The following is a 144179-nucleotide window of genomic DNA, read 5'->3' on the forward strand; positions in this document are numbered from 1 at the left end:
ATTAATTCAACCATCAATAAGAAGTTTACCAAAGAGGTTGGGCACAAGAGTAAATATAAAAGAGGATGGTTTGATCATGCTTGCTCTATTGCCCGGAGGGATCTTAAAGTGGCTTTAGCAGTTAAACCAAGAGATAAGGATCTGGTGATCCAACTTAGGCAGGATTAAAATTTGATCCTTAAACGCAGAAAAACTGAATTACAGCAGGAAGCGTGGGGCAACCTTACACAAGCAGCAGATATGAAGAACTGTACTCTGTTTTGGTCTACGGTAAATAGCCCATTCCTAAAAGATGAAAGGGTACCAGAACTCACATCAAATGTGAGTATGGAATCTTGCATCCAACATTTTTCCATTATTTTTGACTCGAGTAATAGACCGGTTTCCAATGGAGAAGGGTGGCCGATCATAGCCTTGAATATCTCTATAGATGAGGTTATGGTTAGCATAAGAGCCAGTAAGGGAGGGAAGGCCCAGGGACCTGATGGCATGCCCATAGACGTGTATAAGACCGCTCCGGAGATTTGGGGCCCATTGTTGGCTAAAACCTTCAATGCAGCTATTTGCTGTAAAATACCGTCTACCTGGGAAGAATCAATAATCGTCCCTATTTATAAGAAAGGTGACCGAGGTGACGCCAAAAATTATCGACCAATATCCTTACTGGACTCATCTGTCAAAATTATGAGTCGGGTCCTTTTAGTAAGACTAGAGGAATGGGCTGAAACTAATGAGATCTTAACTAACTGCCAGTATGGATTCAGAAAAGGACGTGGCACCATTGAACAGTGTCTGAATCTAGAGCTCCTGGTAGGGAAATATACACAGGCCAAAAAAGGGTCGCTTTATTTATGTTTTGCTGATCTAAGCAGCGCTTTTGATTTGGTAGACCATGCTATATTATGGACCAAACTGTTAGAAATGGGGGCTCCTGAAGGTATAATATATTTCCTAGCCCGCCGGTACGAAAAGCTCAGCACCAGTGTTCGATATGGATCTAATGGGGAATGTACGACCAAGTTCAGGATCGGGAGGGGAATTAGACAGGGGTGTGTTTTAGCACCCCTGCTTTTTACCCTCTTTATAAACGAGGTAGATTCTGTCCTGCAGACAGTCACGGCGGATGCCCCTAGAGTTAACAATTTAAATATCCCTGTGTTACTCTATGCGGATGACGCCGTGCTACTGTCCAGGACTCCCCCGGGTCTTCAACGTTTGATGGACTGCTTTGTGCAGTTCATCAAAAATAGGAAACTGGTGATTAATAAATCAAAAACATATGTGATGGAGTGTGGGCGCGGACGAGCTAAAACGAAAAGCAAATCCCATTATATTATTGATGGTGAACCGGTCCAAACAGTTGAAAATTTCTGTTATTTGGGAATTACTTTTTCAAAAAACGGTAGCTGGGATACTGAACACAAAGTTGTTAAAACAAAGATGATTAGGAGTGCTAATGGGGTCTTTGTTTTTGCCAAGAAGTTGGGGAGTAGACGAATTAAAGACATGCTAAAAATGTATCAAGCCAGATGTCTTTCTGCAGCCCTTTATGGGGCTGGTGTTTGGGGTGTGTCATCAGCGGGGAGCCTTCAGGTGGAGGAGAACAATTTCCTGAAAAGACTCCTATGTTTACCCAAATCTACCTCCAACACCTTGGTCCATAAGGAACTGGGGATTCAAACACTAGGTGATATGATCATGTTAAGACCCCTATTTTTATGGCGCTCTATCTGGCTGAGTGACGGCACCTCATTGAACAGAGTTATTATTGAGGATTGCCTCTCCTTAGATCAGCATTTAAAGATCCCTTGGATTAAATACATTATAGAATGTTCCCAAAAGGTTTTTAGGCTTAATGTGATCAATGATCCATACAGTATCTTGGATATCTCCAAATTAAATATGAAAATAACTTTTCTGAACTATTGCAATGAAAGGCAATTTTTGAAGGATTCTAAATTATCTACATGTATACTGTACAATAGCATGAATGATTTTACCGGATTTCATCCGTATTTGTCTTATGTAACTAGAATTTCGCATCAGTTTGTACTAACCAGAATGAGGATGGGAACAGTACATTATCTTGTTGCGTGTCCTAATATTAAATTGCGCCCTAATGGACCCTGTGCATGTGATAATAAAACGGAACAGAGCACGAAGCACTTTCTTTTATCATGCGAACTGTATAGTGAATTACGGAAACTCTTCCTAAAGCCGATGTTGAAAAGATTTGGAGTGAGAACAATTGTGGACTCTATGAAACTGCTTTTTAATTTACACCACCCGGACATTTGCTTTTTTACTGCTACATTTTTGCTTAAAGCAATTAGCGCCAGGAAAAGTATGTGTTTTTAACCTTTTTAAATATTTATTCCACCCCCCTCAGGATAATATATGTATTATGTATTTTCTTTTAATGAAATGTTTGTTTTTGCAACTGTATGTGCTTTTATGGACATGTTTTTTAATGTTCCGAATAAAGCTTTATGAAATGAAATGAAATGAGTCCTCTGGGCACATCTTGTTTATGTGCCCTGAGTATAAAGTCCCCAGACGCATCTGGTTGATACCGATCTGCATTCAGCTTAATTTCCATACTGGCTGTGAGGCATTGAGGATCCTTAAAACTGATACTACCCAGTCTGTGGTCATTGCAGTGGCAACATTTTTACATTGGTCATGGAGAATCCGCTCTAGAAAAATACTCTCAAGTTGAATATTTTAGCCATCTGATGTATATACAATCTATCAATCAACTTTTTAAAGGAAAATATCTGTTTTTTCTCTTAAACTTTTTTAACTTTATATGTACGATATTAGTGAATGTATGATGAATTGTATGTGACTGTATTTAAATTATTTTTTTAATATGTGGGACGGATAGTAGTTCGCCCCAAAACCCTGCTGATCTCTCCTCCTATGTCGGAGTTGTAACTAAATTATTGTACAAGCCTGATTCTGTTCCCCATATTTTAATCATGTTTGTATTGTTTTTATTGCTGTCTTTTATGACTAATAATCGAAATAAAGACTTTTGATTGACTGTGTGGAGTAAATCAAGGTAGAATCCACAATTTGGTCATGTAATAAACACCTGGGCGTCACTATTAAATATAGCCATCTGTGGAAGGTATCTGTGCTTGCTATTGATTGGCAACTGGAAATTGGGGATAGATTTGTAACTGGATTAAACTCTTAAAATGAGGACATGGTGTTTCCTACAAATAGAGAAGCACAATTAGGCAGAAGACAATTCCCAGTGATGTATTCACATTAATACATTGTGTCAAATGTAATTTATTACACATTCACATTAGTGGCTGCTAGATTGATTACTAAGCATTGGAGAAGTCCAGAGGCCCATCTTTGATGTAAAATGGAAAAGCCAAATAAAAATTAGTAATAAACTTGAAAAGGATTTATTTTGTTAGGAATAGTGTGTCCACTAGATTAGTAGATAATTTGATGACATTTGGGGAACTTGGAACTGAATTTAGCTGGTATTTGGCATGGAACAGTATATAGAGGTGGGTTTTTAAAACTCTTCTTGAAACATTTTGTAATAGTATTAATTAATGTTTGATTTTTCTACGTATGCTCGAATGGATACACTTCTGTGTGAATGCAACGCTCTCAACTAAAATAAAGTTAAAAATAATGTTTAAGTAATAACTCAAATAGCAATAGTGTACTGCTAGAGGAAAGTGGATGATTAGCTGAAAAAGAGAATTGATCAGATCTTCCATACCTTTAAGTTTTTACAATTACTACATAAATATATAATAAACAGTTTTGCCCCCGCCAAGCCCACAAAATAAGCTATATTTATCACTCTTGGCTGGCCTTCAGCAGATGCTGAGAAGCACTGTTTATTCTTTCGGTGCAGCATGGAGCACAGACTTGGAAGTCAACAAGCCGCGTGTGCATACTTGCCAGGTGGCTACATGCCATCAGTGATATGTTAAGCAAATCCTGAATAGCTAACCAACAATACATTCCATTCTAGAACCTGTGCAAGTGATTAAATCCCATCATGCAGGGAACTGTTGCTTAAAATGCCAGTCCTGGCTGAATGAGTCACACATGTCATGGGAACATTTGGGTGCTACATGTTCCCTAAAAGTTGCACCATCGTGAAATGCCTCACAGTGGTGTCAAGCAATGAAATGGCATTTACTTTCCAGTGCAAAGGGTATTTTGAACTGGAAAGGTGCCTTTATTCAGTGCAAAAATCTGTTTATGCTGCTTTGCATCATTATGCATCTAGGGGGCGCTACTGGGCATTACAGTGCAAACTCTCAGAATTTTGGACACAAATCTTTTTCTACCAAGATAGCCAACCAGGCTGTGCATCACAATGTAATGCCTTCTTGGTGCAGACATTAACAAGGAGTTTGAAGTTTGAAGTTTTATTAATTTAGGACAGTTACTTAAAACCATTGCTATAAAAACAGCATTAGCACATATTTAAAAAATCAGCAGTAACACATTTGTCATGTTTAAGATAAAAGAAAGAAAACAGAAAAACACAGCTGAGAAACAGCTCACTGAGCTTAGTGACCATTGTGCTTCTAAGAAAAACAGTCTTGTAGTTGCCGATATAAACATTTTGCAAAGCAAAACCAGAATTAAAGATAATAAAAACGGAAAGTGCTAAACCACGGGGAAAAAAAAGTCTGTGATGAGGTTTTGAGGGGGAAGACGTGGGAGAGCGGGGGCCGAAGAAGGTGACAGAAGATTGTCCAAGAGTCTCACAAATTTTCCCGACCTTGCAAGCACTTGGATGTCAGTGGATTAACAAGGAGAAATGTTTTAATATCTCAAAAAATGTATGCAGTGCATGTGTGCTGAAGTCTTCATCACACATCCAGTGCATGGAATGGTTCTGGTTCTGTTTCTCTAGACATAGAAAGTTGTTCTCAAGGATGTTCTTCAAGCACAAATCCTGTGCTAGACAGCACACGCTGACTTCCATGAGGCAGTGCATCATGCAAGGCAGCCTTTGAGAGTGCCATTGCAGGTAAAGACAGCAGCAGCAGCAGGCTATCTTAATAAATAGGGCTCTGCTTTGTGTGTTCCCCTTGCAAAACGCAGCACAGTGTATTTGGTTGGTGCACTGTGTTGCATTAAAGATGAGCAATTCGCCTCCAGGAGTCTTGTGTTTCTAACGTAGACCTGGATTGAACTTGCAGAATTTCACTCGTAATTCTGTGGAGTTACATAAAACCTCTGCAAGATTCTGCAGAGTTTCGTCAAGGGGTGCAAAATGCATATGGCACTTTGACACTAGCGCTGGAAGCGCGTTTTGTGCTTTCAGCACTAATGGCACCAAACAGTGCACAAGAGTGCATGGCCATTTAAATTGATTTTTCTGATGCTCGTGTAGAAAATCTACTCTGAAAGCCGCCCTATGACCGACGACCGTAACTGCCCATGACCACCCGTGGTTGAAAATCTGTCTGGAAGTCTTCCACCTAACCAGAGTTTCACACTAGGAGATGCCAAATCTCACTAGCACTCTGCAGCCTGCATTCTGCAGCTTCACATTGATCCCGTTGCAATTGCATTGCTCGAACAGGAAAAAAACAGGCAATAAAGTATCCTGAGGTCAACCACCTTATAGCTATGGCACAGAGCAGATAGGCATCATTTATGACAATGTGTTAGGTAGCTATGCAGAATCAAAACAGTAATAATGTCAAAATAACAAACAATAGGGTGTGGGGCCAAGACCAAGATGGTGTAGGACACACATCTTGGAGCTCCTGCCACTGATCTCCAGTCTGGCCTAGAATCCTGAATTGCTGCAGCTCTCCTGTGGTGCCCCCTTGCTTGGGAGTGCCTCCTAGACCCGCTGTGGAGTGCTGCTAGAGAGAAGAAACAGAGGAACAGCTGCTGGACCAACTGAGTTGCCAGCCAGATCCCCTGCAATATGGTGGAGGGCTGTTAACCCATGTTGAGGGAGAAGGAATGGGAAGAGCCCGACGAGGCTGTGAGGTACCAGTGGAGTGGGTGCTGTCCCATCCAACCCTAACCCTAAGAGCCCTAGCCTTGCCGCCTCAACCTTGCCGCCTCTATCTTGCCGCCTCTACCTTGCCGCCTCTACCTTGCCTTGGGTGTAGGAGAGGGTGCAGCTGAGAGCAAAAGGTGGCCCAACAAGGAGGAAAACAGGCAGCAGGACACCAGCCTTCATCAAGGAAGCTGATGGTGACAGCTGCCCAATTTGGGCCTACTGGGTGGACTCTGTACCGGCCGGTGAAGTGATCTAACTCCGGTGGAACACCCTGACCTGGTGCGCACCACTAAAGGGAGTGTAGAGATGGGCTGGCTGTGGGGTGAGCGGAGCGGCAATCATAATCCCTTCTGTGAGCTCAGAGGCCCATTAACCTATGGTGCAGGAGAACAGGTTTGAGTCCCATCCTGGCTGTGGATTTGTGGATGGGGAGGGCTGCCTGCTCACTCTTCCTCTCCCCCACAGATTGAGCAGATTTTTCTTCCCTTAGTTTCGGGTGGAGGTGGGGGCAGAGAGGAAGGTGTGGAAAGGTCCAACAAGGCGGGCACCAACAGCTGAACGCTGGACCTTATCAGGGGGCTGGCAGGGCCCACTATCTGGATGGGCCCTGCACAGGCTGATGGGCCCCTCACATACAGATGAGAGCAGAGAGGCCCACTTAGGAGATCCTGGGTCTGGAGAGTCAGGCGGCCCAGTCCACCAAGGGGGAGGAGTAATGTGGAGCTGTCTCCAGTGTGGCATGCTTGATTTCTGCCCCCACATGTCTCAACAAGATTTATGGCAGTGGCAAGCCGTACTGAGGAACAGATCCAAATGACTGAGCCTGAAAAAGGTCAAACATAAGCCAGACTGGGCCCCCTGGTGAAAGTCATCCTCAGCATGGAGAAATGGAAGCTGAGGTCCATGTAAGATGCTCTGGCAAAACAAGCAGACTATCTGTGAAAGATCCTGGGAGCCATTTGATACTTAAAATACTCCATAGAATCTAAGATAGCAGCCTGGCACTGGATCTGAGGCTTCTTAGAATGGATCACAGAAAGTTTGCTTCCTGGGCCAGGTGAATCCAGGTATTGGGGAAGTGATGGCCCAACTCTGAGATCTGGCCTCCATGATGGCGACGCTCAAAGAGCATGTGGAGCGTGTGGAGGGCTGCTCCCGCCATAATAACTCCAGGGTGACTAGTGTGTCTGAGAGGATTGAGGGGCAATCAGTGGAGCTCTAAATAGAGCAAAGGCTCATTGAGAATACAGAATGGTACTCCCTTGACCGGGTTTTCAGTTGTGAGGGTGCATCCTGTCACCGGCACACACCGGCGCCAGGAGGTGGATGGTTGCAAGGCTGTTGAATTTTAGGGCTCTGGATAGGACCTTACAGATGAAATGGTATCACGGTCCCTGTACAATACAAGGTAACAAGGTCCTCCTCTTTCCCAATTTAAAGTTTCAGATTCATTGGAGAAGAAGCTCATTTCTAGAAGTGAAGGTAAATCTATGACAACAAGGACTATATTATGCACTACTCTACTCTGCCAAACTTCAGTTGATTAGGGACAATTCCATGCATTCCTTTAAAACACCAGAAGATGTCTGGAGATGGGGTCAGCAGAAAGGGGTGGCTGAGGAGGGGGAGAAAGAGGCAAAGGAAAAAGTAGGCCAAATAATGTTAGAGGCGGGAAATACCACCCCATGGTGGGGGGACAGGGAAATGATTTACTGGCACCTGAACTGGACAAGTTGCATAAGACAACCCACAATCACTTGGAGAAATGTGCTCGGGCATTGGGACTGACAGCTGTTTCTAGACTGACATTGTCTGCTTCTTATTTTCAGGATCCCACAAGACTTTCTCAAGGGTAGACTAACTATTCATCCTGGCAGGGCTGGCCCTACTGATTGAAGGGGCAGAGTAGCTACCTAGCAAGGGGAATCTCTGATTACTCCCCACTACTGATTACTTAAGGGGACACTAACAACAAGAATGCTGCCACTGGTGACTAAATGCCTGGGAACTGCAAAATTCATCCATGGGTGATCCAGGTCTGTTCTGACACAACAGTGTATTATGAAGAAAATAAAGATTCAGTAGACTCACCTGTGGTGGTACGGGAAGCCTATACCGTAGTCCTAGGAGACCGCCTTCAACCATTGAAAGCACGCAAAAAAAGCGACAGGAATGACTGACTACTAGAACTGGTGTGGCAGGTGCTGCTCCTAGAGTGACAAATGGCACTGCATCTGGAGGAGGTGGCTAGACAACTCGTGGAGGCAACAAGAACAGAGTATCAGGATGCAGCAGAGGGGGCAGCCTGCTGCCATTACCCCCCAGTGCAAAAACAACAGTTGATGGACAGAATGCAGAATAATGTCATACATTCACCCCAGTACAGAGATCCGGGCCTAAATCCATAATTTTTTTGCTCACCATACCATTCCAGTTTGAACCCAGTCATATGCAAATCAGTCTTGCCCCTGTGCCTAATGGGAACTGTCCAGCCCGAACTGCCAAGCCAGGTCCTCCCTGGACTGGAACCAAGCATCCTAGGACCACTTTCGGGGTTTCGCCCCTCTTCAGCCAGGATAGCTTGATTCCAGTGGCATGGAGAGCACTGGACCCACGTCTGGGTTTGCTGTACCACTTTTCGCCCTAAGTGGGATGGGTATGCCCCGACGTGGGTTCCTTGCTCACCCTTTTGACTGGGGGAGAATGTTTGCATTATCAGCATTCCATCCATTATTTGTTTGCTGTAACACATTACCTCCCAGTGCATAAGAGGCTCTATGATTTGAAGAGAAAGCTAAGCACCTGCTTGTGTGGCGGAGACACAGGGAAGAAGAGGCTAGACGGATGGGAGAGATAATCACCGGGGCTAGAGACAAAATAATCAAAGTGGAGGGGGTAGCCTGTGAAATTACCTAGTACTAAACTTTCCCAAACTTCTGGAACTCCTTCCTGAAGTTCCTCTTGTGGGTTTAAAGTTCCAAAACACCAATCCAAGGGTCTAAGAGCTCTGTGATGGTCCTTGGGATGTTGGGACTACATTCCCCACAATGCACCCTACCAAATCCTTAAAAGTTCATTGGGCGCACTCCAGATGGGTTCTTCTTGGTGGAGATAAAGCAGGTGTATCTCTTAGAACCTCTTGCTGACAGGGAGCCTACGCATTCCACATTTGAAGCAAGGTAATGTCTTAGAATTGCAGTTCAAAGTGTGCAGCAGGTGCAGTCATCCAGAGTACAATCCTTTGGGTGCAGGCCAGGGCTCCAGCAAGGCATTTCTTCTTCTGTAGTGCTAGTCAGGGAACTCTTGTAGCTCTTTTGTACTTGTTGCTTTCAGGGGGTCTATCCTTAATCCTTTTTAAGCAAGGCAAAGTCCTTAGGGCTGTAGTTCCAAAGTGTGCAGCAGGTGCAGCCCTTATGAGTGCAGTCCTCTTGGTGTGCAGACATGGGGTTCCAAGAAGGCAGTCTTTCTTCTCTGCTTATTCCAGACAGGGATATGAGTTGCAAGGCAGCTCTTTCATTTGTATCCAGTGTACCGGGGTGACAAGCAGGGGGCTCTTTGACCAGGCATGTCCACTTCATCCAAAGTGTGGCATATTCTTGAACCAGAAAGCACTATTCTTTTAAAATCCAAAATGGAAACACTCTCTCTCCTGGAGGTTAAGATCTGGCTAAGTCATCCCACTGGTGTGTCTATGTTTCTCTAAAACTCCCCTTCCAGCCTCTCTGTTAATCTAATTACAGGGGCTCCTGTCTGGCTGGGGGTGCAGGATATGGGGTGTTCCTGTGCTGCCCTAAACTGCCATTACCTCTTAGACAACCATTTTGGCTACTCCACCCCATCCTGCTTTTTGCTATGTAGCTTGCAGTTCTCCTCCCACATGAAATCCTTTCTCTCTAGTCAGGCCACTTTAAGACAGCTTGGCTCATCCTGTCAGATGCTGACCCATCGGAACAGAGCTGCTGCAAGACTGGATTTTGGCTTCCAGAAAGAAAAGGTCTATAACGTCTTTTCTGTGATAGTTATAATACATATAATATTGGCAAGTTGTTGGATATAGTCCAGGCATCAATTGGATACTTTAAAGTATATTTTAAGCACCTTTCTTTCAATAGACATGGAGAAGGCATTCAATTTGATTTACTGGCCTTATATCTTTGCAGTGCTAAGTCATTTTTGGTCTTGGCCCTCATTTCAACAGCTGGGTGACCCTCCTTTATACAACATCTACTGCGGCGGTTCAGGTGGATGGGGTGATATTATTTTACCCTTCCGTTTGGGGTGGGGGTCCAGGCAGAGATGTCCACTTTTTCCTCTCTTGTTTGCCCTTTGCATGGAACTCCTAACTTGCTGGGTCAGGGCAATGGGAATTGGTGTTGACTCGGAGCACTGGTTGTGCCAACCACACAAGTAGCCTTTCAAACCTGTCTCAGGCTTGCCATTGCAGGGCCTGTGTGTACAGCAGATTGCCACTTTGATTTGGCATGTAAGACCACTTTACAAGCCTTAAACTCCCCTTTTATTATACATAAGTCACCCCTAAGGTAGGCCCTAGATAGCCCTACTGCAGGGTGATGTGCAATTAAAAGGCAGTAAATGTACATCTGGTGTGAGGCCTACTTATCTCATTGACTAGCATTAGGGATTCCATCAAACACTGTTTATGCTGCAATCCCTGATCAGAAAGGAGTAGCTTAATCATGTTTCATATCTTTGGAATGGTGGTGATAAATCCTCTTTAATGGTGACAGTGGATTTGACATAACCATTTTAGAAATGTCACTTTTAATATAACGGTGGGACTGCTGTAAGTATTCCCAAAATGCACACGACCTTTAGCACGGGAAAACGCGGGTTACTTTTTTCACTTTCTGCACTTTATGCACAGGCACCACATAAGCACGCCACCATGAATCTTTGAAAACGCTGAAATACACAATTTGTGTCACTAAAATACATGTAATATATAAATGACACCATTACAAAACTCAAATGTTTTTGATGATAATCAGAATGCATGATAATGAAAACAACATATGTTTAGTTTGCTTTACAAACGTATTCTGTCATATGGCATGTAACAAACTTGAATGCTATGATCTGTTCTTGCAGCGATGCTCCCTGAAGAAGGGCCTTCAGCCCGAAATGTATAGGGGCACAAAGGGCAATGATTTAACATCAATACATATAAATATGAATCTGTGAAATACGAAATGAAAGAAATTTCAGAGTAACAAGAATGGAATAAAACAAATAGTGTTGACAAAAACCTTATTCGAAAACTTTATTTGGAGTCCTATATAATAGGAACATTGGTGTGCCCATTGGGATGCGACCAATTTAGATTGGAAACACTGTACACAACTTTTAGAAAGTGGACATTTGTCTGCTCTTAACTAACTCTGTGTGCCTTCACCATGTCTCCAATAAGCGTGTGGGCTGGGTGACAGCTACATTCTGTACATTCCCTTTAGACAGCCAAAAAAACAGGAAAGGCTGGGTGTGACAGAGGGCTCATCAATATTCATCCACATTCTGAGGCAGTAAGGGTGATATGCAGCTCACACTTAGATTTGAATAGGATGAGTTCTTTCCTCACACAAAGGGCTGATTACCCCTCACAGATAGCCCTGCACACAGGACTGGGTTGAAATGGATCCTTGTGCACTTCACAGGGCTACTTTGAAATCACCCTCTACATCTAAGGCACTTTAGGGCTGAAGTTCCAGTGCTCTGACCCAATGGATTTAGTTGACTACCGAACCTGGGAAAGTCTGGAATAAAGGCAGCTGTGCGGTAACGATTGGCACTTTGCTGTGACTGACTGTTCTCAGACACTGCTTCTTTGCTTTGCTGAGCTGCCCTGCTGCCTGATGAATTCTGCCTTGTTGGGAACAAGTACTGGGCCATCTCATTTGAACCCAGAGAGACTCCAAAGGTTTGCTGCCTTGCCTCATATATTCAGAAGTCTCTGGGACACAAAAGATGTCCTACAATCCTGCTGTGCTGCAGGACTCTGACATCTGTGAGTCCTACCCTTGCCTGAGGTGCCCCCCTAAATTTCTCGGGGATTCTGCAGCTTTTTCTACATCAACACAGCAGCAGCTTTGCTCTGAAAAGAACCAATGCATCGCCGTTTGACGCCAGTGCAGCAACTGCTTGAAGACAGCAGTTCCACATCCGATGCACCTCAATGATGATGGACAGTGAGGCTCAACTATGACTCCATGCCTGCATCATACAGGAGTTCATTGATGAAGCTTCCATCAAATGGCGTGGATCGGCACCAACCCTTGGGTCCATCCACAGAGAGATGACACGGTGCCTCCTTGCCTCCTCACCTCGAGTCATTGACCTTGACGCTTTGCTCCATACAAGGTACTTTCTGCACGGGTCATGTGTGTGTCCTGTAGCCAGTCTGCCATTGATCGTAGACGGCCTGAACTTTAGATTTGCACAGTTCCCACGCGCCTAAAGTAACCTTTTGACCCCGGTAACTTCTAAGCAATGTTTTCACTTTTGATCTTTAGAAATTCATATCACGACGTCTACTAATTAGATGTTTATCATTTTGGTCTTGTTTTGCTCAGATATATATTCTATTTTTTATAAACCTGTCTGGATTTTTTTTGTGGTGTTTTCATTTAATTAATCTAATATACGTGTTTCTTAAATTAAGCCTGTTTGCTGTCTGCCAAGCTACCAGTGGGTGAGCACAAGTTATTTTAGGATGTGTATCTGATTTACCCTGACTAGAGTGGCGGTCCCTGCTTGGACAGGGTGGAAGCCTCTGCCCACTAGAGACCCCATTTCTAACATTCATGATCAGCAGTGAGGATAGGACTTGTGATTGTGTAATACCTTATAGTAAATCAGTGTTCACTACAACTCTATATCTATGACCAATTCAATTTTCCATGATTGGCCTTTTTGTTTTTTCTGCTAAATGTTGTCTCTCTTCGGAGAAGCTGCACTTCCACCTGCAGGAATGGAGTTGAGCTGGCCAGGTTGGAATGCTACACTGTGCAGCAGCTGAAAGATTTCTGCAAGGACTTCCAAGTTTCTAAAAGGGGTTTCACCAGGAAGGTGCAGCTAAATAAATCTTTGAGGGCATGGCAGAGACCCAGGATGCATGGGTTTAACATCCCAGAGGTTGAAGCAGGAGATACCTAAGGAGGAGGGTGACTTGAATCTGGAGTCTGAAGTGGCTCTGGAACTGCCTGTGGAAGGGGCCAACACCTTGCCTGGGGCAGTAGTGGTTACAAGAGGAGGAGGCAGAATCTCCTCAAAGAGCCTGTCACCAGAGTAGCTAGCAGACAAGAGGAGGGAGGAAAGAAAACTAAAGTTAGAGCTTGCCAAGTTGGAGCTGGTTCTTGAAGAAAGGAGATTCGCCACGGAGAAGAAGAAACTTACCCAAGTGCTCATTCTCCTCTTGATCCAGAAGTGTTCTAACAGTCTGAGGTTTTAGGTTCAATACTTATCCCCTGTTGGCCTTTGAAGTAGGCATTCTACAAAGGATTGTCTTTTGTAGAGCATAGGTTCTTGCTCTACCTGGTCATGTCTCCAGACACACTCCAAGGGGGGTGGAGAAAGCATTGTAAGAGGCCAGGCACAGCCCTATTCTGGTGTCAGTGACAACTCTTCCCACCACCCTAGGTCAGGAAGGCCCGTCAGCCTGCTGATGAGCAATCAGGATATGTAGGACACAGCTCAACTTCCTTTGTATGACTGTCTAGAGTCTACAGTCTAAGCCAGGCATTGATTCCACAGGTAGGCAGAGGCACAGGATGGTTAAACAAGAAAATGCCTACTTTCTAAAAGTGGCATTTTCAAACAAACAATTTAAAAACCACCGTCACTAAAAGATGTGTTTTTAAATTCTGAAGTCAGAGAGCCCAAACTCCAAATCTCCAGCTGTTCCCAATTGACACCTATAAAATGTTTCAAGGCTGCTCCAATGATAGCCTAAGGGGGAGCTAGTCCTTGCAATAGTGAAAAACAAAATTGGCAATATTTTACCATCAGGACATGTAAAACACACCAGTACATGCTCCACCTTTCACATACACTGCACCCTGCCCACGGGGGTACCTTGGGCCTACCTTAGGGATGCATTACATGTAGTAAAAGGTAAGGTTTGGGCCTGGCAAGTGAATGCAATTGTTAGGTTGACATAGCAATTTAAAACTGTACTCACAGACACTGCAATGCCAGGCCTGAGACAAGTTTACAGGGCTACTTATGTGGGCGGCACAACAAGTGCTGCAGGGCCACTAGTAGCATTTGATTTATAGACCCTGGACACACACAGTGCACTTTACAGTAAGTCAACTATGACAATCATGGATAACCAATCAGAATAACAATGTAGGCAGGGAGAACTTGCACTTTAGCACTTATCAGCTGTGGTAAAGTGCCCAGAGTAAATTAAACAGCAAAAACGAAGTCCAGCATAACATCAAAACAGACAGGAGGTAGAAGCAGAAAGGCAGGGGAAACCACAACAAGGATTCCAGGTCTAACACACTATCTGGATACAGGTGGAGCTCAATGCTCATGTTGAGATGTTGGGATTACCTTATTTGATCTGTGTCACAAAAAGGTCATGGCTGTTCCAGAAGGGAGTCAAAAAGGGCTAAAGCCTGGAACCATGGCTCCGCCAGTTGCTAAAAAGCAGAAAGGCAGAGGGCATGGGAAATCAAAACCCAGTGAGGTGATGGGCTCCTGTGGGGGCCACCCCAGAGGCCACTGAGAAGGACATTTCTTCCCTGGGTGACCTGCCTACACCTTCTGATTTGCATGTAAAAGGAGAACCCATTAAGGAGGAGTTCTGAAGGACATAGAACACAGTGCCCAACACTTGAGGGCATGAAGAATCATGCCAAAGCCCAAGCAGCAGATTATGTCTCTGAGAGCTATCACATTTACTGGGAGGACAGCCTCCTTACAGTGAGCCTAAGGGTCCTGTGCACTGGACAACAAGTAGGCCTATTGGTCCTACAATGCTACAAGGCTTTCCGACTGGAGATGGCTTATGAGATTCCCCTGGCAGGACACTTCGGTCAAGACATGATCTTTGCAAGGCTTGTCCCCTGCTTTGTTTAGTCTAAAATCAGGACTGCCTCAGATGCGTTCTGTAGGACCCGTGTGACCTGCCAGGCCAGTGGGAAGACAGGACAGAGGCTGAAAACCCCCCTTAATCCCTTACCCGTCATTGACACCCCCTTTGAGAAGGTGGGAATCAACATTGTTAGGTCCATGGATCCCCAGACTGCTTCAGGTAACAGGTTTATCTTGGTGAATCATGCCACCTGGTACCCAGAGAAAATTAATCAATACAGGGTTCTGGCCTAAAATCAGCAAGGCTAGGCCAACTTAATAATAAAAACACAGAAATGACAATGCTGATACCACTAATACAATCAACTCTACCAATCACTCGTGCAACTCATAGTGATTGAAAATATTTTTTCTGATTATTTTTAAATTGATTTCTTTTTATTTAGTATTTTAAATCTACTATTTGGAATCTTTTTTCCTTTGATATACAATTAGTCAATTTCAAACAAGACCTAACAACATTATTTACATTATACACATAATTATATCCATATATATTTGTACAAAGCAATCAAGCTACAAGCCCACTTTCCCACAAAAAATCAAAAAGAGGTTATGATAGAAAGGAATCAAAAAGGGGAGAATGAGAAGATTTTGAAAAAAAAATAGAGGGGAGGGATAGATGAAATCCCAACAATTGATGGCAAAAATAGTATGAGCTTCACGTTTAACCACTGAAATCCTTTTGATTTAAATATTCTTTTAAATAAACCTGACACCCTTATTTTAATAATACATACATTTGCCAAACACAAACAGGTCTACGCGTTTTAAACCCTACAAATTATTAAAGGGGTTCTCCTCAGGACCATGGGAAAAGAGCTGTGAAAATAAAACAAAAGTGCGTGTGTTACTTACATATATCATTCAATCCTACTCACACACCTCATCTAGCTTCAGAATGAAAGTGCCTCAGGTATTTCTGTAAGCGCCCATCATACTCAAGGTCTTATGCAGACGCTGTCCTTTGACCTAATAGTTCTGCCAAACACAAGAAGACAGGAAAAACCACACTTAGGTGGGGAAATTACCTTAACGGCGGTCAAAAAAACATTAGAGGCGGTCAAATAAACATATTGATAGGAGACACTTACTTATAACTTCAGTCGGCGGGTGCCACCATCAATCTAGATGGATGTATGACAGTACGACGCGTACCGTCACAACGCGTGCTTTAACAACGCGTCCCTTACAACGCAAGTCGTTACCACGACTTGCGTTGGGGGCGCGGATTGAGAATAGTATAATTTACTATTCCAACACCAGTCCCCGTGGACACTAGGTAAGGTGTTGGAATAGTAAATATACTATTCTTAATCCTCTAGCGCCCTCCAGCGCAAGTCGTGGTTACGACTTGCATTGTAATGGACGCGTTGTTAAAGCCTTGCGGAGTAAAATCCGCGTGGTAAAGGATGTTTCCCATCTAGATCCTCTGCACCGTACGTGTAAACAATTCTATTGAAACTACGGGAACAAAGTAATGCGTGTGTATTTTAAATGCTAGTTCAACCACAGACTATCCGTTAACTCAAAAAGAAGTATTCAAACATACCTTTCCAAACTTTTTGCGCACATTTTCTAACGGGGCATTGAAACGCCCGCAAGCCAGTACCACGATATCTAACAGCAAACAGAGAGCGGGTATTTTAGGAGGAAATCAATGTGCAGTCAGTCCCGCAACCCTTCTCCAGCCTCAACACACAACGGCGGGTTCAAAGTACCTCAGTTTTCATGGCTTTCACCATCCAGCAATTGTCTTCCGCACGAAGATCTACTCCACACTGCATTCGAGTGTTTATTTATTTAATCACACAGCTTGACGTACAGTGTCTGACGTCATCGCGACAAAGGGGTCAGAACCAACTTTATTGAGACTTTTTTCGGAAAAACACTCAAAACTTCACATCGCAACAAAGTGAATTTATTAAAAGGGGATTTATTTGCCACTACTAGTTGATTTTTTCACAGTAATATACTCCACACTGTTCTCGAGTATTTGTCGCGGCTCAATGTACGGCATGTAATATCATCTAAGGTAGCCTTCTCTTCAATACGGTTTAAAAATTGTTGCAACTTCACATTCAAAACACACGGGGAACTTAGCCAGAGGACTTGGCTGACCATGCACGAAGAATAGGAGTGCCACTGACAATTAACACCAGGCCATAGACCCCGACGTAGAACCAGTAAAAACTGAGGGGCATATTACCAACAACTAGCGATAATTATCGCTATGTTGGCTTAGCGGCAATATTTTTATCGCCGAGCTGCGGCGATTTTTATCGCTTAGGAACCTTGCTATTATCAAGGTTTATCTCCTAAGCGATAAAAATCGGCCGAAATGCATGAATATCGCTGAAAAGTCAGCGATATATTGATGCATTACCGAGCTAATGCTCTTAGCCATGTTATCCACCTCCCATTGGATAACATGGCTAAGAACTGCTCAGGGGCAGGTGCTAGCTTTTGGAGATATTCGCGCTTAGCGCGAATATCTCCAAAAGCTGGTAATAGGAGATAGCGATGTTAGTGCCTGTTTCCAGTCGCTAACATCTTGGCACGCCCACTTCGCATGTCATTAGTGATACATTTCACTGACATGCAAAGCGGGGCCCAAGATGGTCGCTATCTCCTACTAGCTGTCGCTAACTGGTGTTAGCGACAGCTAGGTAATAGGGAGATAATTTTATCTCCGCTTTCTTGGCTTTTAAAGCCAAAAAAGCGGAGATAAACCCCTTGATAATATGCCCCTGAGTCCTTAATTTTAAGGGGAGATTTTTAAAGATTATAAATTTCAGATAATTCATTTAATCCATCCACTGAGGTGTTGAATTTGACAATAAGCACTGCCTCACGTTGTGATAGGACTCTTTCAAAATCACTGCCTTGTGGGTTATTTTCGATTTTAGACAATATAGTCCATTTCAGATCTTTGATGGCATGGTTTTTAGTAGCCCAATGATTTACTAGAGGGGCATTGATAACTGCTCTATGAATTCTCGACAATTGTTGTGTGTTGTGTTGTAGTGCCTCTTGGGTGGTTTTACCAATGTGAAGTTTTGAACATGGACATAGAATACCATAAACCACATTTTTACTCTTACAATTGGTGAATAAATCATGTTTCTATCTCAAGCCATTATACTCAAAAAGGGATCCTTCGATGGTCTGTGAACAACACGTGCATGTTCCACATTTGTGGTGGCCAGTAATGGGAGGTAGATTCAGTTGTGATCTAAGTGTCTGCTTAGTAGTCAGCTGTTGAACTGCTGCACGTATAATCTGGTTTCCTACACTCCTGTCTTTTTTGAGGGCAAACAAAGGTTAGCTCCAAGTCGTATGTGACCCTTCCTGAACATAAACAATCTATAAATAAAGGATGTTTTGCAATTTTATGTGTGCTGCATTACGCAACACACATAGAAGTTACAAAACACCATTTAAAGATTTTTTATGTGCAGTAAGGGACACCTTCCTGCACATAAACAATCTTCCCCTCAACGCAGCCACCCTTGCACTATGGTGCCAGGGTGCCTGCATTGGCGCTAGGCTGGTAAATTTCACGCCAGCTCAGGGGGGAAACGCAGGACTGCACCATATTGTTGTAAATATGGTGTAGTCCTGCATTTCAGAAGTGGCGGAGTGCGGCGTTAAGCCAAGGAGGCTATTGCTGCGTTCCACCACTTCGTAGTAAATATGCCCCTCAGTGTGGTCCATTGGGAAAAGTGGTTGCAGAGCATCAGTGGTGGTTTTTTGCGCGGTATAAGAGGCATGGACTTCGAGGTTTTTTTGGAGTGCTGGAGCATTTTTATCAAATTCATTAGGGTCAAAGCCTTAGTGAATGTGCTGACATTAAGAGCTGTAAATATGCATTAGAGAGAGCTCTACAGCCAGTGCTAAAACCACTGAATTATCTTTCTAACCATGATGGGTTTTGAAAAGAGTAGAGTAGAGGACACCAATTATGGAACTTTTGGGAGTAGTGTAATAGCTGCTAAATCCTTGCCATAGGACTTTGGGAAGTTTAGCGAGGCCAAGACCATTTTACCCAGAAGTACTTATTGTAAAGTGGAGTAGATGTGCTGGGATTCACAATGGCGCAAATTAGTTGCACAGAAATCTCTCCAATAGGTGCTCAACCTGCTGAGCTAATTTATAAAAATGCAATATAATGACATTTTTTTATGCTGTAGCGAATTGTTGAAATAACTACAACTACATAACAAAAAAAGTCATTTTTATCCTTCAGATTGTTGACGTGCACCCTGTAATATCATGATATCAAGTCACAGGGTGTGATTGATCGTAGATTGTAAAATGCATACCGTAAACTACTGTGCAAAGAATGAGTTGCAATCGTGTCCGAATATGTGTCGGATATTGAACTCTTACTCTGACACCACGTTCAAATGAGGTGAAATGTGTCCATCTCTTGCTGCACACCAATGCAACACATCTGACGGTTAACAGTTACTAACAGAGACACATTGTGAAACTCGCCCACATTCTTAGACAGGCCTCTGAAAACATAACTTTGGTCACAAACAAGTTTGCAGAAGTGGAAACTGGTTTAGCTCACTGTGATGATCGTGGCACTCGCTCAAATAATCATCTTTTGTTTAGATAAAGTCACCACATAAAAGGCGCCATCTTAGCAAGGAAGCTAATTAAGGAGTTGGACTTGACATAAAACTGATTTGGAAGCACGAGTGATGCTGTGGAAAGATAAATATAGGAAACAGGGAAACAGGGTGCTTCGTGGGATCGCTGGAGAGATCAAAGGTGCCTTGAATGGGAGTGTATATAGAACCGAAGGCCCAACTCAGACATTAGTGCAGGCATCATTTATGATTTGACGGTTCAGCACCACCGCCATAAACTGGCAGGCCCACCAAACCTGTGGCTCCCCCAAACCCTACAGTCAGGGAAACCTTAGGTTTCCTCCGTGGTTATTTTGTAAAAAAAAAAAGATAAGTGCTGGGACTCTCGTCAGGAGGCAGCTTGCACCAGCCCATTTCTGCTGTTAGTACCGCCTGAAACAGAACCAACTACTAGCCATGAAAATGGAGAGAGGATGTGGCATAATGAGCAGAGCTGCAGACTTCGAAGCTAGTGAACCAGGTTCTAGTCTTGGCATTGACTCAGCATTCTGTGATTCTGGGCAAATCACCGTGCCTACCATAAATGAATGTGTCCTTAACTGGTGGTCATGAAAAGCACTGGTTTCGATAATTAAGTGCCGGTACTGAGCTCCAGAAACCACCAGATCAAACTAAGCACTGGGGTTTCCTGATGATGGAGCTTCAGCTCTCTCTGCCATCCGAAACCCGTGACCCAGCAGTTCATGCACCACTGAGTCCCTGCAGATGTTGATCTACGCCGAAAGAGCAATTCAATTATCACAGATTTTTCTTTCCGGGACCACCATGCAAGGCATGCAAAGGAGGGAAAATGGTAAAATGTCTGAGGCACACATAAAAATAGCCCTAAATGCCAAAGGTATTTTTTTTGTTGTTTTTTAGTAATAAAAACATGATTACTGAAAAGCAACAGAGAGTGCTGAGCTGTCCAAAAAATGTTGTCTCAATCTACATTCAAGTGAATCTGCCAAAACAGCGGTTGCAGATTCACCACAGATATGGAGAGCATAACCTCTGGGGGTCTGGTAGAATGGCAATTCACCCGCTGTACAGTAAATGATCAATGTTACATCACTGAAGCCATAGGGATTCTGAAAAATACAAGCGTCACACAAAGAATTAGTGTGGCAAATGCATTCAGCAGGAGTGGAGTAAGGATGTAGGATGAAGCTGGTGATGCATTTTGGAGCACACTGCAGCAAACATTTTACTACAGCATAGTGTGGTAGGACACTGCCCTTAACAGACTGCGCATTTTGCATTGGAATGGGCACTAAGGGCCTTATTTATGAAGGCCTTGCGCGGCCGGTGCGTCACTTTTTCCCATTTTAAAAGTCGCGCACCGGCGGCGCACGGCCTTCATAAATAAGGCCCTAAATTTGCACACACATACAGTTTTACTGAAAAAGCTATATAAAACTATATAGCTTCTAATGATAATGTGTGGGAATGGTTCCAGCGAATATTTCATTTGTACATCACGGAGTGTATTGACTTGTTTTCATCCTAATAAACTCTTTGTTTCCTTCACACTCTAGAATTACATTGAAATTGTGCTTCATTTGGGCTTTCCTCGCTGTTGATATATTTTAAATAATTTTTACAGTTCATTTTCAGGTATTTCATGTTTGTTGTGTATTAGAAACAAAATCCACCCTTTAGCCTTTTCTTTCTCGCTCCCTGCTCTGCACCCCATCATGATGGTCACATAGTTTACTTTACAAAATGCTTCCACTTTGCAGAGAAGGAAAAGTAAACACTAATCTCCATGTTAGAAGGATATGCAGCAGTGTGAAATATGACACAGCCTGACACTTGACCTGTCTTTGAAGTTCACCAAATTGGCCAGGATAGCATTTTTTTTAAAGGCATGTTTTTTGCTCATTTACCTTCTGAACTTCAGCATGGTTATTCTGGGTGTGGTGCTGCACTCCAAGCACCCCTAAGTCCAGCGCCTATTCCCTTAGGCCATTCTTCTCCCTCTATGAAGGGATTTGCAGCAGTTAATTAAAAGGTAAGAATGGTGCACTTGAGGTTGAGGTCAGATGAGTTCACCTGGTGGCAGAGCTAGTCCTACCGCTTTAGCTGCCCTAGGCAAAAAAAACTAGATCATCCCAATCCATCTCACCCCACACACATAATTCAGCACCACTAGCTAGGAACTTTAGTAACAAAACATTTGTCTGTATAAATACATATTTCATGGCGTTATTCATAAATGTATGTGTGCATGGATGTATGTGTGCCTGTACAGCACGCAAAAAACTGCACAGCAACAGAGCTTCGTATTTGCATATTAGCCAAATATTCACATTTATGCACTTGCTTGTCTTGTCACTGCAGATCAGTGAATACCTGAAACAATACATGGCGAATTTATAAACAATTATTACACAGTAACAAATAAGGAGCACAAGTAAACCTCCCGTGCAAAGATAAAACACAAACCACGGGCGGAAGAAATTGGTTTCACAAGTTTATGCACTTATATTATGATGGGTTAAATTTCATTTGAAGCTCGTCAGATGCACATTTAAAGATACACGTGTGACATTGTATGTTAGATTTGTGATCATCCCATGCTAAGCAGCCTTCTGAATTCCGGAGTGCTATGTAAATGTAGCAATGCAACACATATACACTCAATAAACAGAAATGTGTAAATAACATTAAGTCATTATCATCGATTGTAAACTATTTTTGAAAGAAGAGATTATTGATGTTAGAAATAATTAAAATTACAAATATTTTAAATATTTAAATACACACTGAGCAATTCAAATTTGCTCTTTATATTTCATTTTTTAAAGAGATAGGGCCATATGTATCATTGAAATTCGCATTCGCAAAGGCCGAAATTCGCAGAATTTCGGCCTTTGCGAATGCGAATTCCCAATACGGTATGTATAAAGCAAATGTGGTTCAAAGTAAGGAATCGCATAATTTGCGATTCCTTATTTTGCGATTGCATTTAAGGAATCGCAAAATTTTTGATTCCTTAAATGCAATGTATGATACAAAAAAATATTGCTAATTGTCCCTAAGGAATCGCAAATTACCACCAACTTCAAGTTGGTGGTAAGTTGCGAATTCTTTAAAAAAGCATTTTTTTAAAAACAAAAGGTGCCATGTGACGCTCATACATGCCCTTAGGGCATGTATGTGCGCCATATGCGCACACATGTCATTTTCAGGGGTGCACCCTGCACCCTTGAAAATATTCTCAATTTGCGATAAGCTAATTGCTAATCGCACATTTCCCCTTCATTCCTATGGGCCTCCTGGCCCATAGAAATGAATGGGAAATGATTCCTTAATTGCGATTAGCAATTTGCTAATTGCAATTAAGGAATATTAAGAAATCGCTAAAAAGAAGCTGATTTCTACATACATACCATTTTTCGATTTCTAAATAGCGATTCCTTAAAAATCGCTATTTAGGAATCGCAAAACGGAATGTTGATACATATGGCCCATAATGTTTTGTGTTAATGCCGACTTAAGGAAAGGGGTGGCTGCCGAAAACAACCATATATGTGTTTCAATAGAAGCCTTTAACCATGCACAAAACCCCTCTTAACACCCTTGCAGGTTCTGTCAGAAGAAAACAACTTGACAATTGCACATCCAGGTTGAGATGAAAGAGTTTCTTGGAGCCTGCAGCCGAAAGCATAAGTCTGGGTGTGGAAGGTTAAAGGCCTGATTACACCTCGTAGTTCTGAAGTAACATTTTTAATTACGGCAAAGTGAACTTCGGTGTCCCTTAAAATGTTTGATCGCTACCAATGTGGAACACTTTAACACCCATGCATACATATGGAACTTGCGTTTTTTACTAAAACCTAGACTTCAAGCTATTTCTTTAGAAGTCTGAAGACCGTGGCACACAAACATAATACATACGCGTTCTAAAATAAAAGTAGAATGCTTGTGAATCTTTTGTACATAACCTTTTCCAAGTTTGCAACAATTTCTAGCCATTTTAGTAAAAAAATATTTTTCTGTGTGTATGAAAGTGCCCTGTTTGGATGGTCATCCCCCACTTTTTGCTCTAAAGCTGATGGTTATTAATCTGGTAGTCCACCGGATTCTGCTGCCCAGACCGGAGTCCTGTGGTCTATTCCAAAAACTGTTATGTTCGACTTGGTATTTCCAAATTTGCAAAGAATTTACCCCTTTATAAGTCCCTAGTACATGGTATCAGGCATACCCAGGACATAGGTGGAAAAGGGGTCCCCAGGGCTGCAGAATGTTTTTTTCCACCTTGAGTGACCTCAGTAAACTACAGACAGCAACTGCTTAAACTCAACTGTGCCCTCACCATGTGTGGCATAGGCAATACACTATTCTTAATATATGCCAGTCATCCCTAAGGAAGGCCTCCTCAGCCCAGGTAGCAGGGTGCATTATATTTTATAGGTGAGAACAGATAATTGCAAGCCTATATATCCCTATAATGGTGTTCCCCATTGGAACTACTATAAGTGTTAGCAATCCATAGGGTAACATGGGCTGCCACCCAGGCATTCTAGAGGTTGGCAGCTACATTATGCTACCGCCAAAATATGTCATGTTTGGTAACAAACAACATGCCTTCTTACCCAACACAAATCTTGTGCCCTGGGTGATGTGGCATGCACCTAGGTGGCTACCTTAGTGGTTGCCCACCTGTTTTCCCCAGCTTGTCCAAGTCACTGGCTGGCAAGCTCACAGTTCTTGCGTTGGCTGTTGCCAAGAAAGGATTCTGTTCTCCTGCCAGGCAGCTTGATCACTCTCAGGAGTAAAAAAAAAAGGCTTGGGCAGGAAGGAGGTCACACCTCCCTCCTCTCAAGCAGGCTAGTGAAATGCCACATCAAGATGGGGAGCTTCAAAGGCTGCACAGCCTCTGATATGAATCAGGGCCGACCCCAGAGGAGGAACCAGCTCTCCCCCTGCCCCAGGCACATTTGCAGCCAGACAAGCGGGAAATTCATTAGTCGAGGAGGTGTACTCCCCCAGAAATCTAGCAATAATTCCAGGGTGAGCAGCCTGGTATGTACACTTAAATTTGATTTTTGCCATCTTTAGAAGTGTGAGAATAGGTAGTCGGTGAGTGGAATCCAGAGTAGGTCACGTTTGATGGCAAGGGAGATAGGGGAAACATAATTGGTGTCAAGTCTGTGATTAAAATAAATAGCGTTCCACCATGCAGAATATGTAAGCTTTGAGGAATCTTTCCAGTTGGAAGTAATCAAATGGAAGGCTACTGCAATAAAGAGATCCAATAACTTATAGTGAAATGGGGATTTAGGCAAGTCTGGAGAGAGGGAACCTAGGAGGACGGTGGAAGGGGAAAAGGGGAGATGGAGCTGAAAAATAGTGGAGATACGCGACCAAATTGCATGCCAAAAGGAAGTTACGTTAGGACAATGAAATAACATATGGGATAGGTCAGCAGAGGGAAAGGAGCAGGACCAACAGGCCGGAGAGAGATCAGAAGAGAAGGAGGCTAATTTAGACGGAGAAAACAATAATCTCTGATAAACATATATAAAGGGTTTGAGTGGTGTTGGCAGCACGAGAGGTTTTGTGAATTTTAATCCAAATTTTATCCCATAAAGAAGCGGGCCACGTGACTGATAAATCCCGTTCCCAGGCCAGTTCAGTGCGTGATTTAGTGCGTTCAGAAGGTGTTATCAGTGGATTCCACTCACCGACTACCTCTCCTCCCCTCCCTCTCCCCTCTCAGTCGCCACTGTTCCTATTAACTCATTTGATGAAGTTCGTAAACCACCTTGAGAATTTGATGTTGTCTTTTTACCTATCATCTTATTGTTTTACTATTTTATTCATTCAACTGTAAATTTTTGAATCAGTACCTTTTCGCATTCAATGTAATTTGTGCATATACTAATCTACTCCATTTTCTTCTTATTGCCCCCTTTTCTTTTTCTTTTTCTTTTTTACGCCCTCCTTCTTTTTTTCATGAACGAGAGTGTATTGTTTATTGAATCCACTTTTTATTCTTTGGCATTCTCACTGACCATTTTCTCCTGTTTGCTCTGATTTCTTATTGCATTTCCACATTTTGTACTTTCTGCTGGTTTCAATAAACTTGAACTTGAAAAAAAAAAAAAAAAAAAGAAGTGTGAGAATAGAGGGTGCTGGGTAGTAAAGGTGGCGCACACCTGGTGTGGCCACCTCAGGAACAGATTAGCTGCAGGTAGTATCTGCCTATTGGCTACTAGCTCTCACACCACTAACTCCCCTAAATTCAGAATTTAGGGGCCCCCTGTCACCAGAGCATCCGTTCTGAACAACCTTCAACAAAGAGGACAGAAGATCAGCCCCTTACCAGCAACAAGACTTGCCCAAAGCAAAAGAGGAATACCCAGCAACTGTGGCAGTGTTCTTGGAACTGCCTTATCAAGAATTATCCTTTCTCCCATCTCTCAGATCCCCTAGACAGAGGGACCCCGGTGGAAGCCTGAAGCACCCTCAGACTCCCCTAAATTAGTGCCATTAGTCCCCTGCAAACTGCAGGTAAAACAAGTCTCCAGATTTGAAGAGTCGTTGGCCATCAGGCCCTCTGAGGGATCATCAAATCCAGAAAGTCTAGTGCACTGAAGGAACTGTAGCCCTGCCTCCTGCAAAGTAACATGCAACTGCAGTGTTGCCCTGGACCACCAGACCTCAATGTTACTTTCCTCTCCACTTACAATAGCCCAGGTTTCTTGGTTACCTGTCCGAAAACCGACCCCTTTATCGACACAGCATTAAGAAGTAACTACAGTTGATCTTCAACTGACTAAAAGCAGCTCTTACGCAGCTCCAATTCAGTGCCAGGCCAACTCTGTACCCAGACCCCTTGGTCCAGGCAAAATTGAACTAACTGTCATGGGTTGGTCTTGGGACTCACATCACCTTTACCCTACCCATTTAATAACTGTGTCTTTATTTTCCTCACCTTGACAAAACCCTGGTGACAGGAAACAAACCGTGGTCACTGCGCAGCGATTTTGAAACGCTGATAAACAATCACTGGCTGACGCCATTGCCGGCGTGCACCAAGGCCACGCCCCCTTTTAGGCCCCACCCAGCTTAAAAAGGCGCTGAATACGAGCGTGCTTTAGATTCATTACTCCTGAGGCGGAAGCCGGGAGCGGTACTTTGTGTGTTTTTTAAACATTTGAGTGTCACCATTTAATAACTGTGTCTTTATCTTCCTCACCTTGACAAAACCCTGGTGACAGGAAACAAACCGTGGTCACTGCGCAGCGATTTTGAAACGCTGATAAACAATCACTGGCTGACGCCATTGCCGGCGTGCACCAAGGCCACGCCCCCTTTTAGGCCACCCACCCCCCGCCCAGCTTAAAAAGGCGCTGAATACGAGCGCGCTTTAGATTCATTACTCCTGAGGCGGAAGCCGGGAGCGGTACTTTGTGTGTTTTTTAAACATTTGAGTGTCAACATTTAATAACTGTGTCTTTATTTTCCTCACCTTGATAAAACCCTGGTGACAGGAAACAAACCGTTGTCACTGCGCAGCGATTTTGAAACGCTGATAAACAATCACTGGCTGACGCCATTGCCGGCGTGCACCAGGGCCACGCCCCCTTTTAGGCCACGCCCCCCCGCCCAGCTTAAAAAGGCGCTGAATACGAGCGCGCTTTAGATTCATTACTCCTGAGGCGGAAGCCGGGAGCGGTAATTTGTGTGTTTTTTAAACATTTGAGTGTCACCATTTAATAACTGTGTCTTTATTTTCCTCACCTTGACAAAACCCTGGTGACAGGAAACAAACCGTGGTCACTGCGCAGCGATTTTGAAACGCTGATAAACAATCACTGGCTGACGCCATTGCCGGCGTGCACCAAGGCCACGCCCCCCTTTTAGGCCACGCCCCCGCCTCCTCCTCCTGCATAAAAATGTGCCACTGGCGGAAGCGCCTAAGGCAAGCCCGTCTGCGCCCGTCCGCGACAAGGACGGGCTGGGGGCTGCCCCTTATGCTCAAAAATTTAACCCAGGTCAGACTTCCAGAGAAGACTTATTGTCATTGAACCTCAGTTGCATGCAATGTCATAATGCCATAAATGTAGACAAATGGCTAGGACCCATTAGTTGTTTTGCCTGTAAACAAACTCTACAACCCCATTTAAAACAGTCTTCGAAAATCCAATACAAGGTCATTAATGGCGGGCTAATTAATGCCCGCTCCATGTGTAAGAACGCACTACACATGTATGACTTAATCTCAGAGTCCAAGCTGGACTGCCTCTTGGTCATGGAAACGTGGCTTAAAGACTGGTCCAGCCCAAATATTGTACGCGCACTGCCACACGGTTATAGGATACAGAGACTAGATAGACCTATACAAAGAGGGGGGGGGAATAGCTATTATACATCGAGAGACTCTCAAATGTAACATTTCGGAACTACCCGACATCAAAGGAGCCGAATGTCTAGCATTCAACCTACAGGCCCATGACTCCTTTATGTTCTCCGGAGCATTAATATATCACCCACCAGGACAAGCGAGCCACTTCCTGGAAACTATGGGTGAAGTTCTTACCAGCCCGACGTTAAAGGCTGCTAATTTCACCTTACTGGGGGACTAAACCTGCACCTTGACAGCGCTAGTGACCCAAATGTGTTGTGTTTTAAAGACATTATTCATGTGTTGGGACTGACAATACTGACAACAGATCCTACACATACAGCTGGCCATGTGCTGGATTGTATTTGTTCCAATCTCAATACTAATAAGGTTTCCACCCCTTTGCCCCTGACCTGGACAGACCACAAATTTATTGCATTCAACCTCAAAACTGAAGTAACTAAGGTCGTAAAACCAGATATAATGAGAAACGAGAAACCGATCCCATGCTGGGCAAAGATTATTGATCACCCAGATCTACCGAATTGGGTAAAAGAGAACAAACCATCGATACATGGAGAAGTTGTCACTGACAATCTTAGCTATGAGAGATGGATGAGATCTATAGGGGAGAAACTGACTTCGGGGGGAACCAGAAAATTAAAATCTAAACAAGGGAAAATCTCAGCCCCTTGGTTCACCAGCGAATTAAAAGATACACTGCAAACAGTTCGAAGATTGGAACGAAAATGGCGTAGGCACTATAACAACGACGACCAGGAAATTTTTAAAACAACTAGACGAAAATATCATGCATTAATCAAACGTACTAAAATAAACTATTTTTCAAATCAGATAGAAGCTTCACAGAACAATCAAAAGGAAATTTTCCGAATTGTTAAAAGTTTTCGAAATCCTAAATTCCTATCCCAGGAAATTCCACCTTCACAGATCTTTTGTAACGAGATTGCAAATTATTTTGAACAAAAAATTATCAATCTTACCAAAGATTTTCCCTTAACCCCTTTAAATAACGAAAACACTGTACGAGAAAATAACCTCGGGTCAATCAGCTGGAACACCTTTGCTATGATTGATCTTGCAGACTCCTCACAAATCATCTCAAAAATTAAATCTGGTTCGCCACTTGACCCCTGCCCCCCTTCATTGATCCACGCAATTAAAGACGAGGTAAATCCCGTGATCAACGCCATTATTAATGCATCACTCCAATCCGGAAATATTCCCATTACCTGGAAGACTGCAATAGTAAAACCACTGCAAAAAAAGACCTTACATGATCCCTCTGTCCTATCAAATCTGCGGCCCATCTCACAACTGCCCGCTATATGCAAATGTGAGGAAACCCTTGTTAATAAACAGCTCTCAACATTCCTGGAAGCAAATAATATCTTACATCCAAATCAGGCAGGGTTCCGAGCAAACCACTCTACAGAATCAGCACTTCTGTCAACAACAGAAACCATAAAAGCTGCACTAGATCAAGGTAGGAGGGCAGTTTTAATCCTACTTGATCTATCTGCAGCATTTGACACGGTGTCCCATGCCATGCTATTACATCGCCTTGCTGGGGCTGGCATAGGGGGCACCGTGTTCAAATGGTTTAAAAACTTTCTGTTGCATAGAAAACAGATAACTATGCTTGGACAGTTCCATTCGGAGGAGAAGGAGATTGGTTCAGGGGTGCCACAGGGCTCAAGCCTGAGCCCTACTCTGTTTAATCTTTACATGGCGCCCCTGATCAACCTCATTGCTTCCTATGATGTAAGCACTATAGCATACGCAGACGACACTCAATTGGTCCTGGTTCTGGACGATAATACAGATAAAGCAGAACAGGTTCTGAAAGAGTGTCTGACTGCTACTTTCAATTGGATGCATAATAACCACCTTAAATGTAACTCTGCTAAAACAGAGATTTTTCCATTTGGGAAAAACAACCTCTTCTCCCCACACACCTGCTGGCCATCTGATGCGGTAGCCCCACCAAACACCATCAGTGCAACTCGAAACCTGGGAATAAAATTTGACGAGATGCTCTCTTTTAAGCAACAATCTAGAGAAGTGGCAGGCTTTTGTTTTAATATCATAAAAGGTCTCTGAATTTTTTTTGACTTCCTGCCTTTATCAGCCCGCCGCACAGTAGCAATTGCTTTAGTTACATCAAGAATTGACTACTGTAACAGTCTGTATGCAGGGGTGGCAAAATCCACCCTGCACAAATTACAGATGGTACAGAATTCGGTGGCGCGTCTGGTTCTAAGGTGGCCTAGTAAATCATCAGCATCGGCCGCCTTAGACACGTTGCACTGGCTTCCTATTCAGAATCGCATATTGTTTAAAATCCTTGTGATCACTTTTAGAGCTTTTCACAAGCGTGGTCCAAAATATCTGTCCAACAAATTTCACAGATACCACCCCACCAGAGAACTCAGGTCAGCTACTGCCAATTTGATGACTGTCCCTAAGTTCAGACTCGCCACCAAGGGAGGAAAATCATTGGCAGTCTTAGGAGCGAAAGCCTGGAACACACTCCCTGCTCATCTTCGCTCAATTACATCAGAGCAGATCTTTAAAAAATCCCTAAAAACATGGATCTACGGATTAGCCGAATCAGTGTGCAAATCACTTGTCTGATTATATAAAATGTTTCAAAACCGGTCAAAACCTGCCAATTCACTAGTAATGAAATCGCAGCGCCAAGATGCTCCTTGGAGCGACAGCGCGCTTTACAAATACCTCAACATCAACATCAACAAGGGTACAATGCAACTCAACCTGAAAGTGACCGATTGCCATTAGTGGATTTTCCGATTGACCCCAAAGTTATATTTTCACTGTATTATTTTGCATAGATTTTCTATTACTTCTAAAATCTATAAATTTTGGTTGTATGTATGCAATCCCATTTGTTTTGGAGTTCAAATTAAGATAAAAATAGACTTTATTTTTATAAATTGGTGTCGGATTTCTTTTGAGTCATGTCAATTTCTTATCGTCCATGTTGGTACTCTGAAATACTTAACACATGTTCCTCAAGTAACGTAGAATATTAGGGAAAGAGCACTATATTTCCCACTAAGACACATATAGGGCCTGATTACAAGTGGGTTTGTGTATTCCAACCTGTGTGTAAACCTCGATTTGCGCACAGATCCGAATTAATAGTTGGTAGATATTTAATGTACCCAATATTTAGAGAATGTGTTAAATACCTTGACCTTCTTTAAATTTCATCAGGTCAAACCTGCCAAAATTTAGCAGAAGAGATGTACATGGTATTTGCTTTTCTATGTAGATTCTGGTATGATAAATACCGAAGATGGCATGTTTGTTCACAAAAACTAACAGTAAACACTATTTGTCTCACCAGATAAATAATTTTCCATGGGGTATTGTTAGTTATAAGGTGCGATACATAGACCTTCACTCGTAATCAGGCCCATTGTGTCTCGGTGTGCCAGTGTGATTATGGGATGCAGAATGATGGGAGTGTATGTAATGATGAATGGGTTATTGATGAATGTGGGCTGGGGGAAGCCTGGCAGGTAGTGTGGGGTCCTGAAAACCATGACTGTAATTAGCACAAAGAATGTAAACCTCCTACCAATATGGCTCATGTCTCCGCTTTCCAACTACCTCGGTTCTGCTTCAAGATTTTTTAGACCCTGTGTGGCAATGCTGGAGGCCTCAGGAAGATGGATGTAGCTGTCACTGAGAAAGAAGGAATGTCCTAAGCCAGGTATGGTCCAGAGCCCTTTAACATACATTCTATGCCTGCCCAACCTTCAGTTTCACTGTAAAGCATCATCAGTGCTCACTGCTGGGAAAAGGTTGTCTTTGAGGATGGTGGACAGAGGACAGAAGACTGCTGGAAATTTGAGTTTTGACAGAGAACATGAGAACCAACAAGTTGTGTGTTTACAGAACTATGAGAGTAGCACACAGCAATAGAGAGGTGTCTGGGAGAAGGCTTTTTTTATTTTCTTATTCCAGTTGTGGAGGTAGGTGCACTTGGGCAGCATGAATAGTTAGAGACTGCTTATTTCCTTTGCCCTTAAGAGACAGGTAAGCATGGTTTCCGTTGAGCCTTTGACTGCTCATCAACTCTTAGGTTCTTGGTACAGTTTGCTGTGCTGGTACATTGTTTGCTAGCATTGTTGTGTAAAGCTGTCTAAGTAGGAAGCAGGAGCAAGCGTGAAATGCTTTGTTCACTACAGTCAACTTTGGTGGTGTGTCTTTGGCACAAATAAGATGTTAAAAATGTGAATTAGGTGCCCTGTATGTGTCCCTGGGCACCTTGAGCCTGTGAAGCTGCAGGTGTTATGTGCATGGCTGCTATGTAGAGACAATGTGCCATGGGAGGAAAGATCAAAACACCTTTCAGCCAATGTAGTCCAGAAATTAAAAACAAAGTGATTGATGGAATGCTTGAATTAATCTCAATCACTGGCGTTATCTCAGGTCGTATCCCAATCCATTGCTATTTGCCCACCATGCAATCTCAGTTTGGACCCAGCCATAAGCAAATCATTCTTTACCTGGTTCTAAACGAAACAGTCCAGCCCAAACTTCCAGGTCTTCCCTGTACCAGAACACAAGCAACTGAGGACTGATTTCACTCTTACTTGGGCTCATCAGCCCCGTATAGCTTGGTTGCAGTGGCACAATGAGAACAGGACCCAAATCTGGGTATATCCATCACACTTAAGGCCTTAAAATCAGAGTGATGGATGGAATTCACAAGGCTTGTGCTCGGCTGGACTGCATTAAAGTATGCACAAAAGTGAAGTATAGAATGTTTCACTTTATCTCATCAAATGCCAGTTACTCAGGGCTGCATCATAATCCATAATTTTTTGCCCACCAGTAATAATGGACTGAAATGCAGCCCGCCTAATTACCAGTGGCTGAGATTAATTCAAGCATTCTGTCCTGCTCTCTCCATCTCATGTGACACAGCACAGCATTTTTGGCTGCTGCGCTGCATTGCCTGAGAATTTGATAAATAGTAGTCCCGGTTGGGAAATTTTATCCACTTGTGTAACTGGCATAAATTGATCATTCTGCATTACTTTTGTAACATGCAGTTCCAGCCAATTCCACCAATCGCTGGATGGCAAAATGTTGCTCCTGTTCGAACAATGCAATAACAATAGGGACCACGCAAGGCTGCAGCATGCGAACTGGCAAGTGCAAGTGATTTGTTGTCCCCTAGCATGAATTCCAGTCGCTAGGAAGCCTTCCAGCGCCATTTTCTAGCTCGGGCTGTCCTGAGTGGTCACGTTCAGAGGGCTATTTCTCAAGAAGAGTTTCTAGTTGTGAATTAGCAAAATCAACTAAAATTGGATTTTTCAGTAACTATTCTACCTGAAGCAGTTTTTTTTGTGAAACTCAGCTTTTTTAGTTTACATTTGTTTTCAACAGGAAGGAAGGTACACAGAGATTCCAACTCCCTCCTACTGTCCAGAAGGCTCATTTCAATGCTTTGTCCATTTCTTGGTCACTTTACATTTGAATTTTGGGTCTGCAATCCCTGCTGCATATACCCTTGGATTACAAGGATTCTTTGTGAGGAACCAAGTAAGTTAAAGAACTTTGGATGCATTTATTGTTTGATGGAGGGCTAGCACCAGTATTGTTTTAGCTTTTTAATTTTTTCTTCAGTTTTTAAATTTGATTGTGGGTGGCACCGAGTTGCAGTAGGGACCTACTTTGTATTAACCTTTTTAGTTCTTTCTAAAGGGAAAAGTTTTACATAGGTTTGGGAGGGCTGGGGCTTGGTTTTAAACATTTTAAGCAATTTCCCTCTATTTTCTAGTGTGTTGTTTGGTGATTTTGCACATTTGTTTTTCTCGTTTTACTGTGGGGCATAGTCTGGCTACAGGCCATGGCCATCCAGACATTTCTATGTATGGGTATGTATTAAATAACTGTTTCTGTGGTATATATTGTTTTTCAAAAACATTTATTTATTTTGATTAAATGGAAAATGTGTGTTTTTTTATTTTACTTTTTTTGCAAAGTGTTAAAGTATTTTGGTGGGGTATTTTTTTTACTTGTGATGTTTGTGCTTGGTGAATTTTTAGGATTGCTAAATTAATGGTAGTGTTTTTCATCTTTGTTTACCATGCATCCTTTCTTTACTGACCAAGTGGCATTGTTTTTGCATGGCCAGTGTGTGTGTGTTTGCCATAGGCCATCATTTTGTCTTTGTTCTCCATGCCATGCAGCAGGATGGCCGTGTCATGTAGCCGGAGTGCTTTTTGCCATAGACCTGCATGTGTTCTTTCTGTTGTCCATGGCTCCTTGCTTGTTCTTTGAACATGTGTCCTGCAGACATTTTTGCATAGTCAGTTTGTATCTGCCATAGGCCTGCAAGTGTTCTCTTTGTTGTCCATGCCTTCTTGCTCATTGATTGAACATGTGGCTGGTCGCCATTTTTTAGTCAGTGTGCTTTTGCCATAGGCCTGCACGTTTTCTTTGTTGTTCATATATAGGCCCTTGATAGCCATGTGCCAGGGCGACCATTTTGTGCTGCCAGCATGCTTTTCTTTTACCTTAGGCCTGCATGTGTCCTTTGTTGCCCATGCCTTCACTCTTGGCTATGTTCAAGGGTGGCCATTTTCTATAGCCAGTGTGCTTTGATTTTGCTATCGGCCTGCATGTGTTCTGTGTTGTCCTTGTCTTTGCCCTTGGTTTCCATGTACCAAGGTGGCCATTTTGTGTAGTCAGTGTGCTTTGCTTTTGCCACAGGCCTGCATATGTTCTTTGTTGTCCATGCCTTTACTCTTGTTGGCCATGTGCCAGGTTGGCCATTTGTGGAGCAAGTGTGTTCCTTTTCTTCCACTTCACAAAGCCCGTTTCTAGGGACAGTGATAGAAGTGCCTATGCCATTTTGCTTGTTGCTATTTTTTTCTTTTTTTCCTGATATGAGTTTAATATGCTTGAGGATGATTGCGGTATGTATTTACAGTGTTTTGTATGCATTATTTAAATTTTCCCCCGAATCTTCTTGCCGCCCTTAGGATTTCCCATAGTCCCTAGGGAGAAACCAGCAATCATTTTTTTTAATTATTTCATTTTAATCTGCACCCCCTGTTTGCCATTGGAGCATACCAGGAATATTGTTTTAAGGACCATTCCATTTTCCTCTGCAATTCCTGACTTCCATAGGTACACACCAGCAATATTTGTTTCAGGGATTATTTCATTTTTCCCTGTGCACACTACCTGTCATAGGTGTATCATAAGTGCACACCACTAATACTTTTTTTTTTAATAATGATTCCATTATGCCCTGCAATGCTTTGCCTGCCATAGGTGTCTGAAGTTGCACACCAGCAATAGTTTTTTAAGGATTATTAAATGTTCCCCTGCACCCACTGACTGCCAAAGTCATCTCGTCATAAGCCTTACAGGCACAGAAAGTAAACTTTTCGATCTGTTAATGAAATATTATGTTATGGTTTGAAATGGATACATGATTGTTAATTATTTGTGATGTGACCTCACTAAATTATTTTGTCTGTAGATTCAAACAGCAAGTGCTACGTTTAACAGAATGTTTTTCTTGCTCCTGTGTTTTTAGGTGGATAATAAGAGACATCACACACAATACTGTCTGACAGAAGGCCAGTATTGACAAAATCTGAGTCCTCCTCTGCTTCCACTTGTGCAGCTGCCAGAGCTAAACCAAAAACTTGATGATGGCCCCAACAAAGGGTGTCCCTGCCAAGAAAGTGGCCTGTGAGGAGGAGAAGAACGAGGATATTGCTACCACCAGTGTGCCGCTCTCCACCTTTTTCAGGAACTTGTATTACCTGTTGTACCCTCCACTGGGCTGCAAAAGGCTGGGAGCAGTGCTCCTGCATCTTCAACTGCTCCACCCAGACCTAAAGCTCATGCCTCTCAGTGATGCAGAAAAGAAGTGGGGTTGGAAGCGCACACCAATTAAAGGTACTCAAAAGGTAATCAGATATTGATAACAAATAAACAATCTTAACACAATTGGTGCAGCAGTGTAACCCTCACTGTCTAACAGGGGTCAATAGACAAAAGTGGAAAAATGCTACCACGACGGTCGCAACACTGCGCACTATCCACAAATGGTCACAAAGTGACCCTCTAGGTCATTGAATACAATTTAACAACCCTATATCAAAAATGAATCACACGAATAGCAAATATACTTGTAAATTTAAATCTTTACAGGTAATTGTTGAAATCCCCAAAACATGTTTTTACATTGATATCATTTTTTTGTTGCATTCACATAGAAATCAAAAGCATGAATTCCTTATACATGTATAATGAGAACATTTACAAAGAGACAGATAATCAATTGTTTACGAAAACATTTTTTAAATGTGGGCTCAAAAAGGAATTCATGCTTTTGATTTCTATGTGAATGCAACTAAAAAATGATATCAATGTAAAAAAATGTTTTGGGGATTTCAACAATTACCTGTAAAGATTTACATTTACAAGTATATTTGCTATTCGTGTGATTCATTTTTGATATAGGGTTGTTAAATTGTATTCAATGACCTAGAGGGTCACTTTGTGACCATTTGTGGATAGTGCGCAGTGTTGCGACCGTCTTGGTAGCATTTTTCCACTCTCAGTGATGCAGACCAGGGGCGTCACTAGTGGGGTGCGGGGGGGTGCGGACCGCACCGGGTGACACCATCACAAATCGTAGTAAAACTGAAAGGTGAAGATGAGATCCATGCATAGTTATTGTCGATGTGTGTGATAGTAAATATGTGCAAAGAGGAATATGCGCGCATCACATGACAGACAATTGAAAACATAATTAGAACATAGTGCGATTGCCACAGTGAACATGCATCAGTGTTGAAGCAAGAGGATCTAGCCCAGTTGCGGTCGGGCCTCTGTGACTGTGACTGGCAGACGGACTGCCTGAGACGTGCAGCAGTGAGCTGTAAACAGTAAACACTTCGGTGTTTTTGAAATACAGCCAGCCTGAGGTCGTCTGGCTGACAAAATAATGAAAGTGCGCAATATGACAAATTCAAAATTCGCCGACCGTAGCATTCAGGAATACTGAGTTAGTTCCTAAGAAGGAAAAAAAACGGGACACCTGCACTTTTTTCCTAATTAACACTGGTGCTGGGCAGAAATGGTTGGAACTGAGAGTCCATGGAGGAACAAAGCTATAAATTCAACAACCCAAATAGAAACAAAGTTGGTGCGGAGATGTCTTTATATAACTTAATTCTGTGTCCCAAATGGAACACAACCACTTCCTCCGCATAAGGACTTTGCAGATTGTCTTGTAGGTTTAACTAGCGCTTCAGCTGGAATTCAGGCCAATTAATATATTGGATCATGTGTGGGTGGTGGGGGCAGAAGTTATGTGCTGTAGTAAACTTCTATCTCTGAGGAGGTCCATCATGGGGTAAGTCGTGAGGGGGCCACACCATGAGTTACTGCACTGGGTGACACCAACCCTAGTGACGCCACTGATGCAGACACTGCACTCATGGTGATGAGCAGTGAGTCTGAATTGTATTTGTCTCAGCCAAAAAGTAGTACCCAATCTTTGCAGGAAAATGGACAACAGGAGCAGCAGCCAGCAACAGTTCTTCCTGAAGTAGAAGCAGAACAGGAGGTTGAGCATCCTGCTGAGCGAGATGTTGCTCTTTAACCATTGGCCTCACGATCTCCAATAAGAAAAAGAAAGAGTACTCCACCATCTTCCCCAAGTCCACCTTTTAATTATTTAGACATAGATTGGACCCTGACCGAGTCTGTAACGTGCCCCGAAAAACAAGGGAAAGCCTAAGCCTCAGAATTATGGAAAGGGACAGTGATGATGACAAGCCAGTGACTATCAGGATTGAGGGTGGCTCTGAGGATACCAAGATGACCCCTCCTATTCAACCTGCACGGAGAGATATAGTTCTACTACCACCACCATCGGCTTCCACATTTTTAAGTCTCTATTGAAACCTGCTTCAACCACTACCACAGTTGAAGTATGCCCAGTGAAGAGGCAAATGACAACGCCACCTACCTCCAGTTATTTAGGCATTGGCAGTAACATACTAAAAAAGTTATCCTCCTCAGTTTGGGGCTTCTTTATGATTAGCAGGCAGAAGAATAAGATTGCAATATGCTTTATTTGCCACACAAGTGTTCGTCAAGGTATGTAAGGTTCACACTATGTTACTGGTGACCAAACATCCAGTCTGATAAAACATCACACATTCTGGTGGGAGGGGCACCTCAAAAAATAGTTGCAGGTGATGAGAGAGGAGTAGTAGCTCAGTTGAGAGTGCTAGAAGAAGAAAGTGGTCATGAGGAAGAAGAGAATGATTTCATTACACAGAGCAACCTTGTCCCCTATAGTGTTCCGGCAACACCTGCATCAGCAAACTCCAAATGGCACAAAACTCAGATGTAGACACCTCTACCACATACACTGATTGCCCCAAGATGTACATTGAGGTTACCACCTCTTGGTGCTCTCTGCAAGTCGGTTGTGTCAGTGGCACTAGAAAAGAAAGAAATCGAAGCTACTATTGCAGGCATGTTTAGGCAGGTGGAGCCCTACGAAAGTAACACCAAAACGGCACATTTGTACAACAGGAAGTTGACTAAAATGCTAATGCTTGACCTCCTACATTTTTCTTTTGTGGAAGGAGTGGGATATTTTGAATTTGTAGTAGGCATCTGCCCAAAATGGGAGGTTCCCAGCCATACCTATTTTTCAGGAGTTGCTGTTCCAGTGCTCTATCGTGATGTGCTGCAATTGGTTGACCAAGCTCTACCTGACGACAGACATGTGGACCAGTTGTCAAGCAACTGTTTACATGTGTATCACTTCATAATGGATAGCTGTAGTGGGGGTTAGGCAACACAGCTATCTACAGGTCTCAGTGCTGAAGAAAGTTTTAAGGGTATTCAGGGGTACGCAATAGTAGCGATGTTTGGCCATGGAGAATTCCCATACAGCTGCAAATGTCTTGGAAGAGTTTAACAGCAAGGTGTTTGAATGGCTTCAACTCAGAGGTCTCAGAATTAGATTTGTTGCCACAGACAAAGGCAGTAATATAGTCAAGGCCCTTGCAGATGGTGGAAATGTCAGGGTCTTGTGTTTGGTGCATTGCATCAACCTGATTGTGCAGGACTTTCTCAAAAAAGAAGACCTAATCAGCAGCATACTGTTCACCTGCCAAAGAATCTGCACTCATTTCAGTAATTGTTTTAAGGCCTGGAAGCAGTTGCTAATAGAGTACTGGTTAAAGCTACCATAAAGAAGGCGTGAACAAATTGGAACTTGAACTACTACATGTTGCAATGTCTGTCTGAACAGTACAGACTGATCACCGACCATGTCCTTCAAAGAGGAGATGCAACTGGGAAAATCACGACAATGGAGATGGACAAAAGGGGGGATGCTCACATGCCTGACACAAATGCTACTTACTTTAGGGGTGGGCGAAGTTTGCTGAATTGCACTATGTGGAATTCTGCGGAGTTGCATAAAAACTGTTCTGCTTCATTTTCCAGCCTACGGTTAAACAAAATCGTACAATATCATTTTACACTAGATTTAAGTGTGCCTGGCCCACATCTTATGCAGCTTGTGCATACAAGAGCCTGGCCCTGTAGCCCCGGGCTGGGATCCCACACATTTGGTCTTGCGTTTCTGAATCTCATGTTGCTGCTCTTAGACTGTATGGAGCCAGGAAGTGAGGTCATCCACTGAGGTTCGAGGCAGGAAATGTCAGATATTGCTTATTCGCCCTCCCCATGTAAAAAAAAAAGACTAGAGCACTTCTCAGAGAGATCCCCTCTGATGCGCCAATAATATTTCATATTGAGGATCTAATATAAAATGTAATTATGTGGTGCAGCGATAATATAGTGACTGTTTTACAGCTTAAATGCCTATAAAATATGAATGTCTAGCAATAGCACTCTGTCAGATGTAGCACAGCTCCTGCGAGGAGTGGGGTGTCTAGGTGAGTGAAACCTGTCTCTGTGCATTGCGCCTGAAAACACAAGTGCGCTTGCTCTCCCCTTGCACAATAAATCTCGAAGCAGTTTTACTACTCAGAGTTGCCCTGTTTGCTCATCATTCTTTCTGGGGGGGCAGGAGACACCTGCCCGTTAGGTCAGCCTCAGAAAACTTCTGATTGTCCCTCATCCTCTACTGACCCTGATTTGGCACAGGTCCGGCCTTGGTGGCAGCTGTACCTTCACTCAGGGATGTGGTGAAAGAATGTCTCTGCCTTGCAGAACCCAGTTCCAGATACTCCTATCTGGCACAGATGTGTTACGCTTCACAGTCATGGGTCACGAACCAGCCTGCAGGTGCAGCACAGCAGGGCATGTCTTGTGAGTACCAGCAGATAATCATTAAGAAGAAGCTGAAGATGGGGGTTCACACACAGAAGACAGATAAAGTATCTGAGTAGGCTAATGCCTCTATGGAAAACTAGGGGTGGATGCGGAAGCAGCAGAATCAGAGTTTTTTGCTGAACTCAGCGCTCTCATTGGAGTGTGGAGTTGGCAAAACTCTGCTATCTCCGCTGGCGGAGAGGAGTTCACTGTCTACCCCTAATTCTTTTTGAGGTTTTCACATGGGAGCTCCACAAGTGGTCAGTATGATGATGAGCCTAGCAATCCCATTCTTGCATCTGCTACAGGACCAGTTGAAAAGGTTGTCACCAAGGATTGCCGGTGTGAATGAAGAATCATATGTGTTGGTTCAGAGCTTAATACTTTGTTTGTCTGTTAATCCAAGGCTGAAAAGAGAGATTGTGTACTCCAAAGAGCACATATGTGCCACAATACTTGATACACTCTACACAAAATATACAAGCCACATTAATTTCTTTTTCAGGAGAGGAAAATTTCCCTATACAGGACTTGGATTGTTTCCCACTAACTCTTTGTTTTCGTTCAGTCTAGTTGCCTGTGATGGATACCACCAGCATCAGTCTCCCAAATGAGTGATATGGCTAAGAGAGCAAGAGAGCATCCACAGTTTGTGGAAATGTTCATTGAATTCTTCGATACATTCATGGTGAAAATGGCTGCATTGATTGAGTGGAATGTGGGTATGTGAGTGATGGGGAATGCCTGGAAGTTAAGTTCAAGCTCAGAAAGCAGCTATGAATTTGTGGCTGTAACTTGGGAACCTGTTTTAAAGAACCTAAATCCTCCTAACTGTTGGCTTTCAAATTAATCTATGTAAGAACCCTCCTTTCACCATCAAAATAAACCTTCATGGCACAAAGTAATTATTAGCAGAGATTCAAGCTCTCTACAGAATCATATGTGTTGTTCCAGTATCTTAGGCATGCTCAAAGATATTACTAAATCTGGTAGGGCTCAGAAAGGTTATTATTCTGTTTCTGGCTATAGCTGGCAGCAACGGAGTAGCCAGACAATGAAATGTCATCTATAGCTCTGATCACACCAAATCCGCAAAGCGTGTAAACCCGGTTATCCTTAAGAGAGTACCTTCATCCTTTGTCATCCATCCATCCATCTATACATCCATCCTTGTATATGTATACCCATAAATATAGCCATGTACCCACCCTTTCACTCATCATCCTTCCTTTCACTTACCCATCCTTCTTCCAGGCATTCAACCTTTGACCTCAAAAGCTTTCAGTGATCCATTCATTCTTTCACACTTGCCACCAATCATTCTTTTACCCTCCGATCCTCTCACGCTTACTTCCATATTTCCTTTTTCACCCTTCCTGACTCCTCCCATTCTTTCTTTTCTCTATCTAAATATCTGATTATCTGTTGTGTCTCATCCTTAGTTTTGCCTTACATTTCTCTCATGCTTACTTTTTCTATCAGCCATAGGCTGTTTTCCTTTATTTTTTATAATTTCTCAATATCTATTTCCTTCAGCTGTACATATCATCCCACTTAACACCCCAGAAAGAAGAGGCCCATAACTGCTAATTGATGTTCATGGGGACACAGTTTATTACCTCATGAAGCCCACAAGGAGTCTCCACTTTAGCTAATTAGGCTGGGTGTGATGATTCTACGGTCCCCTAAAATTGGCTCACTCTCAAAGAAGTTGTCACAAAAGACGTACCTGCATATGCTAATTAGAAACATAATAATGTGTTAAGGATGCAATCATTACATTTCAGAAGACATATAAGCAGATCTCATAGACAGTATGTATGTATTGCAGAGACCCAGCTTCCACAAAGCACCAACCTTATTAGATTGTACATCCTTCTGACTGCTCCTTCTTGAAGTGTTAGAAGAAAGGCTGCGGGGAAGAATGCTGTCCCACCAGGCGCGCTAACGACAATTAACACATCCATGTTCCAGGACTTAACCTTCATTAGCATCTCAATTGTGAAGTCTCTTCCAGTGGTTGAGCGAAGATATAAATAATGTCTCTTGATTGCATACAAGTGATATTTCCCTGTAACTTTAAAAAACATTTTTTACATCAATTGACCGACTCCCTCCAACACTATCGAATTTACTCCTTTGTTAATCTGGACATGTGCTGCAGTACATTGTCCGTGCCAGCCTTTCATAAGGTATCGGTGGCACAGTCCCCTGCTTCTGACAGGCAGTTTTCTGAGGCATTCCCATGAAATATTGATTGATACATATTTGTTGTGGGTCTCTTTGCCCCAGCCCTCTGGTGTCTCCTGTTCTCTTTTTGTCCTGATGATGATCCTGGTCGAAATAATTGTGAAAAGGTGTCGAAAGATCAACATTAACATATGTGGACTGGTTTTAAATTGTGATTACGGTTTTCGCGACTCACAACATGACTGCGTTCTTGTCAGCATATTGTCCTAATCAAGGCCGGACTGGACGTAGCGGGAACCGGGCAATCCCCTAGTGCGCCGCACGGGTGGGGGCCAGTTTTAGGCCCCTGGCGGCCATTTTTGTTACAGGGTCGTTTTTGCAGCCGATTTCTGTAACAAAATCGGCCAAAAACCAGCCCTGGCAAAGAGCTCGGCGGCACCCTCAAACCCCCCCACCCCCCCCCACCCCCCAGGGGGGGGGCATCTGAGCACTTTGTCAGGGCCGGTTTTGGTTCCCAGTCCGGCCCTGGTCCTAATCAGTCACATGTATATACTCCTGTATATAGCACAAGCGCACTTATTTACTTTATGTCACTTGCACTGCACCGTCACCTGTTAGGAGCACCTTTGGTCTTTTTTAGTAATGTGACTACTGTGTCATACTCTTCTGTATCGTTTTTGCAATATAGGAATTACATTACTAAAATAAATGCACCTATCGCATAACTATAACTATGACTAACTCGTAGAGGAGTTTTTTTTTAATCATACTATTGCTGTGGAAGTCCAGGGTTACAACTCTCCCATAGGAACTACCTTTTTTGATAATAATGTTCCCCCTTGTTAGTCGCGATGTGCTAATTTCGGCATTTTTCCATGTCATTTCAGTGAAACTCCATGAAAATTAGTCTTTCGTAGCGAAATGGGGTTTGACGGCATTTCATGTAATTTTGCTTGGCCTGAGCACCACTAGTGGCTGCTACCGGGGATGATGAAAAAAGTTTTTGTTAAAAACCCTTACCTGTGACGGCCAGCCGGCTGCTGCCTCTCCTCCTTCCTCTTCTTCCTGTCTCTTGTCTGCAGCAGGATGACGGAAGCAGCAGGAAGCACCCTCCCAGCCTCCCGATAGCCAATCACAACGCTGCAATGTGCTCAACGTGAGTTATTAACATTTTATGTTTCCTTTACTTCACTGCTGTGAAGTAGTTGGGCGATGCTCATCTGCCTTAGCAGAGGAGTCACCACTGCAGAGCAAGCACCGCATGAAAACAAATCTTGAGAGATACTGGCAGGAGACTGTTTCAAGACATTTTCTGTGCAAAACTGTCTTGCACTGGTAGCTCATGAGATTATTTATAGAAAAAGAGCTGCCCGGTAAAAAAAAATTGCAAAATTGTCTTGTCTGCAATATCAAGAATGTTCATGAATTTCAAGTAACAAGAAAATTCGATAATTTTGTGAATTTCGCAATTAAAATGTCACCCAGACCTAATTCTGAATGGGTGTCTGTGAGCTGATCTAGTGAATTTACAGTTTACTGGGCTCCTCAATTAGCATTGATCAAAATTCCTATACTCAGAAAACTGCATCTGGACCTTCAAAGCTTCAAGGGGGCAGCAGAAAACTTGGAGGCCTCAAGTGGTATGGTAGGATGTCTCGAGTAGCCTAAGTGGGAGGGACCTCTTGCAGCCCTACACGCTTTAAACACGAGCTGTGCAGAGACAGCATTTTTGGCAAAGTCCGGTGAAGCTGCACCTCAGACAGTGTTATGTAGAAATTGAAAGTGAATCAGCCCTGAACTGGTGGGTGACCAGGCTAAACCAGCAGGGGTCCAGCGCTACAACCATTAATTCAGCAGGCCTAACCGGTATTAGCCAGATTGAGTTAATGGCGATCCACACCAGCAAGTGGGGCAGAGGCACAACGCAGCCATAAGGCCACATCCGGACCTTAATCAATTATTCTGTTAAATTGTGGCATCTCAACTTTTCAAAAGTTGTCAAGCTAACAGAGAAATATTTGCTTTGCATAATAAAGATAGCTTTACTTTAGAAGTAGGTCTCTGCTCAGTGCTTCCTCAACATCAGTTTCAGAACTGTAACATAATGGAAAATGTAATAAAATGCTCATTTTAGGACCTCGACAGAATTTAAAGAGAAGTATGAAAAATACACAGATTTTGTGGTTTGGGGTTTTACAGTTAAGTTTCACAATCATTCATATCAGACTGCGGCCCATGAAGACCTTGCTGAGACTCGTTCGATTTGTGTGTTTACTTTGGCAGTGTGAGCTGAGTGGGAGTTATTTACTCGTTAAGAATGCAAACTTACAAAAGCTAAAATTGCCTATTTTAAAATCCACATAGGAAGCGTAGCGTTGTTACCAGAAAAATGTAGCCATTCATGCTAGAAAACTGTAATTGGTCAGCTGCAAATCCACAAAATGCAAAACAAATTTCCCATAAATACTTGTGCCTACGTACCAGCAAAGTATCTCTTTTAAAGCGAAATCTCAGAAATTCATTCCTTGCCATCTTGCTGCTACTTTTTGTGCCGTTCTTATATAGCATGAACTTGGCCAACAAGCCTTAGCGTGCTTTATATACGCACTAGATGAGATCTTTTTCTAGGTACGGGGAGGTTGAGGAGCATATTTATCAAGGTTTTGCACCGCCCTTAAGCCACCCCACACCACACGAGGGGAAGCAAGGGTGACCCAAAACCCAAATGAGATATATCAAGCCATGCAAGGCCACCTTGTCTGTCCCTGAAAGGCTTGATAAATCTAGAGTAACGCAAGGCAGCTCAAATCGCTGCCTTGTGTTACTCTGCGGCAGGAAGGTGTTTCATGGGTGGACCATGCATTCACCCATGGATTCTGACACATTCCCAGATTTACCAACACTGGTAGGCCTGGGAATGCATCATAATTGCACGCCTCCCCATCAGAGGTGCAGCGAGGAGAAATATCTTTATTGTTCCTTGTGGTTTCCTCTTGCTAAGTCACTTAGATAGAGCAAAGTGCTTCTAAGGATTGTTTTTGTGCAGGAAGGCATCCATTCCTGCACAAAAGCAATCCTGCCTGCAATGCAGGCACTCTTGCAGCATGACACCAGGGTGCCTGCGTTGGTGCTACGCTGCCAAAAGTCCACTATCACTAGGAAATGACAGAAATGTGCCATATAATGGAAAATGCAGGCATTTCTGCCCTTTACCTTTCATGCAGCACAGTGCAGTAAGGTTGCTTGCTCAGTTGCGTTCCATAATTTTTTGATAAATATGGCCCTAAGCGATATCCCCAGATTTACAGGATGTTGAGCCAAGGCGGCCACTTGAACCTGGTTGCCTCAGTACATAGTTGGTAGCTCTGGCTCTTTGTCCATACCACCTCTGCCCACTAGTTTTTTATTGTCCTCATATAGCCATTGGATGTACAGTTGCCACAAAACAATGAAAGACCCACACACAAAACTAGCCATTTCAATTGGATGGAATTTGCATCTGATTTCCTGCTTGCAGATGAATAAGGCGAGCACCCTGACATGTCCACACTGCATCTTGGTGGCTTTACTCAGAGGTCATCCGATCACACCTCTGTACCCCACCATCATTTAAAAGAACCATAGTAGCTGGCACTTTCTGAGGTGGAGTCTTAGAGTAGATATATATATTATTTATTTCATCCAGTTTTATTGAGTTTTAGAACGTAACAAAGGTGTGCTCAGTACACTTCCAACAAGGACTACATTGTCAGGGTGGGGATTGGGGGAACAACAATAGACTTGCGGCGTGAGATCCTGATACATGTTAGAAAGGTTGTGGACTAGGGATGTAAGAATACAAGAGAGTTGTTAAAGCAAAAAATTAGCATCAACATCCCCAGGTGAACAGGAAGATCTCCCCTGCGGGGGGAGTGGCTTGGGATCAACCACAGAAATGTACCATGTCAAATTAAGAAAAATAGAAAAAAAATGCCCTGATAAAGCAACATATGAAGGCAAGTATAAGAAAAAAAGACAGCTGAGTATGAAGAGCAATGGATGGAAGATGGAAAGGGAGGGAGGGAAACGGGGGATATAATATATGATGTTGATGAGCCCGAGAGAACCGTTAGCTGGACAATACTGGCAGAACTGGTATCCATCATAAGATTCCTGTGCGACCCACATGGCAACGCGACCTCTACGGTGGTTTGGCAATCTGTAAGTACATATCAAAAGAGTCTCATTAGTGTTTTGCACTGGATGCATTATGTAATCTCTTCTACATTATGTTTAAGGCACTTCTAATGGAGAGTGACCTGTTCCACCACTATTTTAAGGAGATCCGGGTCGTTGATTCCCACTCCATTAAGACCATCTTGGCATCCATTATCCAGCATGAGGTCTAATAACGTCAGCTCTTGCTCAGGGAGAAGCAAGGGGGATGGATTAGCTGAGATTCTATTTTAAAAATGCTTTCACTGCGAGATGATGTTCCGCAACCATTTATTATCAAACCAGAAATTACCAATGCATTGTTTTTTGTACTTTTGTGCCCGTTAATACTCAAATTCTTCTAGGAAGCGTCCATAAGTGTATAAGAAATAAACATATGTAGGTGGTTGTCTTTTGGAAGATCACACTTCAGACACTGGACAATGCAGCTATAGCAAAAGTTGGAAAGGTAGGGTAGCGTGAAAAAATATTCATACTCGGTGTGGCCATCCAAACAACTGTAAAGCATGTTGATTGATAGGTGCCATGTATCCTAGAAGCGTGGCTTTGGAAAGCATCTAGCCCACACGTGTTATACAGAAAGCATTTCTCACTCACTGCCCTGCTGATGTAATCACACCATCTGGACACTTCCTAATTTATAAAGTCAAATTTCCTGATTTCTTCCTCAAAGCTTGCAGTAGCTGGTTATTTAGCTCTACCATCCACACGGTTGTACGATGTTACAACGCATGCTTTTACCACGCATGCCTTTACATCGCAGTTTTTACAACGCATGCTGTTACAACGCATAGCGCTAAGGGGTGCTGGATAGTGAATAGTTTAATTTACTATTTCAACTCTAGTCCCCGTGGATAATAGGGAAGGTGTTGGATAGTAAATTAAATCTATTTCCTATCCTAGAGCGCCCCCCAGCGCTATGCGTTGTAATGACATGCGTTGTAACAGTTGCGTCCTAAAGGCACTGCGTGGTAAAAGTTGCGCTGTAAAGGATGTTTCCCCATCCACACAGGTGATTGGGGAAGGGAGTTGTTGTGGCCTAAATTTTAACAGTCTCCAGGACATGTCCGTTAAGAGGGATTCCCAAAGCACCAATCTTGCCAAAATACAGATCCGCACTCTCACAGTGGGAGCGATAGACTGTTCTTTAAGCACTCAGATTTCCCAGAGAGTCGAAGATTAGCTGCCAATTCCCACAGTACATAATTCTCATAGTTTTGATTATCATGAACCAAATCTTGTCAGTGTTCCCTAATACTTGAAAATTAAATCTTCACATTACGCGTGGGCCGGAGACCTTAAAGAGAAATTCCTGCTTGCTGTATGGATCTGAAAATACTCTTAAAAGCTGACCCCACTTAGACTCGACGAGGCACATGGCTAAGGGTATAACATTCCTCAGTTACAAGGCTCATATGTAAAGCTGCTGATCTAATTCCTCTTATTGTTTTTGCTTTACACAAAATAAATATTGCTTCTTTGTTGTATAGCCAAATTTTGAAATGTGCATCCCTATGCATTTCGGGACCTTGCCCTTCATCAGGGGAATTGCATACAATCTAGGAAATGAAAGGAAAAGTACCAAGTAAAAACCAGGATCGGCTACTCTCCCACACTACAGTAAAAAACTCGGGGGAAAAAAGGACGAGGGAAATAAAAGTCACTTATGATTAACGTTCTGGGTTCATCGTGTCTGTGATGGTTACTGTGCCGGTATCAGTGATGATAATACGTTTATGGCCAGTGCCCTTAATGTGATGATGTTCGGGAACACTAGTGCAATTAGGGGCATGACAGTGCACTGCCCTTTAAAAACAAAACAAGCATGAGTATTACATTGCAGTGGCTTAAATTAATGGTGGAAACAAACGGCCGGGGTGCGCCGTACCGCGGTTACAAGTGATAACGGTGGGTAGCGAACGCTGTGTGTCGGCCAACGGACGATAACGGTGATTCTACCAATCATCCAAATGTATGAAAACAAGAAAATGACCTGGTGGCACGGATCTTACCGGATCTTACCGCATTTAAGTACGTGGCGTGTGTGTCCCTCGGGCATTGAATTGGATCTCGTATCTCTGCGTCCAAACTACGCGCTTGTGTTTAGAGTGCTTTGAATCTTACTAGTGAAAACCGAAAGTGGATTAACTCCATGTCGGCCATCTTTGAAAGGTAAAATCGCGAAAGAGAGTCCCAAGTGTCACATGATTAGTAAAAAGAAGGAATACAACCGTTAATCACAATAGGTGAAAAATCGTAACCAGAAGGAATTGCAACGTAAAAATCAATCGGACATGGTTAATAGGTGTGCCCTCCAAGGTGAAAACATGGTGTTGTCTGTTATTGATAAAAATGTCCCTTGGAAATGTATGGGATATACTGATGAGTGTGCTCCATGAAAGAAAGAAAGAAAAAGGAAAAAACAAGAAAAAGTTAAAAGAGGAAAAAGCAAGAAAAAAATGAGCATACTGATGACTAACTCCCTGAAAAAAACAGGTGTTTGCTCTAAAAATTCAAACATAGGTTGAAACATAGTGAATCATTAAAGCAAGCGTGAGAACATATTTACAGAAAACAACTATATTCCATCCTGTCGTTATGTCCCTTTGGATGACAGGCATCCAATTTTTTTATCCATATCATTTCGCGTTGTAACAGTCTCTTCCTGTTGTCTGTACCCTGTTTAACAGGGACAATCTCCAAAACCAGAAATCTGAGTTGACTGATGTTGTGTTTTTGGGTTACAAAATGTGCAGCGAGTGGTGATTTCATGACCTTGTTCCTGATAGTACTCTTGTGTTCGGTCAATTGGACTTTTATTTTTCTCTCTGTCTTCTCCACGTACGAGTCCACAAGCCATGGCATTGAATGAGTGCCCGTGACAGCCTGACAGGAAGATGCGCCTGGGAAAATGAACTTTTACCCTCTGAGGAAGACACCTTACCAATATTTGTATACATTGTATTTGTCATTGAAGCAACCATTGTTGGGTGGAATAAAAGTGCATGTGAAAATAAAATTTTGGAGGGGAACATTAATATGAATATTGAAGAGCATGATCTCATAACTGGTATGGTGTGATGACCTCTACTTGTCTTTTGACCAATCAAATTAAGAAAATTCACACATTTGCAACATTGGGGGGTGGTGCACTGCCCTGGAAAATGGTATAACTAAGGTAGGCTTAGCTAGTTAGATTGTCCGACTTGTCCGAATAGCTGATCTGTCACTGACCCAAAGCACTCAATAGGCGATCGAGAGCAGAGGTGCTGGCGGAGCACTCTGTCAGAAGATTCGGGAGCAGAGGTGCTGGCGGAGCACTCTGTCAGAAGATTCGATAACTCAATCGGGGTTCCTGAGGGAGAAGATTCGCAAACCCAATCGGGGTCCGACTGTTAGCTTCAGAGAGGGGTGTAACGCAGGCGTTGCACTTTAGCTGTGGGTGCGGCCCTGACCTGCGGTGGTCCTGTCCTGATCCAATTTGATCTGTACTTATCCTGATTCTGGTCTACACCTGTTCTATCCTGCTGGCACCTGCACTTTTGAGGTCCTATCCTTTATCCCAGCCGGTGGCCAGGGTTGGTCTTCGCACCATTCTAGGTAAATATAAAAGTTGTAAGTGTATATCATTGCGCTGTTTCCCTTTTCTTACCTTCCTATATTTCAATGCTTAAAGAACGTTTCTCGATAATCTCACATCATCTTGCTTTGATATTATTTTTGATTGATCAAGCCTTGACTAATTTAGTATGGCCATTGACATTTGAAGCATTATTTAGATAAAGCGCTTAAATCTTTCCAGAGTCTGTGGTTATTTTATGAGTGTAAATGTTTATCTACTACCTATTTTCTTGCTAACTCCCTTGATCCCTTAGGACTCTAGGTACCGGTGTCTAGGATTGGTAAGTCAAGGTATAGGTCCTAAAAGTAATTTTTACTGGTAAAAAACGTAGGTTTAACTGTTCAAAGTGTGTATGTGTTTATGAGCCCAGGTGAGTATGGTAACATTCTGGGCAGGTAAACCCGCGCTCTATCACTGGTGTAAGAGTGTAACACTCATAAATGTAAATTTACCAAAATGCCAGGGGTAGCTGAAGTGACATTACACCCCGCGTTCAACCAATGACATCATAGGAAGTGGCATCATATAATCTTTGAAACTAATTCCTCCCAGGAAGTAATGTCACATGACCTCACAATGATTGACATTAAGAACCCCTTATGTGAACAAATGACATAATAACATAGCAGTTACTGACACAGATGAACGTATATTTTATATACCACCTATATATTAAATAGGGGGCTCACGCTTTAGGAACATTGTGAATGTCTGCATGAAAAATCATGTGTTTGTTGGCAGAAGAACACTGGGAATCCAAATCTTTTACATCACACTGTATATTCCTAATACACCAAGGACCCAATGCACTGGCAACTTACAGAGAGACGCATAAAAACAATAGTAGTTTTGTCCCCCTGCGTTAATCTATGCTCACTAACGCAAAGCACACAGGTGACTTTATATCTGAACACATCATCTTACATGTTTTATAGTAATGACATTTTTGCAATTTGTTGTTTAAATTGTAGACCTTTTTTTTAAATCAAGAGAAAGAGCATTGCAATGCTGAATGTGTTTCTTTAAATGAACAAAACATTTGGGCGCCTCCGGTTAGCAGTTACAACCGCAAGATTATGATGTGACAGGACATGGTGCAGTTGCATCCTCCCATTTCCCTATGGGAGCCTGTACTACAGCATAAACCGGCCATAGCACAAGCTCCCATAGGGAAATGGGAGGTCATGTTCATCCCTGCACCTCAGGGTGCTGCCACACGGTGCAGGAATCCCCCTGGGCCCCCAACTGGAGGCCGCAAGGAGAAGGGGGCCCTGCTAGGGATCCCTAAACTCGCTTTCTGACAGGCTTTCCATGGCGGAAAGCCCGGCATGGAAAGCCTGTCGGAATCCGAGCAGCATAATCCCAACAGCAGGAGCACTGTCCATTGGGATTACACTCCGGTCTCTGACTGGCCTAAGGATTCCTTGAGTCTGTTGGAACCCAGCTGGAATGACCCGCCAGGTTAAATTCTGACCGCCTACATTCAAATTAGGCAGTCCGAATTTAAACTGACAATGTCGGTCAGAAAGCCTCCAACCTTCAGTCGGAAGCTTTCGGACCAACATCGAAAAAGGCCCCTTAATGTCCCAGGTCACAGTGGGAGCTGTAGTTGGAGCATAATCTGGCCTTAAAAACTATTCCCCTGATCACATTATCCAATCAATCAATCAATCAAGATTTATAAATTGCGACAAATTACCTGTGAGGGTCTCAGGGCATTGGGGTTGCGGGCTGCTTTTGTGGTAATCTGTTTATTCAAACAGCCAGTTCTTGACTCCCTTCCTAAATTCTTAGAGCAATGAGGTGGTCGTGAGGTGCAGGGGAAGGTAGTTCTAATCTTTTGCCACCAGGTGTGAGAAGGTGGGTATTTTACTGTTGCCTTGGCATATCCAGGGGGTGTCTGAGAGGAAGAGGGAGTCAGATCATAGGTGTCTGGTCAGTTGGTGGAAGGTGATGTGTTGCTGATGTTAGCTGGTCCTCCATTGTGCAGGGCTTGTATGCATGGGTCAGCATCTTGAACTGGCATCTCTTCTGGATCGGGAGCCATTGTAGCTTCTTGAGATGCAGTGTGATGTGGGTTCATCTAGGGTGGTCAAGGATGAGTCTTGCCACTGAGTTTTGTATTGTCTGTAATCCTTTTAGGAGTTGTGCAGTGATTCCTACGTAGAGAGTGTTCCTGCAGTCCAGCCTCCTGGTAAGGAGGGCCTGAGTGAAGGTCCATCTGGTGTTGACTGGGAGCCACCTGAAGATCTTGCAGAGCAAGCGTAGGGTGAGGAAGCAGGTGGATAAGACTGGGTTTAGCTGTTTCTTCATAGATAGCTTGCTGTCCAAGATGATACCAGAGTTGCAGGTGTGGTCTTTCGGGGTCAGGGATGGGATGAGTTCATCCAAAAGCCTAATCTTTCACGTAGAAGCTTACTACATGGTCATTAGTTCACCAACATGATCAGCTCTATACTGCACAGAACTACAACACTCCCCAAACTCCCCATCGAAAGTCACAATCAGAAAGTGTCTGCATGTCAAAATACAATTTAACAATGTAAACACTTGGAAATATTCAGTAGAAAAAAATAGCTACACAACCAACCATACCCATCTTTCCCTGGACTGGAATTCCTCCCCAAGAGGTTAGCACTGGCTGAGATTAATTCTAGCATTTCATCCATTACATTTTCGTATACTTTAGTGTGTCGCCCTAAGTGGGATGGGTATGTCCAGATGTGCATTGTGTGCACACTATATTACTGGAACCAAGTTATACCTGGCTGATGAGCCCTAACTAGGGCAAAACCAGTCCTGGGTTGCTTGTGTTTCACTTCATGGAGAGCCTGACCTGGCAATTTGGGCTTGGATGTTCCCACTGGAGCAGAATCAAGACTGATTTGTATATGGTTTGTTCCAAACTGAAGTAGCATGGTGTGCAAAATCACAATGGACTGGGATGCAACCACTAGTGGTTACCAGCGGTTGAGATTTGCTGTAGGAGGTATAAGCATATATGAATAGTGAATTTGAAGGACACAGCTGTAGTATACAGCCCTCCTCTGGCTTTTAGTAAATGTTTCTAAAAACTTCCTTTAACTCGTTGCTGGTCTACTGCCATATATATATGCCATGAAAGGTTGTCTCTAGGATGCTCTTATGAGGTAAATATATGTCACTATTTCCCCCCTCCCCTATTTGTTAGTCAACCCAATGGGGGGAAATCTCCAGTTTGAAGTGGGGTTCCTATAGTGGTGGAGCAAAGTGTGCCATTATATGATCCATTCTGATCCATTCTGATTGATGAGGCGGTCAGTGTCTTTAACGCATGGGTTGAACAGGGATCAGCTGCCTCTATCAACCAGGGTTGTATTCGTAGGATGCGGTCCTCCCCCTCTAAACCATGGTTTTCCCACACCCTTCGGGAACTGAAGCTTGGCTGTAAGAAACTCGAAAGAGTATGGAGACAAGCCTATTCTCCTGCGGCTAAGAGTGACCTACGAGCCGCACAAAAAGAGTACTACGGGGCGATTAGGGCTGCCAAGAGCAGCTACTACGCAGGAAGAATTGAAAAGGCAAACAACAATAATAAGGAAATCTTCTCCATTGTTCAGAGCTTTTTATCACCATGCGCATCGCAGCCTACGCTGCCTTCATCCAAACATTGGTGTGAAGAGCTCTCCTCCTTCTTCGTAAATAAAATTGTTAAAATCCAAGAGGAATTACGAGTTACCTGTGACAGCTTTAAGTCCTCACCAGCTCTACCACCTCTCCTTATGCCCAAGCCAGTTGAGAAGTTTGATGTCTTCTCTTCTCCTACTGAGTCTGACATCCTGACGGTACTGAAGGCTTTGAAATCAGGGTCTCCTTCGGACCCTTGTCCTGCTAGGGCCCTTGGCGGGGTGGCTGAGGTGGTGTGCAGTGAGGTTACTCAGATTGTTAACCTCTCTTTTTCTTCAGCCACTGTCCCGTCTTGCTGGAAGCAAGCCAAGCTCCTTCCTCTCTTAAAAAAGACCGGGTTGGACCCGGCTGTTCCTTCCAGCTTCCGGCCTATCTCACTATTGCCAACTTTGGCTAAAGTTTGTGAGAAAATTGCCTTCCGCCAGCTAGACCATTTTATTGAGTCATCTCGGGCGCTGCATCCGGCCCAGTCAGGGTTCAGGGCCGCCTATAGCACCGAAACGGCCCTGGTTGAGATGTCTGAGGCGATTCGGGAGTGCCTGGATAGAGGTGGCAGAGCGGCTCTGATTTTACTAGACCTCTCTGCTGCCTTCGACACGGTGCCCCACAGCCTACTTCTCACCAGATTGGCGGCAGCAGGCATTTCCGGATTGGCACTTGATTGGGTAACATCTTTTTTGGATAATAGGACTCAACAGGTCTGGATGCCTCCTTACGCTTCTATGCCTAGGAACCTCACTACTGGTGTCCCACAGGGGTCTACTCTTAGCCCCCTGCTTTTTATTGTTTATCTGACGCCTTTGATTTACCTGGGAGAACAGTTGGGGGCTAAAATAATGTCCTACGCCGATGAAACCCAACTTTTGTTCACTTGGCCTAAAGACAATTTGGACACATCGGCAGTTAGATTTTGCCTCTCATCTGTCTTTCGCTGGTTAGCACTTGCCCAGCTCAAGTGCAATGAAGACAAGTCCGAGGTTCTTCTCTTTGGTTCCTTTCCCGAAAATGTTGGTGTTCTCTTATGGCCACCTGACCTGCCTCGCCCCAATTCTATGGGGGGCCCAGCTAAGAACCTGGGGGTTTGGTTTGGGAGCAATCTGAAATTTGAGGATCACATCAGGAAACTCACCGGCACATGCTTTGCCACTCTCAAAACCTTACGTAGGTTTTTCCCACTCCTTCCGCGAAAGGCCAAAGAGACTGTGTCGCGCGCCTTAATCCTCTCCAGGCTTGACTATGCGAATGCCCTGTTTAGTGGTCTACCTGCTTACCTGATCCAACGGTTGCAGGTGATCCAAAATGCGGCTGCTCGCCTTCTGTTCACACTGCCTAGGAGGGTTAGCGTTCGCTCCCATCTTCGTAGCCTCCACTGGCTTCCGGTGGCCCACCGGATTAGGTTTAAATCACTGGTCCTCTCCTTCCGAGCCATCCATCAGCTCGGGCCAATGTACCTGAGGAAACGGTTTACTTTCTATGTGCCGAATCGTTGCCTCCGATCGGCCAATCAATTTCAAATGGTGGTGCCTAGATTTAGGTACTCTAGATTGGGTGGCCAGTCTATTTCTGGGTGGGCCGCCAGGGCCCGGAATGCGCTTCCTCTGTGTCTCAGGGCTGCTCAGTCCATTACTGTTTTTAAAAAGGAACTGAAAACCCATCTGTTTAATAAGCCCATATAACTGCCCCTACTTCTTTCCATCTTGATGCCCTACTCTGCTTGCCACTTCCCCTTCCGCGCCAGGATACTAGTTTAGTAACAGAGCGCGTTATAAAATCTTTTATAACATAACATAACATTCTGGGTACCAGCAAAGTCCAAAATGAAGCAACATGCTCCCAACATCTGGGCCTCTCCATTAATACACCTATTTTTTTGGAAGTGGGGAAGGAGACTGGTACTGAGTAGCCCAGCCCCTCTTGCTTCACTCTCATCATCCCTCCCACACCCTCAACAGATAAAATGAAAGAAATGGAGATTGGAAGTAGAGAGAAATGGTTGCTCCTACTTTCTCCCCTTCTAATCGCAAATTTCCAGTTCATTTCACACAGTTCCTTCGCCTGACAATTCTTCTCCCTCCATGAGAAGTACTGTGAGAGGAACTAGCTGTGTGCATAAACCTCAGGAAGAAGCCATTGTGTTTGGATTTTTAGCCTAATACAATATTCAAATATAATCCGGCTTTTTGTTGGGCACAGATAAATAGTTCTGTACCCCAATAAGGAGTCTTAACCTGTTTAGAATTTTCTTTACCCTAAGACAAAATCCAAAGAGCATCTGGCTTCTTGCTGGGGTACAGACACATACTTCTGTGCCTCAGCATGAAGCAGGACACTGTTTGGATTTTTCGATACCCTAGGAAAAAATCCAAACAATTCCTAGCTGCTTGCTGAGAACGGACAAACAGCAAAGGCAAAATCCAGCCAGTGTCTGGATTTTTTCTGGGGCATTGACACACAACTTCATCGTCTCACGATGTGACAAGAAAGACCAATGTGTCTGTGCCCCAGTACGGAGCCAGGTGCTTTTTGGATTGATTTTGGAGTAAACAAGCTGACAACATTCCTTATTATGTGCTTTACACCTACTTATAATTTCAGTCAATCAGTATAAAGTGTATTCGATTTTTCTCATAAAACTCTTAAAAGTGAGCATCCCATAAAACAAAGTTTAAGAGCTTATATTAAAAATACAACAGCAGAACCAAATTACATCTTCATCAATTTCCCTTTAACTGATTAATATAAACAATGATTGAAAAAAAAACAGCATATAAAACAAATGGACCTATTCACTTGTCTCTCTATACACCTAATAAAAACCATGATAAATATAGCACACTATCTAAAGTTCATGGATAACAGGATAGGGTGTGTATATTTGTGGCTTAAATTCTCAAACCTAGGGCAAATCATGGCAATGTGCAAAGTGTCAGGGATTCAAATATTGTCACAGACAAATACTGGCAGATCAGATTCTTTTATCCAACCTCCATTTGAGAACATCAGGTGATGGATTAGTTTTAACCTAAAACTTGTCAACAGCTTAAGATGGAGACTAAACGTGTCCAGCCTCAAGAATGATTCCATCCCGCTCACTGTTTTTCGCCAGAATAAACTGATGCATTGAACGCCTGGTCACAGCAAAAGCCTCTTGCTCCGCTGTCACCCTATAGGTAAAGAGCTGCTTAATCCAAGCAATATTGGCTTTAACCCCTTGTGTGCTTTGGACGGCTCCTGCCCGTCCAAGGTCACGGTGGGTGTGTGCGGAGGACGGCCAGGGGACGTCCGAACTCGCCCACTCAATAAAACGCCCACACAGCGCAAAAATTCATGCAGCGCAGATCGGGTTAAGATGCAGCCAGGATCATAAAAGATTTCCTGTCTCCCTAGTTCTTTCAAGTTACACAGGATGTATCACAGCCATGGAATGAGTAGCATGCTATCAAGAACCATACAATCACGCACAATTAATTTATGAAGATTCAGCTCGTCCTTTAACCAGCTGAGAGCCATAATTGAAGGGGAAGAAGATGTAGGAATTCTGATATATATCCCATAGCCAGCTCATCATGTGCAATCTCGCATGGTGGGCGTTGTGGGATATTCAAGAGTGCTTGCAAAAAAGTATTGTCCACCGCCTGAATGGACACGATGGGCACATATCCCCAGATTTCACAGCCAAAACTGGCTATAGGAATGCATTTAACTTTAAAAATATCTAACATCGCCTTTATTTGTGTATGCCCCAATGGTCATGAAATGTCACGGATACAGTGGATGGCTCTTTTAAAAATCTTTATAATGTTCTTTAACAACAGCTGCCACTTAAGGTGGAAATTAAGTAAAATGCCCAGGTAAAAAATATTCTACCCTACTTATAAGTACACCCCTTGCCATGAAGTTTCAGGTTTTAGGGCTTCAGCGGCCCACCACCATAACATGGTATTTTTTATAATTAACCGTAAGATCAAGACTATCCATAAAACGCATAAAAAGGTCTAAAAGTCAGTGCAAGCCCCTTGCTGTACATGCAACTAAAACAGCATCATCTGCATATAAAAGGTTGGGCAGTAGTTGACGACCCAGTCTAGGAACACCCTGTCCCTGTTCAATTAAAAGAGATTCCAAGTGATTTTTATAGAAAATGAAGAAAATTGAGAAAAAGTGGGCCAGGATACAACCCTGACAAACCCCTATCTTCAGACTAAAGGGCTGTGTGCACTCCCCACTGGGGCCATAACTCACTTATGACCATCGTACAAATCTCACTAGAAAGTGACGATTGTAGGCTCATGGACCCCAGCACCCCCCAGAGCTTAGCTCTATTTACTCTATCAAATGAAGAGCTGGGGGCCATGAAGGCCAAATTAATTAAGCCCCCCTTTGCTTAGGTATACTTTGTAATTAACAGATGTAAGTTGAGGTTTTGCTCAATGGTACCACTGCCTGATCTAAACCCATATTGTATGTTAGACAAAATGTTTTTATCATTTGCATATTATGGTGAGGCAATACAGAAGCACCCAGCTTTTAATTCTAATCTCTGAGTCCACCAATGAGATGAGTCGATAACAGTCTCAATCCGTTCTGCTCTCCTTTTAGAATACAGGCACTATCACACCGTGGCATCAACCGGGTGGCAGAGTACCATGAACAGCAGCAATTAGGTGATGGGCCAACAGGGGTGCCCAAAAGTCAACCTGAGTCCTGTACAGATCTTCAGGGATCCTGCCAGGTCCAGGAACCTTTCCTGAAGGTAGCGACAATAGGGCTTTTCTTACTTCCTCCCACCGGAAAGTAAACCCTGAGTCCTCCTGAGCACAAGGTATGGTTGTTCTGTGCATTCGTTATTATTCACAGCCACAAAATGATCAGTCCACGTCTGGGCTGTGATGGTTAAAGCTTGATCAGGCAACTTTTTAGAGCTATACAGTGGATAATTTGCTACCCTCTAGAACAGTGTTTCCCAAACTGTGGTCCGCGGACCCCCAGGGGTCCGTGACACATTCCCAGGGGGTCCGTAGACAACAGTTTTAAAAGCACAGAAACATTTCTTGTATAATTAGCAGCTTTCCAGCAACAATAAAAGTGTCAAGAGAATGCCAGTGATTAATGTACCTGCTGGAGAGCGAGGAGAGTTTTGTTCAGTGGCAGCTTTGATTTTACTAATGTGCCTACTGCAAAGAACATGTAACATGCATCTTAAAAAGCAGCATTTTTTGCACCTAGGTTCGTGGTTACTGCTTTTGTCACAGAGATTCCTTTATTACTGTGCACTTCATAAGTGACAATCGTAATCTAGCAGAGGGACCTTTAAACTGTCATCATAGCTGCTTGCAAACTGCATGGTACCAGTATTTTGTCCCAGTTATTAGTTATCCTGATGCTGCTAAAAAGATGTATTTGGGTGGAAATACATTTTTAATGTTAAAGTCAATGCTAGCCACTGTGTTATGCTCTGAATCCTGAGTTTGTGCTTTTCCAGACCAAGCACTCTTTAAACATTTTATATACACACTGATTTACATGTATGATTCAACGTCTCTATATGTGTGTGATGTAAAGTGCTCTGACATCCTACAATGGTATGAGAGATGCTACAAAACAAATGAAATACATGTGACAGAGGGGCTATTACTTAAATATAAAATACTAAGGGCCAGATGTACGATCCGTTTTTATATGCGCGAATGGGTTCGCGAACCCGTTTGCGCATGCAAAAACCTATTGGGCCATGAACATAGCCTATTTCGCGAGTCGCAATTTGTTTGCGACTCTCTAAATAGGCTTTGCAACTTGCTATTTGGAAGGGGCATTCCCTTCCAAATAGCGAGTCTCAAAACCATGTACAAATGTTTTGCGGTCGCAAAACAGTCACAATTACCACCTACTTCAAGTAGATGGTAATGCATTCGCAAATGGGAAGGGGTTCCCAGGGGACCCGTTCCCCTTTGCAAATGCATGCAATGTTATTTTTTAAGGTCAGGCAGTGGTCCCAGGGACCTCTGCCTGCCCTTGGAAAATGAAACGAAAACGTTTAATTTTCTTTTTTTTTTTAAAAGGCATGGTAAACAGGCTGCATTTTTTTTTTAAACTGCTTTATTTAAAAGCAGTCCGAGACATGGTGGCCTGCAGAGCCCAGCAGGCCACCATCGCTGGGAGGGCTGGCATTCCCAAGGGGCTCGCAAATTGCTAGAGGCTCATTAATATTAATGAACCTCGCAATTTGCGACCCCATTGGGAATCCCAAACAGTGTTAAACACACTGTTGTACATTTCATTTAGCGACTCGCAATTTGCCACTCGCAATGTGTCGCCAAATGCGAGGCTCTAAATGAAATGGTCGTAAATCTGGCCCCAAAATCCTTAGTACTTTGAGTACTTGTTTTGTGTGCACACGTGTGTATTTTGTTCGAATGACTGTTTTAATGTTTGAAATGTAACTCATACAAATTGCTTGGGGGTCCCCGGCTTCCAGTGGTGACTCAATGGGGGTCCTCAGGAGTCAAAAGTTTGGGAACCACTGCTCTAGAAGGTTGCGCTGTCCTGAGATACACTTGCCGCCAATATGGTCTCCCACACCTCCTCTTTTAGATTACTCATGTGTTCTTTTCATACTAATCTATATGTGGCCCTACCCTTCCTCACCTCTTCCTCATTAAGGTTTTTTTTGCAGGGTCTCCAGCAGCTCTTTATGAGCCTGGGAGCACTTCTTATCAAACCATTTGCAGTGGGGTGGAGAAGGCACTGCCTCTGTTCTAGTTGAGACAGGCTTAACAAACCCACAAGTGCTGGTAAAAACAGCCGAAATACTGTTGTTAGTTAGTGGCTTCCATGTTTGAACAGGTTAAATAATCAGATTGACAAATAGAAAACAAATTAGAAATAAAATGGGTACTTATATTTTGTGAAGGAAATAGGTGTGAAAGCTGTGGGAGACTCCAGAAAGTTGTACATTTCTGAGAAATTAGACAAAATGTTTAGTTCTGCTATAGGTCAATTTGTAGATTGCTCAAGGATGTCCAAAGGAAACAAACCACTGAACTACGAAAATAGATGATACAAAAACGAAAAAATGACTAATCCACAAAAAATACACATTTTGCCACTAAAGTTCTTCCAGTCATAGAGATGTGTACAGCTTGTAGTTTGTTTAAATGCTTCGTAACTCGGAGCCAACACTCAAGCAGTGGTTTACAAGGGTTCTTACTGTGTACAGACCATGCATCGCTTGGTAATAAAACAAAAGAAAAGAAGTTGGGGGTGAATGAAAAATATGATATTTTTTTTAATGTTGCAAAGAAATTGTGAATAGAGATCATTTGTACTGCTCTAAATTCTGGAATGCCCAAGTAAATCCATGTAAGATTTTTAAAGAAATATTCCTTTTGTAAACTAACACAATAAGAAGCTAAAAATACAGAGCAATTCAATAGCTAATGTCCTACCGTTCTGTGTCCCCACACTTCCCCAAATTAAAACTACATCTGAAAAGTGTGGGTTAGCCTATTATCAGGCCCACAAAAGCACTGTGAAAGTGGCCTTAAAAAGCTCAACAAAGAAGACTGATATTTTGTTATTTTTTGGTGTTTGTATAGAAGCAGTGTTTTAGCCCAGGGCCAATCCCACTCAGGAAAAATACCAACTACACATGTATCTGAAATCTAGGCCACTGGAGGACTCTACAGTGATGTGGCCTTGTTAGAACTCACTGGGGCCGATTTGGCGGTCAGGAGGTAAAGTACTGCAACAATGTAGGCTGTGGTCATTTGACTCTGATGAGCCAGGACCATTCCTACTGTGGTTCTGCAAACTGGGACCAATACAACTCTTTCTGCACTTGCCTCTCGGGATAGTTGGAGCAAGCAATTAGAGGCTTCTCAGATAAGTAATGTTAGGGTGTTCGAGCTCAGAGCTCAACAATCAACACATATGCCCAATAATGCAAATGCGTAGTCCAGTGCTTATCTTTTCAAGAAACCAATTACTTTAATCACACATTGTCACAGAATATTATAAACTACTATAAACAGAAAGAAGTAAATGTCTCTGGGTGTTACCTTGGCAAAGGGGATGCGCCTGCCCCTCCCTCCTGTACCCTCTGTCACCAGGTTCTCTCTCTGGTTTTTGGTGGCCGTTCTGTATCTCAGGGGACAACAAAAGTAGCATGAATCTAGCAAAGGAGCAGTTCTTGCACCCCCACTATAAATGTGCACTCAGTCACAAGTGCCTTACTTATTCACAAGTGAATCAGTTCTCTCAGGGTCACATTTTTTTTTCTTCATAACCGTTTTTTTATTACTGATTTAACAAAATACATACATATTTTCGCACTGAAATTAAAATAGATCATCAATGTGCATACAAAAACGTAACGGAAAGCAACCCAATGGTAATGTCATACATTTATACTTCCAGTTTTAACTGGCATGAATGTGTATTGCGGGACATGATTGTATGTTAGGCATTCTTAGTGCTTCAGTCTGGCTTTTCAGGACTAGCTGTTTCCTTTTGCTGTTTCTTATGTAAATATTACAACAAAGGTTCCCAGATATTGTTTGGCCTAGAGGTAGTAGGGAGCTCCTCAGCATATAATGTTAACGTATCAGGGCAGTAAACCATGGGGCATATTACCAAGCAGGGCGATAGGCAATTATCGCCACTTTAGCGGCCGTTTTCGGCAGCTAAGTGGCGATAATTCTATCGCTCTATTAGCAAGCTGTCGCTAACAGCTGTTAGCGACAGCTTTAGGCGATAGCGAGCGGTTTGGGTGCCGCTTTGCATGTCATCTTATCTAACGGCTGCATTTAGATTAAGAAAGAAACAAGCCCCAGGGAACGTCCTATTTTAAATGTTGGCCTTGAGGGTCTTAAGTAAATTAAATTTTAACATAAATAGACTGTGAATTGAATTTTGTATGTAAATTGCATTGTGATTTTTATACTGTGCTGTATGTATTGCCTTTTATGATTTTTACAAAAATCGAATAAAGCGTATTTTGACTGACATACAAAGTGGGCGTACCCAACCTGTTACTGACTGAAAGCAGTCGCTAACGTCACTATCGCCTATTAGCAAGGCAGGCGTAGCGATGGAAATATTCCCGCTATCGCCAAAAACTAACGCCTGCTCTGACCAGTTCTTAGCCATGTTATCTAATGGGAAGTGGATAACATGGCTAAGAGCATTTTGTCGCTAATGTGTGAATATCGCTGTATTCTCAGCGATATTCACGCTATCGCCGGAAAATTTATCGCTTTGGAGATAAACGTTGCTAATAGCCTGTTATCTCAGCGATAATTTCCGGCGATGCTTAGAGATAAACAATTCGTTGCTAAGCCTAGTTAGCGATAAATATCGCTAATCGTTGGTAATATGCCCCCATGTCTTTTAACCATAGCTGAGGAGATGGGATAATCTTGCTTTCCCATACCATTGCCACTCTCCTTTTGGCAAGTAGCAGCGCTATTTTTATTAATCTGCCTAAATTGCCCTTTACGAATGGCACCAGGTGCAACAGGCACACATGGAGAGTGCAATGTAGTGTCAAATTAGTAATTTCTTGCAGAGTAGTGATGACCTCCTCCCACTATGTCCTCACCCTTCCACACTCCCACGTCAAATGCCAGAAGTCCACCCCTGCGCTCCCACATCGTTTACAATTGTCGTTATCTCGTAAACCCTATTTACATAGTCTGAATGGTGTGTAGTACATTTGATGGAAATATTTCAAATGAATAATGCGTAAATTTCCGTTAGATGTTAGAGCGCTTGTCATTTGACAGCAGTACTCCCAGTCTTGTTGCGTTACTTGTGGATCTAATTTCTTGTTCCCCTGTGCCATGGCCTAATTATGTGGTAGCGGTGTTTCTGCTCTCGCCGCTTTGTACAACTTAGTTATCATCTTGTGTCTCGTGGGATTTATGAGTAGGGTGTGTAGGGAGCTTAGCTTAGGGGGTTCAGTGGGAAACGTGGGGCAGTGTGCTTGTAGTGCTTTTCTTAGTCTGTGCACCGTAAAAATGAATAGTGGTGTTTGATTTTGTACATAATTTAGATCTTTGAATGTTATAAAAGTACCGTTAGGGAAGACATCCTAAATCTTTTCAAACCCTGCCAGTGTCAATAGTCGCATGACCCCACGTTCATGTGTGACCGAAGCGGCCGCGTGGTATGACAGGGGTAACTGTGAGGAGTATAAAGGTAGCTTCGTTGCTCTTCAGCCCAATGCCTGCCAAGCTGCAATCTTGGAGTCGATTGTGTTAATTTCAAACCTAGGCGTGCATCTGTGTTTGTGCGTCAGTATAGGATGCAGAGGAACAGGTTGCGCATCACCATCCTCAACCACCAAGTGCGGGATGAAGTCTTGCTTGTTGTACCAATAGTGCACGTATTGAGCTTGGGGTGCATAAATAATCTAAAGGTAGATCCGGTACACTAAACCCCCCTCTTTATATCCCAATGTGAGGGTCGTCAAGCTCACTCGGCCTGTTTCTCTCTCCCCAGATCAGAGGTGTTAATAGTTATCAGATAGTTTTAAAAAAGACACTGGGCAGTTGTATTGGGATAGTGCTAAAATGGTAAAGAAACTTGGGTAACACCACCATTTTGATAAGTGCCATGCGGTCTGCCAGGGACAGTGGCAATCGTATCCATTTGTCCACTTGTTGTTCTAAATGAGTACATGCTGTGCCATAGTTCTCACAAATTACTACCTCCGGGTCTCGGTGTTCCCATACCCCAAGATATTTGACTGACTCTGTCGCCCAGTTTAGGGGAAACTCGAGATCGTGAGGAGAAGTGGCTTCAGTGAGAGGCACCACTACTGTCTTGGACCAGTTGATAGTAAGACCCGAAAACCTCCCAAATCTTATATATTTTCTTACAATTGGTTCCATGAATACACGTGGTTCTCTCATAAATAGCAGGATATCATCTGCGTAATGAGATATGCTCACAGGGCGGTGGACAAAGCGCAGTGCAGCCTTTCCATTACACTCTCTTATAATGCAAACCAACGGTTCTAGTGTGATCGTGAATAGAAGGGGTGATAGGGGGCATCCTTGTCTAGTTCCCCTGCTGATCCATATGGGGTCTGAGGTGACACCCTCCACACGTACCCTTACTGTGGGGTTGGTGTACAACAATCGAATCCAGGGGCTGAACATGGTGGGGAATCCCATGCGCCTTAGTATATAAAAAAGATAGCTCCACTCTATGGAGTCAAAGGCTTTGGCATCATCTAGCATTACAGCCGCCGCCCTTAACTTTGGATCAAGATTATGATGCATAGCGAAAAAGGTGCATAAATTATATGAGGTGGACTGTTCAGATATAAACCCTGATTGATCTGATGATACTAAATTGGGCATTAATGGTTTAAGTGTAGTTGCTCGTATTTTTGCGAGGGTCTTTGCATCTATATTTATTAACAAAAGTGGGCGATATGAGTCAGAGTGAGTGGGTGGTTTATCATTTTTGAGCAATGTTATTATCAAGGCCTCCCTTAGGGATGGTGAACGAGTGCCCACCTCGTAAGCCTCAGCGTATACCTCCAGCAAGTATAGTGACAGCTCATCAGCAAATTCCTTGTAAAACTCACCTGTTAGGCCGTCGGGCCCAGGGGCTTTTTTGTTGGGTAGGGTGTTTATGACCTGTCAGATGTCTTCCTCATATATTGGTTGACTTAAAAATTCCTGTTGTCCCTCCGATAGCCACTCTGGGGCAATATCCGACAGATACTCATCATTATCTTCTCTAGGTGCACCCGTTTGTGATGTGTACATGTCTGCATAAGTTGTTCTGAATTGTGCAAATATTTCCTCTGTGATGTAATGATCCACCCCGGCAGAGTCTGTTATTTATGTGATAGTGTGCCTACTTGATCTCACCCTAATCTTCAAGGCTAACGTGTGACCCGGTCGTCCCCCGTCCTTGTATGCCCATGCGATATGAATCCTCAATCGATATCGAATTTCTTTGTTCGCCAGGTCATTGTGTTCTATGAGTGACTCTTTTATTTGCGCAAGAAGCTAGTTGCTTGGTGAGCTCTCATATTGCCTTTCAAGTTGGGCTAGGGTGTTTTCAAATTTGGTTATCTGACCTCTGATGTCTTTCAGTATTCCTGCCAGCGTGTTGATGTATTGACCCCGAATTGTAACTTTAAATGCTTCCCATAGTGTTGCTGCGCTGTCCACCGAACCCTTGTTTTGCGCAAAATATTGAGTTATGGCCTCGCATATGATTTGTGAGTAAAGTGGTTCTAGTAGCGCCTCAGGGTAAAACCACCAAGTGAATTGTCAATTTGTGGCCTGTGGGATGCGCAGTGTCAGTTTGGCCGGATTGTGATCCAATAGAGTTCTGGGTAAGCTCACACCTCTGAAACCCAAGTCGCCGAATGATCACTCATCAACCAGTAATCTAGGCGGGACCAGCTACCATGTACAGTGGAGTCATGTGTGCCCTCGTGTTTGTCTAAGGTGTGATGGCACCACATATCAAGTAGACATAGCTCTGACATCCCTTCATTAATAACCTTGGCTGCCTTTTGCGACTGTGTCCCCGTGCCATAGGACTTATCCTTTCTTGGATCTAGGTGTATTAAAGTCACCTCCCCATATTATTGTCGCATCTAGCCAAGTTCGCAAAAAGGTTAGTATCTTTTCATAGAGTTCAGGTATTGGGTCCATAGACATTTACTAGGATGACTAGTTCCCCTGTTAGTTCACTGTGAGTTATGGCGTACCGCCCCGCATCATCGGTGCAGCTCTATATCATTGTGAAAGGGATCGGTTTTCTGACTAGGGTAAGCACTGCCCTTGCGTAAGAGGAATATGAAGAGGCCTGTCTGTATGTAGCCCAGTTTGAACCTATGGCCTGCTTGTTAGAACACGTTAGGTGCGTTTCTTGATAAAGTAAAATTTTATTTTGTGACGATCCAAATACACCATCACTTGTCATATTCTTTTGGGTGAGATAACCTCCTGTACTTTCCAGGTAAAACATATCATTTCTTCACTATCAGTGGCCGACATACCTATAGCACTGACAGTGTATATAATGAGGGTATTGCTCTTACACTTTTGCCCCACATATAATACTAGTTCTGGTCCGATTTTAGCCACATAAAACACCTCTTTAAGCCCCCTCACCCCCAATCCCCCCACCAACTTCAGCAACCCCAACCTGCTAAAGCCATCCCAAACCCCCCCAACATTACCCAAAGGCAAAATATATTGTACTAACAGTTGTGGGGACCACCCGTCAGGGAGCGCTGAGGCACAGTTACCCTCCCAGGTTGTGCGGGAGGTGGATGTGGAGAACTATATATGCCCCATTACTTTCATCATTAACCAACTGAAATGCTAGGCCATTCCCCTAGATAATAACTAAATCTTATCTGCATGGCCAATGATCAGGTCAACAGTTCGAGAGGTGTCCGCTGCCTGGAAACAGTCCACAGCACCAGTGCTCAGGTCACAAGAAAGCAACAATTAGTACATTTTATTATTGGACTCTACGCCCCAGGCAAGGTTGATTTGGTGATCATTCTATGCCTTGTTGCAAGGAGCCGTCGCAGTCGCTGTCTGGCGGGCTGGAGGTCTCTCGATTTTTCCGTTTTATGGTCTTAGCATAGTCCATGGCCGATTTTGGAGTGTTAAAAATCTTCGATCTTCCGTCAATGTCTATGCACAGCTGTGTAGGATATAGCATTGCATAAGGGATCTTCTCTGCAATGAGGAGCCTTTTGGTTGGTTAGTATTCCTTTCTTGCTGCCTGCACTGCTGCTGTAAAATCCGGGTAAAAGGCCTGTGAGTTCCCTTCAAGAATTATGCGGCCCTTCTCTCTAGCCAGATGTAAAACTGTGTCCTGGTCTCTATAATTCAGCAAGTGTGCTATTATAGGGTGCGGGAGAGACCTCGGTGCTGGTCGGGCAGCCAATGATCTATGCGCTCGTTCCACTATCAGCATCCGTGAGAGATTCTCAGCTCCAAATACCAACTGTAGCAGAGTCTTACTGTAGGGTTCTAGATGACCAGTATTGGTGGATTCTGGCAATCCTGCTATGCGTATGTTGTTACGCCTGGATCTTGCCTCTAAATCTTCGTTCTTGGCCTGTATCAAGGCCAGCACCAAGGCTAGGGATTTTTCTGTTGTTTGCTGTAGCCCATTCTCGGCATCAGATATGCGGGTTTCTGCTTCCCCAAGTCACAGCGCATGTTTGTCTAATTTAGTGGACATGTGATCCATTCTAAGGTTCAGGTTATCTATCTTGCCATCAATAGATTGCAGAATGTTCTGTACGGCTAGAAGTGTCTTTTCGATGGCATTGAGACTGTCTGAGGGAGCGTCGACCACGGAGTCCGAAGCAGCTTGTTACCTTCATTTACTGGACTTGTGGGGCTCGAATGTCAGGCGGGTTTGGTTCTGCTCTGTCTTCCTCAATATTTTCCTCTTGATTCTCGTATCCTAGGAGAGTATAAACAAATATCTTGGGATCAGGACATGATAGTGTCACCTGCACCCAGCACAGCGCTCTCCGTGGCGGCACACCGCACCAGTCAACAGGAGTGCAATTGTAAGATCGTCACTGGTGTAGAACAATACTGATGCTCCGTTAGTAGGCCCTCTGCTGATCCTAGTAAATATCTCGGTTCGTGGGACCTCCCTAGTCTCTCCCGCATGGCGGCAGGGCCCCAGCAAGTTTCTCAATCTCTGTGGGCAGTGTCGGGCGCTAGTGTGACACAGAAAAGGGCAGCAAGATGTGTACGGTCCATTGTGGCAGGTTCACCAGACTCTGTCTCGGTCCCCCACCTTAAGACTCATGCCGCGTTTAGCATGTGTAAGTGCCAGTGTTGTCTGTACCCTATGTGGGCTGCCGCCTCCATGCGCAACAGTCCAGTGCTCCTTGCTCAGTTTATCAGAAAGAGGCGTTAGATCAGGCTCCTTAGTCCCTTATCAGGTTCAGCAGGCCAGGTCTTGTTAAGCCTCTGTCAAATCTGCCCCGTGCTCCTTACTGTGCCTGTGTGTCAGGTCATCTGTATGCTGATAACGTGTGAGGTGATGGGGTACTTGCGTGTGCTGTTGTTTTAAACGTATCTAGGACCCTATTTTAATATTCCCGATTTATGCCCTTATGTGGTTATAACAAATCATATCCTTATAAAGGCATAAGAATCATATCCATATTAAGTCATAGCCAATGCAGTCCAAATACGGCAAGGCTACTCCCATAGACTCCTAGAAAGCACAACGCGTTCTTAAACACACCAAGCCTCCAGCAGCCCGGGAATTCCCCCTGCTTCTGTATTGATTTGTCCTAGAACTCCTGGAGTCCTGAAAGAACTGCGAGTTCTTAGTGACGTCTTATGTCCAACCTTACGTCAAACTCGGCACCTTCCAGGTATAAATATACCAGCATCTGCCCTAGCAAAACACAAGGTGGTTTGGAGCAGATCAGCTATCTACTTACCTGACGCCCTGCTGTGGCAAGTGCCGAAGGAAGCCGACCCTCTCATTGACCCACTGAGAGAGACGCTGTCTTTTCTCCTGCAGAGAAATCCAGCTCCAGTGTTTCCTGGTCACCCTTGCGGGTTGCTGGGAGATCGAGTCCTGAGAGAGAGATACAAGACCTCCTTCATTCTATAAACAAGGTACGAAGCTGATTAGACCCTTAGATAATTCTTGACTCAGATACCTGGCAGAAACTATCTTAACTTAAACTGCAGCTCACTTACTCCTTCCCACGTACTAGGCGTAGGTTAGGTACACCGGGGTAGGCGTATCTTAGAAGCACCAGTTGAGTACGTTTAGTCATGGTTTTATCTATGTATATATTTTATCTATTTTAAACACTGTATGGCTTAGAAGCCATACAATACTTTTACAGTATTATTTCATAATACTCCTTTTACTGTACGCACTTTACTTTATAACAAGTATTGCAATTGTGGCAACTCACTTCTCTTGCATGAGAAAGAAGACTGTTCAATAAATAACCTATTTTATTGAAAACGCCTGTCTCTCTATTTCTCTGCGCTTCTGGTGAAACTAAGCATGCACAATTGACTGAGTAAAATAGTTATCTATTGTTTCCGCGAATCTGGAGGTATACTCCTTATTCTGGAGGGAGCAAAGTTGTCATGTTTATGCGGTTGTCAGAAACTAATCCCTTCTTGTTTATTCAGGAAAGTTGACACCTTCTTGTTTACTCGAGAAAGTTTCTAGTGACCTCTGAGCTAGCTGGCATTCATAATTAAGTCTAACATATTCAATAGAGACCTAGTCGACCTAAGTCCTACGTCTAAACTATCGTTTATGTTATTCCAATGCGCAGAGCCTATTGGGAATATAGGAACTACACTACACTGTTCTGTCTTGAGCTCCGTCTCCAGTACAGGCCCCAATTTCAATTATGTTGTCCAGTTGGCCTGTGCCTGTGCCTGGGCCTGGCTACCATCAGCACTAAATACACTACACTGTCTACATCTAGAAGCGTGAGGCACACCGCTATTCATGTTTTTGTTTAAATAATGAATACATCCAGCAGGTACAATAATTTGAAGGAATATGAGCCAAGCGCATTTGATTAAAGTGTCTATAACTAGCTAGCCGGGAATTCGAACCCTGGCCCTAGGAGAACAAACATGCCAGCGAAAGGAAACTACAAATCCCGACATCACTAGCGAACATAGCATCGCTTTAAAGAAGGGAAATCATGAGACTAACTTTAGGCACATCTATTGGGCCGAGAGACCGGAAAAGGAAGAGACCTGTTGAAAGGTGAGGTGTTTTCTCCATAACAGCGACTCACAGAATTAATTTTTCTGTTTTAGAGTCCCCGCGAACAATAAATATGGAATATAGCGCGACCTGTAGCTCTAAGTTCGACTAATCGAGGTAAGGAACTCCGATAGCATACAAGACCTCTAAATGAATGTAATCCGCCCACGCTAGAATTCGCTAATGGTAACATTCATTGTTTCGCTCCCCCATCCAGATTCGGCTTCTGGCTACATGATATAAAAGGGGCGTTGCTACCCACCCCGCTGAACTAAAATCATTCAGAACGGAGGGATAACTATTAGTAAGTAAAGTGCACTGGTGCAACACGTTATGGCTTAGATTTGATCCTTACAGACATGATGGTCTTGTGTCTGTCACTTGTGATATTAAATTCTTCTCCTGAGAGAAACCCATTTGAGATATCCTTTTTCAAGTTCACATGGAGGTAAGCTAGATGAGACTGATAGACTGGCTGTGGGCCCAACAAGGTAGTGTAAGGTTAAACATTGATCATTGTTTTTTTGTTTTTTTCAGTGAGGCTTGGTCCTGTCGAGAACCCCTAGATCAATGGGGGTTTGAAACGCGTAGACCTTTGAAGCCACCAAACATTTCAATCGTGTAAATTGCACGTTCATTCAATTGGATTCACTTCAAACTAAAGGGTTTATGAAATGAAAAATTCTTGTAAATTTTTTTATTTGTTTTTGCAAAAAAGAAATATGATCGGTGCGCAGTATGTGTGCATAATTTAGTTTTCTTTATGAGTTTGACAGGTATGATTGTGTAACGAGTGGGTTGGCGAGAATGGTGAGAATGACTGAACTTGATAATAATTTTTGGGAATTTTGTTCTTTGTGTAGGATTTTTTGTACAAAAGTAATATGTACAGTGTCGAAATATGTTTTTCACATTGAAAAATCTTCAAAAATGTTGTAAAAATAAGTGTTGAAAAATAAAAGCTATTGATGAGCATTAGGATGGTTTGATAGTGGATCCGCACATCTTTTGGAAGTAGATTTCAAATGAACAGCAGTATTGGCAATTCTGTGTGGTTGTTGGTTTCGAGCGACAGCAGCAGCATGAACTCCCCGGTGGTCTACACCATGTCTGGGCACGTAGCTCCTGCCCCGTACCACAGCGCAATGTTTGTAGAGGTGCACACATTTTGGAGGGTGCACACACCGGAGAGCCCCTCTGCCCCAGCGCTCCATGTCGTTTTTCTCTTGAGGGTCTTTTCTAATGCGGAGGTGCACCTGCCGCACTATTTTCCAAATCACTCACAGGGGGTGTTTAAATCGGGCCTCCTCCTGCTATATCTGCTCAGTCACCATTTTTCTGCAGGTATCACTGTCTGATTTTACCGCAGGCTTCGGGACGGGTTCCAGCCGCCGCACATAGTCACCATTCTAGAGCTCTAGCCGATCGGTGCTACCATCTTGTGAGCACTTGTCTGCGCCTTTGGCCCCAATGTTTATTGTGACTCCAGGCAGCCTCAGGCAATTCCTACCTCCCCACAACAGCCAGGGGAGGTCAGAAGCTCAGCTTTGTTATTTTCGTGCGGTTTTCAGCGAGGGAACAGCAGGATTTTTAAGTGTTATTTGCCCCGTCCGGCGGAGCTGCTTTACAACGCAGCCATCTCACTTTGCGCCCTCTAGTGCCCCCCTCATGGCCACTTTAGGGCCACCTTCATGAGACACAGTTGCACACTCCAAGGAGCAGCGGAGCACCTCCAGCAATCTGAAATACCTTTGTCCTAGCCACTGAGCCACACTTGGTGGTGTACTCCAATGACCATCCTTCACAGTGACATGGAACAACAGTCTAAAGATAAGGTTTCACCCAGATGGTTGGTGTTGTCCCTCGAGCTCCTTTTAGTCACAGTTGTAGTCCATTTCAGAGCAACTGCATCACATGTGTTGCCCCCGACAAGACCTTTGGCACTTGGGCAGTTGTAGCCATGTACAGGCTGGTCCTACTAGGCAGATGCAGCCCCCACATGGGCTGATCTGAATTCAGCAGGTACAGCCTCAAATCTGCTGGCCGCAGATATGGTACATGTAGCTTTGCATGGGCCATTTGAGATTTGGTAGACATTGCCCAGCATGGACCGATCAGGACTCAGTAGATGGATTCCCAGGTGGGCGGATCAGGTTTCAGTACAGACAGTCCTGCATAGCCAATCAGGCAACACACAATCACCGCCCTGACAAAGCCTTGTCAATCAGTTCCCACCTGAAATCCAGAGAGTCTGGGGTGCGGGATCACTGATACCTGGGTCCTTCCGGATCACTTCCCAGCATTTGCTTCTCCTAGACACCCCACAGTAATTGGGGGGATGCTGAACTTTGCTCCTTCCTGGACAGTTTGTCTGTCTGTAGGCTCCTTACTTCTCGCAGCAGGCAGGCAAGCTTCTTTCCACTTTCCAACCTGACATTCAGACCTCAGGTGATGTCCCCTTACCTCTGGGAGATTGGCTGTTAGGCAACACCAGCGCTGGTCGAAAAATAAACCTTTGAGTACTCTGTGGAGCACTCCCTTCCTTAGTCATAGAGAACCTTGAACGGGAATAACAAAGTAGGGCAGTAGGTCTCACTTTTATACGTAACTGGCAGATATGAGCTATAGATCCACTGTCTCAACTGAAGAACTGGTTTGGAGTGTTTCGTCTTTTGGTTGTCCTTTCCCGCTGTTCACCAGATACAGATACTACGTTGGACGAAACGCTTTGGCTGAATTTATTAGGAACTTCTGTTGATAACCTGCTACAAGCTTGTCAATTAATATTGATGAACTGTCATAATTGTTGTGGACACACTATCCTAAAGTGACGTGCAATAAATAGTGGATCTGTGGATTCAAGGTAATCTTTCTTTTTGATTGAATCAGTTGGAAACAAATTTGCATTTGCAAATTCTGATTACTGAATACAGCGCTCCCTTCATTCTGGTATTTTTCATTGGAGGTGGTCCTGCAGCGGTGGGCTACAGAAGGTTGAGCGTGATTGATTGGATTAATAACATTGAATTGATATAGAAATAATACTGTCCTTTGCACAACAGTTGGAAGCCCTCACCGCTAGGAATTATTACTCACCATATACAACCTTAGTGTAGAGTGAAGCTTCACACAGTAGGGTCGTCTCCATCCCTGAGCCCCCACAAGAGAGGACAAAAGAAGCATGATGCTTTTATACCTTATTGTCATCAGCCCGGTTGAAGGAGTAATGAGGGGAAGACAAAAGGCCAGGGATCACTTAAAGTCTTATTCACTTTTCACACAGAGTTTACAGTCCAGCATCTCACCTATTGCATGTACCAAATGGCACTATTCACAAACTTAAAAGCAGCTCCCTAACCAAAAAGGCTCATAGAATATCTAAAGGAGCCCTGCATTCACTCCCCTCACTTCAGTGTCTAGTTATCTTTCCATCAGCTACAGGAATGTGAGCAATACCATTCCACTGTCTGGGATCACAGTACCTACCCTCCATTTTGTGCAATGCCATGTGAGAAGCATCCAAAATTAATTCCACTTGTTCCCATTTCTCTGGTCCAAGTCAGGTTTTGGGTACCATGAATTACCTCAAGTACTAAATGGTACACAGGCTTCTACGTAGGTTACATACAAGACTGTGCAGCATCCTAGCTTTCGCCCTTTTGGGCCTCACCCATGCTCTTATTCCTTCAGGCATTTATTAGCTGGCTCAGATTCCCCTCCACTGTCCACTTCTCTTTGCCTCAGCATCAAAATTCCATTATAGACTGCACAGGCGCTCATAAATGGCTGCCATCATAACCTTCACACAGCAGCACTCATACAGAATGTTCTCACACTGCAGATAGACATCAACAATTGAAAAGAAAACCTTGAGGCATATAACCCTGCATATGGCAAATAATATAGTATTGCATAAGGCTGCACAAAGCAGCGTAACACTGATATATCTTATGAACCAGCATTATATCAAGCTATCCCAGGTACTCTTTTGTGAGTGACAAGCTAACACCTCTTCGCCACCCCGCCAATCAACACCCTCTGGCTGCCTGGTTCACCACAGAACTTCAAGATGCCAGAAGCTCCTGCAGACACCTGGAGAAAACCTGAAAGAACCAGAAGACCACGAAAGCACAGAACAACCACAAGAGCGCCCTGAAGGAATACCACGAGCGCAGAAGAGACACCAAATGGACCATCATTAGAGACAAAGTCAAGATCAAAGCATCCAACGTCAAGGAACTGTTGAACGTCATCCAGCAGTTCGCAAAACCCTCCTGCGAAGCCACCGACATCACACCCTTCCAGGAACTCTGCGGCAAACTCAGCTCCTACTTCCACCGGAAGATCAAGGCCCTCTATGACAATTTCAGCAAGCCAGCACAAGACTGCACCCCTACCCCCATCACCGCCGAGAAGCCAACCATCCCGTCCTGGGCCCCCGCGTATGGTGAGATCATCACTCAAACATGAAGAAATCTCACTCAGGAGCCCCAACCGACCTCTGCTCCCCTCACATCTTCCACAGGGCTGCCGCTGTCATCACACCCAAACTAGGACAAATTATCAACTCCTCCTTCAAATCTGGCATCTGCCCAGACGACTGGAAGGGTGCAGAGGTGAAACCCCTCCTCAAGAAACCAACAGCCGACCCAACGGATCTGAAGAACCATCAGCCCATCTCTCTCCTCCCCTTCACAACCAAAGTCACTGAGAGACACTTGAACGCCCAGCTGACCTCCTTCAGCGAAGAGAACTCCATCCTAGACACCTCCCAGTCTGGCTTCCGCAGCAACCACAGCACCGAGACTGCACTTCTCGCCACTAATGATGACATCCGCATGCTGCTAGATCAGGGACACACCGTGGCCCTCATCCAACTAGACCTCTCCACAGCATTTGACACCGTCTCACATCGCAAACTAGCTGCCAGACTCCATGACGCAGGGATACAGGGAGCCGCCCTCGACTGGATCCAAACCTTCCTCTTCGGCAGAACCCAGAGGATTAGACTCCCCCATTCCTCTCCGAGCCCACTGACATCAACTGCTGAGTACCCCAAGGATCATTACTCAGCCCGACGCTGTTCAATATCTGCATGTCCTCCATCACCGCCATCATCAGAAAGCACAGGCTCAGCATCGTATCCCACGCTGATGACACCCAGCTCATCCTCTGCCTCACGAAGAACCCTGTTTTCACGAAGGAATGAGGAATGTGGCAGCATGGATGAAGGACAGCTGCCTACAGCTCAACTTAGAGAAGACCGAGGTCCTCATCCTGGGACCCTCCACCTCCACCTTGGACAGCACCTGGTGGCCATCCGCCCTTGGGAACCCACCCACCCCTACAGACCGGAACCTCAGCATCATCCTGGAAATGCCTCTGCATCCTCCGAAAGACCTTCAAATGGATCCCCCCAATTGCAGATGGACCATCACCCACGCACTCATCACCAGCAGACTGGATTATGGCAACGCCCTCTATGCCGGAATGAACAAAATTCTTCTACACAAACTCCAAACCATCCAGAACGCGGCAGCCAGACTTGTCCTAGGGACACCGCACCACGAACACATGACCCAACACTTACGAGACCTCCACTGGCTCCCCATCGAGAAGAGGGTCACCTTCAAACTCCTCACCCATTCCTACAAATCCCTCAATGACATCAGACCCAAATACCTCAACGACAGAGAATGTTTCCACGTACCCAAGAGGAACCTCCACTCCGCCGACCTTGCCCTGGCAGAGTTCCCCCGCATCCACAGAAACAGATCCGGCAGGAGAGCTTTCTCCTATATCGCAGCTAAGACCTGGAACGAGCTCCCTGTCTTACATCAGATGCTCCCCGAACCTGCACACATTCCAGAAGGACCTCAAGACCTCTCTCTTCAACTGTTCTGGATCTGCTCCCCCCTCCCCCAGTGCCTTGAGATCCTCACGGGTGAGTAGTGCGCACTACAAACCCCTGATTGATTTGTTTGAATGATTGAGTAGTAAATGTATTTCCCACAAATGAATTGCAAGTACTCTCCTCTTTTGTTAAGTGAAACATTTATCAAAGGTTATTTACTTTTAAAAGCATTAAGCATACGTTTTGTTAAATAAAACATATTATCGGGGCATTATCTCCCTAAAGCACCCTGAACTCCATGGGTAAAACTCCTGGGTTGCTTTATGACTAGTTTGCATAAGTAATTATTTTGATTTTAGCTGTATTTATGCTAGATTTCAGCATCAATGATTTTCTCGGTCTTGTTCATTGTGCATGGACAAACTAACATTTCCTTCCCTCACCATCCATTGGTCCCCAACTATTCTTGAAGTTCTACACTTCTGCCAAAAACCTACTTCTAAAAACAAAACGTGAAACTTCATACAACTTAGATTGGTGTCCATCTTTCAATTCTTTTGAAGGCCTTTCAATATAGTTTATGTAATAATATAGAAATAATTGTATTTCCAAGCTACGAAGATTTATATCCCTTTAAGCTGTATAACACAAATGAACAAAGAGATTTTGTATCTAAGGAACATTGTGTAAACAGTTATCTTTTGACACTGCCTAGAATAAACACAACACAGTCAAATAAACATAAGCTGAATAATAGAAACATGTTCTGGTATTATCGCAAGACCTTGTGGTAAATTAAATTATATGCATTTGCATTATTGTATTGAAATTTGGGCAAACACTTTGTTTCTTTTGTTGGAGATTGTGCTAGACTTGATTAAATAGGTTTAAGGATTAAGTTATTTTCAGATGAATTCCTTCTGGCGCACATTTCAATTTGCTTTCGCCTCAAATGCAGCAAAGTCCATTTGTTTTGGTCAATGATTCATTTCTATGGCAGGTATTGGTCTCCTTTCAATATTTGAACATTGACCTGTGTCGTTTAACACGTGTTTGCTTAGTTTAACTTCTGAACAAGTGGCTGAATGGAGCGGGGGTTTCCCAAAGTAGTTTCATGTTCCAGTGCTTGGCTAAATAATTTTTGTATTTCGTAGAGAAGGTGTCACAAACTCCTCGTTGTGTTTAAATATTACCAATTGCATGTAATTGCCTCTATTTTCTGATGCGCATGGAGCTATATTTATTTCTGCAGGGCACAGTTGACTTCTGGAGGAGCATAGAATAAGATAACCGTATAATGTTAAAGGTAAATGATTGGCAGTTGGTGAACTGTCACATGCAGACTCTGCACAACCTGCAGACCAGTCTCCTAGTTAAGGAGAAATACAAACAGCTAGATTCATCATTGTTAAATCGGCTCGCAAAGGGCCAGATTCTGAGAATCTGGCCCTTTGCGAGTGCAATTTTTGCATTTTGGATTCATCATCCCAAATGCAAAAATCGCTAATTGCGAAATCGCATAACTGCGAGGAATTGCATTTAAGGAATCTCTATTTGAGATTCCTTAAATGCAATTCATTAACCATTTTTTATTTGCGAATGCGCTATTTCTGGCCGCTATTTACCACGAAGTCTGACTTCGTGGTAAATAGCGAAAAATAAGAAAAATGCACTTTAGTGCATTTTCTAAGTGGTATGTTACACACACACATGTCCTTTGGACATGTGTGTGCGCAACATCTGGCAACATTTCCATTTCAGGGGTGCTACAGGATCTCCTTTGGACACCCCTGGCACCCTTGAAATCGCATCCTTATTTGCGATTAGCAAAGTGCTAATCGCAAATAAGGAATGACTCTCCATTCATTCCTATGGGCCTTTGGGCCCATAGGAATGAATAGGGAGTCATTCCTTATTTGCGATTAGCAATTTGCTAATCGCAAATAAGGAAGCTGTAGAAATCGCAATTAAAATTGCGATTGCTACATGAATCCCGTTTTGCAAGTCCTTAATAGCGATTCCTTAATAATTGCTATTAAGGACTCGCAAAACGGGACAATGATGAATCTAGCTGTAAGGTCCCACAGGCAAGAGCTCCTAGTCAAATGTTATACCCTCGAGCAGGGGAAGGTCAGACTTTTTAATTTTTATTTCTGACGTCTCCTTGTCTAGACCCATGTGTGCACTTCTGTGCGCATGTGTGCATGCATGTGTGCACTGCTTCAGGACTTTGCTGATCCTGCAGAAACGGGAACATAACATCCCTCTATGTGTTCATAGGCCAGCAACCAAACTTGAGAAACAAATTGATTATGCATGATACAGGTGTGGCCTGTTACATAAAATGTTGTCGTTGGGTTGATGGTGGATACTAAAAGGTGTCTCTTAGACTGGGAGATATTCAGCAGTGATAGTGATTCATTTGCTGATGGTATGACACTGGAGGTACCATGATATTTCTGGTTCTCCCAGGGCATCAATGCGCCGGGAAACCCTTTCTGGGTAGCTGTTTGCGCCATATAAGTTCAAAAAATAAATAAATAAATAAATAAACCAGGTTCTTTTCAGATTCTGGTTTTCTCCTTACCTGGTCATTTTGTGTGTGCAAGTTTCACAATAAGATGTGTGAGCATTGTCGGATTCTTCTTCTTGTTTTTAGAGGACAATCCTTTACTTTTGGACTGTTATTTCCTAACAAAGTTTCACAATAATGGCAAGCTTCTGTTGTATCTCTAGTATTCAATGTTTGTTGTCTTCTTGTCCAGTCTTCCATTTGCCGATGTTGTGTGCCTCAGTGACAGCTTGCAGGCATAGATCCTTTGTTTATTGTAGGGTCATTTCTTCCACTGTGACAGAAGCCTTGGATAGAGTTGTTTCTGGGAGAACTTACATAGGGTTCTCATTGTTCTCTTTGCTGTAGGCTTTCATAAGTGTCTAAAGACACTTATGAAAGGTAAATTGGTTATATTATTGGTGCCATGTCAATGCTTCACAGCGATTTGATAGCTAGAGCTCTGACTTTTCTATGCAAGATGGTCAATGTAGGGCTGAGCCCATGAAGAGGGAAGCTAATGGTTTGTATTGTCTGATTACTTTGAAACAATCTGCAGAGAGGTACCTATCAGAGTACCTGATTTCTCAAATGATGGGAACGGCTTTACACTGAACTGTGTGTATTCAGCATTGTTCACTGCTTTGCTAACATAGACAAAGGGATGTGTAGTAAATCTGTCATTGCTTGGGTGACAACTGCCATTAGGCCATCGTGACCAGCATCTAAAAAAGTTTACTAAGTTTATGATAAGCAAGGTAGGCCGAAGTTAAGCCACTGGCTGGAGAGTCTTTTGTTTTTACACAGGCCACATCATAGGTATTGGACAGTTTCCATGAGTAGTACTTCTTTATTAGGTATGTAAAGGTTCAGCAAAGGTGGTTTGAACATACTGGAGTACTTGGCCCTCTCTAGGAAGCTGCACATCTCTTGCTCATTACAATGGGCTGGCACATTTCAAATGTTCCTCACCTTCTTTGGGAATATCATGACCCCCATTGCTGAGGCAACAATGGGTCAGATATTTGTATGTGGGCATCATAATCTCACATGTGTCTTTATGTAGTATTTGTTCTCAGGTTCACAAACTTTTCAGAGTTATTCTTAAACATATACACAGACTTGATGATGTTGGTGTTTGGTTGTCCGGAGGATGTAACCTTCTTTGCAGATATTACAAAAATGCTAGCAGTTCAACTAAACAATTCCAAATCATAATCTGAAATTTGTAGCATCTTTGGTACTACCAAAAATTAAGCATCACTAGCCTTCTAGTCCTACAACATTTGCGAATGGTGTGATGTAGCAGGAATCTCTGTGAAGCTTGAGTTGTGCCAGGCTACAAGCATTTTCTGAGCAGCAACTCCGACTTTCTTTGCCCCCTAGCATAAACCATCGCCTTCTCTGTTGATCTTGGCAATATTGGCTTTAAGCCTCATTATACCTCCAGAGTGTATGATGGAGTTCAGATGGGGAGTGCTAGGGCTTCGTTTCAAAAGTAGCCTCTGTGCTGTTTCTTTTTTATTTAAAATTATGTCAGTAATTTCTTAGCAGGAACCAGGCCTGGACAGTGATCAATATTATTTACGGATTGGCCATTAGACGGAGTATCTATGCAATTGTTTACACGATGAGCCAGATCAAACAATATCCAGGAACATTGTGGATAATTTATACGGAAATTGACTTGCTGTCCTTTCCTTTGCTTTTGGGAACGATGGCGGATGAGTTAAGCATATTAAGTGAACAATCCTCTATAGCGATTGAGCGAATCAGGTGCAGCCAAACTGGTGCACCCGTGATAATGGACTGATGGGACATTGATTGGAAAGTTGCTTTTTGGATGAAGCATGTGTGGTTGGAGGTGGTGCATAACACTATAGGGCAAAGGATTCCAGATCATTGGATCTCTGCTGTGAAAATGATTGTGTCTCGGGTTTGCTTCTGTGCTAGTGTGCATTGCATGGTTGCAGTGGTGATTTGTGTGTTTTGGACATTATGTCTCCTGACATACTGTGTTCTTCAGCTAGAATCAGGGATGTCTGATTGTAGACCTGGTAACAGCAAGACACTTTGTAGAGTGTAAGGGAATTGAGAAATGGCTTCTTAAGTGCCTTTAGAGTAGGTGTGGTGTGCTCAAAGTGCATAAGCACTTGCAGGGGCGTCCTGCTACGTTTAGAGCGATCTAGAAGGGAATGCCACTCACCAGTGGTTCTCTTTGATCATTTGAAAAGCTTTTAATTTGCTCGTGCAGCAATTTGGCGAAAGCACTATATAGGTTCAATAGCGTGAAGTGACAGGCATGAAATGACAGGCCAGAGCATAAAACTCGTTTTATACTCAGGCCTTCAGAGGAGCAGGGCTTGCACAGTGGTTGCAGGGCTCACGATTCTGCTTTTCTTAGGAGTTATAGACCGTTTCGAAACTTGAATGTTATCCTAGATAGATGTCTTGAAAGTGGCTAGCTTTAAAAGTGTTTAATTTACGTAATTTGCAACACACCTATTCAAATGCCACTGACGGAAATATTTTATTTCTTTTAATCTGAAGTGTTAAAACGCCTTTACCGGCTGTATTTACTTAAAGGAGCTCTAGTGAAGGTAGGGCTTTAAGTGTTTGCCTTTGGATGTCTTAAAGTGTGCAGCTGGCCCGATCACACTTAAAAAGAAAAAAAATGTGCCTTAAAGAAAACACAGTTACTATGTCTCCATAAAAGTTTTCAACATAAACGTTCTACAGAGGTCACCTGAAGTGAGGCACGCTTGTGTGAGTTTATCAAAGGATGACCTAGGGGCACGAGAAAGAGAACTGAAGATGCCTGTAAATATTTGCAATATTAAATCTTTTTTGTACAACAGTAAAAGGTAAGTATTAAACATAATTTTAGGGCATCCTGAACCTCTCTCTCCCAGTGGGTTTACCAATGTTATTATACATCCTATTGATAATACATAATCTGGAAGACTTCCCGCTTGTTAAGAAGATCTTCTTATTTTAGATCTCTATAACAAATTTTGATTATTTTAAACATTTCAAAATGACCTTGCATGTTTATGCAAACACATTTGCAGATGTGATAAGTAGCTATTAAAACTCATTCCGTTGTTTAGAATACAGTTGTAGGAAAGTGCCCTTTTTGTATGGTCAACATCCTCCACACACTTTTTGCCCCAATGCTAATCGTTAAGACTCTGAAAGTGCGCTGGAGCTTGCTGCTCAGGCCCCAGTACCAGTGCTCTCTCCCTAAACCTGATATAGGTATAAGGATTTTAACTAGGGGTCGGGGTGACCCAATGATGAAGCATGACACCACTAGGGTGTGTGAGGGTAACTAAAAAGAACTAGCTTTCCCCCATACATGTGGACATGACTATCAGGTCCAACACACCATTAGTGGTCAGGTGTTCAGCCCCCACTACCGCATACAAGGTCTAAGTACCTCGTTTGTTAGACTACCTGACAAACCTTTTCAGGTATAGTATTTTTGGAGTATTTTTTTTTTTTGTGATAAGATAAGGATTTTAGGGGGCGTGGCTTAGCGCCCGGCGAGGTCGGAAGCACAGATGTGAGCGCTCCCGGTCGCTTGGGGTTTTCGCCACTTTCAACACCATACCGGACCCTGCAAGGCGACTTCTCCGTGACCGGAACTTGAAGCGGACGGAGAGCTGCCATCTGGGAACCCTCTTGAGCGCCGGAATGCCCGTTTTTGGTGTTTTTTCGGCGGACGCGGCTGAGTAAAAGTCGCGCCCGCCATTTTGTTTTTTTCCTTCCTCTCAGCGCGGACTGCGGCGCCCACGCTTCAGAACAATGCGACTCTGCCACGGAGCCCTGCACAAGGACATATCTTCTACATGAGGTATTCCCTGCTCCTGCACTTCCTCACCACAAACGTCTGCCATATGCTGCCTATCTACGAACTTTCTTGTGTTTAACTCGCTTCTGTGCTGCATGGGCGGCCATTTTGAGTGAATGGACTTCTATCTCCTCAAATACTCTGCAGGTGCATTCAGACTACGTTCATTTTATGCCTATATGCGCTGCTTTGTCTCCTGCCTGTACTTCTAATGGTATTTACTATTTGAGGCTACTTTGAGCAAGGTTTTTCTTCGCTTTTCTTCAATTGCTCCCCCTGCACTCATGCTGTTTTCTCCTTGACGGACTTCCTTTGCTCCAAAGAGTGCCCTCTTTTTATATCTCATTACCAGGGTGGCTTTCAGCTCTCGGCATCATTCTCTTCACCCTTCAATTAAAGAATTGGTCGCTGCTTCACCTATTCTCTTCACCTCAGGGCATACCTGCATCCTACGCAGTTGTTCATTTTGAAGCTTGTAAACGTAGTCTTCATTGCCTCTGGTTTTGCACTGGATAATATTGCTCTTCATCCTTATGGAAAAAAAGGCACTCTCTCGTACCCCCAAGCCTCCACGACGTGGCTTCATTAAAAACTCCAAAGTCTTCTCAGCGTTGGCGCACCTCGAGGCCTCCCAGGAGTTTCTCACTCAAGTGTCGCAGTCCAACACGGAGCGGCCCATCCAACCTCCAGGGAAGGTCACGTCAAAACGCCTCAAACAGGATCCTCCATCGCCAACGGGGTCAACATCGGCTGTTTCCATGGAGCTGTTATTGGAAGAAATTCGAGCCCTCAGACCCTTCATGGAGGAAACTAATTCTAAATTGCAGGTTTTAACTGACAACTGGTCTCAGATGGATGCCAGAGTAACCACAGTAGAACATTCCTTAACCGCTTTACAAGAGTCATCCTCCACAGTAACACACATGCAATCTCAAGTTTCGTCTCTTCAAAAGCAGGTTGAGGAGTTGGAGAATCGCAATAGGCGCAACAATCTCCGCCTTTATGGCCTGGCGGAAAATTCTGAGGGGAATGACCCCATCGCCTTCTTCAAATCGTTTCTACCCAAACTTCTCCATTTACCTGAGGACACCACGCTCAACATCCAGCGTGCACACCGGTTGGGTCGCCTTCCTTCTACTTCCTCTCCTTCTTCACGACCAAGGGGTGTCATCATGTACTTCTTAGAATATACTGACCTCCTCAAAGTTATTTCAGCAGCTCGTGCCTCACCTCGCTTACAATGGTCTGGTTCCAATCTCTTCTTTGCGCAGGATTACGCAAAAGCTACAGCCACTCGCCGCAAGGCCTTTTTGGACATGCGACCAGAACTTCGTGCCATTGGAGCCAGATACGGTCTTTTCCATCCCTGCCTCTTCAGAGTAACCTACAACAATAAAACTACGACATATGAAGATCCTATTCGCTTACGGAGCTTTTTGAATGCAACTCAAGCCTCCGGCATGGACTTCTCCAGCTCCTCGTCAGCCTTTCCGCCATGATTCCGGCGTGATGAAGCATTGAAGTTTCATTCATTCTGCATGCTTGTCGTGCCTTGTTGAATGTATTCTTGTTTGTCGCTGCCATGTTTTTCAGCAGCTTTTGTTGTTCTAATGTTCTCTTGCTCTTCCTCTTACATTGCTTTCCTTTATCCTTGTTCGTTAGTTAATACAGCTCATCGCCGTATAGTTACGTACCTTTTTGTCACTCTTTATTGTTGTATTCTCCCCTTCTCTCCTTTGTCTCATTCATTATTGTTTTTTCTCCTTTTTCCTTGCAGGTTTTATGATATATGTGGCGTCATTCCCCCGACCTGTTGGTTCGTTTGCACTGGACGCTTGCCTCCTCTGCCTGGTGCTCCCCCCTCATTCATCTTCTCGCGTACCCCTCCCCTGGTGTTCAACCCTCCCATCTTTACCCTCCGTAAGTATGTTTTCCCTATTTTTCCTGTTCCTCGCCTTCCTCCTTGTATCTTTTTTACTTCTCTGTTCTCGGATTTTTTATGTTTCACAGGTGTCTACCTCTCTTGGTTTTCGAATACTCTTCTATTACTGCCCTCCGCCTCTCGTTCTAACTACTTCTTGGACTACTTTATCCTTGTCACCACACCACTCGCTTCTACATTCCTTTCCTTCACTCTTTTTATCTTTTACTCATCCTTTCATTCTTTATTATACTGTGTTGTTTCTCACCACCTCCCTTACTCTTCTTGGCTTTTTATGCTTTTCCTACTCATCTGGGTCCCTTCCGACTTTTCTTACCTTCTTCTGCTTCTCTTCTTTTTCTTCCCTCTTTCTTGATATGAAATGTCTCTTAAAATAGTCACTTGGAATGTTAAGGGCGTTAACTCGCCTATCAAAAGACAACGAATTTTGTCTCATCTTTCGCGTTTAAATGTGGACATTGCTTTTTTGAAGAAACTCATTTGTCAGCTGAAGAATCTGTTAAGTTGAAAAGAAGTTGGGTGGGTGATGTTTATTTTTCTCCTGGGGATGGCAAACGCAATGGAGTTGCTATTTTATGTCATAAAGCTCTCTCTCCTTCTATGATTGCTCAAGAATCGGATACTGAAGGCCGATGGACTTACGTTAAACTCTCTATTAAGAATGTTCCAATTTCTCTTCTAAATGTTTATGCCCCTACCACTGGCGATCCCACTTTTTGGCACTCATTTTCCCAGCATGTCACCAGATTCATTGATGATAATTTCATTCTAGCAGGAGACTGCAATCAGCCCTTAGATCCCTTTCTAGACAGAAACTCCAAAGCACATTTCACTCCTAATAAGCCTCACAAACTCTTCTTCCAAACCATTTCCCAACATAAACTCACTGATGCTTGGCGTCTCTGTAATCCAAGTCTCCAAGAATTTACCTTCTACTCCCCATGTCATCATTCCCAATCTCGAATCGATTATATTTTTGTCACCCACAACATTGCCCAGACTCTCTCTCACACAGAAATAGGTCCAATCTTACTTTCTGACCATGCCCCTACATTAGTTCAATTGGACCTTTTGCCCAAATCAACAGGCCCACGACGCTGGCGTTTCAACAATTCTCTTCTCCTGGACCCCAAATTTACTACCGCTTTCACCTCCTTCTCCCATGAATTCTTTGCCCTAAATGATAACTCTCCTGTTCCCAGGCATACTATTTGGGATGCTTTTAAAGCGGCAGCGAGGGACTTTATCATTGGCTTTGTAGCTAAAAAACGTAGAGCTGCTCGAGAAGCTACTAGAACCATCCTTCTAGATATTAAGAAATTGGAGCATTCTTATTTCACCTCCCGCTCACAGCAAACCCTAACCGCCCTTATCAACGCTAAGATGAACTTTAACAAAAAATCTACAGATGATGCATCATTGTATTTATTGAAGTCTAGTGCCAAGTTTTATGGGGGCAAAAACAAAGCTGGCAAAATCCTGGCTAATTATCTGAAGGTGAAACGCAACAAACTAAACATTGAATCTATCTACGATACTGACTTGACCCTTAAACACACAGACGCAGACATTCTCACTACATTCTCCACTTTCTATGAGACCTTATATTCTTCTGAAACTCACCCATCTTCCCACTCACTGGACGCATTCTTTTCCACTATACAAAAACCATCCCATTTTCCACTTGACCTTTCTCACTTAGAACGCGATATATCCCAACAAGAGTTACTTAAAGCACTCCAAATACTCCAAAAAGACTAAGCTCCTGAGCCTGACGGCTTCACGGTTGAATTCTTTCTCCACTTTTCAAAGCTCCTTATACCCAGGCTCCACTCTCTTATCGGCACTTTCCTCTCCTTGGGTTCTTCCTCGGGCTCCTTCTCTGACGCCCATATTTGCCTCATACCCAAGGAGGGGAAGGATCCTCAATATTGCAAGAACTACAGGCCGATTTCCCTGGTCAATATCGATTACAAAATTTTTGCAAAATCTCTTGCAATACGACTCGACCTTCTCCTCCCAGACTTATTGGGTGAAGAACAGTCCGGCTTTGTCAAAGGCCGATTTATCACTGACAACACCAGACTTCTATTTGACATTCTCTCCAAATCCCGTCTTTTACCTCATCCTCTTGCGGCCATTGCTTTGGACGCTGAAAAAGCGTTCGATAGAGTCGAGTGGACTTACTTATTTCATACCCTCCAATGGTTCGGTTTTGGTCCTCTTTTCACCTCCTTAATTTCACTACTTTACTCTAACCCACGTGCAGCGGTTTGCGCCAATGGTCAACTTTCTTCATTTTTTGATTTAAAAAGAGGCGTTCGTCAAGGATGTCCCCTGTCCCCCTTTCTTTTTAACTTGGCTTTGGAACCCTTCCTCTCCAAGCTTCGTCAAAGCCCCTCCATTGAGGGTTACCAATTATCAGATTCCCATATCAAATTAGCGGCCTATGCGGACGACATTCTGTTGTTTGTCTCCAACCCCTCTCTCTCCATTCCTGCTTTTCTTACCGAAGTCCATGCTTATTCCCAAATCTCTGGTTATAAACTTAACAATGACAAATGCGAGATCCTCCCTTTAACCAAATTTACCTTTAAACCAGATTTTGCCACCTCCAACTTCACATGGAAACCTTCCCACATTAAGTACCTCGGAATGCATGTTGCCCCCACCATCCCAGATACCGTTTCCCTGTGCATGTCCAAATGTATTCAAAAGTTGACAGATCTCACGTCCAAATGGCACCCTCTTTACCTCTCCTGGTGGGGCCGACTGGACACTATCAAAATGATGCTATCTCCCATTATCTTATACACGCTCTCTAATATTCCGGTCCCCATCCCATCCAAATTTTTTAAACAAATTAACTCCATTCTAGTCTCCTTTCTCTGGAACAAAAAGAAACCGCGAATGTCCTTGGCACGCTTAATTCGCCCTAAATCAGAGGGTGGGGTTAATTTCCCTGACTTCCCAGCCTATCACAAGGCGTTCCAATTGAGACAAGCCTCTTTTTGGCTCCAAGATCCTGATACCCCATGTCCATTATGGGCCAAGCTCGAACGCCTGCTTCTGTCTCCCTTCTCTTTTTCCGAATACCTTTCCTTCTCTCGCAAACCCACATCTGTTTCTACTCCGATTCATAAGTTTACCACAAAAACACTCCTCTCTTCCTCTCCTCCACCCCCCACCACTGTTGCTGATTTCCTATCCTCCCCCATATGGCATAACACTTCCCTACTCATCCGAGACAGACCCTTCTTCTGGAAATCTTGGCATACTCGAGGTCTGCGATGGATTTCCCAACTTTTTTCTAACTCCTCTTTCTTATCTTTTCATGAACTTCGCATCCTTTATGACTTGCCTGCCTCCTCTGCGCGTCAATATCAGTCCCTTAAAGACACGGTTTTACTGAAATATGATCTCCTCACTCAACCCAACTCTTCTTCTCCCCCTTCCACTCTCACCTCTTCACTCCACTTCTTCTTACGCAATGCACCAAGAGCTACCGCTATTTATCAATACCTTCATGCCAGCAAGACTCCAAGACCTAAATCCAAAGTCGAGGAGTCCTGGGAGCATGATTTGTCTGTCTCTTGGTCAGTTTCCTTCTGGGACAAAATCTGGACCAAACTCCGCAAGTCTTCAAGAGCTGCAACACTCACTCAGACTTTATTTTTTATTTACAACAGACTCCTCTTCACACCTTCTGACCTGCACAAACGCTTTCCTAATACTCCTCACGCATGCTGGTCTTGCTCGTCTCCACAAGCTGATTTACTCCACATGTTATTTTTATGTACTTGCGTTCGTAGTTTTTGGTTGCAGGTTTGGGCTCAAATTAATGTGATATTCCACACTTCTATCCCGTTTTCCCACACACATATTTTCATGGGTAGCCTTTCCCCTTGCTGGGATGATGTTGACTTGAAACCCCAGATTGTTGACCTTTTACTTGCTGCTGCTTTCCAACAATTAACAGTTAACTGGAAAGATTTTTCCAAGATTTCTTTCAAAGCATGGTGGTTTAATGTGTGTCATAACCACAGACTCGATACCACTCATGTTTTCCCGGCATGTTTGGCTGTCAAGCGCATGGACTTATGGACTCCAGTAACGCTTTATTTGGACTCTTGCAGTAAGCGTTTGTTTCATCCTCTACCTCCACAACAAGAAGTTCCTAAGCCCCCTTAATTGCCCGATGCATTCCATTTCTCCTTCAATGTATTATTTTCTCAAATTTTCTCACCGTTTTTATGATTGCCATATTTTATGTCCATGTATTTTTCCTGTATCTCTTCTTCATTTATCAATTTGCACCCAGATTTCTTTTTTATTGCTTAAAAAGTCCTTAAATTTGTATCCCATTGTATTCTGTCTTGACACCTGATTTTCTCATTTTATTACTATCAAATAAAATTCTTTTGAACTTAAAAAAGATAAGGATTTTAACCCTCTTATAAGTCCCTACAATACGGTATCAATGGCACCCAGGGCATGAGTGTTAAAGTAGACACCAGGGCCTGAAGCACTGTTTGTGCCACCCTCATTGACATAAGTAAACTACTGACAGCAGGTCTGCCATTGAAGACAGCAGGAGAAGTGTAAACTGCTTGAACTCAACTTTGCCCTCCCCATGTGTGTTAAAGTCACTGCACTATTTTTAATATATGCCAGTAACCCCTAAGGAAGGCCTACTAAAGAACAAAAGGCAGGTTGCATCATATTAAAGTTGTGGACATCTAAGTGCAAACGTATATGTCCAATAGTGGTCTTTACCATTAAAGAACACTGTAAGAGATAGACCGTCCATAAGATAACATGGGCTAGCACCCAGGCAAACCAAAGGTTGGCAGCTCCATTATGGTACTGCCTAAATATGTTATGTTTAGTATCAAAAAATGTGCCTCATCACCCCTGACATTAATCTTGTGTTGAGGACGATGTGGCAAGCACCCAGGTGACTACCTTAGAGGCTGCCCACCTGGATACACCAGCTTTTTACTGTGCTCTGGCTGACAGCCTGCTCTTGCAGCTGCCAAAACAGGAACCTGACGCCCTGCCAGGAGGTGTGAACTCTCACATGAGTCAAAAACAATGGCTGAATAGGAAGGAGATCACACCTCCCTCCCTTACAGGCTGTCTAGTGAAGTGGCACATCAAGGCAGTGATCTTCAAAAGCAGAACCGCCTGTGATATGCTGTCAGACTACCTCACAAAGGAGAAAATAGCCCTCCTACCTCCAGGCACATTTGCATCTGGGAAAATTAGATAGTCAGGAGGTGTACACCCCTACAAGGCTAGGAAGACTTCTGCCATTTTTAAAAGTGGTAGAATAGAGCGTTCTGTGTAGAAAAGGTGACCTACACTTCAGGGGAGAATTTGCTGCTGGGGTTATTAGCCCATTGGCCACTTGCACCCACACCCCTAACACCTCTAAATCAAGGACACCAAAACCCCAGTTATGAATCAACCTGCATCAAAGAGGACAAAGAGGAGACCCGAGTCTGCACCAACAGGACTTGTACAAACCAAGAGAAGGATACTCTGTACCTTTAGCACCACTCCTGGAACTGCGAGACTGAGACTCGTCCTAGGCTAAAGCTCGGTTCACCCAGACAGAGAGACACCTATGAGAGCCAGAAGCAACCTCAAACTCCCCTGGACTAGCAACACTGGTCCCCTGCCAACTGCAGGTAAAACAACACTCTGGATCCGATGAATCACTGACCACCAGTCCCTCCATGGGATCACCCAAATCGAGATGGCCCAGTGCATTTATACTCAAAGTATGGCCCAAGGGCCCTCTTGCCTCTGCATGTGGCCACCAGCTGAGCACTAATATGGAGAAACAAATATTAAATAAATGGGCAAGCATTTATTAACCTGCTAATAAATGTATTCAACATTTTTTTCAACCTCCTTACATAATCCCTGACCCATCCGGATCCCCTACCGCCACCCTGCTGGCATCAGTGAGGCCCTCGGTCGCACCCGACACTGTACTTTGTGTGTTTGTGAGTACCCATGGTCTAGTGCATTGTGGGCACTGTAGTCCTGCCCTCCATGAAGTTTCAGACAGCTACCATGTTCCCCAGGACCACCAGACATGGAAGTACCCATGAATGAAAAACATTTGAATGAAAAAGGAAAAGATATGTATGCCATCTTAAAAATTGAACAAATACATGTTTATTTGCTTCTGGAAGATATTTTCATCAGAGAAACATCTGAGTTGAAGGGGAAGTTCATTCCAGTGCTTGACTGCCAAAACGGAACAGGCCGCATCACCAAGCACCTTCCGTTTAGTATGTGGAATAACTAACATCCGGGCAGATTGTGAGCCTAAAGCACTAGGTGGATGATTTCTTGTAGCCTAATGGACAGGTGTTTTGGGACGGTTTTGTAAAAAGCTTGGTGCGCTATGGACAAGGCCTTAAAGATAATCCTTTAACCCATCTGTGGGACTTACCACTGCCAAGGCGTGTTGTCACCAATCCACCTACTTACCCCTTCACTCGATGCTGCATCTAGAGGGAATGCGTCCAACTTTTTTACGACATCAGCAGCAGCCCCATTGTTGAAATTTGTTACCCTGTTCCCCCTCAGCACTGTGTAAGTGGCAAAAGCAACTCTTCCACAGCTCCCGTTCAGCACCAGGGACAGCCAGGACAAATCTGCACCTGGGGTCCACGGACCAGGTAACATTGAACTGACTGTTGTGGCTTGGTCCTGGGACCGGCATCGCCTTTAGTCTCTTTGGGTTCCATGCAACTCGACCTGCAAATGATTGTTACTGTCGCTTTTTTAGCATTGACATCAATGCAAAAGTTTTGTAGCACTGAATTGCTGTGATTATTGTTTTTTTTTTAATCCATAACTCCGGTTATATGTATCTGATCACAGTCATTTTGGTGTCTAAATTAAGATAAACATCTGCTCTATTTTTATAAATTGGTATTGGATTTCTTTTGAGTTGTTTCAATTACTTATTGTCCATGTTGGTACTCTAAAATCCCTAACACATTTTCCTCTAGTAAAGCCTGAGTGCTCATTGCCACACTACCAAGACTGAGCTAATGATTTAGTATTGTGACTGTAAGGACCATCTTTGGAGTCTGTGAGAGTATTGCATGGGGGAAGCCTAACCATCATCACCACATATCCATCTTCCTGCAGCAGGGTATTGAGTAAAACTCCAGTTTTTCAACAAATGTTAATGCTTCTATAGAGGCACCTTGAACAATATACATTTTAATGGTTCTTTTGCCACATTTTATACATTGAATGCAGTGTTAGGTGATAACAATGCAAAATTGTAATTAACATTTGCATTGCAGAGTCTGTTTCGCCTGACAGCAAGTGTGTGTCCCATAACGCTGCTGCATTTGCCTGTCTCTGTTGAGGTCCCACTTCCTATGTGTATCTACAAGTCTTTCAAAGAGTGTCTGGTGTGCTTCCTTTATGATTATTGGGCAGACACTCACCAGGGCGTTTAGCTTTAGAGAGAATGTGTTCATTCTTTCATTGGTCTTTGCATTTTTTCCAACATTACTAAATCGGTTGTGTCTATGCTGCAAATTCCTTTACAATTGAAATAGTCCTAAAAGCAGTTTTCAACAACCCTAAAAATTATCTTTTTGTTCAAAACCACACTTATATGAGAAACAAACTTATCAGCTTTGCACATGCCTCTTTTGGTTTCTGACTAGTTTGAAAAATAATGCATGAATTTACCAGAGTTAAAGAAATTAGAAAATTCTCACAAAGCAGGTTTTAAGAGACCAACAATGTCAGCTCTTCTTGGGCTAGATGTAGGTAAATCTTTTTTACCGATTCTAAAATACCGAATTTTACCGATTCAGTATTTTAGAATTGGTAAATTAGATGTAGGTAATAATTCTGTATTTTTTACCGAATCGGTAAGATTCGGTAATTACCGAATCGGTATTTACCGATTCGGTAATTGCCATTCATTCCTATGGGCCTCCAGGCCCATAGGAATGAATGTCAATTACAGAATCGGTAAATACCGATTCGGTAAAATTGTGAAATGGTCAAGGGTGGCAGGGTGTCACTTTGACACCCTGTTGCACCCCTGATTAGTGCTTGTGTGCCATGTGCCACACATACATGCCCTAAGGGCATGTATGTCTGTCACATGGCACAGGTGTACATGCAAAGATTTGCATATACACAGGTATTCCTTATTTACCACCAACTAATAGTTGGTGGTAAATAACGAATCCTTAAAGCCCTGTGGCACTGTTTACAGTGCCACCTACATCTCAAAATACAGATTCAGTAATTTTACCGAATCTGTATTTTGAGATGCCCTACATCTCAGTATCCAAATACCGGTCGGTAACGGCCGAAAATCGGTATTTTTGGCCGTTACCGACCGGTATTTGGATACCTACATCTGCCCCCTAATGCTTTACAATTCGGCAAATATGCAAAATTTGAATCTTAACGCGTGTCTTTGAGGCATCTGTCGATCTATGCACTGATGTAGACAGGTATAGCGTTGTACAGTTTAAGTTTGAAATACTATTGAACATCAGTATGGTCTTTAAAAACGGTATAAAAGCATACTGTGTTGTGCCACACTCATTTACACTAGCCCCAAGGTAGTTTTAACTGTTAAAATAGGTAAACGCTAAACTTTTTCCAAGTTGTGGCGTGTAAACATTTTAAGTACTCGCTGGCTCTAGAAAACGGTGCTTAAAATACAGACTGCATCAAAGCTTTCGTTGTATAATTTTTGAGGTGTCTATTGCAAGAAGTGTGACCCGCGAAATATTTTGCAACACACACTTCTTTATGCACTGCACATTACTAAGGGAATGAGCAGGCTCTTCTAAGCGAGGCCAAGAGAGACCTATTCCTTAAAAGAAAATAGAATTCTGTAAAACCTGGAATCGGAAGGGTGTTCCTTTTACCCTAACATTGCAAAGATTTCTCCAATGCGACAATACAACAGCGTCGGCAGCGATACACCATACATTTAAAGATATAAACCATTTAGAAAAATACACATATTTGCTCTTGCAGAAGGCAACCAAACGTTCACACAGAATAATATGTGCCATGTCTGTGCACTTTAGTCGTTTATGCAAAGTAATCTTTTCAACTGTGTGTTGGCGTGGGATTTGAGAAATTGAGATATTAGAAGTTACTATTACATGAAATACTACTGTACCCAATGGTAAGCTGTGACATTCCACAAGATCATGCTAGCAATCCTATTTGGTAGGGCAAAGGATTAAATGTATAGGAAAGATTTGTAGTGCATTCCAAAAATTAATATGTCCAATTACTATGTACTTTTAATGTTAATATATTTTTCATGGTAATTTTATTGCTTTTCCTAAATGTGTGGACTGTACTTCCGAAACAATGACTAATATTTATTGCCCTGATAGTGTACACATCAACATGCAAGGTTATAGATAAGTCGATTGCCGCTCTGACTAAATTATAACAGGTGGCTTACAGGTACAATGCTAGAGTGGAAGTTGTCTTGAGTAGTAAGTTTGTAAAAATGTGAATGAAAATGATTGCCTACCTGAGATGCAGCATGGTATGCATGGCAATGAGCAGTGTGGGCTGGCAGAACAGTCTAGAATGGAAGGAATCACTCAAGGACTGAGTAGGAAAACTGGATGTGGGAACACCGACCCACTCTGAATCAGGCAGATCGGAACACCATGTGACATTTCTGCTCCACCTGACTTATAATCAGGGCCCATGTCTACTGAAAGCAGATGAAATGTCCATGTGAAATGGGTAATAATGCCCCCTCTATCTGTGTTGCCAATTCCTTTGGTATTGGTAATTCTGAGTTGGAGGAGGGTTTAGTGGACTGTTTTATAATGGACCCTGTAGGACATGACCATTTTTTTCATGGTGCACCACCATATTTTGGCCCTATCTATTTTTGCTGGCTCTAGAACTGTGTGCCTTTTCCCCTGCTAATGAGTTGGAAAGTGACTTTACTCCCTCTTTTAACGTGGTTGAATTAGTATACTCTTAATTTGCATATTCATTTTACCTATACATCCCTAGTATATGGTACAAGCTGTACCCAGGCCCTGTAAGTTAGATTCCACTAGTGGCCTGCAGCACCTATTGTGACATCCATTACAGTGGCAGTGTAAATATGGCTGTAGGCCTACCACTGTAGCCTGACTGAAACAGAGTAAAAACTGCAATTGCACCTGTCAAAATAAACCCTGTTGACAGGTCAACATTTTCCTTTCAGAACATTTCTAAGTCACCCCTACGTAGATCTTATAGTCCATAAGGCAAGGTGCATGGTAGATAAAAGTAGGCCATGTATCAAATTAATGTGACTAGCACCAAAAATATATTTTCACTGTAGCAAGGATACATTTTCCATAGAGCAATACTGAGATACACTATTACATTGAGTAATGCTCCCTATGGCTAGGAAACACCTAGGAACATCATCCCAGAACACATTGTCATAGTTATTAAAGGAGCAATTCAATGCTGAAGTTGGATTTTTATTAACTATTAAGAAAAAAGTACTATGAGAAAGTTGCCTTTTCTCTGCCTAAAACCCTGGCGGCTAATTTGCATTAGCCTCCAGCTGTAGCCCTCTGAGTGCTCCAATCCTATATGTGGTGTGAAAACTGCTCCCAGAACCGAGGTAGAGGTCTGGGTGTGGAGAGATGTTTCTGTTTCTCTAGCAAGAGGGCAGTTTTGGCTATTCCCAGGAACTTAATTAACAATAAAAGGGCATCCAGTGTCACAGGCAATTGTCAGGTGACACCTGGCAGGCCCTTTCTTTTGTTCCCTCAGTCAGGTGCAAATCCAGGTGGGGACGGAGCTGCCCCCAGGTCTGGTTTGGAGTTACCAAAAAGGAGGAGCTGCACATTTCCCTGGCCACACATTTGGGGTGGGCCCACTGACTCTTCAGAAGTGGAGAACGTTTTCACCACTTACACCTAAGCAGAGAGGGGACCTGTGGCATTGTTTGCAGCAGGGCACACAGGAAATGCTGCAAAAGGGATACACTGGGAACTTTTACCCCATTGGTTAGGGATGAGCCAGGACTCACCCTCACCCACACCTGCTTGCCATACATCCCCAGTATTCTCCCCACAACACTACTGGGCCTGAAGAAGAACCAAAGAAGGCGAAATCTGCTGTCTGTGATTAAGAAGAGCCCTGAAAGACTGGCTCATCTCTCTCTTGTACATAAGACAAAAAGTGGACTTCGGGTTCATTAGGTTTTCAAGTTAATAGGACACAAGAAGCTATCAGAGGCTTTGCCTGCAACTGCTCAGCTTCCCAGTTCTAACTGGGCCTGCCCCGGACCCTGCTGTTGGTTCCTGCTGAGATGAGCCCTGAACCCCAGGTGCTGTTCCTGAGGTCCTCCTGGATCCCTCTGCTGTGTCTGACTGGCGATTTACAGTAGGAAAGGGGTAACGGCCAGCAGGGAGTTATGTTAATGGCAGGAAGTGAGCTGAGGAGGAGAAGGAGTCAACGCACCGCAAGCAAGGATGGCTGGGAGAAAAGCTGCTGTGTGTAATAGGCTGATAATCAGTGTTTCAGTTGTTTAGCCGCTCGGCGGCGCAGTGGCTGTGAGCGCCAGGTTGCAGAGGTCAGTTTAGGGCAGCAGGGAGTGAACAACCTGTAGGTGAGTGCTGGGGGACATCTGGCCACACCGCTCAAGTTATCGGTTTGTTACGCACCCTCTCTACAACAACTCCCCTCGCTGTTGAGATTGGCTAATCTCGTAGCAACAGCCACTGAGTCAACAACAGCAAAGTAAGCATGATTCACCATAAAGCCTTCCGTTAAACCCTCAATGACACTGCTGTGGCCTTTATTATTGATTAGCCCATGTCAGTCCGGGTGTTCACTAGGGATCGGCTCGAGTGCCTGGAGGGGGTCTGTGTCTTGGACTGCACTGTTGATTGATCAGTGAAAACCCTCCTCCAACCAGGAGAGCAGTTTAAGACCTTTACCTACCAACTCCCCTAACTACTAGCATGCTGTGCCACCCCAAGTCATAAACTATGAGGATGCAAGCACCACTTGGGGGGTTAGGCAGTGCCTCAAGTGTGCTCATCTTCTCCCCTGTAAAGAGACTCGTGACATCCAGCGTGGTGAGACTGCGCTTCATAGGCTGGGTGACCTGGAGAGATATAATAAAAGCCAAAGCCAAAGCCCCAAGCCAACCACCAATGCCCCTAATTACTATCTTGCTTATGCCTCCGCCCCAGTCACAACATAAGAGGAAGCAAGTGCCCCAGTTTAGAACTCCATTGATTCCACAGATTGTATATGAACCAACAGTTAATAGAGTACTATGTGGCAAGGAAAAAGAAGCTTTGAAAAAAATAGGGAAGAATTAATACAGAAAATTACCCAATTAAATGTGAATCCTGAAGCATTGATAATACCAGTAACATTAGGTACTGTTGTTCCTTTGTATGGAGATAAAGTAAATTGTCCAAAAACACCAGCTACAGTAATGCCTTTAAATATTTCCAGAAACAAAATTATAATAACTGATGACCAAGCCAGTGAGTGCGATTCAGTAATTTAATTAATTGATCTGCCCATAAGCGATAATGTGAGTGAAACCCCAAATAGAGGTTTACCTAGCAGTTCAAAGGAAGGAAGGACAGTAACATCCTCGGGAATAAGGAGTGCCACATCAGTAACCCCAGAAGATTTAGAGAGATGGGGACAAGGAATTAAAAAACAGAGTTCACCTCCTAACATATTAGATATTTATAAATTAAAAGTAGAATTGAAGAATTGATTGCTGGAAATGTGGGAATAGATAGATTGAACACCTATGATGAAGAAGAATTGTTGTTTGTATGCAGGAGTAGAACAAGAAATGCAAGGTTGTTTCACGAGAAATTGACTGAACTATTCTCTGAGATGGGAATAGATATAGGGAGATCAAAGGTATTACAGAAGCCTTACCAAGTGGAGTTTACTGACAAGGATTTGGAAAATATGAATGTGTCAGGAAGAAAATTAAAAGTGAAAAAATTGTTGAATATTTTGCAGAAATGGGGAGACATTGATAAGTGGAGAGTGAGATGGAAAATGAAAAAGGAAGAAGCACAGGCAAAGGAAGCATCTAATGCATATCTAATTAAAGAAACAGGGAAGGTAGAAATATTGTGCCCTATGAGAGAGGTACCTGGTGGAGGATACGTAAATGTCCAGTGGAATCAACAGGATAGTTTGTCTTTTACAAACAAGTTCCCAAAATTGAGAGAGAAGCCAGTTGAATGGTATAGACAAGTTGAAAGGTTTGTGAAGGTTTTGAAGGTTTTGTTGAATGATTTAGATGGTCTGTTTGATATAGTGGTGCCTGCAGACTTATGGACAGAATGTAAGATCACAGTTGATTGGCCTAGTGAAGAATATCCAAGACATCCAAAAACAGGAGCACTCTCAGATGATGTGATGAAGAAATATCATCAAGTAATTACATTTTTGAAAGGAAAGATACCTCCAAAAGAAATAGATTGGATACAAATAGATAGAACTACTCAAGAGTCAAATAAATCTGTACATGCCTATTACAAAAGGTTATTGCAGGTATTCAAGCAGTATCGTGGATTCGAAAGTATTGGAGATAAGGATCTGCGACATTTCGTATATCGATTTGATTCTGGATTGAAATCTGAGATTAGTCAGATGATTCAATAGCATAAGATTTGTTGACAGAGTAAGACCATAGATGAGATATTAAAGTATGCTAAATATTGTGGGGATGACATTGAGGATAAGCATAAGAAGCTGGAAAAAAAGTTGATGTGGGCACAAGTGAAAATGGCAGAACAACAAGGAATAAAGTTAGATGGTCAAACAAGAAGACAGACAAAGTAACAGTCAGAGTGATAATGTGGCAAGTAGTGGTAAAGAAAAGGGACGAATGAAATATATAAAAGCATACTGTGTTGTGCCACACTCATTTACACTAGCCCCAAGGTAGTTTTAACTGTTAAAATAGGTAAACGCTAAACTTTTTCCAAGTTGTGGCGTGTAAACATTTTAAGTACTCGCTGGCTCTAGAAAACGGTGCTTAAAATACAGACTGCATCAAAGCTTTCGTTGTATAATTTTTGAGGTGTCTATTGCAAGAAGTGTGACCCGCGAAATATTTTGCAACACACACTTCTTTATGCACTGCACATTACTAAGGGAATGAGCAGGCTCTTCTAAGCGAGGCCAAGAGAGACCTATTCCTTAAAAGAAAATAGAATTCTGTAAAACCTGGAATCGGAAGGGTGTTCCTTTTACCCTAACATTGCAAAGATTTCTCCAATGCGACAATACAACAGCGTCGGCAGCGATACACCATACATTTAAAGATATAAACCATTTAGAAAAATACACATATTTGCTCTTGCAGAAGGCAACCAAACGTTCACACAGAATAATATGTGCCATGTCTGTGAACTTTAGTCGTTTATGCAAAGTAATCTTTTCAACTGTGTGTTGGCGTGGGATTTGAGAAATTGAGATATTAGAAGTTACTATTACATGAAATACTACTGTACCCAATGGTAAGCTGTGACATTCCACAAGATCATGCTAGCAATCCTATTTGGTAGGGCAAAGGATTAAATGTATAGGAAAGATTTGTGGTGCATTCCAAAAATTAATATGTCCAATTACTATGTACTTTTAATGTTAATATATTTTTCATGGTAATTTTATTGCTTTTCCTAAATGTGTGGACTGTACTTCCGAAACAATGACTAATATTTATTGCCCTGATAGTGTACACATCAACATGCAAGGTTATAGATAAGTCGATTGCCGCTCTGACTAAATTATAACAGGTGGCTTACAGGTACAATGCTAGAGTGGAAGTTGTCTTGAGTAGTAAGTTTGTAAAAATGTGAATGAAAATGATTGCCTACCTGAGATGCAGCATGGTATGCATGGCAATGAGCAGTGTGGGCTGGCAGAACAGTCTAGAATGGAAGGAATCACTCAAGGACTGAGTAGGAAAACTGGATGTGGGAACACCGACCCACTCTGAATCAGGCAGATCGGAACACCATGTGACATTTCTGCTCCACCTGACTTATAATCAGGGCCCATGTCTACTGAAAGCAGATGAAATGTCCATGTGAAATGGGTAATAATGCCCCCTCTATCTGTGTTGCCAATTCCTTTGGTATTGGTAATTCTGAGTTGGAGGAGGGTTTAGTGGACTGTTTTATAATGGACCCTGTAGGACATGACCATTTTTTTCATGGTGCACCACCATATTTTGGCCCTATCTATTTTTGCTGGCTCTAGAACTGTGTGCCTTTTCCCCTGCTAATGAGTTGGAAAGTGACTTTACTCCCTCTTTTAACGTGGTTGAATTAGTATACTCTTAATTTGCATATTCATTTTACCTATACATCCCTAGTATATGGTACAAGCTGTACCCAGGCCCTGTAAGTTAGATTCCACTAGTGGCCTGCAGCACCTATTGTGACATCCATTACAGTGGCAGTGTAAATATGGCTGTAGGCCTACCACTGTAGCCTGACTGAAACAGAGTAAAAACTGCAATTGCACCTGTCAAAATAAACCCTGTTGACAGGTCAACATTTTCCTTTCAGAACATTTCTAAGTCACCCCTACGTAGATCTTATAGTCCATAAGGCAAGGTGCATGGTAGATAAAAGTAGGCCATGTATCAAATTAATGTGACTAGCACCAAAAATATATTTTCACTGTAGCAAGGATACATTTTCCATAGAGCAATACTGAGATACACTATTACATTGAGTAATGCTCCCTATGGCTAGGAAACACCTAGGAACATCATCCCAGAACACATTGTCATAGTTATTAAAGGAGCAATTCAATGCTGAAGTTGGATTTTTATTAACTATTAAGAAAAAAGTACTATGAGAAAGTTGCCTTTTCTCTGCCTAAAACCCTGGCGGCTAATTTGCATTAGCCTCCAGCTGTAGCCCTCTGAGTGCTCCAATCCTATATGTGGTGTGAAAACTGCTCCCAGAACCGAGGTAGAGGTCTGGGTGTGGAGAGATGTTTCTGTTTCTCTAGCAAGAGGGCAGTTTTGGCTATTCCCAGGAACTTAATTAACAATAAAAGGGCATCCAGTGTCACAGGCAATTGTCAGGTGACACCTGGCAGGCCCTTTCTTTTGTTCCCTCAGTCAGGTGCAAATCCAGGTGGGGACGGAGCTGCCCCCAGGTCTGGTTTGGAGTTACCAAAAAGGAGGAGCTGCACATTTCCCTGGCCACACATTTGGGGTGGGCCCACTGACTCTTCAGAAGTGGAGAACGTTTTCACCACTTACACCTAAGCAGAGAGGGGACCTGTGGCATTGTTTGCAGCAGGGCACACAGGAAATGCTGCAAAAGGGATACACTGGGAACTTTTACCCCATTGGTTAGGGATGAGCCAGGACTCACCCTCACCCACACCTGCTTGCCATACATCCCCAGTATTCTCCCCACAACACTACTGGGCCTGAAGAAGAACCAAAGAAGGCGAAATCTGCTGTCTGTGATTAAGAAGAGCCCTGAAAGACTGGCTCATCTCTCTCTTGTACATAAGACAAAAAGTGGACTTCGGGTTCATTAGGTTTTCAAGTTAATAGGACACAAGAAGCTATCAGAGGCTTTGCCTGCAACTGCTCAGCTTCCCAGTTCTAACTGGGCCTGCCCCGGACCCTGCTGTTGGTTCCTGCTGAGATGAGCCCTGAACCCCAGGTGCTGTTCCTGAGGTCCTCCTGGATCCCTCTGCTGTGTCTGACTGGCGATTTACAGTAGGAAAGGGGTAACGGCCAGCAGGGAGTTATGTTAATGGCAGGAAGTGAGCTGAGGAGGAGAAGGAGTCAACGCACCGCAAGCAAGGATGGCTGGGAGAAAAGCTGCTGTGTGTAATAGGCTGATAATCAGTGTTTCAGTTGTTTAGCCGCTCGGCGGCGCAGTGGCTGTGAGCGCCAGGTTGCAGAGGTCAGTTTAGGGCAGCAGGGAGTGAACAACCTGTAGGTGAGTGCTGGGGGACATCTGGCCACACCGCTCAAGTTATCGGTTTGTTACGCACCCTCTCTACAACAACTCCCCTCGCTGTTGAGATTGGCTAATCTCGTAGCAACAGCCACTGAGTCAACAACAGCAAAGTAAGCATGATTCACCATAAAGCCTTCCGTTAAACCCTCAATGACACTGCTGTGGCCTTTATTATTGATTAGCCCATGTCAGTCCGGGTGTTCACTAGGGATCGGCTCGAGTGCCTGGAGGGGGTCTGTGTCTTGGACTGCACTGTTGATTGATCAGTGAAAACCCTCCTCCAACCAGGAGAGCAGTTTAAGACCTTTACCTACCAACTCCCCTAACTACTAGCATGCTGTGCCACCCCAAGTCATAAACTATGAGGATGCAAGCACCACTTGGGGGGTTAGGCAGTGCCTCAAGTGTGCTCATCTTCTCCCCTGTAAAGAGACTCGTGACATCCAGCGTGGTGAGACTGCGCTTCATAGGCTGGGTGACCTGGAGAGATATAATAAAAGCCAAAGCCAAAGCCCCAAGCCAACCACCAATGCCCCTAATTACTATCTTGCTTATGCCTCCGCCCCAGTCACAACATAAGAGGAAGCAAGTGCCCCAGTTTAGAACTCCATTGATTCCACAGATTGTATATGAACCAACAGTTAATAGAGTACTATGTGGCAAGGAAAAAGAAGCTTTGAAAAAAATAGGGAAGAATTAATACAGAAAATTACCCAATTAAATGTGAATCCTGAAGCATTGATAATACCAGTAACATTAGGTACTGTTGTTCCTTTGTATGGAGATAAAGTAAATTGTCCAAAAACACCAGCTACAGTAATGCCTTTAAATATTTCCAGAAACAAAATTATAATAACTGATGACCAAGCCAGTGAGTGCGATTCAGTAATTTAATTAATTGATCTGCCCATAAGCGATAATGTGAGTGAAACCCCAAATAGAGGTTTACCTAGCAGTTCAAAGGAAGGAAGGACAGTAACATCCTCGGGAATAAGGAGTGCCACATCAGTAACCCCAGAAGATTTAGAGAGATGGGGACAAGGAATTAAAAAACAGAGTTCACCTCCTAACATATTAGATATTTATAAATTAAAAGTAGAATTGAAGAATTGATTGCTGGAAATGTGGGAATAGATAGATTGAACACCTATGATGAAGAAGAATTGTTGTTTGTATGCAGGAGTAGAACAAGAAATGCAAGGTTGTTTCACGAGAAATTGACTGAACTATTCTCTGAGATGGGAATAGATATAGGGAGATCAAAGGTATTACAGAAGCCTTACCAAGTGGAGTTTACTGACAAGGATTTGGAAAATATGAATGTGTCAGGAAGAAAATTAAAAGTGAAAAAATTGTTGAATATTTTGCAGAAATGGGGAGACATTGATAAGTGGAGAGTGAGATGGAAAATGAAAAAGGAAGAAGCACAGGCAAAGGAAGCATCTAATGCATATCTAATTAAAGAAACAGGGAAGGTAGAAATATTGTGCCCTATGAGAGAGGTACCTGGTGGAGGATACGTAAATGTCCAGTGGAATCAACAGGATAGTTTGTCTTTTACAAACAAGTTCCCAAAATTGAGAGAGAAGCCAGTTGAATGGTATAGACAAGTTGAAAGGTTTGTGAAGGTTTTGAAGGTTTTGTTGAATGATTTAGATGGTCTGTTTGATATAGTGGTGCCTGCAGACTTATGGACAGAATGTAAGATCACAGTTGATTGGCCTAGTGAAGAATATCCAAGACATCCAAAAACAGGAGCACTCTCAGATGATGTGATGAAGAAATATCATCAAGTAATTACATTTTTGAAAGGAAAGATACCTCCAAAAGAAATAGATTGGATACAAATAGATAGAACTACTCAAGAGTCAAATAAATCTGTACATGCCTATTACAAAAGGTTATTGCAGGTATTCAAGCAGTATCGTGGATTCGAAAGTATTGGAGATAAGGATCTGCGACATTTCGTATATCGATTTGATTCTGGATTGAAATCTGAGATTAGTCAGATGATTCAATAGCATAAGATTTGTTGACAGAGTAAGACCATAGATGAGATATTAAAGTATGCTAAATATTGTGGGGATGACATTGAGGATAAGCATAAGAAGCTGGAAAAAAAGTTGATGTGGGCACAAGTGAAAATGGCAGAACAACAAGGAATAAAGTTAGATGGTCAAACAAGAAGACAGACAAAGTAACAGTCAGAGTGATAATGTGGCAAGTAGTGGTAAAGAAAAGGGACGAATGAGCAGAGAGGATGCAAAGAAAAGTTTCCTTGTCATGGTTGTGGAAAGCTTGGACATTGGAAAAACAAGTGTAAAAATATCCAGAATAATAATGTCCCAAATCAAAACTTAAATCCACCGATGCAGAATGAGGGATTTGTGAATCAACCGCAGCAGGTAGTTAATCAGAAGTATCATTTACCAACTGCCCCTATACAATATTGTGTGAACCAGGCAGAGTACAGTGTGGATGCCGGACTTCCAGGAAGCGGTAAGAAAAACTCAGTGGTATCACAATATTTTTTACAGAATAGTTTTGAAAAAGATGTGTATGTGCACTGACCTTGCCTCAGGAGGAGGAATGCGTACTTGGGGCATCCTTACCGGTAGATCAGACAGGTCCATTTGTAGATGGGAAGGTGGAAGGTAATGACATCACTTTTCTATTGGACACTGGTGCTACCCGTTCTACTGTGAGAACAGCCAACATCCCAAACCTACCCCTCTCAGGAGACTGTATCCAAGTTGTTGAAGTAGCAAATCAGCAGATCAGTACCCCAATTACAAAGCCTATGGAGGTTCAAATTGGAACCTTCAAAGATATGCATAGGTTTGTAGTCTGCGATTCAAGTCCAGTGAATCTGTTAATTAGAGACCTTTTGTGCAAAATGAACTGTACCATGTTTTGCTCACCGGATGGTGTTGCTTTTCAAACCCCTGACGAAGACATGATTTACAAAATTATGCTAGCTAAGAAAAGAACTGATGTTGACGAACTGTATTCATTAATGACAGAAAATAACTTACCATAAGAGTTGAAGAATACAGTAAATCCAGAAGTATGCGATTTCACCGGAAAAGAAATAGGTCTAATGGCAAATGTAAACCCAGTGAAAGTGACTGTGAAAGAAGGTGCAGTTCATCCAAACACCTGACAATACAAAATGAGTCCAGAAGTTAAAGCAGGAGTAGCTTCTAAAATTGATCAAATGATTGAGCAAGGCATTCTATAAGAAATAACGAGTAGTCCTTGTAACTCGCCTATAAGAGGTCTCAAAAAACCTAGTGGGAAGTACAGGATAGTGCAAGATTTAAGGAAAATCAATAAAATTGTAGTACCTTGTTGTCCAGTGGTTCCACATCCAGCAGTGATTTTGTATCAGATCCCTTGGAATGCTTGCTGGTTCACTATATTGATTTGTATCAAGCCTTTTTCTCGAATCCTTTACACCCTGAAAGCGAGTATATTTTTGCGTTTAAATTTGAGGCTCGTATTTTAACATAGAATCATGTCCCTCAAGGGTATACTGAAAGTCCATCTATTTTTAATCAGATTTTTAAAAAGTGTCTAGAAAACTTAGTGATGCCCCGAAATTTTGTGTTAGTGCAGTACATTGATGACCTTCTTGTGGCAACAAAGTGCAGAGATGATTGTGTCACTGATTCAATTGCATTACTAAATCATTTGGCTGACGGAGGACACAAGGTATCTCCAGAAAAATTACAGTTTTGCAAACAAGGAGTGAAATATTTGGGACATCACATTGAAAGAGGAGTGAGGAAAGTAACCACAGAGAGAATCAGAATAATTAGACAAATGCAACTACCCCAAACACAGAGAGAAATCAGGATGTTTCTAGGGGTGGTGGGATACTGTAGACAATGGATTGTTGGGTTTTCCTTACTTGCGAAGCCTTTAATCCAAATGACAAGGAAAAGAGCAAAATAGTTTGGGATAATGAAAGTGTAGAAGCCTTTGTGAAATTGCGAAGTTGTTTATGTGAGGCCCCAGCCCTAGGAATGCCAGATTATTCAAAAGAATTTGCACTGTTCTGTTGTGAGAGAGAAGGTTGTGCACTCTCAGTTTTAACACAAAGACATGGATTAGGCCGACGTCCAGGAGCCTATTTTTCAGCTACTTTGGATCCTGTGGCTTCAGCTTTACCAGGCTGCTTAAAAGCAGTGGCTGCTGCCTGTATGAGCATAGAACAGAGTGAGTCAATAGTGATGGGACATCCCTTCAAGGTATATGTTCCACACTCAGTAGAAGTTTTGTTAAGAAGTACTCAAACACTGCACCTTACCCTGGTCGGATGACTAAGTATGACTAAGTATGAAAGAATCATTTTAGGAGCAGAGAATATGACAGTGATCAGATGTACGATAATGAACCCCGCTACCCTATTGCCAGACCCGACATGTGAAGAAGTGAGGGATAATACTGAACATGACTGCCTAGATGTTACAGAAATGTGCACTAAGGCATGTCCTGATATACAGGAAGAACCACTGAAAGAGTCAGAACACAAATTATTAGTTGATGGCTCCTGTCTAAGAGTTGAGGCGCTGTATGCAAATTGACTGGGGTTGTTGAAGCTTCCTATTTACTGGAGTCAAATCTGCACAATTAGCTGAATTGATCGCTTTAATTAAAGCATGCAACATTGGGAAAAATTGGAAAGTAACCATATATACTGCTAGCCAATATAGTTACCGGGTTGTGCATGATTATGGCCAGTTGTGGTCACAAAGGGGATACATGACTTCTTCAGGATCCCCTATTATAAATGGAAAATGTGTTAAGGAATTATTGGAAGCAATTCAACTGCTAAAAGAACTAGCAGTGGTCAAGTGTGCTGCTCACCAGTTAGGAAATGACAAAGTGACCACTGGTAATCGTTACGCTGACCAAGTTGCTTAGTATTGTGCTAAAAGCAAAATGTCAATAAACCGATAAATGGAAACAAGTCGAATCAGCTGCCAACTTATGTCATTTTCAGTTCTTGAAACATGGGAGGAGGTGAGACAGTTGCAGGAAGTAGTGGAAGAAAGTGAAAACGAAAATTGGATAAGACAAGGTTGCGAACAAAGGGAAGCAGATGGTGTGTCGGTGTACCATGAGGCCAGACTAGCTATGCCAGATTGTTTGCTTTCACAAATGGCAAGAATGTATAATGGAGACGACTAGATCAACAAGAGAGGGACCCTGAGAAAAACAATTCTAAGGGAACATCCAACCAGGGAGAAAGGCACACTAAAGAACATCAAAAAATGTCCCCATCTATAAATAAAGGAGGGCAATAGTTTCAAAATGTAGAAGAATTCACTCACAGAACAGTTCAACTGATTTTTTATTTATTTGTAATTGTTAAATATTTTCTAATTTTCTTTAAAAGTAGTCAGACAAAACAAATACAAAAATTCATACATGGAACTACAACAAATATGTCACATAGAATTATATAAACTTAGCACAAATATGCATAAAACACAGAAAAACAGCCCACAATTAACAATATCTCAAAAATATATAAATGTACACACTATATATCCAACAACCAGGGAACACATACATCAAACACATACAAGAAATCAAAAAACACATTCAGTTACAGAAATATATAAAACATCAGACATTACAAAACACAAAATATACAATTTACAATTATACCATACAGAACACATACAAAAAAGAAGAGTAAGCGATGACACTCGTTTCGGAAAGTACCAAACACATTATAGAGATTCCTTCATCAGGGCACACATTTCATGCTTTGATCATTATTCGTGACCCACGAGTGGTCATCAAAAAAATAGAAACATAATACAGTGTGCACAGCTGGGCTAAAGAAACTCTCTTAGCACTCTAAGAGTACAGACTCTTTAGCTGAACCCGAAGTCTGCGTGGAACAGGATAAACCTCCTTGAAGACTCTAATTCCTGAATTATAAAAAGGAGGATACACAGAAACGCTATGTGAGATGCTTTCCAGGAGGCAAATGCAGGGAAGTCACGAAGGTAGGTGTATTGCCCTCCTTTATTTATAGTTGCGGACATCTTTTTGATGTTCTTTAGTGTATCATGGAGATGCACATGTAGGCAGGGACGCAATGATACGACTATTCAGACAAGACTGGTACAATCCGAGATTTAGGGTGGTCGCAGAGAGCCTTTGTCAAAGCTGTTTAACATGCCAGCAAATAAATCTAGGAAGAAAAACAGTGATCTGTTGGGGAAGAATTGGGAAAGCAGAGGGACCATTTGTGAGGCTACAATTATAGCACTACCACCATGCAAAGGGTTGAGCGATGTCCTAGTGATTGTATGTTTGTTTTGTTTTCACAGTGGGTGGAGGCATACCCCACAAGGTGAAACAACAGTATAACTGTGACCAGATTATTGTTGAGGGAACTCATCCCTAGATTTGGTTTTCCAGTAACTTTGGAATCAGATAGAGGAACTCACTTTAACAATGAAATAATTTGAATAATCTGTGAAGCATTCAAAATCGAACAGAAACTGCACTGTGCATACCACCCAGAGACTTCTGGAGTGGTAGAGCAATTTAATGGCACAATAAAGACGAGATTGGCAAAGATGTGTGCATCAACTTCAATTAGTTGGCCAGATGTGTTGCCTCTTGTTCTGATGGGACTCAGAAGTCTTCCTGACAGGAACACAGGATTGACTACCCATGAATCATCATGGGAAGAGCAATGAGACAGGCATTTATACCAGGAAACAGATTGCTGAATATAACTGATGATCTGATATTGGACTATTGCAAAGGATTGGCTGACCTAGTGCGTTCTATCTCTCACCAGGTTGGAGAAGATGCAGTAACCAGGCACTCGGATCAAGCTCATGATTTGAGTCCTGAAGATTGGGTGGTTATAAAGAACCACACCAGAGAGTCGTGCCTAGTACCAAGGTGGGAGAAGCCACGACAAGTCATACTGGTCACTACCACAGCAGTGAAGTGTGCAGGCCTACCAAACTGGATACATGCAAGTCATACAAAAAGGGTGCAAGCTCCTGATGAGGAAAGACCACAACTGACACATACAGTTGAAGCTGCAAAACGTTGTAGAGTCGAAGAACCTCGAGCAAGAGACTCTAGAGAGTGTGACAATGAACAACTGAGCACAAGTCAGGAGGACTGGGTACTAATAGTTGACATACCTGCAGTCTTCATCAAAACACAGAGTAGGGCAAAGTTAGAAGAACAGGAGAATAGTGAGGATCAGACAGGTATAGAAGAACCTGCTCAGGATGAATTGAACAAAGAAACTGAAGATTCTGAGCAGGACCAGATAAGGACAGCAGAACATACTCAGGCAAACAAAGAAGTCATAAGACCTGAGCAGGGACAGATGGGGGTAGAAGAACACGTTCAGGCGGCAAAAGATAAAAGTGTAGTAATTTCTGAACAGGACCAATTAGGAGTACAAGAACAAGTTTGGGAAGAAGAATAAAAAGAACAACATGACAGAATACCCGAACAGGAACAGGTAGAAACAGAAGAACGAGTTCAGCTAGAAAAGGCAACACAGACAAGTCCTAAACGACTAGAAGTAGAAAGGAACTCAGAAACTGAAGAAAATCAAGGTGTGCCACAACGTAAAGAAAACAAAAGAGCTCTTGAAAGAGATCAAGAAGGTGAAAAAGCAGTGCAAGTCAAAAGGGTCAGAAAGGTGGCAATTGGCCAAGTGGGGTCAAAAGATTAAGATATTGTTTAAAACAATGAATGAAGATCCCGAACAAGTAAACACAGTTACAAGTCCAACTTAGAGTGAACAGTCAATTGCTAAAAATTTTCGTAGAAGTTCATGATTGAAAATATTAGACAATAGGTTCAAAGGACCTGAATGGACCTATGTGATTCTTGAAGAGTTTGAGAATCTAGACATAAATGAAGAATCTGAAGAAGAAAAAAAATGTAGAACAGATTGACGAAGGGGAAGTGAGACTTCCTTGAAGTACTTAAAAGATTCTGATTCCAAATTAAAAGAAAGAAGAGAAATCTTCTTAAAGTCAAAATGGCTGAGACCAGAGTTACAGAAAGACCAAAAAGAAATTGTATAAAAAGATGTTGTAGGGTTTGTTAATGTAGTTTGTTATTAGTTATAGCTATTTTTAACTGTAGCAGTTCCTTATCTTATGATAACAGATCAAATGAATGACACTTACATAAATGAAAATACAGCTAACATGAAAGGAGATAGAGTAAAATTAGAAGTATCAGATGAGATAGATTTACATCACACAGTAACTGACAATGAAACCACTTTAAAATCATTCACTAAGTTGTTATTTAAATATGTAGACACAATGGAGATTAGTGATTGTTATGTTTGTATGAAATTACCTACATCAGTAGCTGAAGGAGTAACATATCACCATTTACCGTTAACAAATGGCATTTCTTGTAGTGTATTGTCAAGTTTATTTTATAGCACAGGGAAATTACAATATTATTATTCTAATATAGATATAGTGTTTACAGAAATTCCTATGGAAAAGAATATGAACCCAGTAAAGAGTAGTTTAGATGCACAGTTTATGGGCACATTTTTCCTAACAATGAAGTCACTAGATATAGAAAAGGCACATGAAGATAATCTAACATGTTCATTTCATGAATAAGAGAAAGTTTTTAACATTTGTCTTTTTGACTCTTTCAATAGTGCTTATTTTGGGCCTGCAGTCATAAGCCACAGTCTATGCCCTCTCATTTTGCTACACATGCATGATGCAACCTAGCTGGAAGACTCCATGTCAACTTGAACATCGTCCAAGGCTGAAAACTGCTACTTTCATGGTAACCGGAACAACAGTCCGTGACAACTACTGCTTTTTTTCTAAAATGTCACAATTACATTGTGAATACGGTGGGAATAAAGACTGATGTATTAAACTTAAGGGCTGGGATTTTAAACAAAGAACTGAAAGAACATAATGAGAAATAAACATGGTGTGATGATTACCTCCCCTTGTCTGTCCAATCAGAATTAGGAGTTTCATAAATTTGAAACATTAATGGGTGGTACCACCATACAGGAAAGTATAATTGAGGTAGTTCTTAGTTAGTAAGTAAGACTGGAGACTAGAGATGCCAAAGGCCAGTGTGCTGTTGGAGAGCATAGGGAAGTCCCAGACTTAGATGCTGAAGAAGAATCGAATTACTGACCAATTATTTTGAGCAAAAAATTAATTTAGAAGAAGATTGCGGAAGAATCTCGAGGAGGAATAGAGTGTCAGAGAGGGGTGCTACGCAAGCTTCGGGGATAAAGAGGTCATCTGTCCTGTCCTGATTCCTGTCCTGAAGCCTTTGTTCGCCAGATCTTTCCTGGGGAACTTTTTCCAATTCGTAAGCCTGGGAGTTGGTTTTCACACCTTAATAAGTAATTATATCTACAACTGTGTATGCATGTATGTGCTGTTCTCTCTGTCCTCTCCTTTTCATGCAGTGTCATTGCAAAGTATAAACAAATGCACTTGATTGGCTTATTTGAATATTCCTTCCTGTGAGAATTGAGTTTGTTCTGTACTGTGTAAGTGGTTCACATGAATTTAATCTGAAATAAAACTTTACAAACATCACAACTCTGTGTTCATTTCCAAGGTGTAAGTATATTGAAATCTTATGTAATTTCACCATTAACTAGTTCCAACTAATGGTCCATTGACGAGTGGAAAGAACTTTTGATCAGTGAAAGATGGGTTAGGGACTAGAGATAACTAATCTTGAGAATTTCAAAAACATTACCCCAGCGGATATTACCAGTATGCGCGCATGTGAGTATGTGGTGTTAGATTACCTGTTGCTGGTAACCCGCTGGATATGGGGCAATGTCCTGGAAGACTTGAATGGTGTGACCTTTGTACAACAGGCTTGTTTCATCCTGTATCTTCTGGAGGATGGCTTCTTTATCTACAAAGAAATGTTCTTGGGTGAGGATATTTGAGACCAAGCCTGGGTGATCTCTAGGGCTAGCAACTTCATGTGCTAGGTCGAGGGCCGGGTGAGGCATCATCATTCGCCCTGTTTGAGTGCAGGAGGTCGGCCATAATTTATTGGCCCTCCGCTCCCCACGGGACTCCTCTGATGTGGATATTTTTTTCCCCGACTTCTATTTTCCAAGTCCTCCTGTTTCAACTGTAGATTAGTATGCTGATCTCCCACTTTGGCAATTCTGAGCCAAAGGCTCTCATGATCTTCTGCACAGGTATCCATTGTGCACTCAAGGTCATCCACCCGCCCTCCAATTTCGGTGACATCCTGTCAGACCTCTTTTAAGCAGGATTTAAAATCACTCTTAAGTGATCTGATTTCAGACTTGATTTCCTGCAGAAAAGAAGTCATAAAAGCCTGCGTAATCGGGCCGCAGACAAGTCTTCAATTGAAGAGGTAGGTTGCTGTTGGAGAGTGAATTTCAGCCATAGGGAAGCCACAGGGTTGACCTTGGCAGGGGAGGTGCGAGGTCTTTATCTGCCTTGGGCGGCAGCATGGTGAAGGACAGTTTTTCCTCAGTGTCACTATCCATAGGGGAAAGACAAGGAGTACAGGGGGAGGAGTGCCAGATTTGTGGCAAGTACGCCAGTCCATAAATGTTATGGTCTGGGTATGGTAGGCCTCAGCCCAAAGAAAGAGACCAGGAGCCCAAATCAGCGGTGGGTGTGCATAGGTAAAAGGGAGGCTCAGCACCAGGGCCCAATCAGTCCATGCAGTGTAAACCCCCCCAGTGCTGTCAAGAACACCAAAAGCTAAGGCCTCGAGGGGGGTCTGCAACACATGGAGTCTCGCTGCATGATCCCCACAGCTGATCCCCACAACTCTCGAGATAGACAACATTGTCTGTGGACCACCGACCCGGGGATCACTGGCAACAACCAGCCTAGGGCCGCTCATCCCAGCCGGTAGCGGGACCCAAACCAGGTGCAGGGAGGCGAAGGTAAGATCAGCAAGGGGGCTTCAGTTGCATGCAGCAGCCAAGAACCTGAAAATGGCACAGTGGTATGCGCCTAGCTAGAGTTCCATGCAGAGCCCGCTCTCTGTGGGGCATAAGTCAAATTCAAGAGGCTCCCCCAGAGTGTTTCAGTACTTAGGGAGCCAATAAGACAGCTAGGCGAAGATCAATGTGGGCCCCGTAGGCAGAGCAAAGAGATCAGTGTTCGGGGCCCCAGGGTTAACACAACGGGCTTGACAGGAAAGGGAGGTGGGATATAGGCACATCGCTGCGCAGATCCAGCAGCTGATCTCCCTACCTGTAAGCAGCCAGATTTCACCCTTTTGGCACTGCAGAGTGGGATGGCAGATTCTGGTCTCCTCTGCCAGCAATACCTGGGCTAAGGTCTCTACCTCCAGGCTTTTCCAGCTTCGTAGTCCCAAGGTGCACAGTATATCGCAGGAAGAAAGTCCCCAGCAAGGAACCGAGAGACCGGCAGCAAAGGGGTCCCTAGAAGGTTTGGCTGCCTGTGTAGGGGGGCAAGAGGTCCCGCTGCACGATCGCCGCAGATGATCCCTTCCTCCTGGGACGGTGGTCAGCCACTGATGCATTAGCTGGAATGGGCCTGAGGCATCTGCCCAGTTGAACGCCGCTGTTTTATCCGGAGGCAGGTCACCAGAGCACTCCTACACCGCGGTAGAAAAGCACCAGCCCCTCACCGGGAGTCTGTATGCCAATGGGCCCCAAAGCCAGCTCTGCCTCTCTGTCCCCTGAATCAGGCCTCTGGGATCTCCATGGGGGGGGAACAGCCCCCTTGTTGCAGAGCCGCCTTTGGCCCAGCGCCTCTAAAGCCACCAGAGGTAGAAAAGGGAGACCGCCGGTATTAGGCCTCCCAATGGCCCCAAGATGGTGGCTGCCCGATCGCCGCTGCTCCGTCCCTGGAGGTCGAGGGTTTCTGCAATTTTCCAGGGCCGCAGGAGCCCTCCGGAGTGTTATTGGGACTCTAAACCCACATTCAAGCCCATCAGCCGGTAGATTATGTGGCTTAGAGGCTTTATTGGGCCATGGAGGATCGAAACTCCGCAAATGCACGTCCTAGTCCATTCATGACTTGGCCACGCACCCATCTATCACATTCTTAACGCACTGCATAATATATCACCTAAGGCTTGTGCCTCATGTTTCAGACCTGCTAAGATTAGGATTCACTGTCTCTCTTCTCGCTTCCTTCACTCCCTCTCATTCATCAGCTTCCCAGAGTGGGGAGATTCAGTCTTGTTATAGGGGTATGAACATTAAGAGTGAACACCTATGTCTGTGGCACATAGTTTTCAAAAAGCCGTTACTACCAATTGTGAGCTTTTTGTAGCTTTGCATGCTAAATGTTTGACATAATTCCACTCCTCCCATCTATTAATTTCCTAGTTGCAAACTATTATTCAAAGCTGATACAAAGACTTAAAATAACCTGAAAATTGATTATGTTTACCCAAAAAAATGAATTTTGAGTAGGAAAATTATTTTGATTATTTCCTCTTTCTAGCCATTCCAGAGCATACTCTAACTCACGGAATTGCTTGTTCTAGCTACCAGATACTTTGTGTGTCAGCTATATACTCTTGCTGACATAACATTGATTACACTACTTAAAAACTGGGTTTGAGTGGGAAAATTAATTCTGTTATTTCCTCTCCTTAGACATTCCATTCAGCTAGGCTCTGTATGTACTTGTGCCGACATGGCATTGATTATACTAACTAAAACCCAACCAGGCTTGTGGGGAGAAATATTTTGTATTGAACACACTGTGTGTACTAACACTTGAATCCCTGTATTCCAAATTCTTTCCTTAGTGTTCTTTCCAATTCTGGTATTTTATGACTGTCACAAACATGAAGGGCCATGGGGTACTAGCTATCACAGTTCTTAAATGCCCTTAAAGGTGTTCCTTCTAACTGGTATTTAATTTCCTTATAGGATATCCAATGTATAATTTGTCACAAATGCAGATCATTGGGTATATGCAGCTAGTCATGCTGCAGGTAATAAATGAACTAATGTCATATTGCACTTGACCTCTGCTATCTGAAAGCGTTTTAGTATGGTCAGCAACATACTTGCATTTACTTCATCTGTGTGAGCCTCTAGAAAGTGTTGTGAACCATCTATCTTCTGCTTTGTCATCTCTGTTGTTCACTTCATATGATGCTGTGTCACTGGGACTTGATAGTGTTCTTAGCGTAGGCACCATTCTATACACATTAATCGGCTTCATTGGTAAAAATTCTTTTATGTCCATGTCTCAACTGAGGATATGCTAGTGTTTAATTAAACTATTGTATACTTTCTTGTTTCCCTCACTGTATGTAGTGATGAATCTCAGAATTCTATTTTCCAGTTTTACTCTTGTTTTTGTGTTTAAGAAGGTCTTCCCTTGATACATTTCTTTCCCTCTTTTTCGCGTTGTGTATAATGTGTATGTTATATCCTTTTCTCTTAAAGCTCTATGAGATGTCTTCCTCTACCATCTCATATTCACCTGAATTACTACAGATATGCTTAGCGCGTAGAAATTCCTCAAATGAGATATTCTCTATATGTCTTCTCGGGTGACCAGAATTTGCATGTAGTATTGAATTGGCAGATGAAGATTTCCTGTAAAGTCTAGATTCTAGCTTTCCTTTTGCTATACACATCTATAAGTCTCAAAAACAGATATCCTTTCTACTGTACTCTTGAGTTAAGCAAAAGTTGGAAAAGTCTGGGAATTTGGAGGTATAAATAAATAAAATGAAGTATAATTAACACAAAATGTTAATACAAAAATAATTTTACAAAGTAAAAAATGAAAACATTAAAATAAACATACAGTTCTCTCTACTATCCAACAAAAGCCACCAACCCAAAAATAGTAGAATTAATTACAAATAAAATAATAACATTAAAATAGTAATTAAACAGAACACATACAATTAAAACCAATCTATATATATAAAAACAAATGTATGTCTGTCTGTCTGTCTGTCTGTCTGTTTTTCCTTTATGAATTACTACACCATTCATCGGATCGCAATGAAACTTTGGGAAGTTGTTGAGTACACTCCCACGAAGGTTTCTGGCATAAAATTTTTTAAAATATCGGCCCCCTAGGGCCCTCATAATCTTTCGAATACTGATGTACGCACGAGACGGAAAAAAAACAAATTGTGTATCCACAAGCACTCGAATAAATAAATAGAATTAAAACACGATTCATCCAATTCACCATGAAACTTTGGGAAGTTGTTGAGTACACTCCCGCAAAGGTTTCTGCAATAAATCTTTTAAAATATCGGCCCCCGGAATGGCCGCCGCCCGCGGTTTAAACATACGATCGCTATACTCCCCCCCGAACATGGCGGGGTGGGAGTGCCCGACCTCACTTTATACTTTCCGGCGACCCAGCTGCGCACCCTGGTGGAGTGGCACCAACTGGAATCGGGCAAACATTGGCTCTTTCAGGACTAGGCGGTGGCAGGCCGTACACTCCAGGGTGTCCCGTTCTTGCCGCGCTGCCATAGACCCCCCAACCTATACGCATCGCTCATCACGAGCACCGTCCTGGATATATGGGACAAAGTGGCTGTTAAGCAGGAGCTCACCTCCTTCCCTTCCCCGATGACACCACTCTTTGACAACCCTGACTTCTCTCCCGGCCTTGACCCCCGGGCGTTTGTGACGTGGAGGACTACACCATGCAGGAATTTGGGACATATGTTTGATCTTTACGGCATCCTTCCCTTTCAGAAAGTGAGAGAGGACTACGGCATACCGGAAACGGATCGCTTGCCCTACCTGCAAGTCCGCCATTGGGCATTACAGCCGTCGGTCAGACCCGGAGCACAGAGCTTCCTCACTCCATACGAGAAATGGCTATTGACACGCACCTCCGATAAACAACTAATCTCCGATCTGTACCAGCACTTACTCCTCACCAACATATACACTTACAACGCAGGGAGAGCCAGATGGGAGAGAGACTTGGGGAGACAACTCACATGCAAGGAATGGGAGGGGGTTTACCACAGAGCCAGACACTCTGCCTACCACATGGGTCTTACTGAAACCATGACCAAAGTAGCCACCTATTGGTACCACACACCTGAAAGACTACTTCGATGGGACCCCCGAGTTAGCGACCGCTGTTAGAGAGGGTGTGGGAAGCTTGGCACATTGGAGCACCTACTTTGGAGCTGTGACCACCTCCAGCCTTATTGGAACTCAATCTTAGACTTGATAGACGCACACCTAGATACTCAACTACCAAGGTTCCCTGCTTATGTCCTGCTGGGCCTTCCCAATGCCCTAATGTACCCCCTAAAGTCCAGGAGAGGGAGGCTTATTGCAATTGCACTGGTGGCAGCTATACAAAATATAGTAGCGCATTGGAGAGCCGTCCAACCTCCTTTACAAATAGGCTGGCTGCATAGGCTATGGGCGATCCTGGGGATGGAGAAACTATCACTGGCAAGGGTAGGGAAGGGAGAAGAATTTGCAGCGCTATGGCGGCCGTTCTTGACCCTACTGACAGGAGAATTCCGAGAACTGAGTTGCCCCCGCTACCTGCAACTGCTACGCCTTGCGGACACCCCGCTTACAGACCCTAAGACGCTGCCACTCAAATGCAAGACCCCAGATGGTTCTGCAGCCTAAGGAACCTCTTAGAGAGGAGACCACTTTTAGCTTCTATCTTTGCTCCGTGGACGAGGAGGGGGGTGGTTGTGGGAGGAGGGTGGGGGGCTGGGGTTTGTTTTTCCTTCTTTCTTCCTTCCTTTTTTATTCATGTTTCATAATCAATACAACCTGCACCTGCTTTTTAGCCCTTAAGACGCGGCCGGCGCGGATGGGTTATAGGCGGCTTGCTGTGTTAACGCTCACGATGGGAGCATCTCTTGGCTGTGTTCACGCTATTGAATTGTTCTTGACCGCCTTGTGCTCATGCAGGTGCGGGTGGCTGTACACGCTGCAATGTTTTCCTTTGCTGCTTAATAAAACAGATTTAATACTAAATATCAGCCCCCCAGGGCCCTCATAATCTTTCGAATACTGATGTACGCACCAGACGGAAAAACAAAAAAGTGTGTAGCCACAAGCACTCAAATAAATAAATAGAATTAAAACACCATTCATCCGATCGCCAGGAAACTCTGGGAGGTTGTTGAGTATACTCCTGCGAAGGTTTCTGGCATAAAATCTTTTTAAATATCGCCCCCCCCCCAGGGCCCTCATAATCTTTCGAATACTGATGTACGCACCAGACGGAAAAACAAAGCACTCAAATAAATAAATAGAATTAAAACGACACTTTGAAATGTTTTCCATATTAAAATGAATATGTTTCAATAAAAATGACGCAATGTAAATTGAATGTTATCATAACGCATTTCCTTGAATTTCCTTTCTTCGGAGATCGCTGCAACGCGCAACGGGTAAGCTAGTAATTTATATAAAATGCATTTTACAAAGTATATTATTAATACACTTATCAATGAATTAAACATTTCATAAAATATAACAACTACTTTACAAAAGAAATAGTCAATTAAATATTTTGCATAATTAATTACCAAATACATATTTGATTAACATGTAAAGAATTGTCAACAAAAAAAACATTTATAATTTAAACAAGTACCTACCTAACCCCTACCTTATACCCCTACAAACCCAACAACCCACTGATGAATTAGTAAATAAACTTTATAAAAATAATACATACATTACAACTCACAAAATAGACTTAAATAACTAAAATAACATTTAATCATTAATAATTTACACAATTAACTACCAATTAAATATGTAACACACATAAAAATTAATTAATAAAAAAAACACAAATTGATAAGTTAAATAACTTCCCACCCTATTCTTTTACAAACCTACAATCTGCTGCTAAATTAAAAATGACTAATTGAACTATATAGAAAATAAATCTCAAAATACACTTAAACAGTAAAAAACAAGTAATTAGATGAATTACATGAATAGCTACCCAAACAATATTTAATTAGCATAAATATGAATGTAAATAAACCAAATTTAAATAACCTTACACTCTATTCCCCTAGAAAACCCAGCATGTCCCTACAAAATTATAAATTACTAATTAAATGTAAACAAATGCAATTACACATTTAAAATTACAAAATATACTAAGAATGTTACAAAAATATTTATATTAATAATATTAACACCTAAAATAATATGAAACCTAATGTATATGAAATTAATTAAAAATTATATTTAATATAACTGTATTCGAGTAATGCCATTATATACACAAATAATTTAGAAAACAATATTTTTACCTTCTATATTCTGCTGCTCAATATTTTTTATTACCTTTATTTTTGACACAATGTTCATACAACTCAATATTTTTAAAACAATATGCTTGACAAACATAGGGGCCTATTTGGATGGTGCACCCCCGAGGTAGAGGGAACGTCCGCAGGGGCTGCGGCGTTCCCTCCATGCAGATTAGGATGTGACCACCACCCTGGCGGTCACATACCCTATGTTTAACATTGCGGCGGGTGCTGCTTGAAGCAGCGCCCGCCACAAGGTTAACAGTGCATGCTTTGCATATGCATGCACAAAGCGGCAGGCACCGCGCGGTGCCTGCTGCTTTGTGCATGCATATGCAGGGGGGTACAATAGGTACCCCTCATGTGCACCCCCCACCCCCCAACACCCTGGGGGCTCACAACGAGCCCACGGCAGAAAAGCCGCTGCGAAAAAGCATGTCTTCTGCCCCATCGTAATAAGGCTGGCGGTGTCTGATAGACACCTCCACCATATCAGAGCTTTTCCGCCATGGTCGGAATGCGACCGCGGCGGACAAGCGGCGGACGGTCTTCCTGACCCACCAGCCATCCTAATCTGGCGGTGGGTCTTTGGAGCCTCCGCAGCGGTGAATCCGCATCCTCCGGGCCGGCGGGGGCTTTCGCCGGCCCGGAGGATGCGGATTCACCGTGATCCTAGTCAGCCCCATAATGTTGACATACTTTTCCATTTTATTGGTATGCTTTCTGTAATATTCTTCTCAGGCAGATTTTGAACAATGTTTTGCCACTTCTAAATGTGGATGTGGATTAATTTTCCTAGAGTTAATGTGATGCTTCATAATATAGGAAACATTAACCTGTATAGGGTAATACAGCAGGAAAAGTGCTTTAGTTAATATGTTTTGATTATATTTAATGCTGGAATTGCAAGAGCAGATAATAGTGGTTTATCCTTCAATGTTTGTGCAGGAAAAGTGTCTGATAGTGAGCTGGCAGATCATCTCCCTTTCACCAGGTCCTGGATTTTCAGAAGGATCGGTTGTTTGAAGGAGGTTCAAACTGGAGGTACATTCTTTGGACTGACTTCTCACTACTGAGGTTTACATTTCAAACTGGCTGTTTTGTTTGATGTATAGTTCAAGTGTTTTTGCTTCAGTGACAAAGTGATCTAGCATTTGTCAGAGAAAGGTTGCGACTATGACACTGACACAGAGGTGACTTCTGGACTGTAAAACTTTCCATATATTTTGTGAGGTTCCAGTGTAGGACACTTAGAGCTTGAAGTCATATTTGGGTAGTAAATCATTTTTGCTTTTTTGATGAGTATTTCTAAATACTGTTGTGCCTTTCAGGGCAAATTTTGTCTAGCGTGCTTATTGATTTGTAGCATTGGCTTTGAAGGGCATGCACGAGTTGTCAACTTTTTATATTGTCATTCCCCATTGATGTCACTCCTTTTGTTTATTGTTGTGTGGAGATTATTGTGTTGAATGATATTTTGATCCGGTCATACAACTTTGTGAGTGGTGCTATCAATTCAACATTTCAGCTCATCAGTAGGTGAGCTTGGATTTGTTTTATGCTCTGTTTCATTGTTTGTATGTTGTGGAGTGCAAAAGATACCTGTTCTTAGGTCTCAATGCGATTATATAAGTGAAAGAAATTTGATGATAGTTTCAGGGTCACTTTCTTTAACGTTGTCTGATTCTGGATTGCCAAAGACTATATATAGCAAATGTCTTTCCATTAGGGTAGGTTCAAAGATGAGCTCATTGAAATATTGAGCATCCAAACTAACTATGATGCTGTTTGGTCGTGGTATTTTTGGTGTATTTTTGGTTTGCCTAATCATATATTCAGGTCATCAATGATGCATAGGTAGAGTATTAGATGCATATGTCAAATATGGCTCAAGGAACATATCTGTGAATGCACAGTAGTTGAAATATGCGGGAGAGGGTCATGGTAGGCTGCATCTTCATAGTACTGAAACAAAGCCTGCTAAATATGTCTTTCATTTTTACAGTAGGAAATGATTTGCTCAGTATCATACCTTACAGCCCTCCAATTTTGCATCAGAGATTGTGGACCTGATTCACAAAGGTAAACTTTCACTTTTGTGTAAGTTTATGGTTTTTTCCAATTCCCAAAGAGATTTTATGAGTAGTATATTTATGGGTGCGGCGGTCCCACACATCCCATTAGGATGCGCCCGCCACACTGGCGGGCATATCCCGCATTTCTGACATTGCAGCGGACGGTGCTTTCAGCACCGCTCGCCACAATGCCAGACATGCAAGTTGTGCATTTGCCAGTACACCGTGACAGGCACCGCGCGGTGCCTGCCACATTGTACTGTCAAATGCAGGGGGATACCGTAGGTACCCCCCATATGCACCTCCCACCCCCATAATCCCTGGGGGCCCGCTACGGGCCCCCAATGCTGAGAACCACATGCCTTACTGTGGCGGCACGCATGTCCCCGCATGTATGCTAATATGGATGGCGGTGTCTACCAGCCACCGCCACCCTATGAACTGCTTTTCCGCCCGGTCGACTCTTCAACTGGGCGGAAAACCGGCGGACGGTCTTTCTATCCGCCGGGGTCCCTCCGCCTTGGTAATGTGGCGGGGGAAATCTACATGCTGGTGGGGGAATATGTCGGGCGGATCGCCACTGCCATGCGGGCGGTGGCAATCTGCCCGACATACTAATGGGGCCCTTAGGGCCTTAGTACGGGTTCAGCAGTCCCAGTGGCGGTCCGACGGTACTGAGCTGTCCACCATATTACTATTTGGGCAGATTGGCTTTGTGAAGACCACTGCTGGCACCGCCAGCACATCTCCGCCCACCAGGCTCATGGTCAGGGAAAGACAGCCTCCATTGGGCAGTTAGAGGTGCAAAACCGCTGTCCGTATTACAAGTTGACTTCCCAATGAGCCAACCACAGCGGTCGGACTGCCTCCTAAAGGTTAGCAGAAACAATGGATTTGGGGTACATATTCACTCCTTTCTAGTTCTTTCTAGCAGATTTCAACATAAATCCCTTTCTCTAGGCCCCCCCTTCACAGGAGCATCTTTACCTCGAGGAATACGACACAGTCTTCGGGGTAAGATAGGTAAGTGCTTTGGTACCATGTACCCATTCCCAGTACTGCCCAGATATGGGTCGTACTCCAGCAATGGGTAGGTAGTATTTTTTGCATATATCATGCATATGTGTGCATTCAACACATATGCAGTTGGTATGTACACACAGGCATTAATACATATGGAACCACATTGCCCACCGCCGTAAGACCGCTACAGCCACACTGCCAGCCCCTGGGAGACTTATCATATGGCAGTCAGAAGGCCACAGGCACAGCAGTCTTCTAGCGGTTGTGGAAGCGGTCTTTCGGAGGTCAGACAGCCAAACTCTTACTAAAACCCATAGATAAGTATATTCAGTCGCTTCTCCTCTCCTTCCTTTCAGCTAGCATCTCAACTAAATCCTTTCACCTGCTCAAATCTGCTTTTTCTTCTGAGTTACATTTCCATTTGTCTGAGTTGGACCTAAGATTGAAATGCATTGGCATTCATCTCTAGTCATTTATGGAATTGAACCACAACTGTGTTGTTTTGCATGATTCTATCCATGCTGGTGGACTTCATTTCAGTTTATACAAATTCTTCCTCTTGTCAGGCGCATCACTGGGGGAGGACCATACACATCTGTAATTTCAAGACTATGCATTTGAGGCTTACAAATTAACTATAGAAACTCAGAGTTTCATAAACCCTTTGAGATTGATCTCATTAGCGAAGGATTTTGATCCATGACATGCATGTTTTATAACACTTATTGCCATGAGAGTAAACCCTTTGAGATTGATCTCATTAGCGAAGGATTTTGATCCATGACATGCATGTTCTATAACACTTATTGCCATGAGAGTAGGACATAAACACTTTTCCTTGCTGTGTGAGAAGCTATGATCCATCTCTTTTAGTTAGAGGGTACATCTATTCACAGTTTGTTAGTGCATGGTTCACTCAGTCATTTTTGGAATAGTAATACTCATTGCCCTTTTCATATTTGTTGCTTTTATATTCCAAACTCTTCTTAATGTTGTGTAGTAAGAAATGGCAAGCAGTGATACTCTCTTCTCCACAGCATTCTGACAATCTGTAAGATCTGTTGCTGTAGATTTTGTGAAGTGTAGGTGGGTTGGTACTGTTGGTACTGTTATACTTTAGGAAACCTGACATGCTGTTCACTGCCCTGTGTCACTAGTATGTAATCTGCGTGAAAACGCTAATTGAATTACATACCTCACAAACCCTTTCCCAAAACCCTATATAAGTGGGAATACTAACATTACTCATTGTTAGACTTGGCCCTCTGCAGGGTAACCCTCCCACCTTTTGAATTTACCCCTCCTATTTTCTGAAATTCGATTTTGTTGGCATTAGGTCTTTAACACTGGTTAGCAATGGTAAAGTGCACAAAGTGCTTGTGCTGTCTCTACAAATCATGTCTAATTGGCCTACCCCTCATTAGCACATTTAATTTACTTATATGTCCATAATATATGGTACAACTTGTACCCATGGCTTATAAATTAAATGCTACTAGTGGGACTGCAGGACTCATTGTGCCACCCACTAAAGAAACCCTACAAAACATATTTCAGGGATGCTCTCTGTAGTGCAGTTTTAAATTGCCATTTCGACCTGGCAAAATAATTCTTTGAAAGGACGAAACCTTCCCATGTATTACATATAGGTCACCTCTAGGGTAGGCCACAAACATCCTACAGGGTGGGGTGAGTTGTATTTAAAAGGTACAACATGTTTTCTTAATGTTTACATGTTCTGCTAGTGCAAAACTCTTTTAATTATTGATAATGTTTTAGGAGCATCCACTGGCTCAAGCCTGGCAAGAGGCAGTAATTGTCCCTATATTCAAAAAGGAGGGCAAAAACTAACCTTGCTGCTACCATCCTATTTCGTTATTAGACAGCACTGTAAAAATACTGGGTAGGGTCATATTGCCTAAACTTGAAGACTCTGCTACTAAGAAATGGGTATAGTGCGACGTACAGTTTGGGATTTGCCCAGGGTGAGGTGCAGTGGACCAGAGCCTTAACCTATATCTCATCAATCAATATTTTGTTAGGCCAAAAAGAGATCCATACATTTGCCTTTTGTTGACCTAACATGTGCCTTTGACACGGTCCTACAGACCAGACTTTGGGGCATCATGAAGGCAGGGAGATAGGGCATTAGTTGATTTACTATCCTGACTCCATGGTCAAACCTCAGCTAAGATACGTTATAGCAGGGAGGGGGAGCTCTCACCTAAAATAAATTCCACTGCAGGATGTATGCCAAGGTTGTATATTGGCTCCCTGTCTTTTTTTTATGATATATTAATGACTTAGAAGAGTTTTTGAGACCTAAAAGTAAAGATCTGTTTAAGATTGGCTCATGCCCCGTGCCAGGATGATGCAGTACTTATAGCCAGAAGTGGGCAGATTTTTTGGATGCCTTCAACATTTTTATAGATGACCATGGGCTAAATACAAACTTATCTGAGTCATTCATAATGAAGTGTGGACCCAGAGTTTTACAATTCTGATAATTTAGCCTTTCCGGTGCAGCAATTTCTTAATTTTACATACTTGGGAATTCCGATTGATTCTGCTTTTAATTGGAAAGTTTTTGTTAAAAATAAGAGACTAAAAACTAGGGCATAAACTGTTCAAAGAAATAGTTTATATTTTTAAAAGTAAGTGCCTATTCGTCAGCACATTTGGAGCAGGAGTGTGGGTTTGGCATTGGCTCTCTGCAAAAAGTGAAAAACAAATAAATACGAAGATTCTTGACTGTCTCCCAACTTCAACCTTCATCTGCTGTCATACCGAGGTGGGTCTTGGCTGTAAAAGATTACATTAAACAATTGCTACTATAGCTAAGACTTTGGAGGAAACCAGAAGCGCACTTTACCTGCGCCATATAGATACAGATTCCCTGCAATAGACGGACCCTCTTAGCAGTTAAAGAACTGTTTTCATAAGGGATGTTTTCCTGTGGGTATAGCAAATTTGACTTGGTAGAGAGGGATGAGGTCTAGGGAGGGGTGGATTTTTCCCTGTGAGGGTTTTTTGTTTCTTGGGGTGGGGATGCAGGGGGTGGGGATGTAGTTTCTCTGAGGTGGAGTGGGAGGTGGAAAAGATGATTTTTTCCTTAGGAGGTTTTTTTTTTCCTTCTTGGGGCTGGTTTCGGGGGTGGTGATGCAGTTTCTCTGGGGTGGAGTGGGAGGTGGAAGGATAGGATTTTCTTTAGTAGTTTTTTTTGTTTTTTTGGGCTTGGTTCAGGGGGGTGAGGATGCAGTTTCTCTGTGGGTGGAGTGGGAAGTAGAAGGGATAGGTTTGGTTGTAGGAGAGGTAATTGGCACTTTGGGAGGGAACGCGGCTAGCACGGGTAAAGGGCACGGGCAAACAAGACAACCTAGCGGGGAAAACGGGTATGGTGTTTGGGATGGAGTTCGGGTTGGGGGGAAGACGGAGTGGAAGTGTGAGCTGTGCCTGCTGTCTGCAGTGAGCGTTGTTTTGGTGTCTGTTGTGTGTGTGACTGTGAGTGTTTACTGTTTGTGCCTGTGTGTGCTATGGACGTGCTCTGTATATTGGAGGGGTCTGTGTGTGTTATTGTGTCATCTGTGGGTATGGGTGTGTCTCTGGAGAGCTCTGAGTGTGTTGCTGTGTCATCTGCAGGTATGGGTGTGTCTGTGGAGGGCTCTGTGTGTGTTGCTATGTCATCTGGAGCTATGGTTGTGTCTGTGGAGGGCTCTGGGTGTGTTTCTGTGTTGTCTGCAGGTACGAGTGTGTCTGGGGAAGGCTCTGGGTAGGCTTGTAGCCTATGCGAACAGAAAGGAAGCAGTTAGAGTCAAAAATGTATTTAACATAATTACCTGTTCCGCTGGTTGGCCATAGAGCTGATACAGTAGAAGAACCTCATCCACCAGGGTATCCAGCTCCTCTGGAGTGAAGGGACGGGCCCTCTCCCCTGCAGTATGTGCCATAATTGCTTCTGAAGGTGGCAAACAGCAGCCAAAATTGAGGAGTGTCAGGAGGCAAGTGAGGTTGTTTTCCAACTGCCACATACATGTACACCACATTCACGGTCATCAGTGTTGGTGCACACAGCCATTGGACTGTGACCGTCACTATCGCTAATGTTAGCCTATGGCTGTGTCCACCAAGCATGCAACCTCCCACCATGCAGTCGAGTCAGATGACGGCGTACGTTCAACCTGTTCCATTAGTGAGGGCAGTCATCCCCCATTTTAGTGGTTGGGAAACTGTAGTGGTGACAGTTAAGTTAAGTGAGGCACAGGGTCAGATTGATTTGCATATGGCCATGTCTGAACTGGGGTGTCAGAGGGGGCTAAAGAACGGTGATGGATTAAACCCAGATCTTTTGACTGGGTGTGAGTGTTTGTTTGGTTCAGATGCTCCGTCCATCACCACCCCCTTTTGTATCGCCCTCCCCATAGTGGCAATTTACAAATTACCAATTGATGATGTGCACAGTTCTCTTACCGATCTGTGAAGGCCACCTTGGGGATAATTGGTGGATGTTCAATACTTGTCAATGATGATGTGAAATGCGTAATGCTTCATGAAGCATTAATGTTAAGACACATGACTTTTGCCTCACTCTTCACATATGTTACTCTGCACGCTATGACCAAATACATTTTTGTGTTCCTCCGGCATATGGGTACCCTGGGAGAGGGAGGAGATGCCAGACTCTATTGTACTGCCCATTTCCAGACCTTCAGACCATGGAAGAGTGACATGTCATCCAGACGTTCGGGTTGAATCTTCAAACAATACTGGACTTATGACATGTTATGTTATGTTATGTTATGTTATTTATTCTTTTGTATAGTGCAACGGTTACTCAAAAAGAGTGTCCCGGCGCTTTGGGTAAGGAGAACTACTTTGCAGTAACATAACACAGTAAAAGAAGAAAGAACAAAATAGACAAGAAACAAAGGACTGCAAAAAGGCCTACTGGGTGAACAACCAGGTTTTAAGACCTCGCCTAAAGTCAAGGAGACCAGTGGCCCCCCGAAGTGGGAGCGGAAGCGAGTTCCACATCTGTGGCGCCAGCAAGCCAAAGGAACGGCCGCCCAGGCGCGCTCTCTTCACTCGTGGGACAACCGCCAAAAGTAAAGATTCTGACCTCAGAGAGCGAGCCGGATGGTAAAAGGCCAGTCTCTTTTGGAGGTACTTTGCTCCCACCGCGTGGAGAGCCTTATAGGCCAAGATCATAGCCTTAAAGGCGATCCGTTTGCGGATGGGTAGCCAGTGCAGCGTCCGCAATAGACCAGAAACGCTGGCACGCCTATTTAGACCATAAATGGCCCTGGCCGCCGCATTCTGCGCTACTTGAAGCCGCTGCAACAAGTACTCTGGTAGGCCCAGGTAAAGAATATTGGCATAGTCTAACCTGGAGCCTATCAGAGCCTGCACAGTCAACTTCCTGTGCTCCTCCGACAACAGAGGTAAGAACCTCCGCAGCATCTTTAATAGACCGAAACAGGTGCCGGTCACCCCAAGGATCTGGGCTTTCATCGTCAGCCCCTAATCCATCTTGACCCCCAAGTTCTTCGCCATAGGGGAAGAGCAAGACGGAGGGAACATACCGATGGGCCACCAGACCTGCCAGCTGGGCTCCGTGTCGCACCCGAAGAAGAGTACCTCGGACTTATCGGAATTGCACTTGAGGCTGTGCAGTTGGAACCATGTGAACACAGCCCCAAGGCAATCCCGGATACTCTCCCCGTCAAAGTCTGCCCCTCTCTTACAAGAAAAGAGGAGCTGGGTGTCGTCGGCATAAGATACGATCCGGGCACCAAACGACTCCGCCACCGCCGCCAAAGGGGTCATGAAGATGTTAAAGAGGGTCGGGCTCAATATAGAGCCCTGAGGGACCCCGACTCCCAGAGGCGGCATTACGGCGGTGTCAGGCGATGTCCAGACCGTTTGCCGGCGGCCAGCTAGAAAGGAAGAAAACCAGCTGAGCACCGTCCCCCGAAGACCAATCTCATAGAGTCTTGCGAGAAGGCCCTCATGGGGGACGGTGTCAAAAGCCGCCGACAAGTCCAACAACACCAGCATGACTTTGCCCCCGGTATCCAACACCCCTTTGATGGTTTCAGAAACCTCAAGGAGCGCGGTCTCGGTGCTGCGATTTGAGCGAAAGCCGGACTGGGTGTCATGCAGGATCTCGTGGGTCTCCAAAAAGTTGGAGAGCACCGACTGAACGTGTTTCTCCAAGATTTTTACGAGAGCCGGCAACAAAGAAATCGGCCTGTAATTGGCTGGGACCTTCGGGTCAAGACCCGGTTTTTTAAGCAGCGGGATGACCATTGCCTGCTTCCAGGCTGGCGGAACCACTCCCTGACTCAACGAAAGATTCAGAAGAGGGTTCGCCAGTGGATTGATCACTTCCGCGATCTTACCCAAGAGCTTGGCTGGGCAAGGGTCAAGTGGCGACCCAGATTTCAAATTGCCCATAAGCACTAAAGAGGCAGGGGCTGGCAAAGGTGGAAACACCGCCAATGTGGCACCATGCGAGGCCAGAGGGAACGTATCAACCTCAGATTTAAACGGCCTTGCAGGTGCACCAGATGGAAAAGAGTCCTGTATAAGTTGTATCTTGCTTGTAAAAAAACAAGCAAGGTCCGCCGCCCAGGATTCTAAGGGCACCTCTTCTGATGTAATGGTCCGAGGAGAAATAAATTCTCTAACTATGGTGAAGATCTCCTTACAGGAGTTGGAGGCCGCATCAATTCTCCCAGCAAGATAGGCTTTTTTTCCAAGGCGAATGTCCCGGTGGTAAGCCTTGACCACTGCCTTGTAGGCCAACCTGTCCACGCTATCATAGTGTGCCCGCCAGGCCCTTTCGGCTACCTTACACTGCTGCCGCTTAGCCCACAGTGCCGTGGTAAACCAGGGGGCCGAAACCCGCTTCGATGACACGCGGGGGGGCAACACCGGGGCAAGGTCGTTAAGCCTATCAGAAAGCCATGCTTGCAGGGACTCCAAATCTCTCTCCAACTCACCGGAGAGAAGACAAGGATGATCCAAGGCAGCCCGCGCCAACATCTCCGGGGTCACTCTGTTGAACGCTCTGAACGCTCGTCCCTGTTGCTGTGGGGCAGAGATGGACGACCTGGCAATGCCACTGATCGCAAATTTGGCAAGCCTGTGATCAGACCACAGGACCGGGAGAATCTCTTTCACCACAAGAGCAGATGTAGAAAAGACCTGGTCTAGAGTATGCCCCTTAACATGAGTCGGCCCCTGCAAATAAGGGATAAGACCCAGCGGGGTCATGGCCTCAGAGAGCTTAATAGCAGCGGGGTCAGACGGGTCATCCATCCAAAAGTTGAACTCCCCCGCTACTATACAGTGTTCTGCTCTCAGGGCCAGTCCCAGCAAAACCGAGTCGAGGTCTTCAAAGAACGTTCCAGGCGGGCCAGGAGGTCGATAAACTAATAGTCCCTTGACTGATTGGTGCAGCGCTAGAGTGATTAAAAAAGCAAGTGATTCAGAGCCGCGGATGTCCTCCGCAGGCAAGATGGTGCACATCGTGCCCTTCTTCACCACCAGTGCAACCCCTCCGCCCCTTCCCTTGGCTCTATCCTTCCTGAAGATGTTATAATCAGGCGGGATTGCCATCACCACGTCAGGGTTAGAGGAATCTCCCCACCAGGTCTCGGTCAACATTAAACAGAGTGGCTTCTCTGTATCGAGGAGCTCAAAGATGTCTTGCGCATGACTGCACGCCGATCTGGTGTTTAACAGCATGCAGGAATACTCTGCGCCAGCTATGTTACTAATGGGGGCAGATGACAGCGCACGGTTAGGACGCCAGCCGCAACAAGGGCAACGAGACTTACCTCTGTGGCGCCCGGGGAAGACAGAGCAGCAGCAGCTCTCCCGATGATTTAGAGAGCGCAACTCCTCAAACGTGTAGCGCAGAGTTGATGCACCGGATTTGCACATGCTGGGTAGCGAAGCCCCACCCGCCGACCGAAACGCCGCCGGAACGCGGACGGGCGCAGACGGGCAGGACTCTGGCTTGACTCAGGCGTGAGTCAGGCGCCACCGCTGCGAGTCACCGCTGCGCGGAGGGAGCGAGCTTTAAGTGCAGCCTCCTCGTTCTCCACACGGAGAACTAGAGCGCTGAGTCAGGTGGCGCGCTGCAAGGCAGCAGCCCCAATATGGCAGCCCGACTTCCTGGCCACAATGATACCGGTGATAGAACTCCGCTCTGCAAGCGGTGGGGGGCACAATTATGGTGCGAGTCTGTGGGCACACCAACGATGATTAAAAATCAGGTAGGAAATAATTTTTTCACATACATGCAAAAACAAGCAATTTTTAAAATGTACAAGTTAAAAGCGCTGCGCGCCTACTGCAGCCTAGAGGAGAAGGCGCCAAAGCATAAGCAGGTAACTCCTTACCGACATCAGTTGGACCCTCACCTCCTACCTCACATCACTTATCCTACATCAATCCCACCACTTGGGAAACTCATGTCTGTATTGCATTTTTGGGCCATAGGCTCATTTGAATTTACTGACGCTATTTCAGATGGAATGTCACAATCTATGTTCAGTCTGGTTCTCCAAGAGTTGCTAGTAGCACTTTTGAGACACATGGCCAGCTATATCCAGTTCAACATTTGTCAGTATTTAGCCATTGTAAGGAAGGATTTCTATGTTTTTGGTCACATCTCATATGTGATTGGGTCAATTGATGGCACCCATATTGCCTTAGTACCACCACCAGCCAGGGAGAAAGAGTACAGGAAGCACTTCCATTCTATCAACGGGCAAGTTGTCTGCTTACTGGATTTGTGCATCTCAAACGTCTATGCCTGGCTCCCAGGATATGACCATAATTCCTTCGTACTGCGGAATAGCACCATACCACAGCTGATGTCACTACTGCTACCGGAGAGTACCTGGCTTGTAGATAAGTGTGATCTGTCCTAACTTTGTGTGGGTGAAGTCTGGTAGTATGATCTGAAAGTGTGTAACTAAATGTTGCACTTCAGTTTATCTTCAATCTAGAAGCCTCAGCGTATCCCAATCTGCCTTTGTTGTTGGCACAGCTGAGGAATCCTACAATGACAGGGAAAGTCCGCTTGAACGAGGCAGCCAGTGTAGTGGGGGACTGGGATCCTGAAAGCCAGATTCAGATGTGGAAACAAGATTGGGAGGGACCTCCTTTACTCACCCAGAAAGGTGTTGCCTGCTGCATACTGCACAACATTGCCCTACGGAGGAACATAACTTACATCGCAGAGGATACAGGCCATGAAGAGCCACTGGGTGAGGAAGCTGAAATGCCAAATGAAGATGATGATAGAGGTGAAGAGGAAGAAGCGGACTTGCGTCAAGAGTGTAAGTATGGTGTGAGATGTGATGACTTTGACTATTCTTGCAACTCCTGGAGTGATGTTATGAACAGGATGTTAATGGTACATTCCAGGAATATATGGGTCTTAAAAATATCTGGGGAAAGGTGTTTGTATTGCAATTGTAGCTTTGTTAAGCTGCAAATGTTGTTAAGGACTATATTCTCTAGAAATTGACAATGTAATGTGTGTCATATGTGTTTCCTTAGCTAGTCTCTCTGTGTTTGTCTGTTTTAGGGAGCTTCACCATGGCATCTTCATTTGGACATTAAAGAGTTGCGATATTAGCAGATATATGATGCTGTTCAGATGTACAAAGTTGTAGGATGCTGGCTCTGTATATACTATACCAAAATGAGGTATAGTGGGCATAGAGTCCAGTGGAACCACAAAGCTAGGCAGAGGTAAAAGTAGATAGCACCCTACTCTCTATTTGTGGTAGTGTGGGTGAACAGTAAGGCTTTATCAGAGGGTAGTGCTAAGCATATGTTGTACACACTCAGGCATCAAATGATGTCACACACTCAAAGACTGAACTCAGACAATTGCTTTGTATACAAAATATTATTTGATTTCTAGAACCAAGCCATGCCAGTTAAATAATGCTTAGCAAAATCTTATGCAGTGATTTACAGTTGACTGTAGGTTCAAATGCAGCTGGTTGACTTACAAGCAAGTCAACAGTTTCAAATTACTTTTCCGTTACTTAACAGATTACTGTACATGTTACATTTTAGATTACTTTTGCTAATCAGTGTGATTTGCCTAGATATCACACTAAGACATTTCCTGGAAAAAGGTAAGTAATTCAATGTTAGCACATTTGTGGTTTTTCAATGTTTTATACAAACCAACTCCACACAGAAGAATTTTCAACAAAAAACAGTCAATGCAATCCTATAGAAGGAGTGAAGTTAACAGTTTGCAGGTAAGTACTTATTTGTGGGAGTTGGTATTCTGGGGTTAGAACCAGGGTTCCCCCAGGGTCAGGTATGCACTCTCAGAACACCCTCAGCGGCACTAGGGCGGCCAGGTACAGATTGCTGATGCCCAATGTTATCCAATGGGGCATAGGGGGCCTTCGGTTGGCAGCTGCTCACGAGCATGCCACAAAGTTGAGGGAGCAAAGCTCCTGGTGTTAAGCTCACAGCAAAGGAAGATCCGAATTAGCACCCAAAGTACACCCACAGGGGCAGCTGGGTGCTGTTTTGGTGTTGGCCCTGTTGATTTCAATGGGAATTTTTCGGTTGCAACCAACACTGCAGGCTTGGGGACGAAGATCTTCTGGAGGTGACCACCAGTTGGAGAAGTAAGTTGGGATGCCTGGGGATGCTGGTACGCCATCGGCTGGGTCACCCAAGGCCGTGGGATGTCGGGTCCAGGGGTGTCTATAGGCATCGGGTTTTCTTCCATCCAGCTCCGGTCACGGTCGGGGCGGACCCTCCAGAAAGGGGCTGCAGGTGTCCATTGGAGATTCGAGGCAGGTCAGAGGTCATCAGATCTCAGGTCAGGGTCACCAGGGAGACCTCCTTGTGGTGTAGAATTATATATAGATAATAATGCCTCGGGACAAATAGCCAAAATATACAATAGGATGAAGAGATACTTTAATTATCCCTTCCTATGCGTATTATTCTCTAGAAGAATCTATACTTTGTTCCAATCAAAAATCAAAGGCAAGTCAAAAAGTTTTTAGTGCTAAATTTTGGAAGCAGACTATTTTTGTATTTATTTTGCAATTTTCAAAATCTATGTAAATATGTGTTCGTCTTTTTTATATATATATATATGTAGATATATATATATATATATATATATATATTACCTACTGGCGGTCGCCAGTAGGTATATATAGTTAGGATTTTTTCTCTATGGGTTTTTTGAAAATTCTATGTCTAATAACTTTGGCGTTTGTGGACGGAATTGGCTGAAATTTTCAGGAAAATTGCACATTTTGTTTCTGAGCAGCCCTTGAAAATTTGGGGGGGGTTCGTCCAGTGGGGGCCGAGAAAAAAGGGGGGTCCCAAAACGTGTTTTTAACATTGAGTTTTCCATAGGGCGGTTGGCCTCACTTTTAGCCCGAACGGCTGAATGGATTTGCACGAAACTTGGCAAAATTGTAGGGACTGGTAGCCCGATGTGCCTTTTGTAGGTCTCAATATATGTGCTCCAGTGGATTTTGAGAAATTAACGTTTAAAAAAAGATATATATCTGTAACAGCGGACCGGTTAGCGCTCTGGTTCGCGGACTTTTCGCGCAACGGAGCTTTGTGAAGCGAAGCTGATTGGTTCTCCGGCGTCTGTCAACATTCCAAACAGTCCGTAGCGGCCGCCATCTTGTCTCTCGGTAGGATCGAGAGACAAGAGGAGGTCAAAACAAAGGGGGAAATAACTATAGGGGGCATAGTAGATCCTCGCTGACCCCCTAGGTTTGATGTGGAGGTTTTAAAAGGGCCCCGCGGGGCAAAAAAAAATAATAAAAATAATAATTGAACGGCTGAATGGATTTGCACGAAACTTGGCAAAATATTAGGGACTGGTAGCCCGATGTGCCTTTGCTAGGTCTCAATATATGTGCTCCAGTGGATTTTGAGAAATTAACGTTCAAAAAAAGATATATATCTGTAACAGCGCTCCGCTTCGCGTAACGGAGGTTTGCGAAGCTGATTGGTCATTCTGTCACTGGGCTATAGTTGGGCTACATCTGGCTGATATTTGGGCTACATTTGTTTTTTTGTGTGTCTGGCGGCCATCTTTGGGCTACATTGGGCTACATTGGGCTTCATTGGGCTACATTCGGCTAATTAGCAAATAGCTCATCGCAAACTAGGAATGGTAAAGAATCGCTATTTATTCCTTAAAGTTCGCTATTTAGGAAATGCAAATAACTTTGATGATACATATGGCGGTTCATCTCTAACAAGATAAGAAGCATAGGGATAGATTTATGATGACTGGCGCATCACCAGGGATGTGTTAGTCATTCTGTGCCGCTGTTCCGTCACCTATGGTGTGCTGCATTTACAATGCGGCGCATCATGGGGCAAAAACAGCACAGATGCGTGATGTATCTGTGCCGTAAAGGTGGCGCATTGCTGGAGTTGTATCGCAAGTGTGATGAAGCTCCAGCAAGGGTCGGGGGTGCCCCTGTCGCAGGGTTTCTGTTCTCACACAGAACTGTGGACAGAGGATTGGAACCTCGGCGAATTAGGGTGTCCCAAAACTCACGTTAGTAATCAAAAACTATTTAGCAAGCTAGGTACAGTGTCACATTGGATATAACAAACTCTCAATGTTTAGACAATCCAGAATATGAACTTATAGTACCTCAGGATACGTGGAACTCATGAACAGTCGGTCGTTATATATTTCTTAGAAACCAGAACATGGAGTTAAGAAGAACACATGTGTATTTGAAATGTTTATTTACTAATGCCGTCTTCTCAGGCGTAGTACCTTAGATAATAAAAGTACACATATTATCAGTAGCAAAATTACCAGCATAGTTACTAGTACATAAAAAGTGAATGGTGATAGTATGTTAACATGCTGTAAATGAATAAGAGTTAGCAACACTTATAAGCAGCCGCGGGCCGTGGAGGGAGTTACGGTGAGGCAGGGAGGCGGGGAGGGGGAGAAGCAGGGTGGAGAATACAAGTACACATATTATCAGTAGCAAAATTACCAGCATAGTTACTAGTACATAAAAAGCGAATGGTGACAGTATGTTAACATGCTGTAAATGAATAAGAGTTAGCAACACTTATAAGCAGCCGCGGGCCGTGGAGGGAGTTACGGTGGGGCAGGGAGGCGGGGAGGGGGAGGGGCAAGGTAGAGAGGGCTCCACCCTGCTTCTCCCCCTCCCCGCCTCCCTGCCCCATCGTAACTCCCTCCACGGCCCGCGGCTGCTTATATCTCACCCTCCCTAATACACATATTATATTATTTGCTAAGAAGGTCTCTTTGTGTTGGTTTAGGGCGTGTCCATACTTTAGTGTCTTAGATTTGAAGGAATCACATCAGCATACACCAGCTCTCTCTTCATGTGAACCGCATCAACTGTTGTGTATGTGTGTTCGGCAAAGCAATATAAAACCCGCCTCATGCCCAGAATTGGCAGAAGTTGCACTTATGTTATGAGTATGAAGTCGTGGAGATCAGACCTCATAACAATTCTGTATCGTGTTGTTCTTGAAACTTTAGCACTCGCTGTACAGATATAGTTTAACAAGTAAAGCAGATAGTAGACCAATAACATATTATTCTCATGTAAACCACGATGAACTACTAGGTGGAAAGCTAAAGCAACAACTAAGTGTCGTGTGCAGAAGTTGCAAAAAAGGAAAAATGGCGTTTAAACCGGTAATGAGCCCATGCTAACTTAACACGGTGTAAAGATATCCAGGACCTAGATGACACCTCCTCATGATCCGGAAACGAACTGAATAAGATAATAGAAGTGCCATCTCATGAGAGCAGATTGCAAGTTTATATGTGGACGGTCCGCAAGGTAAAGCATTAAAAACTAGGAAAATTCAATGCTAAAGAAAAATAAAACAGCCAAGTACTTTATCGAGTCTTAAGCCAATAGGCAAGGTAAATAATAAAAACTTGACAAATAAGTCAATGAATTGTCAATGAAATGCTAGTACTCAGCATATCAAACATGAAAAAGGTCTATGACATAACTGTGTATACAAAATAAGCTGCAACAGCCTCCAATAGGAAGTCACCGTCTTCATCCGAAAACAGTTCAGCCATCCAATTTAAAAGCGGAAAAGAACATACGTGCTCTCCCAGCACCGGATCCTCTATCACCATCAGAGGACAGCTCGGTGGGTTTTCAACAAAGCTGTGTTCCAAGAAAGACTGTGCTGCCGCCAGTAAATTCCAGGGACCAAGTAGTCCATGCATCAATGCCACAGCCATAATCCTTTCGCCAGGACAAATCAACTCGTGAGTAATGATAGGAGTCATCAGCTGATTAAAGTCGACGTCAGGAGAAACCGGTCCGCAGAGACACAAATCAATGGCCCAATCGAAATCACAGGTCAGGCAGTGAAATACAGGCTGGACACAGGTGAAGTAGGAGAACCGAAAAGATAATCCATATGCCGTGCTTAATATCGCCAACGGCATTGTGCCATAATATTCTAGCATGCGATTGCGGAACAGTGTCAGCAGCTGCAGGGTCGGAGGTTGCATAGGAGGGACATCCATATTTAAAAATGTAAAAAAGCACAAGAGCGTCCGCTGGTAATGCAAGTAAAAATGCAATCCACGAACCAGAGTGGAGAAAATGGAATGAAAGGGAGCAGGGATGACTCCAAAGATTTTCTCAAATGAAGTCACGAGACCACTGGTAACAACTTTAAAAAAGTGTGCCAGGGATTTTGTGGAGGATGCGTTAAAGATAGTCGGAAACATGTTGCTGAAATTGAAAGGCAAACCTGTGTACGGGTGTTCGCTATGTGAAGTAGGAAAGTTTCACGGGCCGAACTCAAGGCCACCTCTCTCTGAGACAAAAGAGCTCTTATTCTTGTCATGCCGTTGAAACGTGTCCCAAGGTTGGTATTTGTGGCCAGATTGAAAACTCCCTATGTTCATGTGTGGGAGGAAATAGAACATTTCTGCAGCAAATAACCCGTTCACTTACTGTTACGATAAAAGGAATACTTTTAATTAACTCAGAACAATCTTCATTATTGAGCATCAAATAACTACCATTTTCCAACAACTTGAACGTGGGGATGATAGCAGGAACTGGCGTGCCTTGCAACACGCAAGCCATATTTGGTCAGTGTTTGTTGCATGAATCGTGTAACTGTATGTGCCTACACATTAGTGAATGATCTGGCGTCTCAGTGCATTCCTCTCCATTCAGATAAACTTCTTGATCATCTTTGAAACATCTGTATGTGTATGGAAGCGACCAGACCTCATGAACAAAAGCACTACCTAAAGGTTCATAAAGACCTATTGGTATATATTTCATACAATTTGAAAACTTATATAAAGCAAAAGGCAGCGTTATTAAACCGTGGATAAGGCATGTTGCCAAAAAACCCGCAATCCTCTGCTGATGATGTCACTGAGCATGTCATGAATGATGTAATATGTGACATCATCAGTAGTGGATTATGGGTAATAGTATCTCTAGTTTACTCCCCTATAGCTGTCTTTCTTTTAACATAAGTGTGTGTTTCCTTCCCTTATACTTACTGTTTTTGGTTCGCTTCCAGTTCGCGTACCAGCGAGCGAACTAGGAAGCGAACTAAGAGAAATAGAGGTTGGCACAGTTCCAAATATTGTACCAATTTTTTAATAACGGGGAGGTAGTTCTGAAAAGAACTTTTTTTTTATTTTTCTGAACATTTTTTTACTGTTTTTGAATTTTTCGGAACAGTTTTATATTTTTTTGGGTTTTTCTTGGAGGGGGCAATGAAAACGATTCATTGTAAAGGGCTCAACAGGAGCAACAAAACAAAAAAAAGAAGTATTTATTATTTTGGGCGTTTCGGACAAACTTGCATATGATAGTCAATAGCTCTGTTGATCAGAGTGATGCTTCTTTCTCCGTAGGAAATGAATCCATCGCAAAATACGCAGGTGTGTTTTACTTCACCAAATCTCATTTGTATATTTGGCACCATCTCCCTGCCCTCTGGTCCCGTTACTTCCGGTACAACAGATCTTCTGGCCATAATAGGGAGATTATCTAGGTCGTTCCGAAACTGTGCAGCACTGTAGTTGTTAGGATGCCACCTAGTCATATGGCGATGCATTGTGTAGTTTCCGAAACTGTATTTTTTGTCGGTCCCTCTGGACAGTCTATCTTGACATATAAGGCAAGTTACGTATCTTGCATTTACTTTTTTCTGACCTTTGGGAATTTTAAAAAATTGCCAAATGAAGTTTTCTTTCCGGTGAGACGTCTTGGGCTGCTCAGGCAAAAACTGCCTCTCTTCGTGCTCGTCCTCCTGTTCCTCTTCTTCTTCTTCTTGTTGAATTACAACTTGAGCAGGTGGTCCACTCTTCCTTGGATGTGGTGGAGGTGGTGGGGAAGCACCAGCTGAAGCTACTAAAGAAGCCATTGCTCAGTGATCACAAAGGGTCTTTCTCTCACAATGATGAAAGTCAGAGTGAGGAAAGAAGGAGGGATTTTCATCATTTGGGAAAAACAAGAGTTCTCAACCAATCAAAAGTGTTCATTTTAGATTATATGACCTAGTCTTACATCATTAGGAAACCAAAAGTGAAATGAACCAATGAAAAGTGTTATTACCAAGTCACATGACTTGCTGTGTTTACGTTAAGCGCTTTGCAGGGCCTCCCTGTTTGCTTCCAGAAACCTGCGCTTTGGCACTCGCTTCGCGTACCAGTTCGCTAACGTAGCACGTCATATGACGTATCAAGCGACAACGTGGAACGTCATGCGGATGGGAGGCGTCACGATGTTGTTTTCTAACGCGGCACTTGCGGTAAAGAAACGTTTACCGGCTCGCGGTCTATTTCGCGGCATCAAGGTCAGCTAACGGGAAGCTTCCCGATTCGCGAAGCGGGAACGAAGAAAAAAAAATATTTTAAAAAAAAATTATTCATAAACATATAAAATATATTTTTGGATTTAAAGAAGAATACATTTTACAGCTACAGATATTAGCTGTTAAAAAACCAATGAAATTCACAGAAAAAACCATAGGTTATAGACCATATATAGTTAGGAATTAGCATTTACAAAACCTTGAAAATTCACTGAAAAAACCATAGGTTATAGACCATATATAGTTAGGAAATAGCATTTAGAAAACCTTATTTTACTCACACAAAACCATTGAAATTCCATATATAGTTAGTTGCACTAACTATATATCGCGCACCTGCAATCCACTGCTGATGATGTCACATATTACATCATTCATGACATGGTCAGTGACATCACTGATGACATCACTGATGACATCTCAAATGACATCACTGATGACATCACTGATGACAACATCCAGTGACTGTATGCTTCTGTAAAGTTAAAATATGTCTTACATATTGAAGAATGAGTGGATGTATAAGTGTCTGGATGAAGGATTTAGTAGGTGCATGACTGACTGTATAAGTGAGTGATTAAATGTGTCTCACTGAGTGCATGGGTTAGTGACTAAACTGTTTTAAATTGTGCATCATTGTGTCTGTTGTTTTGTAATCTGATGCATGTGTTGATCATTAGCTATATGACTAACTATATGGGTTATTGATTAGTTGCCCAAGTATTTGTATGGGAGACTGAGTGTGTGTGTGGGTGTCTGGGAGGTGTATGACTCTGTGCATAGATGTGTGAGCAGTTGATTCACTAGATGTATGGGTTCAAAAGTGCATGTGGAAACATCTGTATGGGCGGTTGACTGTGTGCATGAGTGTATTGGTGAGTGAATGGATATCTCAGTGCTACATGTCAAAGTAAGTACATATGTAAAACACAGTACATGTGATAGTTGACATATATAAATAACTGTGCATAAGAGCCAGTGAATGTGTGAGTGGCTGTATGGATTATTGTGAACTTGTATCAGGGATTGTATAACAGAGTAAATATGTGTTATTATATGTTCCAATAAGTAAGGTGTGTATAACTATATAGTTGAGGAAATCGAGGTGTGATTGATTCTTTGCAAGACTGACTAGGTGTGTGAGTAACTCCATGGATGAGTGACAGTCTGTGAGTGTCTGTTTACACTGAGTGTATCTAAGGTTATATTAGAGTCTGAAGAGGTTCATTGTATCATCACATGAATGATGTCATCAGTTATGTGATCAGTAATGTCAAATGAGATGTCATCAGTGATGTCATCAGTGATGTCATTTGAGATGTCATCAGTGATGTCATCAGTGATGTCACTGACCATGTCATGAATGATGTAATATGTGACATCATCAGCAGTGGATTGCGGGTGCGCGATATATAGTTAGTGCAACTAACTATATATGGAATTTCAATGGTTTTGTGTGAGTAAAATAAGGTTTTCTAAATGCTATTTCCTAACTATATATGGTCTATAACCTATGGTTTTTTCAGTGAATATATATATATATATATATTCACTGAAAAAACCATAGGTTATAGACCATATATAGTTAGGAATTAGCATTTAGAAAACCTTATTTTACTCACACAAAACCATTGAAATTCCATATATAGTTAGTTGCACTAACTATATATCGCGCACCCGCAATCCACTGCTGATGATGTCACATATTACATCATTCATGACATGGTCAGTGACATCACTGATGACATCACTGATGACATCTCAAATGACATCACTGATGACATCACTGATGACATCTCATTTGACATCATTCTTGTGCTAATATGATAAACCTCTTCAGACTCTAATATAACCTTAGATACACTCAGTGTATACAGACACTCACACACTGTCACTCATCCATGGAGTTACTCACACACCTAGTCAGTCATGCAAAGAAACAATCTCACCTCCATTTCCTCAACTATACAGTTATACACACCTTACTTATTCAAACATATACTAACACATATTTACTCTCTTATACAATCCCTGATACAAGTTCACAATGATCCATACAGCCACTCACACATTCAGTGGCTCTCATGCACAGTTATTTATATATGCCAACTCTCACATGTACTGTGTTTTACATATGTACTTACTATGACATGTAGCATTGAGATATCCATTCACTCATCAATACACTCATGCACACAGTCAACCGCCCATGTAGCTTTTTCCACATGCACTCTTGAACTCATACACCTAGTGAATCAACTGCTCACACATCTATGCACAGAGTCACACACCTCCCAGCCACCCCCACACAAACTCAATCTCCCATAGAAATACTTGGGCAACCAATTAATAACACATATAGCCTCTCGTATAGCTAATGATCAACACATGCAGCAGTTTACATCACAACAGACATAATGATGCACAAATTAAGACAGTTTAGTCACTAACCCATGCATTCAGTGAGACACATTTAATCACTCACTCATACAGTCAGTCACGCACCTACTAAATCCTTCATCCAGACACTTATACATCCACTCATTCTTCAATATCTAAGACATATTTTAACTTTACAGAAACATACAGTCACTGGATGTTGTCATCAGTGATGTCATTTGAGATGTCATCAGTGATGTCATCAGTGATGTCACTGACCATGTCATGAATGATGTAATATGTGACATCATCAGCAGTGGATTGCGGGTGCGCGATATATAGTTAGTGCAACTAACTATATATGGAATTTCAATGGTTTTGTGTGAGTAAAATAAGGTTTTCTAAATGCTAATTCCTAACTATATATGGTCTATAACCTATGGTTTTTTCAGTGAATTTTCAAGGTTTTGTAAATGCTAATTCCTAACTATATATGGTCTATAACCTATGGTTTTTTCTGTGAATTTCATTGGTTTTTTAACAGCTAATATCTGTAGCTGTAAAATGTATTCTTCTTTAAATCCAAAAATATATTTTATATGTTTATGAATAATTTTTTTTTTAAATATTTTTTTTTCTTCGTTCCCGCTTCGCGAATCGGGAAGCTTCCCGTTAGCTGACCTTGATGCCGCGAAATAGACCGCGAGCCGGTAAACGTTTCTTTACCGCAAGTGCCGCGTTAGAAAACAACATCGTGACGCCTCCCGTCCGCATGACGTTCCACGTTGTCGCGTGATACGTCATATGACGTGCTACGTTAGCGAACTGGTACGCGAAGCGAGTGCCAAAGCGCAGGTTTCTGGAAGCAAACCGGGAGGCCCTGCAAAGCGCTTAACGTAAACACAGCAAGTCATGTGACTTGGTAATAACACTTTTCATTGGTTCATTTCACTTTTGGTTTCCTAATGATGTAAGACTAGGTCATATAATCTAAAATGAACACTTTTGATTGGTTGAGAACTCTTGTTTTTCCCAAATGATGAAAATCCCTCCTTCTTTCCTCACTCTGACTTTCATCATTGTGAGAGAAAGACCCTTTGTGATCACTGAGCAATGGCTTCTTTAGTAGCTTCAGCTGGTGCTTCCCCACCACCTCCACCACCTCCAAGGAAGAGAGGACCACCTGCTCAAGTTGTAATTCAACAAGAAGAAGAAGAAGAGGAACAGGAGGACGAGCACGAAGAGAGGCAGTTTTTGCCTGAGCAGCCCAAGACGTCTCACCGGAAAGAAAACTTCATTTGGCAATTTTTTAAAATTCCCAAAGGTCAGAAAAAAGTAAATGCAAGATACGTAACTTGCCTTATATGTCAAGATAGACTGTCCAGAGGGACCGACAAAAAATACAGTTTCGGAAACTACACAATGCATCGCCATATGACTAGGTGGCATCCTAACAACTACAGTGCTGCACAGTTTCGGAACGACCTAGATAATCTCCCTATTATGGCCAGAAGATCTGTTGTACCGGAAGTAACGGGACCAGAGGGCAGGGAGATGGTGCCAAATATACAAATGAGATTTGGTGAAGTAAAACACACCTGCGTATTTTGCGATGGATTCATTTCCTACGGAGAAAGAAGCATCACTCTGATCAACAGAGCTATTGACTATCATATGCAAGTTTGTCCGAAACGCCCAAAATAATAAATACTTCTTTTTTTTGTTTTGTTGCTCCTGTTGAGCCCTTTACAATGAATCGTTTTCATTGCCCCCTCCAAGAAAAACCCAAAAAAATATAAAACTGTTCCGAAAAATTCAAAAACATTAAAAAAATGTTCAGAAAAATAAAAAAAAAAGTTCTTTTCAGAACTACCTCCCCGTTATTAAAAAATTGGTACAATATTTGGAACTGTGCCAACCTCTATTTCTCTTAGTTCGCTTCCTAGTTCGCTCGCTGGTACGCGAACTGGAAGCGAACCAAAAACAGTAAGTATAAGGGAAGGAAACACACACTTATGTTAAAAGAAAGACAGCTATAGGGGAGTAAACTAGAGATACTATTACCCATAATCCACTACTGATGATGTCACATATTACATCATTCATGACATGCTCAGTGACATCATCAGCAGAGGATTGCGGGTTTTTTGGCAACATGCCTTATCCACGGTTTAATAACGCTGCCTTTTGCTTTATATAAGTTTTCAAATTGTATGAAATATATACCAATAGGTCTTTA

This window comes from Lissotriton helveticus, chromosome 12 (assembly GCF_964261635.1).
Source record: "Lissotriton helveticus chromosome 12, aLisHel1.1, whole genome shotgun sequence".
Classification (NCBI taxonomy): domain Eukaryota; kingdom Metazoa; phylum Chordata; class Amphibia; order Caudata; family Salamandridae; genus Lissotriton; species Lissotriton helveticus.